Source organism: Rhinolophus sinicus, chromosome 9 (genome assembly GCF_057876585.1).
Source record: "Rhinolophus sinicus isolate RSI-liver-muscle chromosome 9, RSI-T2T, whole genome shotgun sequence".
Taxonomy (NCBI): Eukaryota; Metazoa; Chordata; class Mammalia; order Chiroptera; family Rhinolophidae; genus Rhinolophus; species Rhinolophus sinicus.
Window position 1 is genome coordinate 26,350,552 of NC_142509.1, and position 126,659 is coordinate 26,477,210.

At 45.0% G+C, this 126,659-nt stretch overlaps 2 protein-coding genes and 1 long non-coding RNA gene across 7 annotated transcripts; 1 reads left to right on the forward strand and 2 right to left on the reverse strand.

Moving 5' to 3' along the window:
* Window positions 1-12,386: 12,386 nt before the first annotated feature.
* On the reverse strand, window positions 12,387-20,033 carry SELPLG (selectin P ligand). 3 transcript variants are annotated; one of them, XM_074321377.2, is made up of 4 exons: window positions 19,882-20,018; window positions 18,608-18,823; window positions 18,399-18,492; window positions 12,387-14,436 (listed from the first exon to the last, which is right to left on the reverse strand). In XM_074321377.2, the coding sequence occupies exon 4, from the start codon at window positions 14,429-14,431 to the stop codon at window positions 13,019-13,021; it is 1,413 nt and encodes a 470-aa protein (XP_074177478.2). In that variant the 5' UTR covers window positions 14,432-14,436; window positions 18,399-18,492; window positions 18,608-18,823; window positions 19,882-20,018; the 3' UTR covers window positions 12,387-13,018. The 3 variants fall into 3 exon arrangements, with proteins under 3 accessions (XP_074177478.2, XP_019613088.3, XP_019613089.3); XM_019757529.3 differs by lacking the exon at window positions 18,399-18,492; XM_019757530.3 differs by lacking the exons at window positions 18,399-18,492; window positions 18,608-18,823 and having other exon boundaries at window positions 19,882-20,033.
* Window positions 20,034-20,120: 87 nt separating this feature from the next.
* On the forward strand, window positions 20,121-26,741 carry LOC141569171 (uncharacterized). Of its 2 annotated transcripts, XR_016022392.1 has the most exons (4): window positions 20,121-20,250; window positions 20,555-20,693; window positions 21,154-21,383; window positions 26,177-26,738. It is a non-coding gene; the product is annotated as an uncharacterized LOC141569171 (long non-coding RNA). The 2 variants fall into 2 exon arrangements; XR_012492618.2 differs by lacking the exon at window positions 20,121-20,250 and having other exon boundaries at window positions 20,261-20,693; window positions 26,177-26,741.
* A 2,477-nt stretch (window positions 26,742-29,218) lies between these two features.
* CORO1C (coronin 1C) lies at window positions 29,219-101,740 on the reverse strand. 2 transcript variants are annotated; one of them, XM_074321108.2, is made up of 12 exons: window positions 101,578-101,668; window positions 92,743-92,969; window positions 74,990-75,189; window positions 53,429-53,551; window positions 42,932-43,061; window positions 40,039-40,220; window positions 38,745-38,864; window positions 37,780-37,884; window positions 35,176-35,321; window positions 33,135-33,192; window positions 32,785-33,030; window positions 29,219-31,628 (listed from the first exon to the last, which is right to left on the reverse strand). In XM_074321108.2, exons 3-12 carry the CDS (start codon window positions 75,182-75,184, stop codon window positions 31,509-31,511), a joined length of 1,425 nt encoding a protein of 474 aa, XP_074177209.1. In that variant the 5' UTR covers window positions 75,185-75,189; window positions 92,743-92,969; window positions 101,578-101,668; the 3' UTR covers window positions 29,219-31,508. The 2 variants fall into 2 exon arrangements, with proteins under 2 accessions (XP_074177209.1, XP_074177210.1); XM_074321109.2 differs by lacking the exon at window positions 92,743-92,969 and having other exon boundaries at window positions 101,578-101,740.
* Window positions 101,741-126,659: the final 24,919 nt, after the last annotated feature.

A 126,659-nucleotide genomic window follows, 5' to 3' on the forward strand; every position in this document is an offset into this window, starting at 1 on the left:
CACATTTGTGAATTTACTCACTCCGTAAATTGTGCCACGTCAGGTGACATATTCATATTCACAGGTTCCAGGGACTACGATGTGGACATCTCCAGGGGTGGGGCATTATTCCATCTCCTACATTGCAGTTGAATATTATTACTTTGTTTCCTGGGGAGCTGGAATCATCCACCATCCAAAGCACTGGGGTTCCTCCTCGCATAGAACCTACCACTGTACAGACTCCATAAGTGCTTGGGGAAAGGTAAGTGAATAAGCGAAGCCCATTTGACAGATGCAGAAACTGAGGTTCACAGCAGCATAACCTACCCAGGAGCCAACAACATGTGGGGCATCAGAGCCCTTTCTTCTTCATCAGCCACTGTGTCTTAGCTGAATGTGAAACTGCCAGGCCAGTGACTGCCAGTCCCAGGGGCCCATCTCCCATAGTAGGATCCCTGTACTTCCTCCACCTGCCCTGTTAAAGGGCTAGTAGACCATGTCAACACACACACACTCACACACACACACACACACACACACACACACACACACACACACATGCTTTCCTCCAGCCAAACATCCCAACCCACAATCTGAGGACAGAAGAGCAAAAATGACAGGAGAAAAAAGGATCCCTGAGGTCCAGCCTCAGCTAACACATCAATTGTGGGTGGCTGGGCCAATCACTGCCCCTCTCTGGGCTGCAGCTAAATGCAGGGTTGGACTAAATGTCGGCCACAAGCTGCCAACGCGAAGTTTTCAACACTCTAACATTCTAAATGTCATTCATTCTCCAATTATTTTTTGAGCATGGACTTTATACCCAGCCCAGTGTCAGGCCCTGGGAGACAGTGATGAGCAAACATAGGCATAGATTACAGAGTAGAGGGGAGACTCGCAATTAGTAAGTAAACAAACAAGTGACTGTCTAACTATAAACTGGGCTAAGAGTTGGGATGGGACCGTTTAGGGCCTGTGGGAGGCTAGTCTGGTCACGATGCTCATGAGGGTCTCCGTGCAGAAGGGATAGTAGAGCTGCTTGTGAAGATGAGGAGGAGGTGTGTAGAAAGAAAAGGCTGTGAGAGGATTCCCAGCAGTGAGACCGGCATGTGCAAAAGCCCTGAGGTAGGTGGGAACCCAGCACCTTCAGGGCAGTTCCTGAAGATCATTATCGAGTAACAGGAGATAAGCCAGGTTTGCGGGGACCAGGAACTTTGCCTGTTTCGTGCACTGCCGTAACCCCAACATCTAGGACAGTGCCTGGAACACAGCAGGTGCTCAATAAATACTTGTTGATGTATGCATGACCACTCTGACCCGCACTCCTCCATTCCCACGTTTTGACAACCTCATGCTCTGAGAGTTGGCTCCAGTCACAATTCGTCTGTGCCGAGGGTCTCACGCTCCACATTCTGCAGTTCCAGGACCTGCTGTGGCACCTGGCCCAGATGATCCTCATGGCCTGTACCGCCATGGCTCCAAGGGGGCGGGGGGCAGGCCTGTGACATGGAGCAGGCTGGGCCATTTGTTTGCAGCCTGTAATTTCAGAGGCCGAGAGCTACGGGCCCTCTGCCCAGCCTTGAAGCCATTCAGAGGCCCCACCCTGCACCCACCATGCAATTAGCAGCCGTGACCCCCGCCCTGCTGAACAACCATGGCCGAGGCGGCAGGGAGGGTGAGGGCAAAACCCACCCACCTCGAGTCTCTGCCAGAGCCTTCCCCAGTTGAGCCCGGGGCGGCTGCCTGGCCCACCACAGCCCCAGCTCCAGGCTGCTCATGAGCTCAGAACCCCTTCTAATTACACAGCTCCTGGGACCACTGGGGCCTGCGCTCTGGGAAAAAATAGCCCAAGCCTTTCAAGTGGCTGGAGAGGCCAGGGCTGCGGCCTCACAGACCTTGCCTTCAGAGGGACACCCATGGAGCGGCCTCCCGTTGGGTGCTGCAAGGAGGCAGACTAGGCCTCATCCAAGCAGGCCAGAGCTCTAGGTGTGCTGTGAAATCTCCTTGGGCCTCAGTTTCCCCATCTGTATACTCAAGATGCTCACTATTTCCCAGCTATTCCCCAGCTGAGCACCAATATGTGCCAGGAACTAGGCCTGGCACAGAGAGAGCAGTGAACGAGACAGATGCTGCCACACCTTCGCTCAGGCTGTTCCCTCTACGTGAAGCACCATCCTCCATGCTTCCCGCCTTGCCCGACCATCCCCTGTACATCACCACCTCCAGGAAGCCCTCCCTGAACCCCAGCCTCTGGGGAGGGAGATCAGTAGCCTACTCTATGCTCCTGCACTGCCAGGCTCCCCACTCAGAGCACAGCACACTGGGCTGTAATGGCCTATTTACCTGTGTCTCTAGACTCTGCCTCTGCAGTATAAAATCGGGGCCTCTTCTGTCACTGTATCCCAAGTACTGGTGCCTAGAACACAGGAAGTGCTCAGTAAATGCCCATTCACTGGCTGAATGACTCTGATCCAACCTGCTCATATTACAAATGGGGAAACCGAGGCACAGGGAGGGATAACAATGCCATTATGTTGCCGTGTACCAGCTCCTGCCTGAGAACAAGATAGACCAGGCCCCTGCCTCAGGGACCTTGCAGTAGGGGAAACACATGAGAAACAAGTCAACTGGCAAATCGGGAAGATAACCCAACACTGCAAAATGCTATCAGCATGAGGCGATAGCAAGTAGTTTGGAAGGGGATGAGGGCAGATGCTTGGGCAACTAAGCAATTGTGGTCAGGGATGACCTTTCTAAAGAGGTGCCTGAACTGACACCTGCAGAATAAGAGAAACCAGGTGCTCAAGGAGCAGGAGGAAGAGCTTCTTGGGCCTAGAGAACAGCAAGTGCAAAGGCCCTGAGGTCGGGAAGAGCTCGCCATAAGCCTCCTCCGGGCAAATAAGACTGGGTGCTGATCCGTTCTCACCAGGGAATAGTTAGAGCTTGGAAATTGAGAAATCAGTATTATGTCCTGGCTCAGTCCCTCACGTACTGTGTGACCCAAGCCTCAGTTTCGTTTCCTGAACCAGGAAGGGTCAGCAGAGGTTCCTCCAAGTTCTGTCATTCTGTGACTCTAAGTAAATTTTCCACTTGTTTGCCCACCCCCAGCAAACAACCGGACACTCACCCACTACTGATGAGAGAAAAAAACAGCACAGCTACTTTGGAACCCCGTCTGGCAGTTTTTATAAAGTTAACCAGACACTTCCCAGATGACCAAGCAATCTCACTTCCAGGTATTTATCCGAGACAAATGAAAATACAAATCCACAGAAATGCAAAATTGTCTATAGTTGCTTTATCCATAACAGCAAAAAAAAACTGGAAACAACCCAAATGTCCGCCCATAGAAGACTAGATGAACAGACTGGTACATGCAGTCAGGGGAACGCTTCTCATCAATGAGAGGAAGAGAGAGGCGACATACAACCATTTGGATGAATCCCAAGAGAAAGAACCAGCCTCAAAGAACACACACTGGATGCTTCCATTTACATGGTTCTAGAACGAAGGCAACACTAAGCTATGGGGACCGAAGTCCAAAAAGCAGTCGTCCTTGGGGGGTGCTCACTGGAAAGAGGCAGAAGGGAAACTTCTGGGGTGGGAAATGCACAATCTCTAGATCTGGGTGGTGGGTACACGGGTGCATACGGAAAAATCTAGCTGCACACTTCAGATGTGTGTGCTTTCCGTAGGTTATGACGCCATTAAAAGTTTTCTTTAGAAAAAGAAAGAACCCTGCATCCCTCTCTTTTTTGGGGGGAGGGGAGGACCGGAGCTGAAGGATCTCTGGCTTCTTGTGGCCGTGGTGGCCTGGCCAGCTGTACACTGCCTTGTAAACATTTACATTCCCCAGGGCCCCCAAGCGAGGAGTGGCTTCATTAGCCCGATGTGGAAACCATCACATAGAGCAGGAATGTAAATACACAGCCCCACACTGCTGACCTGCCCCTGCCCCTTTGGTCCCCTTGGGCAGGGTGTTCCCCAGGAGCGCCCCCTGCCTCACCCTCCGTCCCATCCCCCATCACGAGAAGGAATTGAGATGATGCTCCTGAACTTCCTTTGCAGGACTGTCGGAAACAGGGGAGCTCTCTCTGTCTTGGAGAAAGGGGGAGATGGCCAAGAATGAGAACTGGGGAGAGGCTGGAGCTGAACTTCGGGGCCCTAAGTCACCCAAACACTCAGTATGTCATCTCACATTTCTCCTACTCTCCACCCCCTCACTCTACACTAAGGTCTTCTGTTCCATCTTCCCTCCCTTCCTCCCCGTCTCCCTCTCCCTCCACTTTTCCCTCCCCCACCTTCCCTCCCTCAGCAGGTACTTATTGAACATATAATATGTGTCAAATCGTTTCCAAGCCCTGGGGTTACAACAGAGAACAACAGATAAAAATCCCGTATGTATGAAGCTTACCTTCCAGTGGGACAAGGAAGACGATTACAAAGGTCACTTAGTACAGTGGTACCTCGGTTTTGGAACGTCTCCGTTGACAAACATTTCGGTTTACGAACATTGTAAACCCCCAAGTAAATGCTTTGGGTTTTTGAACACTACTTGGAAGTCAAACATGTCACATGGCTTCCGCTGAGTGCAAGATCCCGAGGCCTAGCTGTTGCTGTTTTCCAATGTTTCAGAACTCGAACGGTCTTCTGGAACGGATGACATTAGAAAACGAGGTACCACTATAATGTACATATGGTATGACAGGTGGCAAGGGGTATGGAGAAAAATAAAGCAGAGAAAGGGTGCATTCAAGCAAGATCTGAAGGATGTGAGAGACTGAGTCAGGTAGATGATCAGAGGAAGAGCGTTTCAGGCAGAGAGAAGAGCCGGTGCAAAGGTCCTGAGGTAGGGGGTGCCTGGCATTTTCAAGGAGTGGAAAAGTGTCTGGTGTGGCTGGAATAGAGTGGGTGAGGGGAGAGTGGGAGGAAGTGAAGCCAGAAGGAACGAAGGCCTCATCACGCAGGTCTTCTGTGGGCATTTGCAGGTTTTTGGCTTTTATTATGAGGAAGAAGGCCAGCCGTGGTTCCATGTATGTACGAAACCCTTCACCACTTCTCCTCTCCGTGCAGCAAGCCCGTCCTCTTCATGCCCCCTCCTCTCAACAGTCACACATATACCCTTTCTCTCTGGACCCTGATGAAGAGATGGCTCTGAGCCCCATCCCTGGAGAGAGGAAGGGACTCCACATAAGGCCCCCATGAAGCCCATACAGGTCCCCAGCCCAGACCACCAGCTTCTGACTCAGCAGGGACCAGAAACTTGGCTCCCGGGGGCTCCCGATGAACCCCCTCCTCCTGGCAGCTGCCATGAGTCAGCCTTCTGCATCTGGGCCCAGGGCTGACCTCACAGAGAGGGTCTTCCAGGACATTCGGAGCCATCCACCATGAAGGAAAGGGCCACGGGGTGGGGGTGGGGGTTGACAGCAAGGAGGTAAAACGCACCCAGGATGAGCCAAGATCACATGCCCTCTGGGCCCCTGAGGTCTGCTGCTTCAGAGCTGGGTGACCTTGGGCTAAGTTACTCAACCACTCTGGGCCTCAGTTTCCTCATCTGTAAAATGGGGGTAATAATAACACCACCATCGAAGGGTTACTGTGAGAAGGCAATGAGCCTCGGCACGTGGCACTAAATGATAATAATTAATAATAATAACAGCAACACAAGTGACACCTGGGACTGAGAGTCTATCACTCCAACTGGACAGCAGCAAACTTAGAGGCTTGGCATACAGCAGGCGCTCCACAAGGTCACTGGATGGAAAGGGGTAGAGCAATTAGCCACCCCAGCCCCCACCTGCCAGCAGGTGGGTCAGTGAGGGGTGCCCCCCCATCCCAGGAGGGGTGCGCACCCAGCCCCAGCCTCCAGCCTGCCGGGGCTCCTGCGTGCGTGCAGGCAGCGTGCATACTTGCCTGCGTGCTTGCGTACAGCGGGCTGGCCTTCCCTGGCTGCGTCCCGCCTCCCTGAGCCAGCCGGGCAGGATCCTCGCCGGTGCTGTCCAGGGGGGATGGGCCCCGACAGCTGGTAACATCTGGTTTGAATTGTCGGTTGGAAGCACCAGCCAAGCAGCCATGGAATTTGTGAGCTAATTTTAGGCCAAAAGACAGAGAGTTTTGGCGGTGGGGGCTGGCTCCCCAAACCACAGGGGCGGGGCTTCGAGGCTTGGGGGAACGCGGAGGCCCCTCGTGGTGCCCCTGAGATAGTCCTCGCCTCCCGGGTAGCCAGGGACTGTATCTCCCAGAATGGGCGCTAATTGGGCACCTACAGTGTGCCAGCCATGTCCGTGCTCATTTCACCCTCCCATCGCCCCCAGAAATAGCAAAGACTTCTCCCCGTGTCACAGGTGTGGAAGCTGAGACTCCCAGAGGTTAGAGAGTTGCCCAACACCGTGCGACTAGTAAGCAATGGAGCGGGGATTCCAACCGGGTGGGCCTGACTCCAAGCCTTAAACCTAAGGCTCCCTCCATCTCCGCCCCCGGCATTTACATTTTGTCAGTCCCCTTGCCTTACCTCTATCCTCACGCCCTTGCAAGACCTCCCTAGCACATATGTTCATTCAGTAAACGTTTCCTGAACTCCTATTGCATGCCAGGCACTGCGCAGTGACAAGGAAAGAGGGGACATGGGGACAGAGGCCCCCACCCTTGCACAGCAAAAATCAGTATAGCATCACTCCTGCAGTTACCAGTGCCTTGAAAGGAAAAAGGGGGTTGTTGTAAAAGATAGCTGGGGCAGGGCTGCAGAGAGGGCCTCTCTGGGAGGTGACATTCAAGCGGAGACCTAAAAGAAGAGACGGTGCCAGTCATACAGACATCTGGGAAGAGAGTACCAGGCCGAAGGAACAGCAAGTGCAAAGATCCGGAGGCAGGAGCCTGTGAAGGAAAAAGAGCACGAAGGCGGTGGGGCCAGAGCAGAGCGAGAGTGAGAAGTGACAGGAGCTTTCCTTCACCATCCAACCAACATGTTTGTCAATAGGAGGGATGGGGGTCTGAACAGGGCAAGAACTGGGGTCCAGAAGCTTCTTTGGCTGGTTGGACTAGTGGACCCCACTCTCCTTTCCTACATGTTCATTTGTGTCCAGGGGTTTGCTGAGGGGCTGCTGAAACTCTGGGGGAAATCACTTGAAACGTGTCTCTTCTGGGGGCCCAGACGCCAGATGGGAGTCAGGACAATAGGGTCTCCTGAAAGAACTCCCCCAGGAGAGCAGGAGGAAGCCCAGAACCAGTGCTGAGGTGGAAGGGCGTGTGGTTCACACACGCATGGCTGTCCTGGCAGGGTTCATGTGCCGGGAAAGGGGTTGTGTCTGCTCCACCTTGATGCTCCAGTCTCCTGCCGTGGGGCCTTCTCTCCTTTCTTGGGAAGAGCAGCACGGAGGCCATCCTTCCACAAGGCTCAGCAGCAGCATTTTCATTCTGCCCACTCCCAGGCATGGGAGTGCGGGCTCTGCAGGGCCCTGGGTGGCAAGATCTGGAGCAGAGATGGCTCCAGCCTTCCACCCAGCAAGATCACGCTCACCAATCAAGCTCCTGGCCACAGAGAAGCCCCTCTGGGTTTCCAAAACCCTTTGAGAAGGGGAGCTCTGCGGGCTCTCACTGCCAGATGGGAAGAGCAGGGTTTCTCCACCTCGGCATTCGTGATATTTGAGACCAGACACCTCTTTGCTGGAGGGGCTGTCGTGTGCACAGTAGGGTTTTTAGCAGCACCTCTGACCACCTACTAGATGCCAATAGCACTCTCTCTGATGGTGACAACCAAAAGTATCTCCAGACATTGCCAAATGTCCCCTGCAGGTAAGGACCACCGGCTCAGAGCCTTCCTGTGTGGGCATTAATTGCTGTAGGAAGATGGTTCTACTCACCAGCTGGGGAGGTCTGGGACCCCCAGATTTCCTAACACTTACGGTTTTGTTCTGTCCATTGAGAAATATTAGGAAAACACAGAAAAGTCGAAAGAAGCAATCCTATGCTGAATGGCTGACCACTCTTAACAATTTGCTGTACTTCCTTCCAGCCTTTTGTTCTACATTTGATCCTCCTAATACTGTAGCTATGATTTGTGGAGCGCTTACCCTGTGCCCGGCATTGGACCAAGTGTTTTCCGTGATTGGTCTCGTGAATCCTCCCAACATCCCTCCAAAGTGACACTATTATGATCCCATTTCACAGAGGAGGCAACGGAGGCTCAGCATTCTCTTAACGATTCCATCCTGGGCATTTTTCCGTGTTCGCTTCAAACACATCACTTTCAATTGCTGAATAACATTCTATTGATCCTAGGCTGGAGCTGCCTTGCTTTTCCTGACCTGTTCCCGGCTGTTGGAATAGTCCACACACATGTCCCAGTCACGTGCTCTGTGCCAGAATCACACTAGAAGCTGAATCACAATTCCTACCCCCAGGGGCACACCACCTTGTGCCTGGAGACCGCATGTGGCGTGAGTGCTTGAGTGAGCGGCTGAGTGGACTGTGCCCCTAAAAGCCCAGCCATCAGGACTCTGCCCACCTCTACCTGCCAGGGGTGGGGAGAGGGGTGTCAGAGTGGCATGTAGCACCCATGTCCTTACGGCCAACCATTTTGGGATCCTGAATTCACGTGATGCCTCCCACACAGAGTTTTGGTCCTTCTCAATGATCTCTCCATTCCACACTTTCTTTGCACCCCTGCTCTAGCCCAGGCCGCCCCTCAGCCCCACACAGCCTTTCCTTCCTCCCTGCAGCCACTCTTGCTACTTCCCATCACCCTGCCCTTGTCCATTCCCCCAACACACACCCCTGTTCTCCGTGCCTGGAACATTCTTCTCTCTCTATCTTCCTTCCCACATCAACCACTCCGCGTCTTTCGAGTCTCAAACATTCTCCTGAGTCCCCCCCACCCTACCTTCAGGTCTGGCCACAACGCACACACTCAGAGACCCCAGCACCACTCTTCTGGGCTCTGGGCCCAGCCAAAATCTGATATTTTTCTAGACGATCATTCGATTAATCTCTCTCTCCCTCTAGACCCATGAGCCCCAAAGGGCATCACCCGTTCTGTCCTGCTCACCTGGCACCCCAGGACTTAGCACAGTGCCTGGCACAGAGTGGACGTGCCATAACAATCAAGTTATGGGGCTTGGCTGAGTGGCGGTGGGGGTGGGATATAAAGGATGAGTTTGGGAAACCTCTGCCCAGATCGGCTGCTGGACGAGCCACCCTCAAGGCTGGCAGTGCCAGCTCATAAGAAAGAAGGGACCTGGAGTAAACTTAGCATGCCCCCCCATTTCCTGTCTACCCGGCTTCCTTCCTTATCATCAGAACTGAAGTCAGCAGTCTGGTTTCTTAGCAGTGCATCTTGCCAGACTAAGTGGTCCAGCTTTCTGAAACTCAGTTTTCCCTGCAATATAATGGGGGTAATTATTAGACCCACATCATGAGGTTGTTGTGAGGCCTGAATGAGTTTATGCAGATAAAGCGTTTGGCACGGGGCCAGGCATGCAGTCAGTGCCCAGTAAATGCCAGCTGCTTGCCCCCCAGCCATCTCTCTTTGTCCTAGAGCCCAGCTCTGCTGTGTCCTTCTCTCTGCAAAGAGGAGGCTGGGTTCAACTCTGTCACCCTCCCTAGGAACAATGTCTTCCCTCAGCAACCAGGAACCACAAGGGAGACTGGTGGGGACTTCCAGGCTGCAGGGCTGGTCAACAGAGGTGAGAGTTTGGGGCATGGGATTCCCCTAGAACCCCGCTGTGATCTCAAGGATGGTGTGACATAGAGGTATGAACATGGCTTTCTGATTGAGGCCTGGGTTCCAATCCTGGGTCCTCACGCATTCCCTAGGGTAGATGACTTCACCTCTCTGAGCCTCAGTTTCCTCTTCTGTGAAATGGGAGGGTCCCAGGGAGTTTAAGGGGACTCATGGAGATACTCCAGATATATTTGCTGAATGGATAAGTGGGGCCATTCAGGCACTGATTTTCAAGGACAAGGGGCGATCCAGGCAGGGTGAAGGTCGCAGTGGTGTGCAGCGGCCAGCCAATACCCGTCTCTGAAAGCCAATTGTCACATTTTCAGAATTATGTGAGCCAGTTGTTTTGTAAGTTAAATTACTCTGTTTTCCCCAAAATAAGACCTAGCTGGACAATCAGCTGTAATGTGTCTTTTGGAGCAAAAATTAATATAAGACCCGGTCTATATTATATTATATTATATTATATTATATTATATTATATTATTACATTACATTATGTTATATTATATTATATTAAAGACCTGGTCTTATATTATAATAAAATAAGACCGGGTCTTATATTAATTTTTGCTCCAAAAGACACATTAGAGCTGATTGTCTGGCTAGGTCTTATTTTCGGGGAAACACGGTATATTACATTAAAAACCAAGGTCCTCAATACTCAAAACTCATCACTTCCTAATTATTTTACTATTTTCTGCTATTATCTATACTCTTGAGATGACTTACATGTATTGTATCATCTACTATATGGATGGTTGGTTGCTCAAAACCGGCCGTGGGAATATTTACACCAAGGAAATAGACAAGCACTACAAATCATGGCCTGGGTACCCATTCCACCCCAGGAGCCAGTTGTTAAACATTTACTAGCACTCCACTGTGTTTGGAGATGCATCCTGGCTACACAGTCCTTCCTCTTTCATCCTTTAACTCTGCACAGAGGGAAGCTCCAGGCTGCCAATGACTCTAAGAGCTGACGGCGGGCGCCCCCTGGTGGCTGCTTTAAGCACCCATCATCACTGATGCTCATCTAAATCCCGCACCTCGGAGAAATAGACAGGTGGAAAGTCAGGCACTCCCGGAGCCCTCAGGAGAAAGGGAGAGCTGCTCCCTGCCCAGAAGGATGGGTTGACAAGAACCTGGGAGACTGTTCAGATGTCCCCCAAGTCTTTCAGCTTCTGGGTCCTCACTGCCATGATGTGGAGTCCTCCCGCTGGTTTTTCTCCCAAAGGGCAAGTGACTTATGTTGCTCCTAACGCATCATGCCTCATTCTCCAGCATCAGCGGCCCTGGACCACAGTGGACACCGCTCTTCCACCAGGGCCCCCAGCAAAGCATCTTGGACACACCTTCCTTGTGTGTCATATTTGTTCTACAGGTTCAGGGGAGGGGCAGGCATGCCTCCACTTCTCACTGACTCTTCCTGATGGCCTGTTGCCTGCCGCGTTCCCTGCCGCATTTCCCCAATTGCTCCTCTTTCCTCACCCCAGCCCCTCTCTCCTGAGCTGCACCCAGTACCTCCAGACTCAGTCCTCTCTTTGAGCTCCCTCTTGGCAGGTTATGTCCTGGAGTGGAAGGGTCCTTCACTTCCAAAGAGGCTTCTGGAGGTATTTTTCTAGAAGAGAAAAACAGTCTCCCCTGAGAGGATTTTTAGTTCTCTCTTAGAAGGTAGAACTCTTAAGCAGCAGTTTCCTTCTCCCTGAAGGAAAATGACTAAAAGGCACTGGGACGCAGAAGTTCAAGAGTTTAAATACCTGCTCAGCCACTGCCGGTGGACCAGTCTCTTTCTCCTCTGTAAGCCTTCACTTTCTGATCTTACCACTTAGGGTCAAAGTGGGTTTTGAACGTGGTCATGTATGCATGTGGTAAGTGTTGTTTAAATAGGTCCACGAACTGTCCTGATTTGCTGGGGCAGCAGAGTTTCCCACAATGTGAAACTTTCAATGCTAAAATCAGGAAAGTCTCAGGCACACCGGGACTTCTGGTCACCCAATACTTAAATCAGGCATCAGTAAACTTACAGAGCCTAATCCAGCCTGCCGCCTATTTATAAATAAAGTTTTATTAGAACTCAGCCAAACCCATTTACTTGTGATACATTGTCAATTACTGCATGTGTGCTGCTATATAAGGGTGGAGTTGAGAAGTTGCAGACCAGGTGGCCTGCAAAACCTAAATTTTTACTGTCTGGCCCTTTAGGAGAAAGTCTGCTGGCCCCAAACTTTAAATGACAGCTACTCCTGTGAGTTGCACAAAAGCCTGGTAGACAGACTGCAGCTGTGTTCGACTGTGTGACGAATGGGTGGGTACTGGGTTTTAAGGGGAGACAGGTTCCATGTGGAATGGAGAGGGGAGGGTGGGGGTCTGGGGAGGCTGGCATTGATGTTTAGAGGCGATTTTTGTCTGAGATGTGGGGGGAACCCAATTCTGTAGGCTGGAACTGGGTTGTGGGGGGCGTGAAATAAAGTAGTCCCTGGAAGCCAGCCCCACTTTACCCCCCAAACAGCCGGAAAGCTTTCCCAGCTACTCAAGGATGTACCAAGATGCCCCCAGTGTTCCCGAGACAATACTGAAGTCAGCCTAACAGGCTGTGGGTCCTCAGTTGCTGAGTGTGAACAGCAAAGACCAACGCCACACACCTCCAGGAGGTAACTTGATACCTTGAAGCATCCAGCCAGTGTTTGTTTATCAAATATTTATTGAGTGCTTGCACTGTACCGGACCCCAGGCTAGGCAGTGGGATACTTCAGTGAACAAGACAGAGCCCACCCTGCAATGGGGACACAGGGGAAGGCCAGAGAGGGCAGGATGAGGGTTACTCTGTCACCAGAAGGAAGCTCATTGACAGTACACACAGTCTCAAAGAAGGGTGTCGCTTTGCGCTCTCCAAGCCTGTGCCAGCCCTCACAGGGTGACACCTCACCCTGGGCTCCCTGCAAAGGCATCCAAGAAAACTCCAGCTGCCCCCCAAGGGAGCAGCAGCTGGAAATGGCCTCAGGAATGTACCCATCCCCAAAATGCATGCATGTGACCATGACAACCAGAAGACAATGGCGGTGGGGTGGGGCAAGGAACTCTGACTCTTCCCTGGTGCCTGGGTATGAAACTCCAGCAGCCAGGGCTGGGAGGAGGGACCTTGGCTGCTCAGGTCCTGTTGAAGCACTTGGGGGCCCTGCCCTAAAGATCCCATCCCTAGGGGGCTCTGACAAGGGCCAGACTTGTGGAATAGAGCCTGGAGGCAGTGGTGGCCCAGTGGGCTGCGGACAGAGCAAGGAGGCAGGGGGCCCTGCTCCAGGGGTTAGGCAGGGGGAGCTAAGGGAGGAAGCTGTGCAGCGTGAGGTCATCCCCCTCATGGTCCTCCCCAGGCTCCTCCTTTAGGCCGTGGCTCGTGGTGTGCAGGTTCCCGTTGGCTGTGGCAGTGGGCCCCTCGCCCCTGTCAGACAGCAGGGCTGAGATGCAGACCATCTCAGTGGGCGAGTAATTGCGCACGGGGTACATGTGGTTCTTGCGGGAGAGGCGGACAGCCAGCACCACGGTGCACACAAGAAAGATGGTGGCCACGAGTGCCAGGATGAGGATGGCCAACAGGCACTGCTTCACGGGGATGTTACCCAGGCCCCTTGTGGGGCTGGGGGCCACAGAGCTCTGCGGGGAGAGACCCTGACTCTTTCTCCATTGGTTGATGAAGCTGTCAGTCGAATTGCTGGCTGGCATAGTGGTGCCCCTGTGAGGATGAGAGAGCACACGAAGGGCTGTGGTGAGGCTGCTTGTGGTAGCAGGTCCTGCAGATGGAGCCTTCGTGGTGGCTGGATCTGTGGACAGGGCCTCCATGGCTGCTGGCCCCGTGGACAGGGCCTCCGTGACAGTGGATTTCATAGTCAGCGCCTCTGTGGCTGCAGGTTCCATGGTCAGTGCCTCAGTGGCTGCTGGTCCCATGGACAGGGCCTCCGTGACAGTGGATTTCATAGTCAGTGCCTCCGTGGCTGCAGGTTCTGTGGTCAGTGCCTCTGTGGCTGCTGGTCCTGTAGACAGGGCCTCCGTGACAGTGGATTTCATAGTCAGCGCCTCCCTGGCTGTGGGTTCTGTGGTCAGTGCCTCTGTGGCTGCTGGTCCTGTGGACAGGGCCTCCGTGACAGTGGATTTCATAGTCAGTGTCTCCGTGGCTGCTGGTCCCGTGGACAGGGCCTCCATGAGAGTGGATTTCATGGACAGGGCCTCCGTGGCTGCTGGCACCATGGCTGGGGCCTTTGTGGTAGACAGCTCTGTGGTTGGAGCCTCCTTTGTGGATGGAGCCACCATGGTGGGAGAGATTGTAGTGACCAGTTCTTTGGTCAGAGGGCCCGGTGTGACAGGAATCCCCTGTGTGGCCAGTTCTGTGCTCAGATTCCCAAAGGCCGTCCCTCCTGCATGCAAGCCAGCAGAGTCCTCTGTGGCTGGCCCCGGAGTACCAGGCCCTGCAGAATCTCTTTGCCCCAACTTTCCTATCATAGCCTGAAGCTCGGGGCTCAGGGACACAGCCCCTGTGCTAGTTTCAAGCATTTCTGGAGGGTCCGTCTGATAATCATCGTACATTTCAGTGACGTCCTCATCCATGGCCAACTGTCTCCGGCCCCGGGCAAGCAGGGGGCCTGGGGACTCCGTGGCTCCATTCTCCTGGGTCTCCCACAGCTGGAGGCTGCTGCCAGGGCCCAGCAGAGTCAGCAGCAGGACGACTTGCAGAGGCATGGCACCTGGAGGAAGACACGGACAGAGGGACATCAGGACAGCCTCACCCCTGGGCCTGCCAATCACCCTCGGCTGTGATCTGGGATGGCCACAGCTGGCTGTAGGGCCGGTCGGGGGCAGATACTTGGCTTTAGGCGTCTTCACGACCCAGTACATGCCTGGTGCACAGTAGGCCCTAAACAAATAGCAGCTATTACTATTTACCGACATGAATAAATCCATCCAGGAGGACCTCCAACTCCCTCTATGTGGTACATAGAAACTATTTGTCTCCCCATTCTTTTTGATGAAAGTTTTTTACTTGTGGGCAAGACAATCCACTGGGGGTGTAGACAGAAAATATTAGCGCTTCTGCGGATATTAACTTCATGTCCCCCCTTCTTCATTTCTATTTTTGTATACACTTGTAGTATATCGAGTGTACAGTAGTAGTACTTGTGTACAAGTCATCAACAGACCCATGTACACATATTGTCCACTGAAGAGGTCCATGAGCAAAAGAGTTTGGAGACCACAGGTCTACGGGGCAAAGCTCCTCGTCTGGACCCGTGAGGCCTCCTAGAGTCTGATCCTGACCCCTCGCTCTCACCACGTCCCTCTGTTCCACTTGCCCCACTCTCGGCTCCCATCCTGCACAGCCCTGGCCTATCCCTCCGAGTCTCAGTTTTTCACACCCTTTCTCAGTGTCTCAGCGTGGCCTGGCTGCCTTTGTCCATGTCCTCGTACGCAAAGGGGGTGACAGCACCTACCTCACAGACTGTGGTGAAGATGAAATGAGTGTTGCCCACCAAGCCCTTAGCACTTTGTTCCCGTCACAAGCTCCAGCGAGGGGTGGCTACTTTGGTTCTTTCAGTAAACCTATCCCATACGTCCTCCAGGGCCCAGAGCCATCAACGGTTCTATCCGGGACCAGGAGAAAATTCAAATCTTTTCAGAACATCCCTGCCCTCAGAAAGCTGACAGTCATTTCATTTGCCTGTGGACGGGGTCACTGTCCATTCCGGTATCACCTTCAGCCTCCAGACCAGGCAGCCAGAAAGGACAGTACCTCGCCTTTGGGCCATCTCACTGGTCTTTCTTCTTGGCACTGTGAACACTCATGCTGTCATTTGTTTGTTTTTTTACCTCTCTCTCTCTCCTTACGCTCCTCCCGCCATTGGCTGGTGTTTGTAGGATTCAAAACCTTGCCCTAGAGAATCCTGCGATGAGTGACAGCTGTGTTGTAGGGCAGGATTCAGATATTCCTGGGTTCCTGAACACAATACCTGCCAGCGGTGTGCAAACCCTGACACAGAGCTGGGGCAGAGTGAGCCTGGATAATTTCCAGTGCCTTCCCTTGCACTTCATGGGATTCGGAGTAGAGAGCATTTGCTCATCTCTCCTTGAGTGGCTGTGACTTACTGGCCCCTCAGCTCCCAGCCTCTATCTGACCTCCTTCACGTTAATGAGAATTATGGTGTCTTCTAAAATGCCAGTCTAATCATATCTGAAAATAATTTCTTAAACCAAACTTCATGATATTTGCACCAGACACTTTTGTCCCTCATGATTGTCCTCCTTTTACTGAGGAGGGATGAGGCTCAGAGAGGTGAAGGAACTGGCTCAAAGACACACAGCTGGCAAGTGGCAGAAATCCGATTTGAACCCAGTGGGGATTCAGGAAGGCTTTGTGAAGAGACCTGACCTAGCTGTGGGGGCAGAAGGAGCAAAGGCTTCTTGGAAGATGAGCTTAGCTTGCTGTGTTTGTGGCTAGGGTTGGGGACCCAGTTGGGAGAGGAAGGGCAGAGTATGAATAAGGAAAACCTTGAGGCCACATTACCTAGAAAGGTCAGCCCCATATATACCGGGTGCCATGCAGGGCATATGGGGTCAGGCAAAAGGATATTTGAGTCTCAGCTCTGCCCCTTGCCAGATGCATGACCTTGACACAGATTTTTGTCTTTCTGAGCCTCAGTTTTCTCATCTGTAAAATGGGGATAACAAACAGTACCAATCTCATAGGGCTGTTGAGAGGATGAGATTCAAAAGTTGAGGGCAATGAGATGATGGATTCAAAAGTTCCAAGATTACAGTAGGTGCTTAATAAATGTGTCACATACACATGTACACATTCTTTGCCCTCTAACCTGCCTTCAAGAGGCAGAGTTTCTTTGTACACAGGGTGGAGCTTCTACTTGGGGAAGAGCATATGGCCTAATCTTGGCTTTCCTTGGAGGGGCGGGGGAGCAGAGAAATTTAGGAGGAAGCCACCAGCTCAGAGACATATCTCATAATTACGAAAAGACTCACAACCCCGGTATCCCCCTCCCCGCCCCTTTCCTCCCCAACTTGGGCAGTTCTCAGTTCCTGGAAGGCCAAGCCCTTAGCCACTTCCTGGAAGCGGAGAGGGAGGTGCAAAAACATTAAGGCCCAACCCACCACCAGTTCCTGGGTCTGGGAGGTATCTTGGCAAGTCAGGGCCCGACTTGCTGCAGCCTGGAGGCTGAGAAGACACCATGAATGGGACCAAGGTTTCCTGGCCCCAACATGGGCTCTCGTCCTTGCCTGCCCTCACCCCTCCACCCATCCCCAGTCCCCTGCATGCAGACGTAGCCTCGGGTGGACGAGAGACCACTTAGCAGCTGTCTGACCTTGAGCAGGTTACTTCGCCCTCTCTGAGCCTCGTTTCCTCATCTGTAAAATGAATGATATGCGTCAAAGATTATGGTTGTGAGAATCGAATGGGATACTGCAGGGATGGTCCCCAATGCTGGCATCCAGCAGAGGGCATTTTCTGGGGGGGGCAGGGCTCTCTTTGTGGCTGTGGACAGAGGCACAGAGGAAAGGGAGACCTCAGACTCAGGGAGAATACAGAGACGGTGACCTCCCTACCTCCCCCATGGGCAGTTCGGGAAGCTGCGGGGTCCCATGTGAGAGCAGAGACCTCCCCATTTGTTGAAATAAAAGACAAGCAAACTGGGAAAGCTCCCGTCTCCCTACCTGGGCCTGTCTAGGGCGACCAGCTTGTCCTGGACTTCCACCGTGTCAGTGCTAAAAGTCCCTCATGCCCTTACCCCTCAGGCCCAGGCAAGCTGGCAGCTGGTCACCCACGCCTGGCGCCTGACATCCTGTGGGCTTCGAGGGGAAGGGGCCACAGACACAGCAGCCTCGCACCAACCAGACCACGGCTGAGCAGCCATCAGCCCATTTGACTCGGCTCCCACAGGTTCTGTGGCTCCAAGGAGGCCACACAGGTAGTTAGGAGAGGAGCGGAGTGTTAGCACCGTGTGTGGCAGGTCAGACGATAACTCTATTTCCTAAAATATGTTTATCATAATATAACAAACATGATGGGTTATAAAGCCCTCACTGAGGATGGACTAATGATCTCATCATATGGGGGACCTCATTTATCTTCATGCATACTGGCTGTTATGATTCCCATTATACAGATTAGGAAAGCGAGGCTTAGAGCAGTGACATCACTTCCTCCGGTCCCCACCTTTCACCTCAGATGGCGGGAAAACAGCTGAGCAGGGCTCTGACACTGCCTCATCCTGTTTGTCTACTGCTTTACTGCTTGCTTAATGGACAAGGTCAGGCACTGCCCATTTCCTGTCTTTCCCCCTAAAACCAGGTTGCTTCTGCTCCCAGCCCCACCTGGGCGTGGGGGGTGGGGGACTGTGCTGCAGGAAGGCCCACATTCCAGCTCCAATGTGGTCACCCTGGGCTGCTCAGATAAGATGCCGATGGGGCACTAAGAAATCAAAAGATCTCCAAATCCACAATTAAGTCAAACCGAGGCCCAGGTGCCCCGCCCATCCCAGGTGCCCCCCCATCCCCCCAACGCCCCAGATCCCTGTGCAGATCTAAGTCCTGGTGAACAGGACAGGCCCTGGCCCAACTCCAGAGCAAATCCAGTATCAAACCAGATCCAGTCCCCGCTCTGTGGCTTACGAGCTGTGTGACCTTGGGCAACTGAACTCACCTCTCTGAGCCACAGGTTCCTGGCTGGAACACAAGGACAATGGTAGCACCTACAGCTGATGGGGTTGTTGTGGCTTGAAGCGAGCTGGTTCAGGCTGCATGTTTAAGCACACAGTAAGTGCTCAATAAAGGTCAGCTGTTATCATTATTATTCTGCATGTAGGGCCATGTCCCTGCAAAAGCCCCAACTCTGAGACAGCTTTGACATACCTCTGACACTGTCGGCCAGAAAGGGCTGGAAACGTGTCTCCATGGCAAACCCTGGGCACTGCGCATAACCTCAGCCTGCTCTGGTTCATAAACCATGTGTTTCCAGTGTAGACGTGTGCCAGGCGCTGGTCTAAGAGCTATACATGAATTATTAGCTCATTCGAGCCCCACAACCTGAAGCAGCTGATTCTCCCCTCTGAGCCTTGTGTTTCTCATCTGTAAAAAGGGGGCACAACGTTCTCAGATGATTCCCAGCCCCTTTGAAAGCCCTGATCCTTCTGGCGGAGTCTCCCAGGAGGCATTGAGCCTGGCAGCCCAGCCCCTTCCCCATCTGGGTTTCGCTAGACCCTGGCTGCTATCCAAGCCTGGGGAGGGAGGCATCTGCCACTTAGGGTGTGGCTAGCCCGGGCAACCCTCGGAGGAAGCCACTCTGGGGCCTGGGGCCAGGCAACCACCTCTTAAGGCCCCATCCCAGGGACCTTGAGAGGTCTGACCCAGGGAACTAAAAGTCAGAGATGGGAGAGGGAAGAAAACAAGAGTGTCCAAGAGGGAGGAAGAGAATTCCAGACAACTAGAGCCCTAGTCCTTATCTGTGCGCGCGTGTGTGTGTGCAAGGGGAACTGCTTTAGCCACAAGCCCCCCCATTCTCCTTTTTGCCTCTAAAGTACCCCAAATAAAAATTAATAAGAGTATTCTAATTATTATTATTTTCTCTTTTTAGCATACTAGCAATAGTATCCTAATTCTAACATTTTAATAATTTGCTATCGACTAGTGCCATTTCCTCAATCTTTTAAAAAAGTGTGAAGAACCCAGCTTTGGAAATGTTATTTTCATGGACCCATAACTCATGCGGCTTCAAGACAAATCCTACACCGACTCCTAGGAATTGCCCTGACCTAACCCGAGCTCTGTTCCTGAGCCAATCCCTTCACCCGTCTGGGTCGCAGGGTCCCACCCATGAAAGCAGAGTAGAGTGATTTTTAGAGAAACGCTCCTGATTTCTCTAACTTTTTAAATTCAGAATGCTCCCAAGCCAGCAGATGCTGGCAAACCTGCTGGGAAGGACAGGATGAAAGTGGACGAGAGCAGGATCTGGAAGAGACAGCAGAACAGGGCCACAGATTCCAGGCAGACATTAGTCCCGAGCCCCGGAACTTTAGTCTGCCCTCCCCAGGGACTGCAGCTCAGGGCCTGCCCTTAGCTGTCAGGCAGGACGGCTGGTCCCTTGGGCACCCCCACCACTCCCTGTGGTTTTGCAAGCCAGCACTTACCGTGCTCAGCAGAGCATGGGACAGCTGCCTCATGGGCCCAGGAGAAGTGGCTTCTCTGTTTTAGCGACAAGGTGCCAGCCCACGCTAACCGGACACTGCTATGTCACCCGCAGCCGTGGTCCAGGCCTTGACAACCCCCAACGGTTGTGTATGAAAGAAGGAAGTGTGCATGTGGTTACTCAGACAGGGCCACGTGATGGCCCACATCTCCTTGTTTGTGACAGCGCTTCGGTGACGCTGTTGATTGGGACGGGGGTATCACTCTTGGGTTCCGGTAACCATGAAAACACCAAGAACTACATGGAAACTTTCTGGGGAACAGTGGTTGAGAGGGCCCAAAGTGAAAAAGGCCACAGCATTACTCTACAGGTGATAGAGAGTGGGGGTGAGAGGGGACCCCGCCCTGGAAGGAAGGGAGTAACCAGATGCAGAGAAGGATGTTTTTTTTTTTTGCTTCTTGCCCAGGAACAGAGTGGTGGGCGAAAACACAACACAACAGACCTTCCTGAGCTTTGCAAATACGATGTAGTCATTCTTTGAAATCCAAACGTTCTCTCTGAGTAAACAGGTGGTCCTTTCTGCTGCAACCAAGACCCGCTCTGAGGAGCTAGATTGCAAATTCCAAGAGGGCAACACCTGCCTAGTTTCTCTCCCTGTCTAAATGTTCATTTAGCCAACTTGGGCATTCCAGGCTGCATGTGCCAACATCCAAAGGCAAGCAATTTCAGACTCCGGCCCTCCTGTAGCTCATCTCGTGGAGAAGCTGGCAAGTGAACAGACCATGAAGACATAGTGCGGTAACAGCACCCGTGGTGAGCCAGGGAGGGGTCCCTAACCCACCCTGGGTGGGGGAGGGGGTGTCAGGAGACTCTTTCAGGGAGAAGTGGCACTTGAGACGACAAGCATAGTGGGCTGGGTGGGCAGCCCAGACAGAGAGCCAGGCATGGGCAAAGGCTGGGAGGCCGAGGAACGCAACAGAGCTTTCAAGGAAGTGGAGGAAGGGGCATTTCCCAGGGTCTGGCCTGTGCTGCAAAAAGTGGGGCTCAAGACACGTGCAGAGAGGCTTACACACTGCTTTGCTCAGAGATTGTTTCCAAATGAAAACTGGAGACCTGGTGGTTCTTACACAGACGTACCTCGTTTTATGGCGCTTCGTTTGCTTTTTTTTTTTTTAATTGTTCTTCACAGATATTGCAGGGGTTTTAGTTTAATGAAGGTTCGTGGCAACCGTGTAGAGCAAATTTATCGGTGCCATTTTTTTTCTTCCAACAGCGTTTGCTCACTTCGTGTCTGTGTGTCACATTTTGGTCCTTCCGGCAATATTTCAAACTTTCCCATTATTATTATATTTGACATGATGATCTGTGACCATTCATCTTTGAGAAATCGCTGGTGAAAGTCTTCAGTGTGGCAAACGTCCCCGTCATCTTATCTTAAGGAATTGCTACGGCCACCCTAACCTTCAGCCTCCACCTGATCAGTCAGCAGCCACCGACATCGAGGTAAGCCCCTTTCCACCAGTGAAAAGCTCACGGCTCGCTGAAGGCTCAGGTGATGGGTAGCACCTTTTTTTATAGCAGTATTTTAAAATTAAGGCATGCGCATTGTTTTTGAGACCGAATGCGATGGCACACTCCATAGACTACACTGTAGTGTAAACAGAACTTTCATATGTCCCGGGAAACCAAAACGTTCGTGTGATTTGCTTGCCGCGGGGTCTGGAAAGGAACCTGAAGTAAGGGAACCCCAAGTAATGGAACCTGAAGTATCCCCGAGGCGTGCCTGTACTGGGAAAGCTCCTAAATGATTATCCACGTACGAACTGCGCTCTTGCTGACGTTAGCTGCTGGAGGGCAGTGCTTGCTGCTGCCCGGTGGTCATGTTCACACCAGCCCCGGCTCCCACCTCTCCACCCCCCCCACCCCACCGGTGCACACCGGGTCCAGCTGCATCACCCCTGTCTGTCCAGCGGTGCTTGTGCGGTGGCCTGTTTGGTTGATTTTTCGCTCCTTTGTTGGAGTAGCTGGGGGAGGCGTGGCGAGGGGAGCTGTTCACACCAGTGACAAGAATGGCTCTAAAACACCTTAGTACCACAGAGACAAAGAGAGGAAGCAGCAGGCGGCCAAAGCCAGCAAAGCTTAGCCTCCCGTCTGGTATTCACCAGGCATAAGCTGGTCAACTACGCATTCAGTTAAGGAAAATAAGGGGTGAAAAAACCACTTGTGGAATCCTGGAAATACGTGGCTGGGCAAGGCCTGTGTGACAGGCTAGCTAGGTAGAGCTGAGATCCGATCATCCATTTGTAATTCGCTGTGGCCCTGCCCCAACATGACGTCCACTCCCTGCAGGGCCATTTCCCTGAAAATGGGGGCGACTGCAGGAAAACTGGGGGTGACATCTGTCACAGAATCACACCTGTCTTACCAAGTGGCCGTTATCCCACCACAAAGCTGAGACTCAGGGAAGGACCCACATCGGCCAGACCACAAAGCCCACACTTCCTCCCAAACCAGAGTCCAGCTGGCTGTGCACCCGCGTTTGACAGCCTGTTTCTTCGGGACAGTGGTTTTCAATCTACCCGCCAGCCATGGAACCTTTTGTTTAAATGAAAGCGAAGGTCTCACAAAATAGAGAACAGAGCTGCTCTAACGATAGGCCCAGCCCTGAAGGGCCCAACTACCTGACCCCTCCTTCCCTCCATGCATCCTGAGTCAAGGGAGGGCTCACAGATTGAGATTTGCCTATTTAAATCATTTTAAGGGGAAATGGCCACCCTGGGGCCACCGCAACTGGGACGCAATTCCCCTTCTCAAATGGGAACAGAACTTCCGTGGGTTTCCATGCAGCCCCGATTCTGGCTATCAATCTGGGCAGCCGTAGGAGGAGGCTTCTGGGGTGGGACCCTGAAGGGTGAAGCTGTTTCTCCTGAGGGAAAGAGAACAGGGTTCCCCAGAGCTCACGGGGTCAGTGTGGGCGCTTGAGGGTGGCCAGCGCAGGGGCTGGTCCCAGACCTGGAAGGCCAGAGGGCAATCAAACCTGGAAACCTCCAGACTCAGATTTTCCAAGAATGGTAGCAGCTGAAGGAACCCGCCTCCACCAGCCTCCCTGAGCACCAGGCCTGGGCTTGGCCCTTGCAGTGCAGAATGAAGGCTTGGGATCTCAGATCTCAAGGGGCTCTGATGGAGACAGACCTGAATGGGGGAAGTCAACTCACCTCAACCTGGCTTATGTGGCAGTAGGATCCCTGGGGTACCTCATGGAATTTAAAGTTAGACATGCAGCTGGACCTTAGGCATAGATTTAGGGAGTGAAAGGGACCCCGACGCCCTTTCTCCATCAATGCGCACCTGCTCTGCCTGCTAGCTCCCCGGCTTCCCCAGCTCCCAGGCCCCTGTACACAAACTCAGATTTGACACACTGGAGTGGACTCCAAGGGGCTCATGGGCCCAGCCTGGGGTCAGCTGTGGTCAGGGGAGGGCTGTATTCTGGAAGCAAAGTCCTGTCACACAGACAACCCAATAGGTACCCTCATCCCAGATGTCTCTATTTTTAATTCATTTGTTCAACAAAATCTTTATTGGGCCAGATCCTGAGGCTACCACAATGAATGAAAACAAGTGCCTGTCCTCATGGAGTTTGTGTTCAATTCAGGGGACAAAAACTCAATGAGTGAATAGATCCGGTGGCAATAAGGTGTTACGGGGAAGATGGCAGGGGAGGGATTCCTGCAGATACCGGAGGTGGAGGAAGGAGGCGTGGCTCAGAGAGAACACATGCAAAGGCTCAGAGGCAGGCCCCCTGAACACGGGGCATCGGGAGGTTGGGGAGGCTCCAGGGACAGGTCGCCTCTGCCAGTGTGAGGATTTTAGCTTTTACTCTGAGTGGGATGAAAAGCCATGGAGGGTTTTGAATCTAATTATAGGGGTCAGCAAGATTTTCTTTAAAAGCCAGACAGTAAGTATTTTAGGCTTTGTGGCCATAGGTCTCTGTTGGGACTACCCCCCTTGGCTAACGTAGAAAGGCAGCCATAGGGGAGGCCAGATGGCTCAGTGGTTAGAGCACAGTGCTCATAACATCAAGGTCGCTGGTTCGATTCCCACATGGGCCACTGAGCTGCGCCCCCCCCCCCCCCACTAGATTGAAACGACTTGCCATGGAGCTGATGGGTCCTGGAAAAACATAGTTCCCCAATATTCCCCAGTTAAAAAAAAAAGCAGCCATACATAATCCTTAAACAAATGGGTGTGGTTGTATTTATGGACACTGAAATTTGAATTTCATGTAATTTTTACTTGTCACTGTTCTTTTGGGTTTTCTCCTACCATTTAAATTGTAAAAAACTATTATGAGCTTGTGGGCTACACAGAAACTTCCAGCGGGCTAGGTTTGGCCTATGAACTTAGTTTGCACACCCCTGCCTCAATACCTTAAAAGGTTACTCTAGCTGCTGTGTTAGGACTAAAGCAGGGGACAACAGGAAGCTTGGTTTGGAAGTTGTGATGGTTAACTTCATGTCACTTTCATTGGGCCCCACAGTGCCCAGATATTTGGTCAAACATTACTTTGGGGTGTCTGTGCGGTGTTTCTGGAAGAGATTGACATTTGAATCAGTAGCCTGAGGAAAGCAAATTGCCCTCCCCAGTGTGGGTGGGCCTCATCCAATCAGTTGAAAGCCAGAGCAGAACCAAAAAGCTAAGTGAGAAGAACTCCTTTGTGTTTTTTCTTTCTTGCTGCCTTTGGATTTGAACTGAAACATCAGCTCTCTTGGGTCTCCAGCTTGCTGCCTGGAGATCTCAGGACTTGTTGGCCTCCATCATCGTGAGAGCCAATTCTTTATAAAGCATCTTTGTCTCTCTCTGTCCGTACCCATCCTATTGGTTCTGTTTCTCTGTAGAACGCTAACGCAGGAGCTTAGTCCACCGCAGAGATGAGGTGGGCACAAGCTAGTGGGGTAACAGTGGAGGTGTGAGAAGTAGCTAGAATATGGATGTGTTTTGAAGCTGGAGCCAACAGGAAGAGCTGACAGCCTGTGTGGGATATAAGAGGAGACAGGAGTCAGGCAGCGTGGGAGGCAGGGGGCAAGGGAGCGCTCATACAAGAGGCTGGAGAGTACGGATTTGTGTCTCCCTCAGAGCTTGACAGATTCTGTTTGAGAAGACATCCCTCTGGAAGCAAAGAAGGGACCAGAAGGGTGAGGTAGAGGAACCAGTTCAAACAATGGTCTAGTCTCTACAAGGTTTCTGGCAGGTGCCCAGTGCCCATATAGGAACCCCACCGAGCCATCTTTGGTGACATTCTGCTCCACTGCCTCTGGTAGAAACTGGCCAGAGGGATGAGAACTCCTGTGTCATTTTGGAACTGTAGTTGAGGGAGGCAGTAAGTAGCTCAGGCGTTTAACTAGGAGGGGCTTTGTCACCTACAACCCAAAGAGCATCTCAGCACGGAAACGAACCTGCAACAACTTCCTGTTATTTACGGGGCAACTTCCCAGTTCTCAGGCTGTCCCTACAGCCCCAAAGCTTGGATTTTGTTGCTGAAACCCCGATGGTGGACATCTCGGCCATCAGGGCACTGAGCCCCAACACGTCTCCTTGCTGGACCACTTGGCCGTTAGCTCCACTACAATTTCCTCCAGGAGTTTTACCCTCTCACTGTAAAAATGTTTACCCAGCGAATGTTAAGATAAACAGAACTGTGTCTAGGGGGGAGATGTTAGAAAGGAGTAACGAGACAGCAGGGCTATAAGGAAGTGAACTCTGCCGCTGGGGACCCGAGAGGCACCTGGTGGAGGGGGCAACCTGCCCCCTCAGCTTCCACAGCACCGGGGGCGGGAGGCGGGGGGGGGCCAGGATCCCTTTAACTGCAATCTATTTGCATCCAGGCTGGCAGTGAAGGTGGGGAAGGCGCCTTATTTGGATTTGAAGCCCTAGCACGTGCGCGCACACAGCGCCTGGTACCAGGCGAGACCCTTGCGCTTCCCTTTTGAAAACACCTATGACTGCTTGTCTCTTTCAGCCCAGTGCCTTCCCTACACCCGCCAATTGCCTGCTGGGATCTTGTCTGAATCATTTCTCCCCAGTGCTGTTCCAAACCCACCATTATCTTTCCCCCCCCCAAATTCACTTAGTCTTTGAGACATGAATAAGCCTCCATTAACAAAAAAGAAAATCGAAGCACCTAGTGGTCAGTCCCCAAACTCCATAGTGCGTGGATTCCTTTCAGTAACAGAAAGACCTGTCTACTTGCTTTCCAACTGTCTTCTGACCTGAGTTAACTTCTTTTCTTCTGACCCCAGGCTCCCTGGGCAATGGATTCACAGTGCTTTCCAAGGACCTTTACCATGAAGTCTGTCGCGTGAGCTGCATTTCTCACCCAAATACTCCCTCCACTCACCATATAGTAACCCAAGCTCTTAAAAACCAGTTCTGGGCGGCAGTTTGCCCAGTGGTTAGAGCACAGTGCTCATAACACCAAGGTCACCGGTTCAATTCCCACATGGGCCAGTGAGCTGCACCCTCCGTAACTAGATTGAAAACAATGACTTTGCTAGGAACTGATGGGTCCTGGAAAAAAACACTGTTCCCCAATAAAAATTAAAATTAAAAAAAAAAAAAATCAGCTCTTACTGTTTCATTTCCATGCAATAAAGTGAAACGACAACAAATTTCAAAGGTCTCACCAGCCTCTCTAAAACCACCTTCCTCCACATGTCAAGCAATCTAACAAACACAGCAGCTACCGTATCCTTGAGTAGCTCTGGATCTGGAGCCATCTCGTACTCCCCACTTCTCCACCCCCCCTTTTTCGAAACCTTGGAATTGGGGAACGTTCACAAAGCATACTGTCATTAGTGTCTCCTTGCAAAGTCCTTCCACCTCCAAGTTTGTGACGAAGCCTTTGCTGGTGGACTAAAGTGTGTGGGGTGGGGCTGAGGAACGCTGCGATCTGCGCAGTGGCTTTTGGACTTACAATCGGACCCAGCCAGCCAGCGTGGTGATGTCCTCCCCATTTCAATTAGAGGTAGCAGCTGGCACTGAGATTTTAAGCCTATTAGACTGTCCCCTATCCTATTGGTTGAAAATGTATTTCCCAGTTTGTACAGCCTTCATTTTTTGACATGTTAAAATCTGATGTAATTTGTTTTGACACACTGGAGTCTTACATAATGTGATTTTTATGCAGCCAATCTATCCTTTCCTTTGTGATTTATGCCATTGCTTTGGGATTTAAAATGTTTTTCCCCAGTCTGAAGTCTAGATAAAAAGGAACTTATTTTTTGTCTTCTAAATTGGAAGGGGAAAAAAAAAGTTTCATTTGATTTAACTATTCGCTTCATGAAGCGCGTACGCGGATGTCCCTGGGAGGCTCTGAGGAGCCCCGGACCCCAGAGCTGCTTACTGTCACAACACCATTTCCTTCCCCCCACTATTTATGATGCGTGACTAATGTATTACTAATTTATCATTCATACATTCATTTAAATAATTCCTTTCTGGGAATAAAGACATTTATAGGAAATTTAGAAATTCAGAAAAATCAGATTAAATAAAGATTACAGCTGCTAAATTCGTATAGTAACATTTGCGGTATTTACTCTACACATAAATAAACACTGTATATGCGTATTCCCTTAAAAGGGTTTGTCAAAAACAGTCTGTTCTGGAGTGGTTACTCTATTTTATCTCTTTATGCAAATCATGGCGCGAAGGGGAGCCTCCCAACTAGCAATTCTAGTCTTCTGTGTTTGTATGAAGTCTAATGGACGTCACACCCTTCCGCCATCTTACTCTTGAAAAAGTACTTTTATAAGCCAATTAACGTCATTTACCTCAAAGTGACTTCAGGGCTGAGAGAGTTGGTGAGAATTCTTTTCTAAACACAAACCACTTTTCCCATGGCATTAGTAACGCAGTTCACTATGGGACACTTGGAATATAAACTTGGTTGAAATGACCTTGGGAAGTAACTGCACAGTGCTACAACACATGGACGTGACAAGCTAATTAGCCAACTCCGCTGGACGAATTTTTACTCTTCTAATTCCTCAATGTATCTCCCACTGGTTTCCTTAGGACAAAATTCCCAGAGGTGAAAATCCTGGGTGAAAAGGTAAAAACATTTAAGACTTCTGATACAGCCTGTCAGACTGCCCTCTGGAAAGGTTGTGCCAATTTGCATGCACTCCCTCTAACAGTAGAGGAAAGGAGAAAGGACTTTTTAAATGAAACAAAAAGGAACAAAGGGCACTGTCCAGCCTGGGTAACAAGTACTGCCCGCCTGAATAAGAAAAGGTGCATCCTTAACGATAATCATGTGGTGACCCAATGATGGCTTTAGGATATTCTAACTGCTAGCAGAGGGAGAAAGGGCTACTTAGAGTTAACAGATTCTTAAGAGCCAACGAAGTTTTTCTGGACACCAACACCAAGTACAGTAAGGGAAGTCACCTTTAAAAAAAACGGAAGTTGCCCCTTGACAGGGCCTGGCTGGCCGTCTGGGGCCAACATGGTGACCTTTAGGTCTCCTGGCCAAGATGCAAGGCGCCAAGTTGTAAACACCCCACACCACGCGTCTCCCCCCTGACCCTGGGCACCGTGGGGCTGCAGACACCATCTGCCAGCTTCTCCTTCCTGCAACCACGAGCTGACCATGGACCTGGCCACCATTCTCAGACTCCAGCAACTTTAGGAGAAGATACTGGAGGAAGAGTAGCTTTGTGCCAAGTAGTCATATTTACATTTAGAAACATTCAGAAAAAACAGTGGGAAAGTCTTTGCTACAATGACTAAAATGTCATGAGACAGTATTTTAGTGGAAAAAGAGAAACCCCAAAATGGCTTCTGTTGGACCCTGCAAACCTTCTGTTGGAATAAAAGTCACAGTCAAACCTAGAGAATTTTATTTCTGTGGAAGAAACAACTGCTGTCAAAGGCCCTGTCAGGCAATCTGCTCATCAGTGAGGACTCCTTGAGTGGCTGGACACAGGTATTTCTCTCATCTACACTACCATGAAATTCTCATCTCTTTCACGATAAGAAAAAGGATTCCCTGAGGTTGGGAAATCTGCCCAGGTCCCACCCCTGGCCAAGGATATTGGCAGGATTCAAATATCCAAGCCTGCCAGGATCTGGCCTGTAAGCACTCTACTCTAGAAACCTCACTATATGTCCCATCTCCCCCTTTGCTGGTGCTGGTAGCTCACCCACACTTCCCTCATACTTACCCTCAGAGAAGGAAAAAGCTACCTGGTTCGTTCCACTGAGTCAGAGAAGCTGTAACAGACAGAGGTGTGGGCTGCCTCAAGGGCTGCTGAGGCGTGAAATAAACACGGACACCATTTTGTAATCAATGATTTTTTATCTTTGAAAATGGAAGCAAGTGTTTTGACAGAATACTATGGCCGCTCTATAAGAGCCGATCTAGGAATAATTCACTGGTTCTCCTCTGGGATAGCACGGCTTTAAAAAAAAAAAAGACAAAACAGGAAAAATATTCCACAATGCTTTCGGTGCCGACTCTGAGCCTGGCTGGGCATCTGTTCATTAAATAAGTCATAAGCTACACACAGGTCAGGATGGCTTCTCCTTGCCCTCTCTCTTCTCTTTGAACCACATTCCCTATGGCGTTTCACCACCATCAACAATTTTGTTACTTAATTTGATATCAGAACCTTAAAACATTTCTGAATCTTAAAAATGAAGGTCCTCAGCAGATTACGTTGATAAAGAAACCTGTACAGGTTTGAATACAAGTCACTGTAATTACCGTTTTCTTTACGTCTCATTATCCACTCCAATATTAAAAATACACACATACACACACACACAAAACCACACCGAACATTCAGATGCCCTGAAATCATGAAGACAGTGACCCCAATATCAGTTAAGAACAGGGTACCTTTTTGTATGTGGACATCACCCCAGCTCAGCTGTGCATTCCAACCCACTGTCCACACTCGGCCTCCGTCCTGGTGCCCTGTACTTGGACCCTTCCAGCCAGTCCTGTCCCCACACTAGCACGAGCATGTGCAAACGAGCTCCCGTCGTGATCCCAATGGCACTGTACGTTTCATGCTCCATCACAAACTAAGGCCTTCCCAAACAGAGGCTCCGTCCGTCTTGTTTCTCAAACATGCACTAGGAGAGAATGGAAGTGGAGAGAGTTCTAGCTAACCGTGGAATGGAACAGGTGAGCAGAGCTCAGGCTCTGGCCCCTGAGTCTGGGGCGTCTCTGTGCTTTGACACAGCCTCAGTGAAAGCTGGAGGGCAGAGCAGGTTAGTTGGGGTGGAGGCTGCAAAAGGACGTGTTTGCACACATTAAAGCTACAGCAGAGGTTTGTGCTCCTGGTCTTGCTTCGTTCTAGACCCTTTTCCTCCAGCCTCACCTCAGCTAAGTGCGGTTCGGGCTGAAAGGCTGGAAGGAGAGGAATGGCTGGGGGAGCCCTGAGACAGGTGGCTGCGTATGTGAGGAAGAGGAAGGGGCAGGAGAGCTGGTGGTGCAGGGAGAGCCACTTCTTCCTCCAGCACAGCACGGGGACAGCACGGGACATGCAGGAAAGCAGAGGATCACATGGGGCCAGCAATCCCCTGGAGGTTCCCTAGTTTTTCGTCCCCCACTACACTCAAGAGCTAGGCAAGCTGCTGAAATGGGCAAGAAGGAACATGCCACGGTATGTGTGTCTTCTTGTCCTGGCCCCCTTGTCAAGTATTGACCGAAACCTGAAACATGATGTTTAAAGTGATGAATGCAACAGCGTCTACTTGTGTAACAAAACTGCAGAAACACATGCTAGTTTAGGGTAGATTATAATCATCTGAAGCACAGGATAACCAAGAAGCAAAACTCCATTCTGGTACAACCACCTAATTTCTAGAAAAAAGAAAGGAAATAAAGGAAATGATATGATATGAGCTTTTCTGATCAGAAGACTCAATGAAATGAGAGGGGTGGTAATACGAATCCACGTGATTTTTCAAGTCTTTCTTGCAGACGGACATGACGATGACCAGGTTTGTGCTGCAAACGAGGCAGCACAATGGCTACTGCTCTGACTGTTCTCAGATGAATGTTTATACAAAATAATATCTTATCTTCATTTAGTTTATAAACATACACAGTGCTGTCCCTTTCAAATTAAGGGGGAAAAAAACCACACACGAATACTGCAAAGTAGCAAAATACAAAGAAAAAAAAGCTACTTTTGGTTTGGCAACATTAAAAAAAAAGAAATATAAAAAGCAATGTGGCATTGGTCCCTATTTGTTTTAAAAAAAAAAGTACTTGGGCACGACACTGAATCAGAATTGGTTGGTTTTCTAAAATTCAGAATATCTGGGATTTTAAAAGTAGCACTTACGTCTTTTAAAAGTTCAACAAGTCACGTATAACACTTAAAACATCAAAAAAGCTTTCTGATAAAAAGCTCAGCTTTTGAATCACATTTTGTTTCTGCAAATTTGGGAGACGAATTGAGTTCTTACTGGAATGTGGCCTATCGCTGGTTGACAAATCTGAAATGAAATGTCTCCAAATGGCAGTGCCTCCCTCTTGCCCTCCCTGGGACCACACCAACAACCAGCTACCGGCCGAGTCCTTGCTCCCATTTTGGGGGTGGGGGTGGGCCTTCAGGCGGCGATCTTCGCCATCTGCTGTTCTAACTTGGAAATACGCTCATCTTGATTGCAGATTGTGTCTTTTATAGATTTGATCTCTTTTAAAATCTCATCCAACTTGGCTTCATTTTGCTAAAGAAACAAAAAAGGAGGGAGGGGAAGAGCGTGACTACAAAGCAGCAAACAAAGGTCAACACAGTTAAGAATTTATAGGGCGTAAAGGGGAATTTTCCATTTGGGAAGTGGCAAGCCAGAGGCTCCAGGTTGGGCCTTAGGAGAAAGTAGTTAATGCTGGTCCGTCCATCTGACGCCCCCAGCAAAACAACTGTATCACAGTACTGCTTGGTACTGTGCACTGGCCTGGACAGACCCTCAGGACACAATGAAACTGCACGACAAGACTGACTCCTTCTAGGCCACCCTATAGCCAACCACCCAATCACACAAGTCCACAGGAGTGACTTCTACATACCAGGGCAAGGGGAGGCCTCCCAGGGGCCCTCCTGGGAGCCAAATCCCTTGCCCTGCTTGCCACCTCTTCTAAACAGGCCAGAGCTCTCCCCCGTGGAGCTGACTCCTTTGGAAACCTCAATCAGTCACCCAAGTCCCTGGTGCCACACTCACGTGGCTTCCTCAGTCATGGCCAAAATGCCAGCTCCTCCAGGCACTCTGCCCCTTTGGTCTGCTTACCTTCCCACTGACAATTCGCTGTCCTCCCCTCTGGCTCCCCGGAACTCTGTTCCACAGCGCCAGCTGCCCCTCTCCTCTCCTCCCTGGCTTGAACCTGCTCTCCCAGCAGCAGCACTCTCCGGTGGCCTAACAGCTCCAGCGTCAGCCTTCAGCGTCGCTGGTCCACTTACATGATTCCTGCCACGATGTGCAACATCACCTGCGCTGCTAAGTCCCACTCACGGCGACATCGAAACCCACTGACCACTGCATCCTTCCCAGGACCTTCTCTTCCTGGCACCTGTGACCCCACGCCCTGTTTCATTCTGCCCAAGTCAGAGATGGGTACACACAGTTAAGAAAAACCCACAGGGCTCCTGTTTACTTGGAGACAGCAGTACCATAGTCTAGCCCCGTCATTACAAAAGAGAGCGAAAGGAGCCACACGTGGCCACAAAGGCAAGTGACTGAGGAGCTTCTTACAAACAGTACCTATTATTATTTACGGAAAGCCCCGTCTGTCCACAGTTGGGACAGCACTTGCAGTGCCCAGGATGGGAAAGAGCTTTTAAGAGAACCCGCCAGCCAGGCGCACCCCTCAATCTTCTGCAGTCCTTACCACACTGGTCGTGTCTGCGGTTTTCTTGGGGATGTTGATCAGGTCGCACTTCTTGTTTGCAGTGGGCTTGCTATCCAGAATATTCTTCTTGACTACCTTGAGATCCCTGTTTTTGCCTGGAATGTAGCCGTGCTTCAAGGAGATGAGAATTGGATCTGCATTTTTCCCCTCAAACCACTCTTCTGCCTCCAGTGCCGCTTCGGGCCCCGCTGTGTCGGGATACAGGTCATCTTGGAAAAGGTCCGACTACAAGAGGCATTTTGGGGAAACCCTTAGGTGAGAAAGAAGAAAGTTCTGGGATTTTAAAAATTTTTTTAAAAAGTGGATTGCCTAGAGAACTGGGTGCTTACCTTCCTGGGAACAGTCATGATAATAGGCTCACACTTTCTCTCATGAAGTTTGAAGAATCTTCAAAGGGGAAATAAAGGTAAAGTTGCATTAAGTGAAACAGGAGGCCACGTAACAAACAGGCTTGCTGATAACCATTTTTCTACAACGCTGTATAGGATATGAACTGCTCTGCCGATCACCCCAGCTGCCTGCCCTGGGGAGTAAGGAGGGCTAGCAGTCCCAGTTTACAGATGAGGAAACGGACGCCAAGAGTAGCTACACTAGCAAATGAAGGACTGGAGACAAGAACCAGGAGTGCAGGTCTGTGCATTGTGGTGCCAGTCAAATTCCAATTATCTGGGGGCAGATCAAATGTGGTGGCAATGATACCACCACCGAAAATTATTCATTTGTGAAAAGTTACCAGGTCAACAACAAACAGGAGAAAACAAACACCGACGTATCAAATCTATGATTTGGATGACAGGTGTTCCGACAATCTGAGGTGGTCAAACATATATAAGGCACAATGTTTAAAAAGCTAAAGAAAACAGTCCTAGGAATTAAAACTTTGGCAGCTAAGCAAACCACATCATACGTAACAATCAAAAAGTTGACATTATCCCAAAGAACAGGAACATAAAGCAATGAAACCTCTACAGTCAGCGCAGTGGAGGAAAAGACAACCCGGGTTTGACTTCCAGCTCAACTGCCACCTGAGCGTGTGACCACCTCACCGAGCCTCAAGTTCCTTGTGCACAAAGTGGGGGTACAAACGGCCCCGACTCACAGGGATGGCAGTTGAGGTAAAAGAGGAAATCCACACAGCTTGTTCTTCAGTGTGCCTGCCCTATGATGAAAGCCCACGAAACAAGTGGGAGGGGTCCTGAACAACTGTGCTTATGGTCTTTTAGACTTTTAGGTGACAGTAAAATAAACGTGTTCCCCAGTATTGGCTGTAATCTTACATTCAGATTCAATGTATTTTGAACTCCATTTTGATTGGTTTGGTTTAAACCACAATTTTGAATGATCTGGGATGGCTTCCCTTCATGACTTAAGCTCCAGAGAGTTGAATGTATTTTTTAAAAACCCCACAGTGATTCATATAAAAAAGGTCTTAAAATTTGTCTTATTTTGCTGTTTAAAGCTACGTGACTTAATGGTGTGACCAGAAGAGCACACTCAGACCCGTGTCCATGGAAACGCGGTGAGTATCACACAGTGTGCGCCATCACTCCTGACTACGCGATGCCACTCATTCCGTCGTTTAAAACGGCCAGTGGTCAGTGAGTCTCACTGAGTATTTCTGTTGACTAGGACGAGAAAAGAACCGGCCCCTCAGGAGGCCCACCAGTATTACGGAATAGAAATTTTTTTAAAATCCAGGGCAGTACAAAGAGGCAGGAATTGTACAACGTAGTGAACTTCCCAAATCAAGCGAACCCAACACCCCACTGAACACCTCTGGCTTCTCTACTTTAGAATCTGTGGGGTCTGCAGTTCGGCTTGGAACCCAGTTTGTCCCCCTGCAGGGCAGGAAAACCATCCCTTATTTCCCTCCCAGGGACAGGTTCTCCCCTGCTTTCCCTCCCAGGGACAGGCTCTCCCCTGCTTTCCCTCCCAGGGACAGGCTCTCCCCTGCTTTCCCTCCCAGGGACAGGCTCTCCCCTGCTTTCCCTCCCAGGGACAGGCTCTCCCCTGCTTTCCCTCCCAGGGACAGGCTCTCCCCTGCTTGCCACACAGGCCACAGCCTCAGCCTGAAGACAAGAGATGAAGAGTTTGCTCTTCAAGTAAGTATGCAACACACCTTGGCTAAGCCACATACCTGCTGTACTTCAAGTTATAGCATCTGAAGAATGGAGAGGGGCATGGTGGTATTAAATGATTTTGAAAGGTTCCTCCCTGCACAAAAACTCCGTGTCTCTAAGCACGGGCAGGAAATGAGACTAGGTCTATACCACACAGGGCAGAAAGGCCTGGGCGTCACGGAATTGTGTTGCTCTTGCACAACATGGACGGTATAGACAACCTGAATACTTTACGATGCTGATTCTTTACCTGGCAATCTCACATTTGTTAACATCAAGTCCCCTTTTGGGCATGTAACCCATCCCTCTCTGAGGCTCCTTGCTGCTGAATGTGTTGAGGTAGTGGACATACGGGGATTCATCTGTGATCTCAAAATAGCGGATGCTGCTGTCACCCTACAAGAAATCGGAGACAAGTTGTGTTTAATGTTAACTGAAACATTTGATTTTTTTTTTTTTTTTAAAGATTTTATTGGGGAAGGGGAACAGGACTTTTTTCCGAGTCAAGTTGTTGTCCTTTCAGTCTTAGTTGTGGAAGGCGCAGCTCAGCTCCAGGTCCAGTTGCTGTTTTCTAGTTGCATGGGGCGCAGCCCACCATCCCTAGTGGGAGTCGAACCGGCAACCTTGTGGTTGAGAGGATGCGCTCCAACCAACTGAGCCGTCCGGGAGCTCAGCGGCAGCTCAGCTCAAGGTGCCGTGTTCAATCTTAGTTGCAGGGGGCGGAGCTCACCATCCCTTGTGGGATTCAAGGAACCAAACTGGCAACCTTGTGGTTGAGAGCCCACTGGCCCATGTAGGAATCGAACCAGCAGCCTTCGGAGTTAGGAGCATGGAGCTCTAACCGCCTGAGCCACCGGGCCAGCTCCCTGAGACATCTGATTTAAGTGGGTGTCTCTCTCCCCTATAAACCCAGCATTAATTAGGACTCCGCGATGCTGGCTGACCTTTCTCATCCTCTTGAGAGGCTTGCCTAAAGCATATGACGGTTTCTCCTCCTGGCAGAGCAAGCCTTCACTTACCAAACACTAACATGCCCTTTAAACAGTCATCTCTGCCTCCTACTGAAGGCACAAATGTTATTCCACAGAGCCCGACACCAAGTCAGAGTCAAGGCAAAGATGTCAATACCTCTGCCAAAAAACTGCATTGCAATTCAACTTCAACAAACAAACAAAACAAAACAAAGGACTAGAAGAACCACTGCTGAGTTATTTGTTCACTGGCACAGAGCAGTACGTTCAGAAATCTGAGGGCACTACCATAAGACAATCAGATAATAATAAAAAGCAAGATTTTTCTAATCAAGAAACATTAGTGTTAGTATCCTTTAACGTCACAAGGTTTGCGTCTCATTGCAATGCATAAAATTCTATAATAATTTTGCTTAGAATGGTCAGATTTTCTTGGAGATCTGAAACATATACTAGCTTAAGTATAAATAATTGTCACACAGTTTTATCAACCTGAACAATGAAGGCAATCCTACCAGGTGGAAAGGATGGACGGATGGATGGATGGAGATAGATGGATAGATTGGTGTGTATCTATATCTACATCTACATCTACATCTACATCTACATCTACATCTACATCTACATCTACATCTACCTGCCTGCCTGCCTGCCTACCTACCTAAAGTCATAAATAGCTGGGCAGTATCACACTCTAACAATCCTTTCAGTTCTTGTGATTTCCATTTGTTTCAATGATGTAAATAAATACTTAAAGGAACGGAAAAGAAACTAAACACTTACTATTTGTTCTCTGCCCACAAAAAATAATTTTCCAACTAGTGTTGGTAACGTCTGCGTAACAGCTCTTTTTGTTTGTTTTGATGCAATCTATGGCAGCTGTTAATATCTAAAGTAAACTGACTTTCAAGGAAATAGACAAGATCTCAGTTTCTAAGTAACCGACCTATAAAAATGTAAAGCAGCTTTGCAGCATGATCAATCAACTATGAAAAGAAACAAAACATCCCTGGCTGCACTCAGCAAGGAGCATCCTCACAGGCTGGAGGGACTACAGCACTCCCTGTCTATTCATTCATTTATTTCAACTACAAGAATTTCCACGGAAAAGGGAACCTACAAAAAAATAATACTGAGGTGACCACCTCAGTAATATGAAATAATAATAAAGCCACAACAGTTTACTTAGGCAGAGATCATTAGGCAGAGCAAGGTTTTCTGATTTCAGTGTGGGTATTCCTGTAACAACTGTTACCTCCCGAAACTTTAGTTGGGAGCCACAGGTGTTCAAGCCCAGGGCTCTACCACTGAATTCCAGAAACAAGAACCCTCTAGAGAGTCTCTGGGGTGCTCAAAAGCTCCTATCCACAAAGCACCATTCTCTTTGAGTCCATGGCATGTGGTAACAAGTGCCTAAACGCCAACCCAGAGCTATCCAGTACATTTCAGCATTAGATGTGGCAAACTGGGTTACTCATCCCTGACACCAATTCACAGAAATCTACAATCACCAACCACACAGCACCACGAGGTGGTATGTACTCTTTCTCACTAGAGTGCCCAAGCGAAGATTTCCCTGTCAGCTTTGCCGCAATACCCTAGTCCAATCCCTTTTTCAGTCAAAAGTGCTAAACACAGTATGTTATTACCACACAACTGGCAAGTTACAAACAGTCCAGCCTCACCTAAAATCATACCCAAATCACCTGTCCTTATTTTCACTCAAGACACACACACACACACACACACACACTCGCACACACCAGGCAAATTAATTAGAATGACACAACACACTGCCCATCTCCATCTACTAAATCTCTGAAGGATAAACTTTTCTTCTGACAGGATTAGATTTAATACCAAACATGAAAATGACTATTTACCTTTCCACATAAGTAAATGATACTGGTGTCGGGATCATAGAAAGGCAGCAACACCCCATTGCTGGTGTCCATTTCATGAAGAGCAATTGGTTCCTGCATATTTTTCTGAGGAAAAAAAATACATACATATGTTTTAACACACACACACAGACACAAATTTTTAAAGAAATTTTTGTAACCTTATTATGTATGCATTCTTGTAGCCCTCATGCTAGCCACGTCCCGAGAATTAAAGTTCGAACAATGTACGTATAATAGTCACACATGTGAATACCAACAGGGATGATAAATGGGGTCCCATCCACTAAAATCGTGTCAATCTGACGACATCATTAATGCAGACATCGGTGTGCTCCTATGACAAAGACGAGAATGCCCTTCTCCTTTGTGACTTTTTTCTCTTTTAGAAAAGTACTTTTCTGATTATAAAGTTCATTATACTTGTTCTTTAAAAAGTTAAAAGACACAAGGAAGAACATAAAAATCGCCCCATATGCCATAATCCCAGAGTCCAGTGGGTGGCAGAAACTCTGACCAGTCTGGTCTATTTCCAAACAACACAGGTTCACACAGATTGGGATCATATCATACGGGTAGTTTAGAATTTTTTTCCCACTTAAGCTATCATGAATATTTTCCCAGCATGACTATTTTGATTTAGACATTTGATCATATTCTTTATAAAATATAACTAAATTTAGAACTTATTTCTCAAATCTGAAATGCTGGATTCCTTCTGCATTCTTTTTTAAAAACATAGTCAACTCAGACTCCTTGGGAGCACAAAAAATGCATTTTTGAAACGCATTTGGCGATAAGTCTCCCGCGAGGATGAGAACTTGAAGACGTGGGAGCTCGGAAAACTACAGTAAGAAGCCCATCATCTGCGTACCAACCCACAGACCTGCTCAGAAAAGACAGAAAGCGCAAGTGGAAGCCAGTGGACAGGCTGGGCAGGGGCCTACCGGATTCCAGAGGGCCAGCTGCCGCTCGCTCATGCGGCTGAACCCAGTGGTGAAGACATTGCCATCCGCCAGGAAGATGGCTCGCATGGGTCGTGCGCCCTCGTGCGCTCTCTCCTTCTCCTGGGGAGAGCGAGCAAAGAGGCACGTCACACACATTCAAACGTCAAGAAGGAAGGTGGGGTGGGAGGGTGGGGGCCCATACACTGAACTCAACCACACCCTGCATGCCTTAATGGTGGGTTTGTGTGTGTGTGTGTGTGTGTAGTAATAAACACCTCCCCGCACCAGATGAGGAAACAAAAAGACACAAAGTGATTTGGTCAAGGTCCTTCAGCAAGTTAGCAAGTGTCAGGACTAGACTTCAAAGCCTCACTCTTCCCACCAAGCCCGGCTGCGAACTCAAATCCATGCACTGCAAAAATCAGACCCATGAGAGGACTCTGGAAATGTTTGTTTCACAGGAAGACAATACCGTTGAGCCTGGACATACCCTGCAGTTCCCACCAACTTCACAGGGCCAAGAACCTAGTCTATTAGCCCCTTCCTCAGCCTCATTTGTTCAGTGAGTGCGCCAGCACTGACCCTTAGAAGGTTCTAGTGGAGAAAGGACTTTGCACAAGGCCAAGCGAGTCCCCAGGGTGCAATGAGCACCAGCTACGACTGCCGTCCGACTCACTCTTGAGAAGCAATACTGCCAAAGAACGAGCACGTCTCAGAGAAGGGCGACTTAAGACCTCAGAGTGGAGCTGACGTAAGGTGCTCCTGGATTCAACACCTGCGGTTTCAACCCTGACTCAAGTCGCAAATGTCCATCTTTTGTCGTGATATTTGATTTTGTTGAGGCCGAGTTTGGGTGGCAGACTGACAACACTGAGCTGATGCGAGAACCTGCTGTATCTCTGGGAGGTACTTTAACAGGCATTTTGGCAACAGGGTGGGAATCAATGAATCAACATTCCGTACAAAGCCAGGAATGCCACGAACTGATGGGTTAGCTGCTCTGGACTTGTCGACTTTTAAGGACTTTAGTGAACTGATAAAAACTTTGTTTCTTCGTGATAAATGGTCACCAAGTGAGAGATGAGACTTGGGTAGAAGCTGGAAATGTACAACTCTGAAGAGAAACGTGACTGGGAAACAGAAGCCTGTACAAGCCTTTTCTGAGTCACAGATGTTTGCACACAGCCGAGGTCCCCTGGCCAGTAGCACAGCCTCTGCAGCCTGCCTTGAAAAGCAGAAAGTTCACTCGCTGAAGTGCTACAAATACTGGGGTTTTTGTCTGAAGAATACTTACAGCAACAATCTCTTGTTTCCTAGGATCAATTACTCTCACTTTCTTGTCCTTGGAAGCCGTGCAGATCAGACTGCCATTCCGGTTCCAGCTGACATTGTAAATCATGTCGCAATGCATGTCGTCCAAGTTTATCAGGGCTTCCCCGGTCCCCACATTCCAGATGATGATGGCATTATCACAGCCTGAGAGCAAGCACAACCACGCCCCCCACTCATTAGAAACGCCTTTACCATCCGTTTGGGAAGACTACAAACACAGGATATATATACATGCATTGACAGGAAGGTGCTACCACTTACTGGGAGTTAAAAACTGAAGCAACAAAGAAAAAAAATTGTATATAAGAAATCAGTATTAAAGGAAATATATAGTTTGTTAAGTTTGGGTTCATATGAAACAACAGAAACAACAACGAACCAAAACAAAGAACTACAAGAAAAAGAATCGTTGTGTTTTTTTAAGAGACAACTGGGCTCATGGACCCCAAGCAATTGTCAGTTTCTTTTTCTAGTAACACAAACATCAGAACGAATACAGCTTGCTTCTTTTCCAGAGGCACTAAAGATAAAGAGCTTAAAGGACTGTTGAGGACACTCAACAAAAACAGTGGATGACAGGTTCTTCAAATCAATGATGCTGTACAACATGGTCTTGTATTAAAGCAGGCAAATTATAGGAAGTGGAAGGGAAATGCAAGAACTGGTCTAACCATGCAGATCTTTATCTTTAAAAGGGGAGAAAAAAATAGGTCAAGACTGACCTGATTTGAGAAGCCCAAATTGTAATCAAGTAGGCATGTGGACTCAGAAACTCATCTCCAAAGAGGCCCCATGTCGACTCAGAGACAACCCCTCAATCCATCAACTCTATCCTTCCTTCAGGGGGTCTGCCCCAAGTCCCTGAGGCCCTTGTAAAAAGAGGCATCATTTGTTGCTTCCAGGACATTAGTTCAAGGATGAAGCACAATAAGGGAGGGACCTCCTGAAGGCGAATTCTTGCCAATAAACCAATTTTGCAAGCACTTTAGAAAAATTATACACTAATATCCAGGACACCTAAGTTACCTAAGAGTGAGAAGTAGGAAATGGGTGAAAAAAACTGCACAACAGTATGAAAGGTTGGAGTGGAACTCTGGGAGAGCGACGTGACCCTTCCTCTGCCCTGTTCATCACAGGCACACAGGTAACTTCAGCTACCGTGGATGGATCATGTAGTCTTAAAATATGCAGAACGCTGCGTCAGCCATTCTCCTTTGCGTGTAATGGGGAGCAAGGCATCAGTCCGTTGATGATATCCTATGTTTGACCTCGATGAGAAGGGGACAAGGAAATTTTCCATGATGGAATTCCAGCTTTGGAATTGTTTTCTCTCCTTATCAGACTGAGGTCCTTTGTAGAACATTGGAAGGGTTCCCAAGTATAGTCAATTGTGATTTAAAAAAAAGGAATCCTTAGAATGGCTAATTCAGGAGTGCCTGTTTCCTAACTTAAATTCTGAGACCTTTTCTTTTTGGTTTTGTTCTTTTTTTTTTTTTTTTTTTTTTTACTATTGTTGACTATCAGAGAGAGAGAGAGAGAGAGAGAGAGAGAGCGCCTGCCTACGTAATGCCTTTTTTGAAAAGCAGCCCTTGGTTTCAGTAGGTACCTGGCATTAAACTTTTTATTTAACTCACTGTATCATAAATATCCTTTATTCTCAGTTAAAAACTAAGCTGCTGCCCTTCTTTTTACCAGTGAAGGGAAAGATCTTTAAAATTCTACCACTAACATCAGTATTCCTTTTCTTATAAACCAATTTTATTAGGGTGTAATTTACACACAACACAATGCACCCATTTGAAGTATACATTTATTAAGTTTTGACAAGTGTGTATATTTATATAGCCACCACCATAATCATGACAGAGAACATTTCCATCATCCCCACAAAGCTCCCTCATGCCTTTTGTATTGCTTCTATAAAAGAAAATAAAAATCTCAAATTTTAGACAAGAAACAGATTTTTGCAAGATAAAATTCGGAAACTACTCAAGTGGGAAACCAATAAGAACACTACGACTTAGTCACAAAGGTTCACTGCAGTGCTGTTTAATCAGAAATAACCTCAATGTCCACAAATAAGGGGCTGATTTTTTTAAAAACTGAGGTATCCAAATAATGGACTATTAACGGAGCCATTAGAAATATCATAGGAAGAACATTTAATGGCACATGTAAAAGTGCCACTAAGTGCAGAAAGCAGGTCATATGCGAAGTGTCTGAACCCGTCTTCATGTGTAAAACCATTTATGTATGTGCACAAAAATATTTTCTGAAAAGAAAACACCAAAATGGTAATGATGTTCCCTCCGGGTGGTAGGATTACAAGTGAGTTGTATTTTCTTCCTTTTGTTTATATATATTCTATATAACATACATGTACTACTTGTATCGAAGAGAAAAACACAAGTAGTTTTTAAAAGGAAGAAGGATATTTGCTTAACAGGATTACCCCAAAGTTGGCAGCAACTCCAGAGCTGGAACCCAGGGATCCTGGCTCCCACCCACCTGTTTCCCTTCTACTATATCAGGAATAACTAAAACTGTGGTCCAAGGAGGGTCCTAGTAGGAACCATGAATCTGCTGAAATTGCAGGCAAATAAGTATGTATCTGTTCATTCTTCTAAGCAGGAGTCTATAGCTTCCATCAGCCGGTCAAAGTTGTCTACACACACATGCACACACGCACGTGAGCATATGGGTTGGGATGCATTGCATCTCAGCACCATAGATTCCTAATGATCTGCTTTCAAACTGTATAGCACACAATCAAACGCATTTGCTGCTCCCCTCCGCAAACAAAGGATGCATGAGGTGATGGCACGGGGAAAGGAGAGGAACTTCTTAGCTCCTACCTGCGCTAAGAAGCACGTTGCGGGCTGTTGGGTGCCAGGCCACGATGCCAACTCTCTTTGAGTGACCTTCTAAAATCACCACAGGTTCAGTCAGGGAAAGGGTGAGTCCATTTTCTGGGATCTGCCATACCTGTTAGGAAAGGAAGAAAGATGACCCATATGAAAGCGATCACCTTTCATTACTACATGTACTGTGACCACCCAGTTTGAAGACTTGCTCTGCATAAGCAGAACACATGGTGGTCTTTGGATGAAATGCAGAACACGGCGAAATGACTATATATAGTCGTTCTTAAATATAACAGGATATTCAAGATTGGACTATCCATTAGGCCTACAAAATGTTACCTCTCCACTTTTATTTATTAGTTAAGATTTTTTTCAAATTCCCTTCAGTTCAAAACGCTCCTGTTAAAAGCATGCAAAAAAAAGCTGAAAGAAAAACACAAAATGATGGAAGCAACCATGAAAACCAGTAGTGGGGTGAGATTCCCTAGCTAAGTCCATGGTTCCTGAGGGGAGAGCAAACTCCACCCACCAAGGGCTCTTGGGGGATTTTGCAGTTTTTAAGATACCATATTTTCTATAATTTTACATTTGGAAAATAAAAATATACCTAATAGTTTTGCAATATGTACCATAGAAGACAAATTTTACAACAAAAGAAGTAGATAAAGTGGACCCCGTAAAAATTTAAAACTTTTGTGTTTCAAAGGACACTAACAAGAAAGGGAAAGACAATCCACAGAACGGGACAAAAGAGTCTGCAAGTCATATCTGATAAGGGACATTTATCTAGAATATATAAAGAACGCTTACAACTCAACAACAGGAAAACAACCTGATTTTTAAAACTGGCAAGGAACCTAAAGAGATATTTCTTCAAGGAAGATATCCAAATGTCAAAAGAGCACGTGAAAAGATGCTCAACATTACTAGTCATTAGGGAAATGCGGAACAAAACCACGATAAAACATCACACCCAATAAGAGGATGGAATCAAAAAGATTAACAAGTAAGTACTGGTGAGGATGTGGAAAAATCAGAGCCCTCTTACACCGCTGAGCGGAATGTAAAATTGTACAGCCACTTTGGAAAACAGTCTGGAAGGTCCTCACACGATTAAGCATAGTGATCACGTGACCCAGCAATACCACTCCTAGATACCTACCCGAGAGAAATGAAAATATGTGTCCACACAAAAACTTGGGACACAAATGTTCCTAGCAGCATTATCCATAACAGCCAAAGACGGAAACACCAAATGTCCAGCAACTGATAAATGGATACACAAAATGTGATATATCTGTACAATGGAACACTATCTGTCCATAAAAAGGAATGAGGTCCTGATACATGCTACAACATGGACAAAGCCTGAAAGTATTATGCTACATAAAAGAAGCCAGTCACAAAAGACCGGCTATGGTAGGACTACGTGGATATGAAATGTCTAGAATAGGAAAAAGGAGAGCGACAGAAAGTAGACGAGTGGTTACTTAGTGGTGGGGGTCTAGGGGACTAGTGAGAGCTGGAGAACACAGGAAAATAATGTAAAGGACAAGAAACTTTAACAATGGAAGACCTGGTTTTAAAAGACTAAGAAACACCCTCTAAAAAAAAGGAGACTGAGTCATGGCCAAGCTGAATAGCACCAAGAAGCCTGTAGAAAACCAGATATTAAGTACTATTTAAGTTTGTGAAAAGGTTTAATTATCTTCTTGTATATGAAGATATATAATTTACCACCAAAAAACTTTTAAGGAACTAGTTCATGAAAAATTAGAACTTGCCAGTGAAAAACCATGCTCAACAGTGCAACAAGTGAGAAACAGAATTTTCCTTTGTTGAGGATTTTTAAGGAGACAAACAACTGTCTGTTTTCAATTGCTTAGTGGAAGAGATCTGAATTAGATGAGTGTTTAAGGTTCAGCTCAGTTCTGTTGTCCTGCAAATAATCAGAACAAAAAGTCTGTCATCCTGAAGCTGGAAAAAGTGATGAGTTAAGTGACCATTCATTTTTATAGCTAAATGCTGCCCCACCTAAATATAACCCCTTATGCAAATCATGGCAAAATAAATGTGGCTTTTAAAGGCCCAAGTTTAGGGTGTCACCTAATTTCCCCTGAACCCTCACCACTCAGCAAATTTTAAACAAGGCAGATGTAAACAAGCATAGAAGGCAAACAGAAAACCTGCCTCGCCTCTCTCTAACCCTCAGCCAGACCTCAGCCTCTCCCCTGGGAGAATGAGGGCTTCTGCTCCCTGCCCCCGGCTGCCCAGCACTATATACTCGTATGCTTTTATCCTGATGTGCACTATTTTTTACTCAGGGATTATGATTAGTAAAACAGCTCCAAATTGAACTTAACTATCTGACTATTAAGGAAGGCTGAAATTTTGAACAAAAAGAACAGAAAATGACGACTGATTCGATCAAAGCATGAAGTCGGCAGAGAAACAATCATGAAATGAGACTTTAGTGACTCAACAGGAAATGCATTTTACCAGATGAATTCTGACCCACGCTTAGTGGTAATACTGCCTGCCACCTCCAGATGGCACTATAATCATGGGCTGCTGGGGTTTCGTGCAAGAATCGAAAAACCTCTGTGATTTGACCACGATTGAATAAACGGTGCGTTTTCTAAGTCCCTAATGAGGTATGGAGGGAGAACAGGTTTTGGGCATAATAGCATTTCCAGGCTTCACTATTAGGGCGGATGCAGACCTCACAATGGGACTTCGACTGTCCCTTTCTCGAGTTTCCTCATCCATCTCGGATTGCCAGGAAATTTTAATGATGGAGCAAAACATTCATAATTTTTAAAATAAGGACACCCTGTTCCTTCTTTATGTCACTTTCAGCAGATTCAATGGCTCCTTCAACTAGGTTTGCTCATTTAATACAGGCACCTAACCCGTTTTAGTACCTTGGTGACCCATTCATGCGACACGTTTCTTGAGTAGCTACTATAAGGCAGGTCCGTTACCAGGCAAGAGGGGAAAGGGTGACGGAACACAGGCCATGCGCTCGAGGAGTTTACTGCCTGACAGGAAGCAGAGACTTCTATGAGCCTGAAAACCCAAGCAAGCAAAGACAAGGGGTGTGATATAGAGGTTTGGAGCACGGTCTCTGGAGCCAAAGAGACCCTGGTTCAACTCCTGCCCAGGCCACTTACTGTGACAGTCCTGGGAGAACAACTCAACACCTCTGTGCACAGAGGCCAACACCAGTACTAGACTTCCTAGGGCTGCTGTCGAGATGAGATGAGTCAGTAAGGCCCTTAGAATGGTGCTGGCGTACAATCGGTGCCCCCCAACTGTAGAGACAGTATAGTGCAGTGGTTAAGAACATGGGCTCCCGAACTAGGACAGACTATTCAATTCCTGCCTCCATGTATCAGCTGTATGAGCCTGGGGACGTTCACCTACCCTGTCTGGGCCTTAAGTTTCCTCAACTAGAAAACGGGAAGAATAATGAACCTGCCCTCACTGGGTGGTTTTGAGGACCAATGGGTAATATGAGTCTAAAGCGCTTAGAATAACGCCTGGCATAAGGCAGGCTCTGGATAAACGTTAGCTATTGTTCTTACTTGTATTAAATACAAGGACGCCACACTGTGTATATAACCAAGGCTATGCTGGTACAAGCCGAGTGCTAAATGAAAATACAAATGTCACAAGGTTACCATCTTGCTGTCCAAGTTTTGTATGTCCAGGAAGGATCCCTAGGGTGACAACCTCTAAGGATGAACAGGAGTAAGGTGACAGGGGGAAGAAGGAAAGAAGGAAGGGGGTGAGGAAGGAAGGAAATCAAGTATCAAGTTTCAAAATAAAAAACAGATGCAGATAGCAATTTTCTAAAAAGTGGATGCCCCCTAGAGGTTGGCTGAGAGGTTGACAGGGGAAAGGACAGTAAAAGGGAACACAGACACCAGGCCTTACAGTGGGAGGAGAAAGGGACTGGGCAAGTCTGTGCAATTAAATGAAAAGATAATGGAACTCTTGCCCCTGCTGGCAAATAGAGGTGGTGCTGTTCTCCATTGCGGACTGTGGCAAAGAGCCAGCAGAGCTGTCAGTCCTTCCCCACGAAGCACACACACCCCTCGGGGGTGCTCACTGGCCCCAATGACAGCCCTGTCATTATGTGCCTCTCTGCCCATTTTAGGGCTGTCTGCTGCTTCCGGGCAATGGCCTTCCAGTTTAAACGGAAGAGGTCTTGCCTCCTGCAGCACCAGGACGGCAAAGAGCAGAAGCGCCACTCGATACATGCTTAGTATTCTTGTGTGTAACCTGGGGCGCAGCCTGGTGTGGCAGCAAGGACGCTGGCCTGGTTGTCAGAAGACAGGGACTCCCCATGTGAGCTGGGACGCTAACTGGCCAAGTTAGCATTCAGAAGGGCGTTCATTTCTGGGAGCCTCAATTTCCTCATTTGATACTGGAGAAAGCATCAGCTCTGCTTGCTCAGGGGTTACTGGAAAGGTCAAATGAGCTAAAACATTTTGCCCACCCAAGCACCACCCTAATGTGAAATACTGAAAATAGGGTGACCTTTGACAAAATGTCACTCTCGGGGCCTGTGTTTCCTAAGGTGCAAAATGGGACAGACTCCTTCCTGTGCTGCCACAACGATTCGATGTAATCATGCACGTAAAGGCTTAAAATCAGCACTTGGCCAAAAAACAGTGCCTGCTGTATGCTCATGATTATTTTTCTTGCTGTTACTATGTGACCACTATGAGCCCCTGTATTTTGAAGTCTGAACATCGCAATTTCTTAGGATGAGTCTTGTCTTCAAATGAATTCAGCACAGTACTGAAATATCTCTTTTACGGCCAAGATGTCACGTGAGTGACGGCTCTGGTTCACACCCAGGCTGATTAGCACAAGTGAGAATAACTGATCTCTAGGCAGGTCCGGGAGACTTTCTCTGCTCCGTGGCTACCGGCTAGTATTCTAATACCAGTCAGCTTTGTCAAAACCATATATACAGCGCGTAGAGAGGCAAACAGGCATCAAACATCCTCCGCTGTGCCCAGAGTGGGCGTCTCGGCCTGGCACGGACGACAAGCTATCCCCCTTCCACTTGATTTCGTTTTTGTTTTTTAAATAATACTGTGTGTTCCTGAAACTTTCTCTTTGGACAATATATTACTATGGCAATGTTTTTGTTTTGTTTTGAAAGAAAAGGGGAAAAATATAATCAGTCCCAAGGGCTTCCAGATGAAAAGTGAATCAATCCGTGAAAACCCACTGTGGTGTTGGAAAAAAACAACTTTAAGCCCACGTGCAGGAACTGCTGTATCACTGGCATCCTTTTCACATGTGCAATTCTGAACACGGAAAAAGGACAGCTCAAGAGAACATTTCCAACAAGCAAAAAGGAAAATTAAGAAACGTGGGTTTCTCTCAAGTAGTAATTTTAAAGTGCACTTTGGTTGATGATTTTACTTCTCAAACACAGTGCCAATTTAGAGTGTACACAAAGTGTTTCCAGACACTGCTTCCCTATTTTAATCACCCGTCATGAACTTGCTACTGGGCTAGGCACTAGCATTACAGCCACAAAAAGGACTCTTCCCCCCAAAAGCCACATTTTTTTTCAGATGCTAAGGAAACCAATTCCAAAGGGGAAATGAAGGAAAGAGATGATCTTGAGAGACAGGAAGAGGCTTCCAGCTTCGGTAGCAGCTGCAGAGCAGCACAATCCCCTGCCGAAGCTGTGGCTCCGACTCCCAAGGGCAAGGATACAGAAAGTCAGGATGTTCCTAAATGAACCAGGACGCGGAGAACAGTATTAGTTTGGGGGAAAATCGAGAATTGAGAGCTGGGTTCTGATTTGCCAAGGCTGTAATACCCGCTGGCAAATGGCCCAATCTGCACAAAATGGAAATTACGTGAAGCCCTGCTGAAGGGCTGAGAGATGCAGGAACCCTGAGGTACGCGCTGGTGTCACCAACTACACCACCACTGCCATTCTGACGTACTTCGGTATTAGGCGAAAACTGTATTAGGAAAATGTACAACAGAGGCAAAAATGTGTCAAATAGGCTTCTTTTTGCTGATTTCCACAGGAGTGTAAGACTGATTTGGGAGAAGGGAAAAGTGTCCGTTTCAACTTAATTCCTTGGAACTGTTCAGAACATCTAGATGGAGACATGTAAGACTCCTGCTCTGCCTGAAAGATCCACCCTCGCCCAGACTCTGCAAGAAACAGGTATGCAAACCCACTCTCTTGAATCAGTGCTTGGTCACGACGACCTGCATACGTAGAAGGGACAGTGTTGAATTCACATTGTTCACAAAACTTAACTTGGCTGCTCTCTGTATTAGTTAAGCACTATTATTTCCTTGGAGCTGAAATTTTCCCAAGTGAAATACTAGTAGCCACAACCTCTAAAGTTCTCTATGAGAAGGTATTATTGGAGGAAAAAAATGTAACTCACAGTACAAAAAATCTGGAAAACTTAGGAGCAGAGTAGAGTTCCTAGGAGGAGGCTTTATATAATTGCTATTTGCTGGTATAAAACATCACTTCAAATAGTGGTACATTAAAAGCAGTACCTTAAATGTACATTAAACCGTACCAACATAATTTACTTTCAGGCTGCTTAAAGAAGCCATCTCTGAAACATGGAGGAATGCACCCTAAGGCTGGCGTTCTTTCTCCTAATACTACAAAGTGACATCACTGTCATGAAATCAATGCTTGCAAAATTAACAAATCAATACTTAACTGCTTAGGACTCAATGGAATTATACCACAAATACAAAAGGCAGTTTTTAAAATTAGTTCCTTTACAGTTCATTTGATACACTGGCTCTACTGTATTTTTTCTACTGAATATTTGCTAAAGATATTCTTACTGCTATGAATCCACTGCAGGTACACATCAAAACTCACGGCAAAAAACAACAACTCATTATCCATTTATACTTTCCTTGATTCTCTCAACTGACATTATTATTACTATTTTACATGTAAGGCAACCGAGGCCAAAAGCACGTATGTGACCTGCACGTGCCCAGAACTCCCAGACTCGTGTTTTTCTTGGTATCCTTTATCTACCAGAACGAGGCCTTGACATACTACCTCCTATTTGCAGCTCATGGGTTACTACCAACAGCCCAGGCTTGGGAAACTACAGAGAACTTTTCTGTTTAAAACGGTGGTGTCTGAAACCATTCAATCTATTGTGCCGTGTTCTTTTATCTTCAGAAGAGCAAAGTGGAAAATTAGATATTAAGAAGCAGGTGGGGTCGGAGAAAATCAAGTATTTCTTTAAAATTTCATTTCACCTGCTAAGTTATAAAAGCTTCTTGTAATTACCCTAATAATAATAACAAATGATTTGGGGGACGTTAAATGATTAAAATATCAGTGCCATACTTAAGGGCTAAAAAATAACTAGGGGGAGGATGTAGTTACTTGCAGAACCAAAGATAAGGCTGTTAAATGAGGCTATATGATCTTGAAAATACAGAGTACATCATTTTTAAATGGAGGAAAAATAGAGATAGCATGGACTGAAAGTTAATTTTCTAAAAACTGTTTTCAGTAATCATAATTTGTGGTGATACTAGCAGTATTTTTACTCTGAGATTACTCTATGTATACTGTGAAAAAGCAAATGAGATCAAAGTATTCTAATTCATCCTCTGACTCCTTGAGAACTAGGATTCTTAGTATGGCAGAAAAGAGATAGAGATGTAATATTAAAGAGGTTCGGTAAACTCTATAGTCCTAAATTTGAATGGGAAATATTAAGATGAAGTCATCTTTAAATACATATGTATATTCTAGCCCCATTTATTGAAAAGCATTTTTAAATTCTAAAAAAAAATTTTCAATTACAGTTGACATGCAATATTGTATTAGTTTCAGGAGTACAGCATAGTGGTTAGACATTTATATAACGTAGGAGGTGATCCATCCAATAAGTCTAGTACCCACCTGACACCATACGTAGTTATTACAATATCAAAGTCTTAAAAACAATGATTGCCATGGTAACAACAAGCATCTCTAGCACCCGGATTGTGATCTAGAAATTCCACTTTCCATTCAAAGAAATCAGAGCTTCTAAGGAAAATGGCCGATTTGAGGTGTGGGGCCGGAGATGTCCAGGATGAGCCTGGACCTCACTAAACCAGGTAGCAAATAAGCTACTAAAAAGTAGGGTTACGTCAAAAGGACTCAGAAACCTTGAGAGGTTCCCATGAACAAAGACTGGGTGACTTGTGCTCTGAGATAAGAACTGTAATAGATTGAAACCTGTGAAATATGTCTAAATCCATGAGTTCAAAATTAAATGAAAGGGGGAAAGAAAAAAAAACTAATCGGTCACCTTCTGAGGAAGACAGAGAACCAATGTATTATCCTGAAAACAGGGTAAATAAAAGGAAAGAATCAAGCATTTATCCTGCTTTCCTAATGAATTACATTACTGGGTAACTAAATAGTAGGTAAGAGGGAGTTTCCCCTTAAAAATTTCACCAACTGAAAATTGAAAACAAAGTAACTGAATTGAATATCACCACTTTGTGACAACCTCCTCTCCACCCAAATGAAGTGCTGGATCTAGGTGTGGAGCGTCAATAGCTGCACAAATCAAAAACTGGGCACTTGACATCTTGTGCCTCCTGGTGGAGGAACACAGCACTAGCTGTCAAGTCTTCCCAAAGGGATCGAACCTGAATCTGACCACACCTCAGGATCCAGCTGCCAATTTGCAGGAAATTCAGAGGACAGAAGACATGTTGAGCTGCACCAAGAGGGCACCAGCAGCAAAATCTAGACTGTTGAAAGATAGAGGCCAAAGGACAGTCTTCTTTAACAGATAACACAGTTAAGGACAAGCAAAGGATGGAGAAGGATTAAGAAAGACTTAAAAGACATACTCAAGTTTTTAAAACTTGCTCGACTAAGCTACAGTGTCTAGAGATGCACACTTGAGTGATTAAAACCATAAAGAAAGGCAAGGAAGTGAGTATTAGGAAAATCAGGACAGTGGTTATTTTGAGGGAAGTCGGGGATGGTGATTGGGGAGGGAGCACGGAAGAGTCTGAAAGGCTGAGAAAGTTCTCTCTTGACGACCTGGGTGATGGTTACAGGGTGTTCACTTTGTAATAAATCATCAGCTAATTCACTTAACTTTGTTTAGTGTGTTTTATAATACAGAAGCTTTTTTAAAGGGGCAATATGACCGATAAATACTGGAGAGAAAGATGGATCAAACCTACTTCTTCAAGACAGGTTAAGACTCAGTTTTGGCCTCAGGTCAAAACACTGTTCCTTTCCCTCAGCAAAATGTGTCTGCAGCCATCAAAATAATCAATTTGCAAGGCACATTAAACGGAACAATTCCTTTTAACAGCAGCATATTTCTTTAATATGCTTTGGCTGCCAAAATGACGAGATCACAGGAGGAGTTAGCCTCAGCCAAAAGTCCATGAGAAAAGATGAGTAAATATTTAAATGACACAGTTCAGGAATTAATTTATGTTTATGTAAAATAGTTTTAATTAATAAAGGCTTCCAAACAATGTGTGTAAGTCTGGTTCAGTCCACAGAAAATGAAGAGGGAACTAAAAGGAGTGTGGTTCTCCAAGCTCTCCACCTGACGTGTGTAATACTACTCTCACTTACTTTAGCATTTATTTCAGTACTCCCCATGTGTGCTTACGACTAACCTTTTCAATATATTTTGGGCTAGGACTTAAAAATGATTCAAACCAATAATTACATTGTCAGGCGAAGAAGAACATAAGCAAGAATAGCAAGCTTTACATTAAAAAGTACCCCAAAGCCTGGCTTCACACATAACCTACTTTTGGAATCCAAATGAGAAAAATATAAAGAACTTACTTTAAAATCTTCCAAAATGTTTGTAGAGCTGCATAAAAAGGACTTTCTTAACCGGGGTCAACTAGACAGAACACACCTTCTCACATTATCTTGTAAAGAATCACTTGCAAAAACTCCTTACTATCTTTCAATATCTGTTACACACCCCATTTTATCTGTATAACCTTTGGTATCTTATTTAACTGTAGTATACAATTCATGCTGGTAGTGTTTTCTCTCCTTTTTTGGGGGGTGGGGAGAATCACATGGTCCAATGGTATTCACAGAATTACTGGAAAGTCATTTCAGTTTCTCTAAATCTTCCCTTAGAGCTGATGTGTCAACAGGCAATAAACACATACAAACACACACTCATACCAGAGAAGAAAAAAGACAACATAGTCCAATCTTTTGATAGAAGGGCTTGTAAAAAGCTTATCTGCAGTTAAACTTTAATGTCACTAAATCCTGTATAATCCAATGGACAATCAAAACTGCTACGATTTTCGGGCCTCTATACACACACACACACACACACACGCACACACGCACACACGCACGCACACACACACACACACACACACGCTTTCTGAAGGCAGCAGGCGAGTCTCACGGGCCTGTGTGCGGGCCACAGCCTGGCAGCTTACCATAACCGTGCAGTCCTCTGAACCGCTGGCAATGACCTGATCGTTATGTGGGCACCAGTCTATGTCGAGCACCGGTCCTGTGTGGCCACACACTGTCGGGTAGGATTTGTCAATGCGACCCGTCTGAAAGAAGAGGGAAACAAACTTAGTATGTCACACCAATGCCACAGAGTTTGTGTGTTCTCTCAGACCCATTTCTCCTTGATCGCCTCCACCCAAAACTTGCCGCGGTTTACAAATGATAACACTCATATAAGCCAATGTCAACTAGTAAGAACCGTCAACTTTCATTTCTCGAAACAGTTGCTACTGACGACACTCCACCAAATTAAGAATCCAAATTTCTAAAACAACATTTTATTTAATCAACAGTATTAATAGATATAGCAAAAGAGAACACAAGAGTCTTCTACCAAAATACAATTCTATGATAGCCAAATTTAAATTATAGGTGTATTTATAAAAAATTACAGGTGTATTTATAAAAACCTTGCTATTATTCAAAATGTAAATTTTAATATAAGCTAATATCCTTGAATATACTAATTAACAGCTCTGGAAATGAATAGCATTATTGAGCAAGCAAAGTTAAGGTAATAAAAAGAAACACTTTAGCTATTGTTTAGGGGCTAAAGGACTACATTTTAATGTCTCAGTCTGTCCACTGTCTTCAAGCAATAGAAATGGCAGCCAGACAGTCTAATTAATACCAACTAGATCTCATCCATTATCCAGTTCCACACCTCCTTAAGAATACAATTTTTAATGTTGGTCCTAAGTAGCCATCACAATTTGCTTACGTTACACACTTGAATCTAACAAGCCAATCTGGCTTAGACCAATTTTGTGTTAACCAAGCAAATGCCGTTGTAACAACAGATGCACAAAAGCTACTTCCTTTTTTTTAAGCAGCATAATGTCAGTCCATGTTGAGGGGTCCACATGTTCCAACAGCAGATGAAGAAAAAGGCATCACCACCATGCAAAACGAAACCCACTTTTTTGTTGTGACTCTCCTGTGATGGCAAGTCATCACAACACTGGGGCAGGCTTCTTGGCAATTTTTCAGGATCAATAAATTCTGTTTCTCCAGTGTGCCTTGCAATTTGCTAAAGGGCAAAGACCACAGGCTCCAGAGTCAGACAGACAGGGTTCAAATGCAGGCCATATTCCCTAACCAGCATGTGACCTCAGGCAAGTCCTGTCATCTGAGCTTCAGCTTATCATCTGTAAAATGAGTAACAATAATAATTATCTCCCCGGATTACCGGAGGATTCAGGGAGAGGTTTTTAGGTAAATCATCACTTAGTATTACCACTGTCTGTACAAGGGATGTCGGTATTCTAATTTACCTAGGATATAGTAAGTACTCAATAAAAACTGTCATTTCTTATTAGTTCTCCTAGCGTAATATATTTACTCCACCAGTAGGAATGACAAATATGTGTTAGTGTGAAGTACTATGGGCTGAATTGTGTGAATTATTAGTGCTGAGTGGGGCCACACAGAAGTGCACATGGCAGCCCTGTCCTGGCTGAGCATGGAGGCCGGTGAGAGGAGAGAAGACATTTAAACCACCAATTCCAGTGCAGCACCAGACCTGCTCCCCCAGGACCGACGCAGGGCGCAGGAACACAGACGGGCATCCAACCAGGCTTGTCCGGGCCACGGCCTCTGGGAAGGTTCTCTTTGAGAAAGGTGAGTTCCGCGTTGAGGTGTGACGATACACCTGTCTACAGACCGAAGGCCTGAGTTTTTTGCACACGCTCCCCCTTTTCTCTTGCGGAACTAATGAAATCCAGTTTGGATCTCCTGAGTCGCATCACCAAAAAAGGAATTCATAGAAGAAAACGCCGAGGAACACAATACTGTGCAGAACTCAGGTGTTGGAAGAGATGACACGGGGGTCATTTACAGGCAGCGAAGCACCAGTGCTTGAGAACCAGACTGTCTGGGCTGGAGGTGCGGCTCTGCCATTTTCTACCCAAGATCCCGGCCAACTTACTTCCTCTCTCAGCCTCTGCTCCTCAACTATAAAATGAGAGCATGATGTGAGGATTACCTGAGACAATTGAGGCAAAGTACTTGGTACCTTCCCAGCACTTGAAGTGCTCGATAAATGGTACCCAAAATTGCCAACTGCCAGACCCCACTCTACCTCATCCCTAACTGGGTTTTTCCTTAAAGACGGAACTGTCACCGAGCACCTAAGCCAGTCTTACCTAATTCCCTGACTGCATCCTCACAAAACCACCTGAGTACGTCACCCCAGGAGTGACCACTCCAGGGACTGTTCTGCCCAAGCTGCTGGTGGTGAAATCACAGGTGCCCGTTTTATAATAATAGCACTATATTACATACTGATGTAGAATATTATACAACTTCTGTATTGTTATTATTTAAACTATAGATATAGTCACTCTTTTGAATGTGTGGTGTTTCATAATTGAAAACATTCTGAGACACCAAAGCCAGGATGAGGTCTGACACACACTTGTGAAGTTGGGGCAAAAGTAACTGGTTTCAAAGGTTAAGGATAATTGCAAAAACCACAATTACTTTTGCACCAACCTAATAACAGACATTCCAAAAGGAGAGAATAAAGAGAATGGAAGAGAGGCAAAAACTGAAGAGATAATGGCTGAGAATTTTCCAGGTTCAATAAAAGGTGTAAGTCTTCAGATTCAAGAGGCACAAGTCCCAAGTAGAATAAATTAAAATAAATCCACATCTGTTCACATCCTAACGCAATTTAGAATACCTAAAACAAAGATAGTCTCAAAAGTAGCCATAGAGAAAAGAAATATTACCTCAAGAGAGTAATTAGACTAACCGTGGGCAGGCTTCTCAAAAGCAATTACAGACAAAGACATACCTCAGAAGTGCAAAGCTGTGAAACACAGCCACTCATGCATCCTACACCCAGATCAAATATTATTGAAAAGTGACCCAAAATAAAAACAAACAAAAGACATTTTAAACAAAAAGAGACAAGAGAATTTACCATTTACAGACTCTTGTTTAAAGAACTAAGTTCTTAAACTTTTCTCAAAGAATTTCAAAATTAATTTCAAAGAATTGAGTTCAAGGACTTATTTCAGGAAAAGAAAGTAAACTAGAAGAAATAGGATACCAAAACAACAGTGAGCAAAATGAAAAACGGTAAATGTGTAAATGTAAATAGGCATTGACTGTATAATAGTAGTAATAATGACTAATTGAAGTACAGACAAAACAAGACAGACTAAAATACTAGACAACATTAACATGTAAGATATAAAGAGGTATGATCAGAGTTCAAAGGTTTCAGGGCCTTTCACTAAAGAAAGGCAGAAAAATTGACTAGTTTTAGATGTTAAGTCATGTGACCATGTTAAAATTAAGGGTCATCACTAAAGAGAAGAGATTTTTAAATCCGCCTATAAGTAGACCCATGCAGTTCAAACCCGTGTTCTTCAAGGGTCAACTTTATTTTTAATCTGTTGTTGGGAATTTGAGTATGCAGAGTTACAGGCAGATTTTTGACTGCAAGGAAGGTCTGGGCCTCTAACCCAAGTTGGTCAAGGGTCAACTGTATATAATTTCCCCAAAGTGTGCAGAGTGGGAGGGAGGTTGGTGGAATTAAAAAAAAAAAAAAAAAAAGAAACAAGAACTCATTCAATCCAATTAAAAGCGGAAATAAAAAAAGGCCAAAAAAGGGCGTCAAAACTGTAAAGCGCAAAATAAGATGGCAGAAATAAAACCAACTCTAAATCACAAATTGTGGTAAATACAAATGGTTTCAATTTACCAGCCAAAAGACAGGGTGTCCAGATTAGATTAAACCCAGCTCCAAGACACCATTTTCAAAATAACGATACCAAAAAGCAAGTAAAGGAGGGGATATAAAAATATATACCGGGTAGCTATACTAGAACAAACAGACTTGAAGGTGAAATGCACTATTAAAGATTAATGTCATTACATTTTAACATTTAAAGAAACACTTCATGGGGAAGCTACAATAAACTTGAACTCATCTGGATTAGGGACAGTTAACAAGATTGTGTGCTCTCTTGAGGGTGGTTTATGATTCTGAGGGGTCTGAAAAAGAGGCATTTCAAAGGTATGTTAACACAGAACACAAAAACAATGGACAGGGCTTCCCTTAGGCAGATATTCTTTTACTAGGGAAGTTACAGGCCTCACATGACTCCCCACCATGACCTGCCCAGTTAGGAATTTATGATCAGATCACCCTGTGAGGTTCCTTTCGGTTAGATTACAGGGCCCCCTTTTCATCCGCAAGAACTGTAAGGAGAAAATGACAAAGCCATAATTCGTAAAAGATTTTAATAAATATTTAAGAGATCAAACAGACAAAAATTAGTATTGCTATAGAAGACTTTAAGAAAAGTAACAAGTGTGATCTAATGGATATACACAACCTTGTAGCCGAAATTTAAAATACACATTTTTTTTCAAGCAAACATTAAACAGTTCTTTAATAACCAATTAGGACATCTCAAAGCAAATCTCAAAAAATACTAAGGAATGAATGTCACGTAGAGCATGTTCTGAGTATAACACAATACAATTAAAAATAGAAAAATAGAAACCCCAAATCTTTAAGACATCTAAAAAATTTTAAACTTACTAAATAAGTCACACAGAAAATCAAAATGGCCAATAGAAAAATGTTTACACTGATCAATAAATATATTACTATGATACTATGCTTTGTAATACATTTGATCCTAGTTCCTGGTTCCCCAAACCCTTGAAAGTCCCAAGTGTTGGGAGAGATACAGGTGTCTTTTGTTATGTTAACCCAGTGATTTCTGGACCACACCCCAGGGTTGGGGCTGGCTGTCAGGAGAACCAACCATGTGATTAGAGGTTGGAACTTTCAGTTCCACCCCCTGACGTGACCTCCAGGGAGGACAGAGGGGCTGGAGATGGAATTCAATAGCCAGTGGCCAATGACTTAGTCTCTTATGACTGTGTAATGAAGCCTCCATAAAAAGCCAAGACAGCTTGTTGGTCTCTTGTTGGGGACACTTCCACGTGCCACCATGTCAGGCCCCCGGCTCCACAAGGACAGAAACTCCTTTATTTGGGACCTCACCCTCTACATCTCTTCATGTGGCTGTTGATTCATATCCTTTCTAATACTGTGTTTCCCAGAAAATAAGACGGTAAATTAGTAATCTAGTGGTAAAGGGGTTTTCCCGAGTTCTGTGAGCCATTCTAGCAAATCAATCCAATCCCAGGAGGGGGTCCTAAGAACATGCAGTTTGTGAGTCAGAAGCACAGGTAACAACAGGTAGCATCTGAAGTATGTGTTGGGGGAGGGAAGGGCAGTTTAGTAGGACTGAACCCTTAACCTGTGGAATCTGATGCTCTCTCTGGGTAGATAGTGTCAGAATTGAGTTGAATTCTCAGACACCCTGCTGGTGTCTGAGAATTGCTTGTTGGTGTGGAGAAGCCTACGCACACATACACACACACACTCACATCAGAACTGGGTCTGGGAACACTTTTCAATGACATCAAAACTTGTGAGATATAGCTAAAACAGATCTTAGGGGAAAATTTACAGCCTTAAATGCAAAATATGAACGATGACTGAAAATGAGTTAAGCATCTAACCTGAGAAGTTAGAAACTAAACAGAGTACAACGAACATAAAATTTTAAGAGAAGAAACTAACGAGAAAGATATAAATAATAAACCAAATCAACACAACTGGACAAATTAAGAAGAGAGAATGCATAAATACCAGGAATAAAAAAGGGGACATAATACAAATATAGTAGAAATTTACATAATATGAAAGTAATAGGAATAGCATTTGATAATAAATTCGAAAACTCTAGATGAAATAAGCAATCTCCTAGAAAAAAAAATCAAAACTTTTAAAATAGAAAAACTGAATATACCTAAAACCGTAAAAGAACCAGTAGTATAACTCTACACATCCCTCCCCCGTAAATCACTAAATACCAAAAATCACTAGGCCCAGATGGTTTTACAGGTGAACTTTACCAAACATTGAAGGAACACAGTATCTCAAATGTTCCCAGAGAACAGAAAACAGAGGCGCACTGTTGACTCATTACACAAGGAGTGTACCACCTTGATACAAAGGATGATAATGTAAGGAAGAGACACTTAAGCCTACATGACTTATAAATATTGAGGCAACCTCCCCTTAAAAAGAAAAATAAACCAAATTCAGCAGTGTGGATTGTGCTCAAAAACCATAAACAAAGTGAAAAGACAAGGGGCAGGCTGGGAGAAGCTATATATGCAACATATAGACCCGACCAACTCAACAAACAGCGTAACAGATGGCTGGGCACATGATGTGAGCCGGGAATTCACAGGGAAGGAAACCGGAAAAGCCAAGAGATGTATGAAAACATACTCAATCTCACTGCAATCAGATTAAAACAATGAGGCAGTATTTTACACCACCTATTAAAATTGGCAACAATTTAGAAGTTTACATACAAGTGCAGACAAGGACCTCAGGAAAGAGGAGCTCATAGAAACTGATCACAGGAGAAGCTACCCTGCTACAAATTGAGAGCAATCTAGAAACAGCTGGAGGTAAGATGCCCACCCCCAGGCAGCCCCACTTCTAGTGGTGTGGGAGACAAACGCCCCATGTTTTACACAAGAAGGATATTAACTGCAGCACTATTGGGAATAGTGAAAAAAGCTGAAGCAATTTAATTGTCCTTTGATATGGGAACAAATAGCACATACTAATAATAATCTATGCGATAGACATATACACATGTAATAAACGTACAAAACTATGATACATACCTGTTTTGAGGAAATGATTACCTCTGGGGAAGGAGAAAAGAACTAAAGGGGAATGGTATTTTAGCTACATCTATTATGTTTTACTGATTTTCAAAAAAGGGAGATATGAAACAAACATGGCATAATATTAACATCTGTTTAATCTTGTGGGTAAGTACACGAGTGTCCTATTATTTTATTTTTTGTTTGATTTGTTTCCTATTTTAAAATAATAAGTTGAGAAACACACCAATATATGTTACTAACCTTACATTTTTAAAAATCTTTCCTCTGAAGGGAAAATGTTTTTCTATTTGAATAGTTTTATTTTATCTCAGGGTCCCTGCCTTCTGAGGCACTCCGCAGCAAGCCACATCTTGCATCCTTGATGGCAAAGTACCATCACTGAACTCTGCACTTCCAAGGACACCAAATAATTTTGTTTCAATCTGGGTTAAGAAGAGCTTTTGCTCAGACATGAAGCAATTTTGAGGAAACTAGTACTAATACTAGTTCTTAACTACATACTGAGACGCTTACTCAATGACTTTTTTTGGGGAGGGGGGGTTAAAATTAAGCAACCCTGGCTAAAAGTTATAGCTATTCACCAATATTCTTCAGTCAAGTAAGATATTTAAAAATAGTAATAAACATTTCTGCCACTTCCAACTCAGCCCTGACAAGACTATAGCATAAAAGCACTAAAGAGTCCAATGTTTTCATAGGAATTTGAATGTCATTTAAAGGGCAACTTCCACGTACTTCCCTCCTTTCTATCAAAAACATTAACAACAGCAACTGACGCTTTTAGAGTGCTTATGTTAGGAATTGTTTGAAAGCCTTTATATCTTCACTCTCACAAGTGCCTTTACAATATAGGAACTTTATTATCCCCATTTTCTAAATAAAGAAACTGAGGTACAAGAGAAATCAAGAAGTCGATGTATCATTGACCCTCCTTACTAGATTTCTACAGGGAAAGAAAATTTCCACTATGCCATGGGTTTGTGAAAAAGGCACAAAAGTAATGCTGAAATTATTGGCAGCTGGTTATCAGAAACATGGAGTTACCATAATAAAACATTACATCCTGCAAACATCTGCTTCCTCTGGTTGTGACGTCATCATAAAGTCTTACAACACATAAAACAGGGAAAGGAGCATATCGCAGCACAACAGAAAGGGAATTGACTAAATGTCTGATAGTGATAAAGGAACAAAAGGGACAAGAAAGTCTGATCACTTTACATACAGGATGCTTACAACACACAGTCAAGTATCAGCTATCTTGCTTTCAAGGGCTTACACTTCCCCATCTCTTTTATCCATAACATGATCAAGTCAAAAGAAAAGCACCTGATGAGTATATATTAAAAGGGCAGAGCTGGGCAATTATAAACTGCTGAGGCTTCAGGTACCTGGAAACTGAAGGAAACCATACAGTAACGGCCTTAGACAGTAAAGATGAGGACGCATCATTTTTGAAAGACATTTTGCACTAGGATCTAATGAGAATGCATTTCTCATTCATACCCATGACACATCCAGTGAATAACCAAGGAATCCATGTCTAATTCGCTAAATGGTGAAGGACCGTTCAGAAGGCCACCCACTGAAGTCATGGTGACAGCACAGCTTACCTGCACTTCTCAACAGCAAATGTAAATGAAAGCGGAGGCTGGAAGGAATACTTATGAGAATTTAATGCCAGCTTTTAAGTATCTTTTTTGATTTAAGAACTACCCATCAATTTTCCAAGGCTTACATACAGAATAATTTCATTTACTACCACTCAGCCCACTGTTTCATGAGGGATGCATTACCTCACTTGCATTATCTAGAATAGGACTACTTTTCTAGCATGGAATTGAAAGCTTCCCTGACAGCAGCAGTCAGTCAGCCATTTAGACTCCCCACTGCTTAATTTTTTTAATTTCCTCATTACTTACGGGTCCCAATCACATGTCACAGGAGAGTTCTGTACCTCTCTAGCTAAACCTCCAAGTGGTGGCAATGGCCAGCAAGTCAACTCAACTGGTGAAAATGACCAACGCCAAGGTCCCCAAAGGCTCTGGCCCAGAGCCCAGTTCAAAACTTTGGAACATTAGTGAAATAGGTCAGGGCACTAGCTTACAGACATTATCTAAAAGATCCAGTGGCCCGCCGGGGCCAAGCAACATGAGCCCCAGGGAAAATTCAACCTCCAAAGTGTGTGTACAGCTGGCACAAGCGAGAAATGTGACAGCACACTTTCCATGTGGCTGGCCCGGGCTGAGGCTGATGGCTTTGACATGTCCCAGCCAGCAAGCCTCACGGGGGCACAAAACCTCCTGACAACAGCACCGTCATTTGCTCTAGGTTTGGGGGAAAGTCCTCAAACACTTCAAAGCAGTGAAGCGACTCAGCAGAGCTCCGGAAGACTGTCGTTTCAACTACACGCAGAGTTAGGCAACACTTTTCCAATGGGCATTTTTTCTTGGGGGGTAGGGGTGGCGATGGGGGGTTAAAATCAAAATTTAAGCATCAGTAAATACATACTTCACTTAATTGCTCTAAGAAGGAATGTTCATAATTTTAAATAACTTTGCAAAAACATTCTCTTAGGCATACAAAATTCAACATTAACTCTCGTGAAATGACATTTTTAGTTGTAAGGAATTTGCCATCAATTTCAATGGAAAACCACCACTGCTTCCACTCACGTGTAACAAACAGTGTGTCTTACTTCTCACACCTCGTTTCAAACAAGAATCCATACTTAAGACGTGCACTCCTACACGCAGAGGCCAGAACTGCGCAACTCAAACCTTTTAAATACACACTAACAAACGTGCACGGAAATCTCACACACGTTTCAATAAAGGAGTTCCACTCTGGGCTGTGGTTTTAAAGGAGCGAATGGTCTATTACAGATGTACCAATAGGCATTGTCACCCACCCAAACTCTCAGAATTCAACAGTGGGATGCTTCCGATATGACCTACGCATTACATAAAAGTTCATTCAGAATAATTATCCCTTAATGTAAGAGTGACTCTCACATAACTCTTTGATCTGCACATTAGCTTGCTCAGCATTAGGTCGCAGATGTTAAGCAAAGGGGTGCTAGCGAGGACCGATCTAATCATTATTGGCTCCTTCGAAATGGAACATATTGTTAAAGCCACATAACACCACCCGGCAGGCTTGCTCTTTCTCATAACTAACATATGGTTTCACAAAGCTAATAAAGTCACATGGTGATAAAAAGTGACACACATTACCTCTATCAGTCAAATCAAATATTCCCCTTTAAGTGCTCAAGGAACTCCACATCGCGTTTCTTTCTGGTTCACAGTCTGGATGGAGTTCAATCATACAAACCCAAGCCCTTCTCGGGGGCTGGGTTCTCACCGCCTTCTATGCTGTTTTCCCTTATCTAATCCAGCACAGGCAGCCTCCGAGTCCTTTTCCAATTTCTAATCTACAGTCATCTTACTATCCAGCCATTTCGTAACCATTATTATAACCCGGGCTTATTACCCAGACTGGTTACACCTCCCCCCATGTTAACGGCCTAAACAGCCCTCACCCCATCCTGACACGAAGAGCAAGGTGTAAAGATTTCCAACCTGTTCATCCCTACTTTCTATTTCTAACAGTTTTCATTTTAGGAAAGAAATGCTATCAAAATCACTTTATGTGCCCAAATTTCAAAAACGTTATCATACTGTCTCTAAATTTAAAAAGCTTTCCAAAGGCACTGATAATAACTCATTACTAGCCTTGGAGTAATACAGTAAGAATCCTGGAACTCTCCGTGAGGAGAATGGTGAGTCAAACACGTGCTTGGAAGCAAAGGAAAAGTTTCCTGCTCAGGCATAAGGGCTCCATTCACACTGTGCAGAGTTCAAAGGAGTCAAAAAAGGGTATCTATTGAAGTGGGTTTTCCTTTTTTTCCAACTTCCCTTTTCTTGTCACAGTATTACTTGTATGTATACGTGTTCTGTTGGAGTCTCTTAAGGCCTTGTTGCCGCACAAGGAGGAACTATAGTGACCGTGGCAGTGGGACGGGGGACGGGGGAGGGTGAAGAGTGGTCGGATAACGAGACAGGGCCCTCTGCAGCAGACCAGAAAGAGTGATGCACGCCATATACGACTTGTTGACAGGCTAGTCACGGAAAGTGACAGCTCATGACCCAGGAATCAAACATTTGGAGGAAGTTTTACTTTAAGGGAACCAGAAACACCAGCCTTGAGGGTAAGAGGATGTGCTCTAGAGTAAAACATACAGATTGGGTTACCCCGTCCTGTAAGGTAAGCTAAGCACTGACGCTGCCAGGGAGCGGCAGTGTGGTTCTTCAGACACCTCACCTCCCTGTGAGTCAAAAAGAAGTCTTCGTGAGCATAGTGAAAATGCCAAGCAAATCATTTTGCCTTCATGGGTCCTCTTCACAACTGGCTTCAGTATCAAACAGACCACTTTTAAAGTCCGTTAAAAACCTGAAGCAAGTTACTCTGAAACTATGGATACTGTCTTACCAGCCAGCAAAAACAGTGGAAGAGTTAACATCTCCTTGCTCAGCCACACCTAAATATGCAACAGCAGCCAGAGAAGCTGTATTTCCTGACTTCCCGACTTAACAAAAAAATTTGTGAAGTGAAAAACCTCATCACTGCAGACAAGTAATTCTGTATGATACTTCTGGTCTGAGAACAAACAAAAACTAGGAACTTATGATGAGGGAGAACCAACCCAAAATAAAATTCCGCTTGAAAGCAGAAGCTGAAAAGCAAAAGAACTACAGATGTACGTGCAAATATGGAAAATTAAAATAAAGCATTCAATGTCAAATTGGAAAGGACGGTAGCTGCTTGCCTCGCCCCTTGCACTGAGCACGACACTGGAGACTTCTCCCCTGGGACCCTCGTGTAGGATGATGAGCTCCAGGGCTACCTCTTCCAATCCCAGCTCTGCCTCGCTTTACCCACATGCCTCGGAATAAAAACCCACGCTCCTTGAAATGGGGATGAAAAACCGAGAAAAATGCACAACTACGTTAGGGAAATGGTTTGGGCTCCCTGGCCGAGGCAGTTCACATCTTGCAGCGGTAGTAAACAAGCAGGAGGGCCAGAGTAGGGACCCAATTCAGTAGTCCGTATCACTTACTCACGACTTAAAGCTCAGCCAGAAAAGAAACCCAAGTCACCAGTCCTCTGAGAGCGCCAACACGTGCTCCATCACTCGCCCTCCCAGCTCAGCCTTCCCTGGACTCAACTCAGGTCCCACCCCTAACAAGCACAGATATTCGACTTGGTAGGAGCAGAAAATTTGCTGCCTGTGGTTATAAGGTGGCTTCTGGACGAAGCGAGACCGCGGAAATGTGTCCATTAAACCTTGAGTCTATTTCAGAGTAACGCGCATTCGGGAACCTTTTCTGCGCCGCTTTCCCAGACTTGGGCTATCACGTTTACACGTTTACACGCTGAAGGCTTCTGCCGGCAGCACTTGCCTGTGTGCTCAGCAGGACTCGTGCGCCAGAAACCAGGAAAGAGTTAAACGTTCTTTGCACTTGACTCAGTGGCTTCCCTTCACCACATACTCCCAGATCCCACCATTCTCTGAGCCACCCGTGCAGCCAATCAAAGCAAAGGAAGGAAATTATCCTGGCCAGCTGACAGCCCCAGAGCTCTGATGGCCATATATGGTAAAAACCACTGTCAGAGCCCTGTCAAGCCTGCAGGCCGGCTGCTGTGGACATATCAGTGAACTGCAGCAGTTGGAGAAGCCGGCCAAGGAAACGCACAAAGGACAGGCTGCCTGCTCATCTCCAGGGGAGGAGGGCGGGCGGGAAGGGAAGGGTGGAAGCCCGTCATCTGCCAGGGCACACTCTGAGTCACAGCCACTCACTGTAATCAAAAATAGCCCCAGGGCACATTGTGAGGTTCCTTCTGCCAGGACTTTGTGCTCCATTGTTAACTGGGGTTGAGTAGGGTATCTCCCCTCCCCCCTCCACAGAAGACTATGGAAAAGAGTCAGTGGGAGAAAATGAAAAGGCCCTTCTGTGGCACTTCATGTGGTAATGAGGCCGTGTAGGGCTCGTGTGGCTGGCAGCTCGTGACATAATTTGGAAGTCATTGTTCTGCACCTGGTGCCCTCCCCCTGTATCCTCCATGCCCCCCTTCCCCCCACCACCACCGCCTCCCAGCATTTCACAGCCCATCTAAGTGACAGTTTAAGGTGCTCAGGACATCAGACGGCATCTATTTCAGGAGGCAGTGAATGGGCATTCCAGGACACATCAGGACACTGGCACTGAATAAAATCACTTGCCCGTAACACCAAAGCCACCATGCGCCAAACACCCACATCTGTACAAAGGGCTACTGGCACTGTCCAAACAGTGCCGCTATCTGTGGAAATGGAAATGGCCTGTCAGCAGTGTACAGTAAGGGGGCGGGGGGGGGGGCAGCCAATGCAAATCCAGCAGGTGCTGGTTAAAAGCACCGTCGGGAGACTGACTGCCATTCTCTTTGAACTAGTCCATGAAAGAAGGCACTTATCAGCCCGATGCCTGGCACTTAAAGAAGCCCTCAAAAATGTGAACTGCTGTGATTTCATCATTGTTGCTGTCTCCACACAAGGCATGGTATAGACCAAGTACTTTCCAAACCTTAAGACAATTCTCTGAGCTGACAGAATCAAAGCCCTGACAAGCTAGTGTTTTTGTGATTAAGCCTTCTAATCCCAGAGAAAGAATGCAAAGGATTACATGTCAATTGGACCACAGTTTCTATACAAAAAAAAAACACAAAAAACAAACAACAAAAACAAAAAAAAACCTTTCACATTCAATGGGAAAAAAAATGTTCATCAAAAATATACATGTACAAATCAATAGACTCACACACCTAGATTCTAATCCATGAAAGGTCCACAGCTCTGGGCAATCACTCAATCCGAGTTTCAGTTTCCGCAACCATAGAACAAAAATATGACAGAACTCTACCATGTGCAAAAACTGAGACACTGTTTATGTAGTGGACCCTCCAAGCACATTCTGATGTCATTCTAGAGTCTTATTTTTAAGAATATGACATGAAGTCCTGCCTATTTCTGAAGATGATACCGAGGAAACGTGCTATGTTGTTTCAGTCATAACAATAACCCAAAAATGGAGAACAGTGCTTATTCTGGTTTTTCTAATGATCATGGAAAACACCAATTTTGCACTATTTACAATGAAAGAGAAGGGAGGAAAAAAGAGCCAAGAAAAGTAATTTTCTATCAAAAGCAATCATTCAGTTCCTGTCAACCCCCCTCCAATCAAACATCCCATTTCTCTAATACTAGAAAAGTCCACCTAATTTCCCAGAGATCCAGGAATCTGAAGGAGGAATGTGGCCCCCACCTCACTCTTTGCCCTCCTGGAACAGAGCACCTCTTCCCACGCATCAGTTCAGTAAACTGGCTGGGCACCTCTATTTCATCCCCAGCTCCTCCACCCAGGAAAACCCCAAATTCCAACAGACCCTCCCTGTGACGTCTTCCTTGACTTTTGAGCCTCTGTTGGAACTCATCTCTCATCGCCATGTCAAACACGTGACGTACACACAAAGCTCCCCATAGGGGAGACCAAGGTCAACTGTTACCAAAGCTTGTAAAAAGCAAGAACCCAACACAGGTCATGGCACAGAGCAGGCGCTCAAATGTCTAAGGAGTGAGTATGTGAATGAATGCATGTAATTTTTTAAAGTGCAGTTTTAGATTTCACGAACGCTTAAACAACATTTAGCTCTTTATATATGCTCTGGTGATACTATTGATAATATGTTTTAAAAATAATCTTTACATGTAATAAGTTCATTGCAAAAATTCTGAAAAAAGTACAGGTAATTATAAAGAAGAAAACAAAAAATCACCTTTAGTCCCACTATCAACGTTCACATTCCAGACTTTCTCTCAAAAACCAGTAATGTAATTTGAAGTTACATATAAGATAGTGGCTATAGGGGCCGGCCCAGGCTCAGGTAGTTAGAGCTCCATGCACCTAATGCCGAAGGCTGCCGGTTCGATCCCTACATGGGCCAGTGGGCTCTCAACCACAAGGTTGCCAGTTCAATTCCTCGATTCCTCGAGTCCCGCAAGGGATGGTGGGCAGTGCCCCCTGCAACTAAGATTGAACACGGCACCTTGAGCTGAGCTGCAGCTGAGCTCCGGGATGGCTCAGTTGGTTGGAGCTCGTCTTCTCAACCGCAAGGTTGCCGGTTCCACTCCCGCAAGGGATGGTGGGCTGTGCCCCCTGCAACTAGCAACGGCAACTGGAGCTGAGCTGTGCCCTCCACAACTAGGACTGAATGACAACAACTTGACTTGGAAAAAATGGAAGTACACACTGTTCCCCTTCCCCAATAAAATCTTTGGGGGAAAAAAAAAAAGAGATAGTGGCTATAACCTTGCAACACATATTTCAGGTTACGTGACAGTATCATGGAACATAAGGGTCACTAAATCTTGCCATATAACTTTCTCTTGCTACTGTACAGAATCCCTCAATTATTCATTTAAGATTTAAGAATGTTATATATCTGTGTGTGTGTGTGTGTGTGTGTGTGTGCGCATAGTTTTTTTTTTTAAGGAGAGGTAGAAAGAGTGCTTAAAACTACCAGATGGCCTTTTAGGTCATTGTGAAGTACTCATTTATTTATGCATTGTGTGACCTAACATTACATTCTACATCATATTCTGACAATACATGCATTAGTTCTCAACTGCTGCTTAACCCTAAAACTTAGCTATTTAAAACAATACACATTTATAATCTCACATAGTTTCTGAAGGTCAGGAGTTCAAAAGCAACTTATCTGGGTGGTTCTGGCTCCAGGTTCTCACGAGTTAAGATGTTAGCTGGGGCTGCAGGATCCACTTTGAAGATGGTCGATCACTCACATGTTTGGTTCGTTGGTGCTGGCTTTCGGCAAGAGGTCCTGTGGACCTCGCCACTGAGCTACTTGTGTGTCCTCACAACATGGCAGCTCCATGAGACAAAGTGGAGGCCAATATGCTTCTGTGCCCGGGCCTCAGTCACACTCCATCAGTTGTACCATAGCCTAGTGGTTACAGTCAGCCCTATTTCACGCAGGAGGGAACCACACAGCAGCAGAAACCCAGGAGTCAGAATCACTGGAGGCCACCTGGAGGCTGCCACCACAATAGAGGAAGGCCAGATTTGGGAGAACCTGTTATCAAGAGCTACCATTCAAAGAGCCATCTAGTTTGCGTTCTCCATCCAAGTAACGTCAAGAGACCAAGCGCATGTAACTCTAATCACCCTCCCCTTATGTTAAGTGATGAAAAAAGTAATTATAATACAATGTGAAATGCAGCCTGTGGTACCATTAGCGGCAAGGACGAGCAGCTGGGAGAACCCAAAAATGACTTCCACTGTCTCAGCGAATTAGAGGTAACATGTGAGCTGGATACTGAACAGTTAGAAGAGACACTCAGAAAGAATACTGACTGAAATGAATCAAGATTTCTTTCTTAATAAATACGACAGAAAAACATTCTAAAGCAGCCCTTGTCCACCCAACTTCCTTGAGAGAATTAGGTCCTAATGCCCTAAGGCAGCTATTGTACGTAATACATTTCTCTCCTATGCATCTAGAAGGCATAGCTATGTCTCATCCTTGAGAACTAAGAAAACAGTCACTGAAATTATTTTCTGTAGGGCTAACTTCTTTCACTAGCCCTAGCTGAGAAAGACTACAAAATGAATTGAAAAGATAGTTCACAGACATAAATACAGCAAGATCCCAAATATTCCCACACACAGCTCCTAAAATAAGTGGCAAAAACCTAACTGTACCAGAAGGTACTAGACAGAGGAGCTAGGAGGAGAAAGAGGAGATGGTGACCCAGAAGGTTAACAGAATGGCCACACCCATCCCATTAGAGCAGAGCTGCTCCACAGGCAATTAGTGGGAGGATAAAATCAGCCATCACTCCAGTACCTCACCTGCAAGTAGGAACAGTCAAGGAAAGAAGGGAGAAAGCAAGTAGGGAAGATAGGAGCCCTCCGATTTGCATCCTCCATCCAAGAGAATGTGAAGAGATCAAGAGCATATGCTTCTGACCAACTCCCCCCACCCTTATTTGTTTAAGTTAGGGTTCACACGTTCACTGGGAAGTGGCGGAATATGCGCGTGGTGCACAAAACTACAAACAATGGTGCGTTTGAATACGCCACATGGCTCATTACAGGGACGGGAATGCCTCCGTCCCACATCACGAGTGTGGCTACTCCACACAGGAGGCTTGTTCCTGCCCACGTGGTAGAGGGCACAGGGGACCGAGCCAAGGCAGCTTATGCAGTTGTGGGGAAAAAAACCCCTGTAGCCAAAACCACAAAGCCAACTTCTGTTCAGCAAGACTGCTATTATTCATCCTCTGAAAGACCAAAGAATAAGAAAATGTACTAAACCACACCTTGAAAAGTCATGACAGAATGGCATGCCACAGCTTGACCGAAGCGTTACCAAAGCCATCGTGAATCATGTGTGCTAATCTAAATCACCCCACCTCGGGGCTGAAGACTTTCAATATTCCTCTAGCAGGGACCTCTTAAAATCCCATGTTCTCAATAAAACCTTCCTAACAAAAACCTCATAAACCATACAATTAAAATAAACATACATTCATTCCTAAGCTTACCTCTTGCTGTGTATGTGTTCTAATGTAGTTGTCTCTACTACTCCCTCCATTTTTCATTTTAAGTCCCGGAAGACAGAGACCATGATTCTCCCAGAATCTATTCACAAGCCTCATGAGGTAGCCATCATAAGCTGTAGTTACTGCTTACACTAACTGGCTGTGACGAGAAATTCCTGAAAGGCCATGATTTTAAATGGGAGCCTTTCTGAAAGTGCCACAATACATCTTAAGATCAATACATGCAGATTCGCTATTAATACGTACAGAAAGCCCCCAAAGCATCACCAAAACGAACCTACCTATAATCTGGAAAATGAAACACGGTGGGGGAAACATTCCCCGCAGTCCTGAGGTCATCAGTAAAAACCACGCCCACTCCTGAAGCCACGTTCAGCGTAATGCCAGGCTGCTCGCAATGCACTGGCGCCCAAAGCCCACCCAGCGCATCAGCCCCTGCGATCTTGATTTCCAGCATCACTTCATAGTGTATGTGGGAATTTGGGTTTTCTTCACCTTTAAACAAAAGCGGCACCTCATTATAAAACGATTTTAAAGTTGATAAAATACTGAAGCTGTCCGAATCTTTTTTCCAGGGCAGAGTCCTGTATTAGGATTAATGGGTTCACCATGCCCTTTGGGTTCCCCCCATCATATTTCTCCTTCAAGGAGAGTGCAGCTCACAGTGGCCCATGCGGGGATCAAACTGGCAACGTTGGTTTTATTAGCACCACACTCTAACCAACTGAGCTACCCGGCCACCCCCTTTAAAAAAAAAAAAATTAAACTTTTATTTATTTATTTGTGTTTTTCCAGGACCCATCAGCTCCAAGTCAAGTAGTCGCTTCAATCTAGTTGTGGAGGGCGCAGCTCACAGTGGCCCACGTGGGGATCGAACCAGCAACCTAGCCGTCAAGAGCACCACGCTCTAATCAACTGAGCCAACTGGCTGCCCCCAACCGGCCACCCCCCAAGGCTGCACTTCTAAAGAGAAGAGAAACACCTCACGACCAGTTATCTGGGGGAGAGCAGGAAACTGACCACAGCGAAAACTAGATGCAAGTGCTCCTGGAGGGCAGAGATGCTGGCATCCCAGAGATACTCAGTTTACAGGTGATTCAACCAAATGATTACACTTAAATAGTCAAAGACCGATGAAAGGCTTTGTATTGTATAAACATCTGTAAAGACGTAAAATTTTTGATCCCTATTCAAATATTCATTATTATATCAAAATTATAAGGTGATAGATATCAAGAGGGCAATCAGCCTCATAAAGCAGATAAAAATGTGGGTTTTCAGACAATGTGAACACAGTTCTGTTTTCTAGCAGCTACTGATGCCCAGCTTAGGTAATAACTAGTCAAGGGACAGGGTCTCAGGAAGAAAAGCAACGGGAGTGTCACATGACACTTCAGGACTCATGGGCGAGGCGCTGGCACCACAGCAAACCGTCCCGAGAGTTCCGCAGGCACAGAACTGTCTACAGGGCCAGAAGACCACTCTTCTTTGCTGGGCTCAGCCTTGGCCTTGGAGGGAAAGCAGCCAGAAATAAAAAGGCATCTACTTTTCAAAGTTATAAATTAGCACTAAGGAGGGAAAAGAAGGGAACAACAGGGTTTCCTTCGCTGAATTTTGGGTACCAAAACCATCTGCAGCAGAAATCACTTTGTAATTGAGAATCATAGGCGATGAGAGGCACTTCTGAAATCACCTAGAATTTCCAAGACAGAAAAATCACTTTTCTATACAGCCCCTCACGTTACATAGAGAGAAGTGGGAGAGCAGGACAGAGCGACATATCTGAGTTCCACTATTAGTCCCTGATCGAGCCAGGACTGAACCCCCCGCTCCCCAATTCCCAGACCCGTGTTCTTTCCTCTACGCCACACTGACCCTAAGGGCTAAATACAAATACTTTAATCCATGAACATCCCACATACTATATGTAAACCCATCAATTATAAAAGTTGATAACCCCAAATGCTGACCTTATGTCCAATGGCTGTCACAGGGCTTAATTTACGCCAATGTCACCTCCTCCTAAACAAATAAATATTTACGGAGCCACACAAACCGTATTAGAGCCTGGGAAATAAAGATCCCTGAGGCTCCTCCAAAAACCAACACTTCATCCAAACGTGATTATTTTTAAAACAAGTTATTCTGTACTAATTCCTAAACAGCTGGTTAAAGAACAAAATACTAAAATCTATTAAGTATAGGCCACTTAATATAAATGAAAACCAAATCGTAAGATCCAGTTAGCTTAGGAACTGCATACAGCTCTCCTTAAATGGCATAAATGATACTCAAAATTTCCACTGGTTTGTAAAAGCAAAGATGGACTCACAGCAGCTTTGGGGGATGTGGAACTTGAATAAAACTGTCTGAACTCAGAGGAAGCTTAGCCATTTAAAAGTTTATTTGGGGCTTCTTAATTGGCTTGTTCCATTTCTTTGAAGTAAAAAGAAAAGGCCTTAAATTCATCCCTCAGTCTATAAAAGACAGAATAAAAACTCTTAACTCTACAACAGATCCAGGCAGTCCAGTGCCTTATTTTGGTTGACTAGCTGAAACCTCTTCTCAGCTGGCCGCCGTAAAACCTACCACTGAAAAGTCAAGTTTCCAAATGCTCCTTGCTCTAAACGAACAAATAAAAATTTGTGGAGACCAAATGCAACTGGCATTAAATTCAAACTCCCACTGAAAAATCTAGTTAAGTACAGTTATAGGAGTGTAATGCATTATTTGCTACTCAACAGCAATTTTTTCCACAGAAACACAAGTATCCAAGTAGAAAATTAAATTTCAATTTCATGAAAAGATTCTCCCCTAAAATATGAGCAACAACTTTGCCAATAGAAAGGTACATTTGAAAACAGATCAAATTTGTTCCCGAAAGGCATCCATCTCCGATTTCTGTAGCGAGATGGTCCTATTGAGCAATATCACAGCAATCCAGTCACTAAAGCAAAAATCAGATGCTAAAATAAAACAAGTTAGTCATGAGCATCTGAGAGAGAGAAAAGTACAAGAGAACTGGAAGTTTTCCCAGTGAGAGTTTTCCTAAGGAAATAAACACCAAAATATAATGGGAAACAAAACTTTGACAAAAACTACTTTATTGAAGCCACTTTCAGAATCACATGGTCCATTATGATGAGATGCACCCGTCATATGCATGGCGCAGACTCAGGGAGACAGATCCACTATCCTCAGGAGGGTGGAAACAGCTGTAACGTGACCCAACACTTGCATCCTCACGGGCACTAAGCCCTTATCATTAGAGCTCAGGATTCACCAAACTAATTTTCCTTCTAAAAGCTAACTAGAATATGACTCTTTCCAGGCAACACCCTCCCCCCAATTATTCTGGGATTTCCTGTTAAAAGTACAGATTTTCATCTACAATATTCAAGAGCAGTCAGAAAATCACAAATCTCCTATCTTTGCCCCCATTTGGAGAGGACTCTGAATGGATAGACAGGAGAAGGGAGGACTGAAAAGCCCCCTGAAGTTGAAGGTCCTACGAAACCACTTTCGGTAAAGATCCTTTATTTCTACCACTTACTAACACTGTTTAGAGACTTTGCAGAACCTTACTATTGTCCAGACTTGAAATCTGCATTGTTTGGGGACGTTTTCTTCATCTCTCATCCCATTTACGATTCAAAAAAACCAAAACATCTCAGTCTCATGACTTCACACAAAAAGCGATTATCTTATAAATTTCTGCCCACTTAACACCGTGTTTGTAAGATTGCGCTTCTTGGAAAATCTTTTGTGAAAAGTAGATGATTATTATGCAAATCCTACAACTCCTGTGCCTGCCCGGGCTCACGGCATCATTATAATAACCTTTTTCATCTATAGAGGGCACGCCCAGAACAGAGTTCACCATTCTGTTTAATGATTCTCTATTAGAGAAAAACTGACGTGGTTAGGAAAGTGTACTCAATTACATCAGAGTCTAATGGTATCGGTAATCACACAATTCTTAGTGACCTGTCAATCTATTATGGAGGAAATAGAGATAACCACAGGGTGTTCAACAGAAAGTGAGATTACTTACCTTGTGCAAAGGGAGCACAAGAAACGCGCCTCCCCCACTCGCTTCTATGATTATGGCAACAAATCTGGGATTGACGGCGCAAAAGGAACTATCCCAGGTCACTCGAGAAACCCGGATGTCATCATAACACTGGTCATTTTTCACCGCTTGTCCAAATACGTGCCGAAACTTGCTCTGCCGTACCACTCGCCTCATCGTGTCTGTAGAAGAGCAAAAATTATGTTAAAATAATGCACCTAACTGAAAGCTTTGCTTTTACAAATGAAAAGCTCCAAGTAGAAAAAAAACAGAATGGTATGGCATTTTGTCTGTTCTCCTAAAAAGTAGCCAAATGGCAAATCCAAATGCGTCAGGGAAAGAATTCCAAAGAAATGAAAAATTCCTAATTCAAGATCCAGAAACTGCTCATCAGTTTTAATTTCAGGAGAAAGATCAAGGCAAAGAAAGATGGAAAATTAGCTTTCAGGACTGGGTGGGAACTGAAAGATAATTAACTCCAATCCTTCCCTTTCACAGAAAAGAAAACTCCAAAGTTAAGTTACGTGGTAGATTTGAAGCTCAAGAAACGCCCCCAGTTAAGTTATGGTATTGTGGCTTTTTCCTCAGTCTGCCAAGGTAATTTTTCAGTTTTAAGCATTTTCCCCAGACATCAGCACTCTGCAGTCTGAGAAATGTGCCTGCTCACGAGTGTTTCCAGAAGACCAGCTACAACTAGTGGAGAATTCAAGAAATATAAGCAACCACCCTTGTCTTCAAGAGCCTTCCAACATGGGGACAATAATCAGAGCAACTCAGAGCCAAACTCCCGGGGCTGAGTGCTCCAGGGGGGACTAAGGCAACCGACAGGTCAAAAGCCAGGTCTTGGGAAAGGGTAGAAAGGACTTAAATGGGAAGTAATGTGATAAAGGTGACGTGTAGGATGACAAGAGGTCTGGCAGTGCTAAAAGCAAGGGCTAAGGGCTGTGATAGTAAACCAGGCCTGGAAAGGCCTGGAACGATCATGGCAGTAGCAGTTGAGCAGAGGGAAGGAAAACCTCAGGAGGGGAAACGAAAACAGGATGGATTTGCAAGTCAGAGCTGATGGTTCACCTGGGGGAGAGGAAATGACACTAAGCTGGCATTCCTGGGCTTCCCCAGGGGTCGTTTCAGACTCCAGATTCCACAGGTGATAGACACGGGCACTGAAAGCTTGGTGCTTTAGGATCACCAGGCCCCACCTGGCTGAGGGTTTCTAGACGGCACCCAGTGTAACTTTCCTACCTGCTAATTAACGTAGGACACTCTGTTCAGACCGGCTCGGATAGAAGGGGCCAGAGAAAACCGAAACGGAAATGGAACATGGACAAATCTTGACAACTCAGTTGAAAACCAGCCCTGATCCCTAAGCACAGAGGAGGGCTACCACCTGCCCACTCGCGCCCAATGGGCACGTGGTGGGCTACTGCGAATCCTTCCAGTTCCCTTCTTTGTGGCTCTGGGCCCACTGCTAAATGCAGAGGGAGAGAATTTATTTCTGCCAGAGCCTCTTTCTACCCTTCCAAGACATATGCAAAAGTGGCCTCTCTCCAAGCCTGGGGCATGTTGCTGGGCTGAGGCTACAGACCCTTGGCAGGCAGTTGAGCAGCCATGTTCCTCAGCCCACCTGTTGCCAGAACTTTCCAGCTACCAGGACTACACATTGAGAGGACTTGGTAGAGGAGATGGCAAGTGATTCACTTCCATTTGGCCAGGGTCCTTCATTTGTGAAACAGTCTGACTACTTCTCAAGTTAGTAGATAAGACAGCTTCCATGAGGTGGCAAAAACCACAAGAAAAGCACATCCATACAAAAGCCAACGCACAGCCAGCTGGTCGCAGGATCCGTTTCCCTACACAACCATCTGTACAAGTTAGCAAAAGCACCAGTACCTTCCAACAAGTGTTTCAAAAGTAAGTTAACGCAGAAGAAAGGACTGTAGCATATGTCAGAGTGAATATCTTTCATACATAAAATTTTTACAAATTCAAAACATGAAAATCCCAATAGAAAATTACAAAAGGGCACGAAGAGGTAATTTACAGAAGAAATACAAATGGCATTTATCTCGACTCCTTCCTGAAATCCTAATAAAATGACAGTCAAGGACGGAAAGCAGGCAGAAACACCAAAGGACAAGAGAAAGGAGACTGGAAAGGAGCCTAAGAAGAGAGCAAATGTGACAGCAAAATCTTGGAAGATGGAAAGCTATCACGTACGTGTAACTGACTGAAGCGTGAACGTTCTCCACTCACCTGAGTGTCTCAGGAGGAAAGGTTCTCCAAAGGATACCAAGGTCCACTGGAAACCCCAGAGCACTCAAGAGAAATCCTGCATCTCTAAAGACAGGGATGTGGGAGAGGCACCGCAGAGGAAATGGACTGAAAGCCTAAATCAGAAGCAGCTAAACACCCAGCTCACCTCCTCCACTGCTGCACGCATCTCAGCAGGAGCCAGACTGTGAGCCCTGGACAGGATGACCCCCAGCACAGGTGAGCACAGGTGAGCACACCTCTTCGTTGAACCACACACAAGCTGGTTCTGTACAGTGGCGCCTCCAGCCTCTGGTTCCCGGAGCCTCCAGAACACTGGCTGCCAGGTCCACGTACCACCCGCCCCACCTGGCAGATCAGCCCTCACCACCCTCTGTGAGGCCCACCACTCAACCAGCCCTTCCACCCACACAGGCCTCGAATCAGCTTTTTGTGCCTCTCTTTTAAATGTGAATGGACATTTGAAGAAGGCCTCTAACTTGAAAAATAAAGACAATTTTTTCTCTTTACTCAAATAGACCAGATCCCATCTAATCTCACCAGCAATATCAATATTAACATAAATACGTAAAGTGCTTCAAATGTGTTCATTGAAAGCTATTACACAAATCTGTTGGCTCATTTACATACTAAAATACCTTTAAAACTCATTGCTGTTATTACAGTGACAACTTATTTTCATCCTAACTACATGGAGTCAGAATGTTATAGAGGTTCTTTGCTATAACCATGGAGAAGAGGGTGAGCTACAGAGCAGAGAGTGAGAAACGCTGGTGCTTCCACAGCTCTGTGCTCAGTGAGCCAGCTATGCCCACCTGGACAAAGGGAAAGTGTGAGCCCCTTCACATCCAAGGTCAAACCTGATCTGGGCTCAGCTGGCCACATGTGGCACAGCTGCTGTTGCTGTACGCAACAGAGAAAAGCAATTAAGAGGACAGGTTCCAGTGTCAGACAGCCTTGCGAGTGAGAAGCACAGCTGTACCATTTACTTCCTGGCCATGGTTCAGTAGGGCAAGTCAATAAATCTCCTTAAGTGTCAGAGTTTCTATCTGAAAATGGGTACAATACATATAAAGTTGAACTGATCATTAAATGAGCACATTATATGGTTAGAGACATATATCTAATTACATAACAAATGTCAGCTATTGTTATCCTAGAACTTAACATAAGGTAATCCAGATTCAAATCCCAGTGCTTCCACTTATTAGCAAATTACTTAACTTTTCTGAGACTCAGTTTCCTGATCTATAAAATGAAGGGAATGAGACCTATAAGAATTTTTTTAAAAAAGAATTAAAAACCACACCTGACAAAGCCCAGGTCCAATGGCTTCACCACTGAAGTCTATCAAACATTTAAAGAATACCAATTCTTCACAAATTTTTCCAAAGACTATAAGAGGAGGAAACAGTTCCAAATTAATTTTATAAGACCAGTATTACTCTGTTACCAAAATCAGATGAAGACATGACAATAAAACTAGACAAATATCTCTTTTGGATATTGATGCAGAAATCCTCAACAAAATACTAGCAGACCAAATCTAGCAACACATAAAACAGATTATACACCATGACCAAGTGGGACTTATCCCAGGAATGCAAGGTTGGTTTGACACCTGAAAATCAATGTAACCTATATCAGTTGAATAAAAACAAAAATCACATGATAATCTCACAGAAAAAGCATTTGATGAAATCCAACACTCTTTCATGATAAAAACACTCAACCAACTAGGAACAGAAGGAAACTTCCTCCTACTTGTACCACTTTTATTCAAATAGTACTGAAAGTCCTAGCCACAGCAATCAGACAAGAAAAAGAAATAAAAGGCATCTAACTGGGAAAGAAGTAAAACTGCCATTATTTGCAAATGACATGATACTATACATAGAGAGAATCCCAAAGATTCTACCAAAAAACCTATTAGAAATTATAAATGAATTTAGTAAAGTAGCAGGATACAAAATTAATATTCAGAAATCAGTTGCATTTTTATACACCAATAACAAACTATCAGAGAGATATTTTTTAAATCCCATTTACAATTGCATTAAAAAAAAATACTTATGAATAAATTTAACCAAGAAGTAAAAGACCTGTACTCAGAAAATTATACAATATTAAAGAGAGAAATAAATGGAAACATATACCATACCATGCTCATGGATAGAAAGAATATAGTTAAAATGTCCATACTACCCAAGGCAATATATACAGTCAATGCAATTCCTATCAAAATACCAATGGCATGTTTCACAGAACTAGAACAAACAATCCTAAAATTTATATGGAACCATAAAAGACCCCAAACAGCCACGGCAATCCTGAGAATGAAGAACAAAGCTGGAGGTATCACACTACGTGATATCAAAATATACTACAAGGACATAGTAATCAAAAGAGCATGGTACTGGCATAAAAACAGACACATAGATCAATGGAACAGAATAGAGATCCCAGAAATAAATCCATGCCTATATGGTCATTTAATCTATAACAAAGGAAGCAAGAATTTACAAGAAGACAGTATATTCAATAAATGGTGCTGGGAAAACTTGAAAGATACATGAAAAAAAAAAAATGAAACATCTTCTTATGCCACATACAAGAATAAACTCAAAATGGAATAATGAGGGGCAGCCGGATAGCTCAGTTGGTTAGAGCGTGAGCTCTCAACAACAGGGTTGCTGGTTCGATTCCCACATGGGCCAGTGAGCTGCACCCTCCACAACTAGATTGAAGGACAACAACTTGGAATTGATGGGCCATGGAGAAACACACTGTTCCCCAATAAAAAATTTAAAAAAAAAGAGTTCATCTTAAAAAAAAAAAAAGGATTAATAACTTAAACGTAAGACCCGAAGCCATAAAACTCCTATTAGAAAATATAGGAAGCAAACTCTCCGACATTACCCTTAGTAATATTTTTACTGATCTATTTCCTTGAGCAAAGGAAACAAAGGAAAAAATAAACGGGACTGTATCAAACTAAAAAGTTTTTTCACAGCAAAGGAAACTTCCATCAATAAAACCAAAAGACGTCCTACTGAATGGGAGAAGGTATTTCCCAATGATACATCTGATAAGGGGTTAATATCCAAAATTTATAAAAAACTCTTACAACTCAACACCAAAAAAACAAACAATCCAATTACAAAATGGGCAGAGGACCTCTATAGACATTTCTCCAAAGAGGACATACAGATGGCCAATAGACACATGATAAGATGCTCAAATCACTCATCATCAGAGAACTGCAAATTAAAACCACAATGAGATACCACCTCACTCCCGTCAGAATGGCTATCATCAATAAATCAACATATAACAAGTGTTGGCAAGGACATAGAGAAAAGAGTATCCTCATGTACGGTTAGTGGGACAGCAAACTGGTACAGCCACTGTGGAAAACAGTATTGGGGTTCCTCAAAAAATTAAAAATAGAACTACCTTATGACCCAGCAATTCCACTAGGTATTTATCCAAAGAAATCCAAAACACTAATTCGAAAAAATATATGCCTCCCCTATGTTTACTGCAGTGCTATTCACAATAGCCAAGATAGGGAAACAACCGAAGTGCCCATCAATAGTTGGTTGGATAAAGAAATTGTGGTACATTTATACAATGGAGTATTACTGTGCCCTAAAAAGGAATGGAATCTTACCACTTGCAACAACATGGATGGACCCAGCGGTTATTACACTAAGTGAAATAAGTCAGACTGTGAAAGACAAATACCATATGTATCTCATTTATATGTAGAATCTAAACAACAGAATAAACAAATAAACAAAACAGAAATAGACTCATAGAGAAAAAACTGATGGTTGCTAGATGGGAGGCGGTTTGGGGAATGGGTAAGAAAAGTGAAGGGATTAGGAAGTACAAATCGGTAGTCACAAAATAGTCACAGGGATGTGAAATACAGTATGGGGAATATAATCAATGATATTGTAAAAATTATGTATGTTGTCAGATGGGTACTACTAGGCCTACCGGGGGAAATCATTTCATAAAGTATATAAATGTCTAACCACTGTGCTGTACACCTGAAACTAATATAAAATAATATTGAATGTCAATTATAATTTAAAAAAAAAATATATATATATATATATATATATATATATGGTCACAGGATGTAAAGTACAGCATAGGGAATAAGTCAATGGTACTGTAATAGCTATGTACGATGTCAGAGGGGTAGCAGATTTGTTGGGGTTATTACTTTGGGAGAGGTGTAAATGTCTAACCGTTATGTTGTTTTGTACACCTGAAACTAATAATAAAAAAAGAATCAGCATATTAAAAAAAAGAAGGAAACTTCCTCAAACTGATTTGAAAAAAAAAAAGAAATGCTAATACAAGATCCAGTGGTGAAAGACGCTTTCTCCCTAAGATTAGGAACGAGACAAAATGTCCACTTTTGTCACTTCTATTCAGCAATGTACTACGGGTCCCAGCCAGGGAAATTAGACAATCAATCAATCAATCAATCAATCAATCAAAATGGCATTCAGATTGGAAAGAAAGAAGTAAAACTATAGTATCTTCTAATGCAAATGACATCTTACATAGAGAAAATCCTAAGGAATCCACTAAAAACCTACCAGAATATACATGTTCAGTACGGTTGCAGGATAATAGATCAAGATACAAGAATTAACTGTTTTTCTGTACACTCATCACAAATAACCTAAAAATGAAATCAAGAAAACAATTCCACTCACAATAGTATCAAAAATAATAATAAAGTACTTAGGAATAAGCCTAACCAAGAAGGTGAAAGACCTGCTGTATACAGGCATAACCTCATTTTATCGTGCTTTGCTTTATAACGCTTCACAGTTGTGTTTTTTACAAATTGAAGGCAAGGCCCTTCCACCAGCAAAAAGATTATGACTCGCTTTATTGCAATACTAGCTTTAATGTGGGGGTTTGGAATGGAACCCACAACATCTCTGAGGTATGCCTGTATGAAAAACTACAAAACACTGCTGAAAGAAATTAAAGAAGACTCAATTAAATGTAAATTCATCTATGTTCATGGATCAGAAGACTTAACGTTAAGATGGCAATACTCCCCAAACTGAGCTACAGATTCAATGCAATCCCTATCAGAATCCCAGCTGACTTCTTCGTGAAAATTGACAAATGGATTCAAAATTCATATGGAATTGCAAGGGACCCAAAAGTAGCCTAAACAACCTTGAAAAAGAAGAACAAATTATGAAGATTCATACTTCCTGATTCCAAAACTTACTAAAAAGCAATGGAAATCAAGACAGTGAGGTATTAGAACAATGATAGGCATATAGATCAATGAAATAGAACTGAAAATCCAGAAATAAATTCATACATCTTTAGTCAAGTGATTTTTGACAAGGGTACCCAAACCATTCATGGAGAAAGCACAGTCTTTTCAACAAATGGTGCTGGGACCACTGGACAGCCACATGCAAAAGTTTTTCCCTGACCCTACACTATATAAAATAATTAACTCAAAATGCATCAAAGACATAACTATTAAGAGCTAAAACTATAAAACCCCTAGAAGAAAACATAGGAGTAAATCTTCATGACCTTGGATCTGACAAAGGAGTCTTAGATAAGACACCAAATGCACAAGCAACGAAATAAATAATAAACTGGACTTCATCAAAATTTAAAATGTTTATGCTTCAAAGGAAATGATCAAGGTGAAAAGACAACCCACAGAACGGGAGAAAACTTTTGCAAATCACGTATCTGATAAGGTACCTGTATCTACAAAGAATCCCTCCAGCTCAATGATGAAGACAATCCAATTTTTAAATGGGCAAAAAAAAATCGAACTTTTCAATGTTCAATAAACACACGAAAAGATACTGCACATCATTAGTCACTAGAAAAATGTAAATCAAAAAACCACAATGCGGTAACTACTTCACACGCAGTAGGATGAATAAAGCGGCGGAGAATATCAAGTGTTGATGAGGACACAGAGAAATGAGAACCCTCATACGCTGCTAGTAGGAATGTAAAACAGTACAGCTGCGTTGGAAAGCAGTCTGGAAGTTCCTGAAATGATTAAACAACGTTACCGTATGACCCAGAAATTCCACTCCTAGGAATATACCCAAAAGAACTGGAAACAGGTATTCAAACAAATACTCGTACATGAATATTCATAGCAGCGCACTCCCAATAGCCAAAGGAAACCTGAATGTTGAATATCCACTGGATGAACAGAAAAACAAAATGTGACATATCCATACAACGGAATATTATTTGGCTGTAAAAAGGACTGAAGTACACGCTACAACTTGGATGAACCTTAAAAATATTACACTAAGGGAAAGAAGCCAATCACAAAGTCTACATATTACGATTCCATTCATATGAAAGTCCAGAATAGGCAAACCTATAGACACAGAAAGTAAATTAGTGATTGCTGGGGTTGGAGGGGTGGGGGTGAAGGGGGACAGGAGTTTATAGCTAAAGAATAAAGAGGTTTTTTTTGACATGATGAAAACATTCTGAAATTGACTATGGTGATAGTTGTACATATTTGTAAGCATACTAAAAAAATGCTGAACTGTATACTTTAAATGGGTGAATTGTATAGTATGTAAATTATATTTCAATAAAGCTGTTTTTTCTCAATCTGCCAAGTGCCTAGCATAGAGTCTGAAACACAGTAAGCACTGTCCAATAAATGTTAGCAATTATTATTTAGGAGCCCATTAAGAGGTTTCTCTACCCAAGGGGAAAAAACCCAAGTCAATTCCCCAATTATTATGGGCCAAGAATATAAGTTTCACATAGGAGAACTAGCATCTGTTATCAAGGACCCTTCTTAACATTTTTTGTTCTCTCACTTCAGCATGGTATTTACTACATTTTAATTTCCCCTCAAACAAAGAAAAAAATGGGAACTATCTCAAACAGAAAAACCCCCCTCTTCTCAAGAGAACTGCCTGCATTATCAAATGGTATTAGTGTGTCACCAATTTTTAAAATGTTTAGATATAAATTTCCAAATTACGATCTCATATAATCAAACTTAGGAGTTCTCTTATTAAATATCTTGTCTGAAATTAACACAACTGAAGTGTCCCCAAAACTAAAGCATTTTATAAAAAAAATTAATTTTCTATGTTAAAAAGAGCAAAAGAAAAAATCCTGAACTAATACAATAGACACAAAGCCCCAGGAAATGCTAGGTACAATTTTAAACGTCTTGTCAGGGTTCGACCTTGGAGCAATGGCCTGCTCATCAGGTCTTTCAAGTACAAAATCCAAAAACAGCACAGGGCCTTTTCTTTGCAATTGGAGAATCATCACAGGAATAAAGGAGATGATGTAGCCAGAAGTCATTCATTAAGCAAATCAAAGAAATGTTTACAAATGTCAAAATAAATGGACTTTGGATGGGAGTAAATGCAACGTTTTTAATTTCCACAAAATGTGGGAATTATAAACCTTTCCTAAGGCCTTATATGATACGCAATTTATCTTTCTACCCATATTTCCAATAAGACAGGGACTATTGTAGAATGGTTTTCATTATCATAAAAACCACTATGTCTTTGAAAGACAATGTGAGGACAGGTTGAGAACATAGGCTCAACTATGAAATGCACTCTGGGACTTGGCTGAAACCTCTATTTTAGAAACATGGACAGTCATGTCCCCAGCCCCATTTTCCAGGTGATACAGAAGGCCAAAGAAAGAAGATTAAGGGCTAGATCTTGACTGTCCAGCAACTATCATAATAAATTTCTTTCTTTGTAAAAACGTTACCTTTTTTATAGTCACTATGCTGTACCTTCCCTCCCCAGGACTTACAGATCTTATCTATGCCTTTTGACCACCATCACCCACTTCACCCACCCCCCACTCCCTGCCACTGGCAACCACAAATCTATTCTATGAGTTTGGGTGTTTTTTTCCCCTTAGATTCAACATATAAGTGAGATCATACAGTTTTTGTCTTTCTCCGACATATTTCACTTAGTACAATGTCCTCAAGATCCATCCACGTTGTCACAAATGGTAAGATTTCCTTTTTTTATGGCTGAATAATGTTCCATCATATATGTCTATACGTAGATGTACGTGTACATATACATGTATAAAAACATATTTTCTTTACCCATTTATCTATCGATGGGCACTTAGGTTGTTTCCACATCTTGGCCATTGTAAATGCTGCAATGGACATGAGGGTGTTGATATCTTTTCAAGACAGTGATTTTGTTTCCTTTGAATAAATACGCAGAAGTGGAATTGCTGGATCATATGTTAGTTCTATTTTTAATTTTTTGAGGAACTTCCGTACTATTTTCCATAGTGGCTGCTCCAATTTATAGTCCCACATAAATTTCTAATCAGTAGATAATATACTCCTGTTTTTCGCTTCAAATGAAGAAAATCTAAAGCTGACTACCCATAGTCACAATACTTAACAGCTCATCCAAGGAAACAAAATACTATTAAAATTTTCTTTATATGTTGGGTAAACATCTTAACCAAGAACAAGCTGTGAAACTAAGGTCTACTTCTATGGTTTAAGGATTTACTTCATACGTGTCAGAGGAAAGTTTGCTAAAAATCATTCTCAGAATAAAATACATTCAATTTATAATCTTCAACCTCCAGGAGAGTACAAAGGCATGCTTTTATAGTACTGCCTACTGCCAAGTCAAGTGATACAGAGAAAATTTATTTCATAGGCCCAACACGAGAAATAAGTTGGGTGTTAGGAGAAAAAAATGTAGAGATAGGGTGTTTATATTGTAATGGCAGGCACCAAATAAAATACACTCAAAACACCTAAGTAAATGTTACTACATTTTCTCTATTCTACTTCCATCAATCTCATAAAAAACTGATCACAATTGACATTTTCCTGTTTATTGAGAAGTTATCTGTTTAAAGATTCCAGCAGATGTACTTCTATGGTTCGTATGAAAGGAAACACATCCTGCTAGGAACACATACAGGAAAACCCCTACTAGTAGCAAAATCCCGCTCAGCCCATTTGCTGAGTGAGACCTTTCCACAGCATCTGTTACTCCAGTACTCACCAGGCTGAGAAGGTTCCCCAGCCAGGACTACAGAAGACTCCCGAACGTCCCAGTGGGGAAAGAACACGGTCCCTCTAAGTTGCTGCTTTTATGGCAGGCACTTTTTAATGTTGAAGAGATCAGATGCATCATTTAATAGGAAATGGCAAGTAGAATCACAAATGAGGAAATAAATGTCCTAAAATCAGCTATGAAAATGGCAATGCCAACATTTAAAAATTCCTTTTGACAAGCTGGAAATGTAATCTGTAAGCCGACATAGAACACACATTTACAAAAACGCAGACACCCAAAGCAAACATGGGAGGTGCTCTGATTAAGTATAAAAATTCAACTTTCATCATTTCTGGATATGAGGTGGCTGAGCTTTTTTGAATTTTCTTGAACAAAACCTACCCGTGACACTCAAAGAGTTCACCTAACGAACCATTTTCACCGCATCCAAGTCCTTAACAGATTGATATATGAGATATTCCAAGAAAATGCCTAATTTACCTGCTTTAATAGAAGTGGTTCTTAAAAGGAAGAAAAAAAACACCCAACATTTGCTGTAAAGCACAGCAGAAAGTCAGATGTACAACAGACCTTGTACCCCACTGGTGTGGCTGAAATAGATTTACATTCCATTGATGACATTGAGGTGTTGGAAAATGCTTTTTCTAGTAAAATTGCTGACCATTTAAGACAACTGACGGCAAGTATGGAACAGCCTTGATGTTGGTTCAATTTACCATCATAAGAATGGTAAGAATAAAGGGAGTGGGGGGAAGACAAGTTTAGAAAACGAACAAAAAGAATAAAGGGGGGAAATTCACATTCCTCATAGCCCTCCAAACAGTACCATCCCATTACTCATCCAGGTAACAGGTGAGATGCCAAGCATGAGACACGCCAATCACAAAGGCCCTTTGTTGCAATTCAATAACCCAGTATCATTTTGTTTTAAAAAGTTTCTAGGAACGAAAAGACAAGGAAATGCAAGTAAGAGCTACCAAAAAGCTCAGTCCTACAGAAGCCTGGATTGGAAAGGGTTCCGATGCACATCAATTCCAGCCCCTTCATTTTCAGCCCAGAGACATTATGTGACTCGTCCAAAGACAAGGGACTCCAGAGAGAGACACAATGACCCTAAACCACAAAGTACAGTGAAGTTCAACTTTCTACCCCCTGAACTTTCCGTTTTTCAATGCTAAATGCCCCATCAAACATACAATTTGGCTTTCCCACGTCAGCCAAGAGTGCCACTCAGCGCTCTTTCATGTGGGTTCCACTTGGCCTGTTCGCGCAACTTTTAAATATGAAATTGCATTTTGCTCACACTTTATAAACATGACTAAACACAGAAAAATCAAAATTCAGAAACTGACCGTAAGCATTCAAATATACTGAGACAAACAACCGAGTATTAGGCCAAAGGAAGCAAATCTTGACTTCTGATTGAAAACCCTTGGGCTTTTTTTGCCAGAGGACTATGTGCTCAATCGTCAAAGACAATTTCTAAAAGGTGAGGTATAACGAAGAGGTTTATACTTTTTAAAGGTTTCTGAGAACTCCTTTTTTACAATTTGGTACTCATTGTAAGAGCCTGTTAGAAAGACAAGTTGGGGACCACCTGATAGCAACATAGCACTGATGATTACGAGTAAAATGTGAAGCCATGAAAATGACTGCTAAAAATTAAGTCTGACAAGAAATAAAATGGGCTATATACATACAGAAATCAAATCACCATGATGTAAACTTTAAATATCTTACAGTTTTATGTATCAATTATACTTCAATAAAGCTGAAATTTTTAACAAAATGCAACAAGCATATGAGCAGCAAAATAGCTGTTCAAACAAAGATTAGTATTTAAAGATCCTAAATCCAAAAAGTAAAAATCCTCAAATTAACTCTTCCACGCCTGTATTAAGGAGAGACCCTTTTATCAACTAAAGATGCACGAATGGGTCCTGTAATGCACTTAAAATAAAATAAATAAGGATGCCATTACAGAAATTTTGCAGTTACTAAAATGAGATGATAAGGTCTTAGGGGTCAGCTCTTGCTCTTCAATGACAGAAATACATATTATTACGCAGTCAAAATAAGAACAGATTTTCCCCAAGATCATGTGCAAGGATGATGAGTTCGCAATCCCTCCTGTCTCCCAATATTCTGCTTATCACCAGCCTCTTTATCAGCACAACCACCTCCACCCATCCTTGGAGCTTTGAAAAGGACTGAGAAATCTCCGTCATGGAGAGAGGCAGGCACTACCTGCCCAGAGAACACTGTGCAACTGGATAAAACTGTCTGCGGCTGCAGTCATCTCCCGAGGGCACCACAGGAGACTAGATTCAGAAGCTGAACTCGGCTCTGCCTCTCCCTTCAAAGAGTCAAATTAATCCCACGAGTTTTCATACCAACTGCAGAACTTTTACAGACAACACTGACCCAGCAGTCTTGCTTTAAAATTAATAACGAACGTGTTTCAAAATACTCTTTCTATACTGATGACCTACTTTTCTTATCAACAACTGGTAAAACGCACACTGTGTATGACTGTCTAAACTTGCTAAGTCTGTTTCCATTACTGAGTCAGATGGAGTTTCTCTCGGAATAAAATTTTAGTAATTCTTTGGCAATATTTTTATACCAGGAAATGAAATTAACTTGACTCCCAGATCTTTCTGTTGTTGTTTTTTTAAGGCATTTTTATAAAGACACTCATGAGCTAGTCACAGGCAAAACTAGCAACGTCAAAAAACAAACTAAACACCTTCAACTGAAGAATTTCAGTCTTCTCTTTTTAATACCCCATACCATGGGCAAGCAGTGATTAACTAAACATATACTCTTGACACTGTTTCAAGGGAACGCTAAGGTACAGTAGGAAAAAGTCTGGCTTGGACGTCAGACACGAGTTTATCCTAACACAGTCACCTACCCACTGAATCACTTTTGTCCCATGGTTTTTGGTTTCTTTTATAAAATGGGTGAACTAAAATACAAATTATTTCTACAGTCCTATTATAATCTAAAGGCTACAAGTCTGTAGGAAATGCTTCTTTCACTGGGATCTAATCCACAATTAACTAAGAACCAAATTAGTTCCTAGCACCCCCAGGGTTATATACACAGCACATACACTCGTCTGTGAATGCTGAATAGGTCTTCAATCCCGGTTATTCATCATTTATTTATTCAACATTCCATTATTTATTGAGCTCTGACCATACGTCGGGCCACCATGTTAGACGCTGAAGATGCAGTGGTGAGCAAACCGAGCTGGCCCTTGCTCAGGGAGCTTAGTCTCCTGCAGGAGACATACCGCAATCAGACGTTCATCCAAACATTAATGTGGGGCTGGGACAAATGTTGGGATGATGAACTCCATGGGGAGGAAATCAATAACCAAGGCAAAGAACCACCTCTTCGTATATTAGCGCCAAAGGGCATTCTCTATTCAAGTAGGGTGTCCGAAAAGAGTAAAAACATAGGAAAATATTTAAATTACTCATTGTACCTTTTCAGATTAATAACTGGATCTGTGGCTTTAAAATTAAGGTTGTTTGCCAAGAAAGGTGCCTGGATCTTGAAAGTAAACATACTGATCATGCCATTTCAAAATGAAACTGTTTAAAATAAAAATCTCCCTATGTTTCCAGAATTTTCAGACAAACTATAGAAACAGGAAAGTATACCTCTTAAAATCTTACTGCAACTTAGGACAAATCATTTTGTCTGATCCGTTTTGGTAAAATTACAACTATTTCCTTATCAGTACCCCTCTCTCTTCTAAGGGGGGGGGGGAACACAGACTATCAGTATCTGTAAAGAGTGCAAGAAACTGTAAGAATGTAACTCACTGGGGAAAATGTAGTTACAACCAAATACTTTTTATAATCTTTAAAAACTACCAGAAATAAAAGTGCCACACACACACACACACACACACCCCACATGTGATTACAAAAACAATTCATTTTTTGTGATCACTCATCACAACACCAATCACCGATATGATATAAACCAAAGCCTATCGCTCCTGAAATTTTCATACTGCACACATGAACTCCTAAAGGACGAGATCATTCAGCAATTGAAATGGTGCACAATTTGCACTTATTCAGTCGTCAAATTCTCAACTCAAAACGAATCCAAACACATTGCATCCTCGGAGCTGCCGGAGCCACTCAAATGCCCGAAGACCTGCCCCGTGATTCTTCGGGGCTGGGCCTGAAGCCACATCAGGACAAACCACGAAGTGGCAGACACTTTCCAGTCAGTCGATACATTAAAGGAGGAGAAATTCGAGAAGAGGAGAAAGACAGTATAGGGAAACTCAGCTGTTCAATGGCTACCTTAACTTTAAATCTGCATCTTAATAAAAATTATGGTTCTTCCCATATCTACTTTGACAAAAACTATCAAGATGGAAGCATGCTCCCCCTAGGATGTGGCTTCACTGAGTCTTTCTAAAGTCAAAGTTGCCCTAAGAACTCCACGCTACCAATATTTTCAATTGATTCAAAGAGTCAGTTAAGTAAATTTGCAATAAAGTACCAAAATGTAATGTCACCCTGTTTTTCAATCAGAATCCATGCTTTAAATAACCAGAACTCCAAAATTTGCTTTGCAAATGAAACACTTCAATACACATATATACACACACTTTGCTAACATTTATTTATAATGAAAACTATGAAGTTAGCTTACACAAGATAATTTAACAAGAATGCTTAAAATCAGGAGCCCTACACCACAGAAAACTTCCTCTTTATTCATACTCTTATCTTCTAGGAAAATGGGAAGACTGACAATCTCTATCACAAGCGCATCATGTAAAACTGAAATTCAATTATTCAACTATTATTTACTGAGCACCTACTATGTGTCAGGCAGTCTGCTGGGACATGGAGGCACAAAAAATGTAAGGCAGTCTCTTGCTTTCAAGAAACATGCAATATAGTAGCACTAGTGTTCATTTTCACAAACTGGAAAATACTAATTCTATACTTATATTTACCTTTGAATTTCTACTGATATAACCCAAAATTTCATTAGTATTAGCAATGAAATCATTACACTAGTGACACCCACAAATTACATTTGCATCTACTTTGATAACCTGTATCGGAACTATATTGACATGTTAGCCTAATGTATTGTGTTACAATGACTTTCCACAATCTGGGCCACCCTACCTGGCTGACACGACTCTCCCCCTTCACACCTGTTCCCAGTCAGCCCAGGGCTACTCCGCACACCCACAGGCAGGGCCTCACCCTCTGTTTCCCATAAATACTGACTCTCCAGCCCCCGTGTCCTCTTACCTCCTGCAGAGCTCAGTCCCACACAGAATTCAGCACCAACAATTCAGCACTTACGGGCTAGGGGAAGCTTGTCATGTACTTTTAAAACGACTGCACATTTTATAAGGAGATCTCACCATGAAGCCTGCCATGAACACTAAGCGAAGACTTTTTTAAATTGCACCTGAAAAACCAGGTCCCAACCTAATCCTTATTCCACTTAGCTTCATAAGTTGTTGGCATGAGAAGAGTTCTTGGAAACCGGGGAGTCCAAACCCTTCAAAGAGGCAATGACAGAAAGGAGTGCTCGATTATTTCCCCTTGTTTGTGGAAAGAAGGGGCTTTTTGGCACGAGTTCATAAGGGAAGAGAAATACGGATGGAGATCAGCACCTCGCTCTGGCCAGCACCAGCGGCCCCAAATTACAACATTACCCTGCCCCGACCCACTTCTCAAAGGTCACAGAAACCCAGCCACTTGGCTCAAACCTAAGACCCTTTTAAGCCTTGGTTCCCACACAGAAAGAGAAAAAAAGCGATGATGAGTATTGGGGGGGGGGGAAGTGGAGCAGATTGATGGTTTTTGAGGTAATAGGAAGACTCTTTCAAAACAGGCAGGCTTCCTCCTGATTCCAGGTGTCAGAGCCGGCCGCTTTACATGGGCTCTGCAGACCCCACAGGCCTCCGCTCAGCTTTCCCCTGCAAACACTGTCACCGTGACTGAACGCCAACATTTCAGAGAGACAATCTATCGATGAGCCTCCTTTTTTAAAACAATCAATACTGTACCTCTACAGGGTTAAGGGACATGAGTAAAATAATATAAATAAGGCCCACAGCTGTCCTAAGAGTGAGTAACAGTGATAGTTTAGTAATAACTGTGGTCATCCAGGAACACATTAGTGGAAATACATTTGAACCACTTGCTTTGCTACTATTAATACTATTTAAAGATCAAATTAATCTGGGAAGTAGAAGCTTCAAATTAAGAGAGAAGCAAGATGAAGCACTTGGAGGGCTGCTGTGGCCTGAGGTCACTGGGTACCACACAGCTTGTGGGCAGGCACTCGGGGGGTGACACATACCGTGTTTCCCCGAAAATAAGACCGGGTCTTATATTAAGTTTTACTCCAAAAGACGCATTCGGGCTCCTGTTCAGGGGATGTCCTCCTGAAAGATCATGCGAGGGCTTCTTTTCCAGTTAGGTCTTCTTTTCAGGGAAACACGGTAGTTCCTTCCTTCTGTTTCACATGACTCCCAGGTCCCAAGATCCAGATTCCCATTATCACCATTCACAGTTTCCAAAGCTGTGCTGTGAATTAAGCAGATTTCTTCAGTCTAGGCTGGGAACTTACCCACCACTTGTAATATTGAATCTACACCAAAAAAGGCCATCTGAGTTCCAAATAACTGCGTTAGACTTTGGAACACAACCCAGTCCTGGGCGGGGGTGAATGCACACACTGCCCCCAAACGGGAAGTGCATCTGGGCTCTCAACCATTCCTTCTTAGAGAACCAGAGGGTCCACAAGGATCCTTTGCAGGTAAGATGCATCATTTGCTCCACTTGACAGTGTAACTCAGCCCAATGCATGCAAGATACCCTGCATAAGATCAAACTGGAAGTCTTAGGCTTAAAAAAACAAAACAAAAAACCCCACACAACTTTCAACTTATCTTTTCCTATAGTAGCACTGTAAAGCTACAGTGGACCACATAAGAGAGAGACCCTAAGGGATGGTTACTCCAGTTCTAAAAGACAACATGCATCTTATTAAATATCACCCCTAAAGAGCTGGGGCCAGCGCTCACTGGCTCCAGCCTCTCTCTTGCCTGCCAAAAAAAACGAGAGTGACAATATTAAGCTAAAGACACTACTAACCGCAAAATTAATTCACCATTTAGCTTGTAAAGTGACTAGTCTCCTAATAAATTCTTCTGCTTAAGGGAGATGATAGCTCAAGTTTATATGTGTTTCTCAGTCACCACTCAGGCAGCATTTGAGTTTTTATATTAATAAATCAGCCTCAATTCTTTAAGTTCCTAAGAATGAAAGGAATTAGAATCTTTAACTAGAAAAGAATGCTTGACCATTATGAAAAGGAATTTAAGTATCTTTCATGTCAAGTAAGTAAATAATGGTGATTAAACATTTGTCCTAAGGAGGAGGTGCTTATGAATTTTGTCAAGAACCCCTACAATGTCAAGAGTGGAAAATACACCCCCCACCCCAAGAGATTTCATTCTCCCAACACACTTCCTTTCCCAAGTGTGTTTATGGCCTTTCACGAAACTGAAAACCTACAGCTTTGTTCATCCAGGATGAAAACCCCACAGCAGTTGTCAGAACATGTGGACACACATCGGATTCCGCAATGGGGCCAAAAGGCTCTTACACCAAACTGCCATGTGCCCAGATTCCCAGGCACAGAATGACTGCACTGTGAACAATGACCAACTTCTGCTCATCCTAAACGGTTTTCATTATGCCAGTTACAACCTATGTAGTTCAGTACTGGACTTGTGTTGTTTCTGTCAAACTTAGCATTTGCATATGCAGATGACCTAATGCTGCCAATGATTTTGGCAAGACAGAATGCAAGGGCACCTTTGAGATATTAATTATTGGTCTTTGAAACATTTAGAGGTAAGTCCTTAACAACCACTGCGTACTAATGGCCAGATTATAAGATGGAGGAAATAAAAGGGGATCAATAAAATACTATCAAGGAACTTTCCATTAAAACTAGGAAATCAAGTTTACCGAAGGTTTTCTATATTTCCAAGTTTCCCAAAAATGCATCTAAAAATCCTTGCTGAAAATCTGGACCAAGCTTAATAATACATGTGCAATCTGAAAAAGTGAGAAAAACACAAATAAACGTTGGTACTACCTACCAATTGTGATGATGAACTGAAGAGATGAGCTGCAAGGCTCAGTTTGTAGATCTGGCAAAAGACCATGGCAGAGGGTTAACACGTTGCGTACGGCGGGGTTTAAATTCCTCGTGAAGATTCTCGTGATCCGTACGCAACGTGTTAAGAGAGAACGGCTGCACTGGGGCAAGAATTAAAAAGGGAAAGCCAACATCAGGGTCACACTGTCAATCAAATTCTAAAATTCCACACTATACTACAAATGCTCACTACCAACTGTTAACACAAGTTCACACCGCTCAGCTGGGGGAGGAGGGAAGGAACAAGTGACGTTCCTGATCTTGGGCAAGTCTCCGAAGCTCCTGTGAGCACTGGCCCCACATCTGTAAGATGAGGAACAGACAGACCAGCGAGGTACTTCCCACTGGGTCTGTGATTCACAGTCACCGGGAGCCTGAGCCCAGGAAGCTGCATTTATAAAGGTCCACAGCTGCTCCTCACATGCAGTCAAGAACGAGGACCCTGCACCTGAGGAATCATCTCCCAAGTCCCCCGAAAATGATACCTATTTTTTAAAGGTGGTTTAGATACTGGTGCTAAACAGGATCCATCAGTCATAATTTTTTATAAAGAAGTGTAGATAAGTGCATGACCAAAGGAGAAAAAAAATAAATGTGTAGTATTGTGAAATGACTGCCTTCAGTCATACGTAATATAAGCCTCCTTCTCCTAGTTATATTCCAGTTTCTCTCTCTCACTCTAACCTGTACATTAATTTGATTTAATTTCTCTTTCTTGTGGCAAACAGGAGGAACTGCTTTTGTTATTAACGTAAGATTCAAATGACAGGCCTAATGTAACAGCCCATGAAACTCCTGCGGCTCTGCTCCCACACAGAGGGCCACACTTCATTACAACGCTGCCCGCCACTCACGTTACGCCAGAGGAGCGTCTCACGCACTGCGGTGCAATCTCCTTTCAAACCGTAAAGAGATGAATCATTTGCCAGGAACTAAACCTTTTTCCTTAAAATAGACAGACAGACAGACTAAACATAAACATAAAGGCTGAATAAGAGAAACTTGTCTGAACAGACATTTCTAATTCATTTTCACCACCTTCCTGTGCTAAAATTAGACATTTTCTTTCCTCTTTAGTGATTCAACCTGATTCAAAGTCTAAAATGCTGAGGTGGGAGTGGGAATCCATACATTAATAGCTCATCACCAAAAATAAACTGCATTAAACTTACTCTATTTGATTCTCCGCAATTCCATTCACTAACAGACATTTAAGAGTGAAGAGCACAGGAAGACAAATATATTCAGTGCTACTCATTATTAGGCACTTTACACACTTTTTCTCATTTAACCTTGACAATAACCCAACAAGGTAGTCATTAACATGTCATACCACAGAAGAGGAAACTGAGGTTCAGGGGGGTGAGGTCATTGGCGAAATCAGTTACTAAGAAACGGAGCCAACAGTGAAACCCAGCTCAGTCTGGCTCTAGAGCAGGGGTGTCCAAACTGCGGCCCACGGGCCAACTGCGGCCCGCAATCCATTGTTAATTGGCCCGCAGCAAATTCCAAAAATAAATTTAGTTTACTTAAATAAACCAGGTGAGGCAATACGTACTTCACCTCGAGTGAGTGGCCCGGCTGTTGGTGTATTTTACCGCATATGGCCCTTGGTGAAAAATGTTGAAAAAGTTTGGACACCCCTGCTCTAAAGGCTTGCACCCTTCATTGTCTCAGTTTCTCTAAATACAAAACTCCCTTAAAGCAAGAAACTATATAAGGTATTTTTCTTCTCTTCTTGACTACCTTGCCACAATTCAACCACTTCAGTGAACTCAGTGCAGAAAATGTAACCCAAACGGCCAATTAGTTTTTCCTAATTCTCTGGAAGACACTAACCATTTTAAATGAAAGTAGTAAAAGTGAACATGAGAATACAAAATAGAGCTAAAGACTACTACTTGGGTCAGATGGTCTAAGAGAGAAGCAAGAGAGCATGAACAGAAGAAAGAAAAGGAAGAAAGTGTGCAATGCACCCTTTCCCCCAGTTTACACCCTGCATGAGACCTGCCTGCTGAGGGGTAGTTTCAGTACTGACCACTCCATGCCATCAGGACCGGCCTATTGCATTTGGTGTGGCTAAATCGTACCCAAGTAAATGCGCTCCCTCGCCATCTGCCCTGCTGAGAAAGCCGCGAGTCAGTCATTACTGTTCATTAGGGGGAAAGAACCTGGACACGAATATTCTACCCTCAGGAAAATGTTTCAAACACTCAGTTTTACAATCTGAGCAATTTTTTGGTAAGAGCTGGACTTAGATGCGAGAAAGACAGACGGGAATCACTCCTGTACTTCATGTTATTGTATCACAGACAACAAAGCTGTGAATAATAATCAGAGAAAGCCAATGACCTCGGGATCTTTCCATTTAACTTCAATAATCATTCATTCAGCAAATATCCAGTAGGCACTGGAGACCAAGCTGTGAGCAAGAGAATAGAGAATCTGTTCTGCCCCTTCCATGTGAATTTCTCTCTCACAGTCCCCCTTCTAAGGGAAGGTGCCTTTCAGACTGTGAGCTCAAGTTCAGGTCCAGTTCCTTGCAGCAGACAGTAGTGATGAACGTACAATGCATGAGGGCAGAGCCAATGTCTGCCTACAATAACGAGGAAGGTTTCACAGAGGATCCCAAAGGACAAGTGGGATTTGGTAAAGGGAAAAGGGTGGAGTCCTAAGTGCATCACAAGAAGGTCTGAAGGAGAGGATGTTTCACGGAGTGGCAGTGGGGGGGGGGGAAGCGTGAGACAGGGCTGAAATCAGACACACCTCGATCTGTGACCACATTCAGAAGTCTGAACTTTAACCCTAGGCAACGAGGTGGGAGACCACCAGGAATTTAAACAGCAGAATGACATTGTTCCCTGATGAACTCTTTCTGATCTAGAACTAATTCAAATCTTTCCCTGACCCTTTCACCTTTGGCTTTCAATTTATACAACCAAAATATTGATGAGAATATGATTTAAGGTCTGAATAATTTCTAACTCCATTATTCTCAATCCCGACTCCATTAGGCATAAATTGGACGTCACCCAAATTAAAAACTTGTGCTTCAAAGGACACAATCAAGAAAGTGAAAAGAAATGTATGTCAATTATACCTCAATTTAAAAAAAAAAAGGAAGTGAAAAGACAACTCAAAGAATGGGAGAAAATTTTTGCAAATTATATACCTGATAAGGCACTTGTATCTAGAATACCTAAGAAACTCATAACTTAACAATAAAAAGATGACACAATTTTAAAATGGGCAAAGCATCTGAATAGGCATATCTCCAAAGAAAATATAACTGTCCACTAATCACGTAAGATACTGGACACCATTTGCCATTAGGGAAACGCAAATCTACACCACAATGAAACACCACTTCACACCAGCTAGGATGACCAAAATCAAAAAGTCAGAGAATAGTAAGTGTTGGTGAGGATGTGAAAAAATTGAAACATTTACACACTGCTGGTGAGATTATAAAATGGTGTAGCTGCTTTAGCAAACAGTCTGGCAGTTCCTCTAACAGTTAAACACAGTGTTATCAACATGTCCCAGCAATTCCCAAGAGAAATGAAAACATATGCCCACACAGAAACGTACACGAATGTTCACAGCAGCATTACTTATAATGGCCAAAAAGGGAAAACACCCAATGTCCCTCAACTGATGAACGGATAAAAAAACAAACAAACAAACAAACACAAAACATGGTATATCCATACAAGGGAATATTATTCGATCATAAAAAAAAAAAAGTTGTACATGCTATAACACAGATAAACCTTGAAGACATTATACTTATTAAAAGACAGACACAAAAGACTCCATATTGTATGATTCCATTTATACGAAATGTCCAAAATAAGCAAATCCAGAGACAAAAAGTAGATGAGCGGTTGCCTAGGGCAGGGGAGGGAGGAGAATTGGGGGGTGGGGGGGTGCTAATGGGTCTGAGGTTTTTTCCTGGGCTGATGGAAATATTCTAAAATTGTGGTGATGACTGCACAACTCTGCGAATATACTAAAACCACTGAATTGTGTACTTTAAATGGATGAACTGTATGGTATGTGAATTATATCTCAATAAAGCGATTATAAGACAAATACATTATGCACTACTGAAATACAAAATAAGGTCTCAAAAAGGAGTCTAGAATCTTGTTCACTCACTTTAAAGGATCTGAACTAGGGCAATGAAAACCCAGAGAGATTCTATTACTTAACATTCTAGGTACTAGGTCATACTGAAATATTCATGAGGATTTCCATGTTTTAATACAGAAAAGGCATCTTAAGTTTAAAAAGACATGCAAGTGTCAGAAAAGAGTTCATAACTCAGAGTAACACAGGAAACTCATCAACTGGAAGCCAGACATGGATTTGACCCTGAATATGAAAGTGGCACCCACATTTATTACTGTTCCACCTCTGAAAAAGAAGTCAAAGGTAAAACAGCTCAAGTCAAAGATAAAACAGCCCAGTAAATAATGTTTGTAGAATATCAGTTTGTGACAAATCAAAGTATTAAGAAATAATTTGTCTTCATAAAGAATTGAATTGCCACATTCCCAGTTACATAACTAAGAATGGATAATTTATCCTTTTAAACAGTCCATTTCACAGACTTTACAGTGACTCTCCCCCTCATGGTTGGCGGGGATCCCAAAAGTGACAGATGCATTAAGCATAAAACTTAGAAAAAAATCCAACAGTGTTTAAAAAGGTCTATTTCTCAACCCTAAATCTAATCCTAAACTATATATAAAGTAATAGACATAAATGCTGATTAGCACAATGTGCCGGCAAAGTAACAAATGATCATGAAAAATTTAACACTGTGTGCAATGGTATCTGATTGGTATGTGTCTTATTAAAATTCATCAGGCTTTAATGTACCTCCCACAAATAATCAAAAACAAATACAAGGCACGTTCCGGATTTGTCAAGAAGTATGTACCTGACCTTTACACCAATCTTTGTTCAATCCTCAGTACACATGACTATCGCCTACCATAAAAAACAAAAACAAACAAAAAAAACCCACATTGTACTTCAAGACCTAACATGCAACACAATTTCCAGTTCAGACTTTTTTCCTCCGATTTATTTATGTGACCTCTCAGACCCAAATTACTATCAGGCTTCATTCATATCCAACCATTGCGACTCTGAGATGTACCTCCAAGCCAAAAAATTTAGTTTCCTTAAATTAGTTTTCTGAAATATACAGAATCAAGTCCAAAGTAGGTTTTTCCCATTTCTTCAGTTTTACAGGGAATGCAGAAAGTAATATAAACAGATATCTATTTGCCTTCACAACTGAACAGACGGTACAAAGCAACTACTTATAGTTAATCATGTTTCTGTCTATTCTAGCAGGCCCTGGTGTCAGGAGAGTTCTGCCAGATAAGGACAATGAAATGCATTATTATATAGTGTGACTAAGAGCCCGACAAGTATAGTTTAAACTGCAATCCCCAGGCAGGAAGGCCACGGCAAGAGGGCCTAATATTTTGTGATAACTATTTCCAAAAGTAAACATAGTCCCCACACAGGACTAGTTTAAAAACATGCACTCTATTCAATTCTTTTAAAATGTCTTATAGGTAAGAAAACCCTTTGTATCTTACTATCCTGAGGGAGACGAGCAACTTGCAATTTGCTTCTCACACTGAATCCCACGTTTGCAACATGTAGAGCAAGGGCTTCAGACACCACAAAACAAGGGCAGCCTACATTAAGGCCAAATATAGGATGTGATTCTAAACCACTATGCAGTAAAGCCTGCGTTTCCTTTTCCAGCGATCAAAACCCTTTGAACACTCCCAAAAAAGGACGGCAGGGCCAGCGCCTCTCTCCAAGAGGAAGCCCCTTTCTTCTCCGCTCTCCCGCAGCCTGCCACTTCCCCCAACACATTCAAATCGCTGGAGAGACGGAGAGCTGGTGTGTGTGCGCCTGTGGGGACGGGCGGGAGAGCTGAGCTGGGTTCCTGCATTTCCACCCTCAACATCTGACCTCATCCTCAGTCATTTAGGCGCAGCGGCGCCCCACCTGCACCTCGCTCCTTTTCACTGCGTCCCTCGCCAGCTGCTCCGCGAGGAGGGGAGCACGTCTCTGAATCACCCAGTTCACTCCGACGCTCCAGGCCCCCGACCCTGTAGCATTCCTGCTTCATTCTTCCTCTCCCAACCCCCCGCCAGTCCCAGCCCTCGGCTCCCACCGCTGGGCTCATCCACTTCCCAAACCTCCCCCATCCACAGCACTCAAGCTCTGGCCGTGCCCCGCCCTTCCCCACCGACCCCCAACCCAGATTTGCAGGGCCCAGAGCTGGCCTCGCACGCAAAGCCAGGCAACCCCTGGACGAGAGACCCACCCTCACCACCACCCCCAATCCCCCCAACAGGACCCAGCGCGCCCCGGCCCCACGTGAACCCGGCTTCTACCTACCCCCACCCACTCGCTCCCTAGGAGCGCTCAAACCCCGCCCCCAGCCCCAGCGCCCCGAAGCTCTGCGCCCTAGCCTCGAGCAGCCCTGCCCACCCAAGACCCCACCCAACCAAACGGGTCCCTGACCCCTAAAAACCCTCTCGGGTAGCCCTGTCCCCACTCGGCCCGCGGCTCCTCACCCGGCCAGGAGGATTCGGACACCTAAAAGCCTCCCCTAGACAGCCTCCTCCCCACAGGGACCTGGGTTCACTATCTCCGTGCCAAGCCGTTCTGTCCCCAACTCCAACTCTCCACCAGGCCCCGAGCCTCCGCAGCAGCCCCGGCCACAACCCCTTGCACACTGGCCAGGGTGGGTCCCCGGCCCAAAGACCCGCGCCCCGCGCGCCCACCGCAGCCCACTCCCCTCCACCCGGCCCTGCCCCACGCCCCGCCGGCTCCTGTCAGCCAGCGCCCGCACATGCTGAGAGGACAGGTCCGCCCGTCCGGCGCGCTCCTGAGAGACCCCACCGGGCGCGCGCTGCTCACCAGGGCCGAGGTGCCTGAGGCGCCGCCGCCGCCGCCGAAGTCCCCGCTGCAAAGCCCGGCGAAGCCTCCAACCGCTGTCGCCTCCCGCCTGGCACTGAGGGCTGCGCGGGGGAGGGGCGCGGGCAGCCGCCCCCGCCCCCGCTGTCGCACGCAGGCCCCGCCCCCGCGCCGCGCTGCGCCCAACCAGTATCTCCAGGCTGCAGCGCGCCACGCCCACTTCCGGCAGGGGAAGCCCGCTTCCCACCCTAGGTTCCACGCTTCCCCCGTCTGGTCGCGCAGAGGAATGCAGGTGGGCCGCGGAGGAAGGCAGTGCTCAGACGCACGTACCGCCCACTAGTCATCGGAGTGGCCCGAGTGCCACGCCCACGCACACTGCCCCTCAGACGCTGAGCGGTATTCTTTGAGCTCCGCCCACTGACCTGCTTGACTCTGCAGAGCCTCATCCCCGGCTCCTCAAAGGTTACCCCAGAGCCCCTTAAAACCGGAACATCAGCTCCTCTGAGCCCCGCCCATTACCTATCCAAGCCCTCAGTCAGACTCCCGGCTCCCTCAGCCCGGTTCCCCTCCCATTGCTTCAGAACTGGCCTATCAACACCACAAAACCCCGCCACAACTTCTAGAAGCCACGCCCACAGACCAGCAACCCCATTCGCCGCATCGCAAGCCCCGCCCACTTCCATATAAATGCCTGCAATTCCAAGCCCCGCCCCGAGTTCTCGAATCCCCGCCTCTGGCTCCCGAAGCTCCGCCTCTGCTCCCATCAAACCCACCCACTACCACTTCTGGGGACTCCTGATGCTCTGGCCCTTCCCCCACTTTCCATTGTCAGATTCCCAGTACTGGGCTGGGCTACACCCACGTAATCCCAACCACAAGCAGAAGGGCCCGTCTTGACCCCATTTCGCAGGTGAGGAAATGAAGGATACATTGTCCCTCCCTTTCTTTTCCTGGCCAAAGTCCCTCACCCGTTTGCTTAATAACTGGATGGCCCAGGCCTGAAAGTCAGAGCACCGGAATCGAGTCTCATCTCTGCTGTTGTCAGACTGTGTCGCGGGGACAGTTCCCTTAACCTCTGTATGCCTGAATTTCCTGGTCTTTAGCGTGAAGTTTTCCTGTTAATAATAGCCAGAGTCCCTTTCTGAAATACCAAGCTCTGAAATACCAAGATTTGGAAAAACTGGGCCTGAGAAACTGAATTAACAAAGCAGACCTACTGAGGAGTAAAAGCAAGGCATCTTTGCAATTCACAGGGGGAAATTTTTCATTTTAAGCATCAGCCTCAGAAATGTGTGTTATGTAAATCAATGTCCACCTGAACCAAAACAGCTGTCACCGCAATACATCTTCTCTAAGTCTCAGTGTCTTTATTAGTAGAATAGGGATACTGTAGTAGCATCCACTCCCTGAAGGATTCCATGAGCTCACAGTTAGTAATGCACTTAGCAGGGTGCCTTCAGCAAATGTACCTGTTGCTGGTACTGCTGGGCCGCAATATGGAGAGATGCATTTCATTTTGCCTTCAAGCAGCCACTGCTTCCAGGAGGGACTGCACAGCCTTTCCAGAGCCAGACTTTGCCACTCACTACAGTTAAAATGAGATGAAGATAGTAAAGCATCTAGTCCGATGCCAGGCATTTGATGATGAACAAATATGATGGGCTGTTATTGATTCCTATCTTTAGTGACACAAGGGCATTGATAGCAGGTAAGTGGTGTGGGGAAAAGGAAGGTTGAGAAAGTGCTCTGAGATGGAATTATGGCTAACATTTTCCATTGCTTATATATGCCAGGTGCTATCTGAGTTCTTTAAATGCAAACTCTCCTGAAATCCCCTCCGCAATATTATGGCTCCCTAAATAATTTTTAATCCCTACCTATAAAGGTGAACAAAATGAGAAGTTAAATTACTTGCCATAGGTCACACAGTTTGAACCAGGGGGAGCTAATGATAGAACCCAAATTCCTCTACTTGCAGAGTCTGCACTCTTAGCCAGTTAGTCATTACATTAAATTGCCTTTACGGCAGGATGACAGAATAGAAAAAAATGTAGACTTTGGATTCTAAGAGACGTGGCTCTAAATTCAGGCTCTACTACTTACTAGTTGTGCGACCTTAGGCAAGTCACTTCCTCTCTCTGAGCCCTACTCCCCTCAAGTATATAGTGGGGTTCATGCAAATGCTTACTTCAGGGAGTGGTTTTGAAGATTCGAGTTTAGATTCAGTGAATTAACACATGGCAAAGCATCCAGCACAGTGCCCAGCACAAAGTAAGTGTTTACAGTTTAAAACATGTTGATTCCCTTCCCCCGGTTCTTTAAATGATGAGATTAGAAGTAAAATTTTCCATGGCACCAATTCCCCGCAATGATACTACCATAGAGCGGCCACGGAATACGTTGAGAAAGAAAGATTTCCAAGGCCTTTCTTTGCCTTCCAGCTGCCCGTTTCAGTTCCTAGTTATATCCCTGGGTTGAGGGAGGTGATTCTTACAAAGGAAGTATCTAAAGCCAGAAGCAATGCTACTGCACTACACTTGCACCAAATGTGGTCAGCGGAGAGCTGCTACTCCCAGAAGCAGCAGGAAAATTGCATAACCCTTTGCTGGGAGAAAACCTCCAACAACTTGTTGTTCTTGAACCCACGGCAACCGCTTTGGGGTCCCTAGAGAAACCTTGGCTCTGTCCAAGCTGGCCCTATTTGAGAGTCTTTTCCTGCTCTCAAATGTGGTGATTTCTGAAGTCGCCTAAGATAGATGCTAGGTGAAGAGGAATTTAGCGATCAGGAAAAATAAGCGTGATTCCAAATCACTCATGTATGAAGAAGAAAGAATTGTGGGACCTGCATTCGTAGGCTCCTGAGCAAATCATTTTTCTAGTTTCTCTTAGTAGCAAATGGGGACATTAATCTTAGGTTGCCAGGGCAACCTGGAAGCTGAGTGAATTACCTATGGAAGCATTAACAAATACTAATAAATACATGAGAAACTAAAAGCCCTTAGAGTAATCTCAGTAGGCAAGACCCCTAACTGAGTAACAGGACAAGATACAGAGAATATTAAAATTCACCCTACATTGATAAATCTTGATTCTCATTGCTTTGAGTGCTGCTTTCTGCAAAATAAAAGCTAGAAATGATTGGCTGGCTACAGAGGGAGGTCTCGTTTTATTTTCAATTAAATTTTTTATTTTGAGATAGTTGTAGATTCACGTGCAGGTGTAGAAATAGTACAAAGTGATCACATGTGCCTTTTACCCAGTGGTAACATCTTGCAAAACTATAGTACAATATAACAACCCGGATATTCACATTGATACAGTCAAGATACAGAACATTTCCATCACCACGAGGACTTCCCACATTGCCCTTTTAGAGCCACACCCTTGAGAGCCACTTCCCATCTGTCCCAACCCCTTTCTTAATCCTTGGCAACCACTCATCTGTTGTCAATTTCTATAATTTTGTCATTTCAAGAATGACAAATGAAATCATATAGTATGCAACCTGTTGGGACTGGCTTTTCTCATTTAGTATAAATCTAGAGATGTTTCCAGGTTGTTGCATATCTGAATAGTCTAGTCTGTTCCTTATTATTGCTGAGTAGTATTCTAAGCCATGCCTGTACCACAATTTGTTTAACCAATCACCCGTTGAAGGACACCTGGGTTGATTCCAGTTTGGAGCAGTTTATTATGAATAAAGCTGCTAGAAACATTATAAACGTTCACGTACAGGTTTTTGTGTGAAGATATGTGTAAGTCTTCACTTCTCTGTAAAAAATGCCCAGGAGTACGATCGCCGGGTCATCTGGTAGCTGTATGTTTAGTATTTTAAGGAACTGCCGAACTATTGTCCAGTGACTGTATCATTTTTACATTGCCACCCATCAGCAAGCTAGTCGTGATCCAGTTTCTGTGCATCATTATTTTTTATTTTAGCCATTCTGATAGGTATATAGTGACATCTCACTGTGGTTTTAATTTATATTTCCCTGATGATTAATGATGTTGAAAATCTTTTTGTATGCTTATTTGCCATTCATATGTCTCTTTATGTCTTTTGCCCATTTTTTAATTGGACTATTTGTTTTGTCATGTTCAGTTTTGAGAGTTTTTTTAAAATATATTCTTTATATTAGTTCTTTGTAAGTAAGATATGTGGTTTGCAAATATTTTCTCCCAGTCTGTAGTTTGTTTTTTCATCCTTATAACAGAGTCTTTCACAGAGAAAATGTTTTTGAATATTGAGCCACCTTTGATTCATTGGCATAAACCCCACTTGGTCATGGTATACAATTCTTTTTATATATTGCTGAATTCTATTTTAATGTATTGTTAAGCATTTTTGTTTCTAAACTAATGAGGGGTGCTGGTCTGTAGTTTCTCTTTTTTACTGTCTTTGTCTGGTTTTGATATCAAAGTAACCCTGGCTTAATAAAATGAGTTGGGACATGTTTCCTCCTCTTATATTGGAAGAGATTGTGTAGATTACATTTAATTCTTTAAATGTTTGGTAGGCTTCTCCAGTGAAACCATTTGGATCTAGAGATTTCTTATTTGTGAGCTGTTAAATTGAAAATTCAATTTCCTTAATAGTTACATTGCTATTCGAGTGATCTAGTCTATATTGGGTGAATTATGGTAGTTTGTGTTCTCTCAGGAATTGGTCCATTTCATTTTTTGCCAAATTTATGTATGTATATTTGTTTGTAGAATTTTCTTACCTTTTGATGTCTGCAGGGTCTGTTGTAATAACTCCTGTTTCATTCCTGATATTTGTGATTTGTGTCTTTTTTTCTTTTTTTTGGTCTATCTTAGAGATTTGTCAGTCTTACTGATCTTTTCAAAGAACTGCTCTTTGTTTCATTGATTTTTCTTTATTGTTTCCCTATTTTCAGTTTCACTGATTTGTGCTTTTATCTTTATTATTTCCTTCCTTCTGTTTGCTTTGGGTTTATTCTGCTCTTCTTGTTCTAGGTCCTTGAAGTGGGAGCTTAGATTATTGATATGAGACTTTTCTTCCTTTCTAACGACATATGCATTTAGTGCTATAAATTTCCCTCTCAGCACTGCTTTAGCTGTGCGCCACCAATTTTGTTACGTTGCATTATCACTTTCATTCAGTTTTATATACTTTTAAATTTCCCTTGAGTCTTCCTCTTTGACTCATGAATTATTTATGTGTTATTTACTTTCCAAGTATTTGGAGATTATCTTGTTATCTTTCTGTTATTGATTTCTAATTTGACTCTATTGGGTGAGAAAACACTCTGCATGATTTTAATTGTTTCAAATTTGTTGAAACTTGTTTTATGGTCCAGGATATAATCTATCTTGGTTCTGTGGGCATTTGAAAAGAATGTGTCTTCTGTTGTTCAACAGAATGTTCTATAAATGTCGATCAGATCCTTTGTTTGATGGTTTTGTTGCTGATTTTCTGTCAAGTTGTTCTTACAGTTGTTGAGAGAGGAGTATTAAAATTTTAAACGATAATAATGGATTTGTCTATATCTCCTTTTCAGTTCTTTCAGTTTTTGTCTCATATATTCTGCAGCTCTGCTGTTTGGTGTATACACATTTAGGATTGTTAGGTCTTCTTGGTGGATTGCCCTTTTATCATTATAGAATGTCTCCCTCTGGTAAGTTTCTTTGCTCTGAAGTATATGTTATCTAACATTAACATAGGCACTCCTGCATTCTTTTAATGTTTGCATGATATATCTTTTTCCATCCTTTTACTTTCATCCTGACTATGTCAGCATATTTTAAGCGAGTTTCCTATAGATTACATATAGTTGGTTCATGATTTTTAATCTGCTCTGCCAATCTCTTTTAATTGATATATTTATACCTCTTACATTTACGATAATTGTTGATATGTTAGAGCTTAACTCTGTCATTTTGTTTTGTCTTTGTGCTTGTTCTGTTTTTCATTTCTCTGTCTTCTTTTTCCTGCCTTCCTGTGGATTACTTGAACATTTTTTTAAATTCCATTTTGATTTATCTATAGTGTTTTTGAGTGTATCTCTTTATATGGCTTTTTAGTGGTTGCTCTAAGTATTACATTATAGATATAGATAAGTCTATCTATATCTATATCTATATCTACATATCTATAGATATATTCACAGCCTACTGGTATCATTATTTTACCAGTTCAAGTGCAGTGTAGAGCGCTTATCTCCTTTTATGTGCATTTGCCCTCGTTTGTAATATAATCATCTTAAAATTTCCTCTATATACATTTAGAACCATATCAGACACTGTTATAATTTTTGCTTCAGCCGTCAATCATTAGTGTCCCCGTGCGTCCTCCTCTGACACAGAGGAAGGTATTTTCAGACAGTAGGGAAAGTCCTGACTGTCCATTATGCCTCCTCTGACACCACACTAGAGGAGGCAGACAGGATCACATCATTTCTGTCCAGTGGGGGTGGAAATCCAGACTCCTCCTATGGGCTCCACTGACAGCAATGGGGAGAGAGCCTCAAGACCACCTGGTAGGAATGAAAGTCCCTGCTCCCTACTTAGCCTTGCCTGACACCCCCCCATGGTGGTGTGGGAGCCTCCATGAGAAAGTGCAGGCTGCACACTTGGCTCAAGGCCTGGAACATACTGGGGTCTGAGTCAATGCATGATTGCCACAATGGATTGAGCTGATGCTAGGAGTCATGGGGTAACAACTGGCCCTGCTACTTCCTGGCTCTGGGAGATGTTGAACTCCCAGAGAGGTTGAACTCTCTGGGCCTCAGTTTCCTCATCTCTTCAGTAGGAAGAAATGATACTAACCTGAGATTATGTTTGTGAGAGCACCTGCCACAGAGGCTTAATATGAATAAATACGATAATGGAGCAGGTACTTAGTAAGCACTTACTGATCACCAGGCCTGGCATTACCAACTTGCCAGGCACTGACTCTAGGAAACTTCGTGCTTCAGCTGATGAAAAGTAATATGGCTTCTTTAATCCCCATGTTACAGGGGAGGAAACTGAGATTTCTTACACTGCAAAAGCTAATTGATACAAACTCAAACCACCTTAGAAGAGGTATTCTACTTGGGCTCAATAATTCCATTCTCAGAAATTTATTCCAAGGCAATAATCATGGTCACATGCAAAGATATAGTCAATTCTCATTATTCGCTGTAGTTATTATATTCTATAAAGTCACCACAACCACTGAATTAGCGAATGTTGAATCATTGCTCCTAGGGGAAACACAGGGTTAGGTTCCTGCAAGCCACAGTTCATCAACTAATCAGTATATAACCTTGTTTTATGTATGTTTCTGTTTAAAGACACCTTATTTAATATATAGTGGGGGTGCCCAAAAAATGTATACTCATTTTAAGAGACGTGATCTTAAAATGCATATACATTTTTTGGGCACCTTCTGTCCATTGTTGATTTATATATGTGTGCATACATTTACATATAAGTGTGTGTATATATATAATATATATATATATATATTTATGTATATATATATAAATTTCTGTATATATGTTTATGTAAATATAAGTTTATGTATATATACATATATATATATACATACACACACTTATATGTAAATATATATATTTGATTCATTAACATTGAACTCATGGCCACTAGCACTGTAACTCATGCCTGAATGAAACCTACCCAAAGTATTTTCTCCATAGGATATATCGTAGCCTTTTTGTGCTTAGAAACATTAGACAGCACTTCAGCACTATACTTGGGGACCATTTTAAACAGTAAAATCATGCCAGAAAAGCACCCAAATACTAAAAACGGTGAAAGGACACCTGCGTACAGGATGCGAGCTGAGACAAGAAGGCAGAGCCTCCCCTGTTTCTGCTCAGCCAGCAATGTGCACATTGGGCTACTCAGGTTGTTCACCACTTTGCACCTACACGTGCCCAGGAATGACTACAAAAGCACGGCGAGGATTGCCTTCGGGGTTACAAATAAATTTTGACGAGCAGGTGAATTCGCAAATACAGAGTCCACAAATTCGCAAATACAGTATATTGATCACACCACTGTTTGCTATGGAAACGGCCCTAATGGAAACAACAAGAGGAGATGGGTAAATATATTCCAGTGCAGTAACTGGAAAGAATGCTATCAGTGAGGGATGCAACCAGAAGATACTCTGAAGCCAGGCACTGGAGAGAATGGACAGCAGACAAAAATGCCTGCACCTCATCCTGGAGGTAAAATTAACTTCCCAGAACGCTTCTCCCTCTCCCTTTATGAGGTCTGTGGTCTCGGGCCTCCACGTGTCCAGGTAACACACGTAAAGGACAGTGAGCCATGAAGCATGGCCTCAACCTTTTCCCCTAGACTATTCCCAGGCCACTGGGAGCCACAGAAGGTGCTTTAGCAAGACAAAATAAAATAATTTTGTGGGAAAATATTTGTTGCTTAATGATATGTAAAGATGTTCCAGATGAGCTGTTAGCTGAAAAAAGCAGGTCAGAAAACAGTATGTCCCATTTTTATAAAACACACACACACACACACACACACACACACACGCACGCACACACAGTAATAGAAATTATCTCTGAGTGACAGAATTCGAGTTATGGGTGAGTTTCCTTTTTACATTTCCTGTTCTGTATTTTGTAATTTTTCTGCAAAATGCATTCAATTGTTTGAAATTAAAAAAAATATATCTTTTTTGAAGGGGAAGAAGGAATTCTATAAATTCAGGGTGTTATATCAAGACCCGAAGCCCAAGGTCACATTTGAGGTGCTCAGCAGAACCTCAGCTGGAAGCATTTCCAGACAATGCTCCTATGAAGATTTTTCAACATTTAAACATGAATCTCGGCGCACAATGTGCTCGCTCATCCACATACATCGCGTTATTGAGGTAATAAACCTTGTAACTGCTTTTGCCGCCTACACTCCAAGCTGGCCAGTGCTTCCCTCACAAATAAGATGCCTCGGCCTCACACGAAAAGGGAATTATTGTTAATAACAACAATACAGCCTTAGATCAGTGGTTCTCAACTGGGGGCCATTTGCTCTCTTCACCCAGAGACATTTTTGGTTGTCACAACTAGGAAGGGGCTACTGGCATCTAGTGGGTAGAAGGCAGGGAATACTGTTAAATATCCTACGATGCACAGGACAGCTTCCATCCTACCCCACCATAAGGAAGTGTTAGACCCCAAATGTCAATAGTAGCGAGATTGAGGCACCCTGGCTCAGACATATGGAGCCTTACTCAGCGAGGTGCTTTACAGGAAAGATCTCATTTCATCTTCACAGCAATCCTAGGAGATAGGGCCTATTATCAGGCCCTTTTCACAGAACAGGAAACAGTTTTCTTCGGGAGGAGAAGGAACTGGAGATGACATAGCTGTGTCTTGCAGAATCAAGACTCAACATGGTGTTTCTGACCTCAGAGCCTGCACTCTCTACTCCCCACCTCCCTGTGCCCAAATTGCTCAGTTCTTGGTGTTTTATTTTTATTTATGGAAACATTCAGATATAAACAAGAGTAAAGACACCAATCGGACAAGCCCCCATGGTCCAGCGTGGGACCTCAAGGACATCTTCATGTCCTGCAGAACCAAGAATCCATGAATACACCAAGGCCTGGGCCCTCGGGGACACGCGGCTTAGAATTTGTTCCCTTTGCCTTTACAGGTTTTGATCGTAGCCCCCCTGGACGCTTGCAGAAGCGTTAACGGTAGGTGTTTAATCATCTGTTCTCTCCCCAAGGAAGCATCACCTCCTTTTCTGAGAGGTGAGAAAATGGCTTTTCCCAAAAGGAAAGCTGAGCTGGGAGAACATATGCTCTGAAACACAGACATTCTTGCCACCAGAATTGTTAGTAGCAGGAAGGAACTATTTGCAATGTGGGAGCTAAGCAGCTCTCCCTCGTATCTGCATGCATGCGTAAATTCTTGTGGGACGAGGTGGCAATATCTTTTATTCAAACAAATGCTTTCCAGTTTCTACTTTGTGCCAGGCTTGACTGCACTCAACCCAGGATTACAGAAAACAAGAATAGTCAGTGGCTTCTTTCAAATGAACCAGAGCTTCACGATGGGATGGGCTTGTAACCAGGTCGAGGCTCCTAATAGCCCCTATTAATGTTTGAACGGAGTCACATGTGCAGGGAAGGCAGCAGAAGGAACAGCTATGAACGTGAGCTTTGGAATCAGACAGCCCTGGGTTTGGAGTCCAGCTGTTTCAGTAATTAGCTGTGTGACTCTAGATAAATTATCGACCTCTCTGAATCACAGTTCCCTCACCTGGAACATGGGGAGTGTTTGTTTATTCACCATGTTTTGAGCCAATAACTCAATATTGTGCCAATATGATGGTGCTACGATGTGCCAATACATGATTTTTATTACCTTGATTACTACTTAGAACACTGTCATTTTTCCTTTGTGCTTCCCAAAATCTCTACCAGGAACACTGAGGTAGATTGTAAAAATGGCCACAAATTATTCTCCTTCATCTAGCCGTGCCCTGTGGAGTTGCCCTCCACTCTGAGCTTGGCAAATGGGACATGAGCAAATGTGACACTTGCAAAGATTTTTAAAATGTGTGTGGCTCTTGCTCTCTCTTGCTGTACTTGGATCCCAGCCATGATGTGAAGAAGCGTAGAAAGAAGCTAGCCCGCTGGATGATAAAAGTCCCATGGCCCATCAGCACCTCATCCACCCAACCAGCCGCCACCAACCACCAGAAATGAGTGAGGACATCCTCGCCCATCCAGCCATGACCAGCTGACCACAGATGCAGAGCAAACCCATAGCCAAGCTAGCCCCCAAAGAAGTGAGCTAAATAATGTAGTATGTTGTTTTAAGCCACTACCACTTTGGGGTGGCTTGTTACACAGCAGTAGGTAACTGATACACAGCCCCTTATCCTCCCACTTTACAGATGAGGAAACTGAGACTCAGGTCATGGAGCCAAGGCTCAGTCTCTTTCCCCTACACCATGTAGTGAGGGCTCCTCTGACATCCTAAAGACGTCATACGGTTATTGATAAGACTGATGAGGTGAGGGCTGTGCTCACTGCCTCAGCTCAGTGTCCCTCTGGGAGACCTAGGCCATGCCCTTGGTCTCATCAGCCTGGTAGACCTATACTCAGCCGCTCAGAAGCTCTGTAGAAATACGTCCAGCCTGGAGCATGGGGTGGAGGCCCACACTCTGAGCGAAAAGACACAGGCTCTTTGGGAACTCACCATTCACTGGGGAACCCTTAAATGTTCGTCAGTCCCCTATGTGTCTTGGACATCGTCTCTGTGTATTTGATGGCCAGCATGGAGGACCATGGAGGTAGGAAGTTTCTAAAATTTGTATCACTAAATAAACACTTTCCTTGGACAAGGTCGAATAAGAATAGGAAAAAATACCCAGCAGCTCCCTTTACCAGGCACACCCTATATTGCAGACTCTGAGTTCGGCACTTTACTTACGTTGCCTAATTTTTATCTTTCCCTGATCCTCATCCCATGGATATAAAGCTGCAGAGTTAAAAATGCAGAGTGCTGGTTACGGACTCAGAATGCCTGGGTATAAAGCCTGGCTCAGCCATTTACTAGTGAGCTCTACTTCCATGTGTCACACCTTTCCCACCCATAAAATGGGGATATGATAATAGCACCTACTTCCTGGCACTGTTACAAAGACTGAGTTCATGAAGGTAAACTATTTAAACAAGGACCAGCACCCAGCTGGCACTCAGTGCATACTAGCTGTCATCATGGACACTACTTCCCAGATAACGACACTGAGGCTCAAAGAGGTGACTGCATTGATTTCACATGGCTAAGTCGATGGTGGAGCTCAATTTTGGACTCTGATCTGACAGATGATTAATAACAACCCTATCCCTCCTGGAAGTTCCACAACTCTTTGCCCACCACACAGGGTCCTGCCTTGGCAACCAGGGTTCCTGCCCCAAAGTCAAACAAGGACTTGCTTTTTTAAGGTCCTAGCGACACAAATGGATTGCAGGAGTGGTTCCTCAGAAATCCACACCCAGCCCTCAAATTCCGTGTAAGGCCAAGACTTTTGCTATAGCATTTATCACGCTGTCTTGCAATTCTTTGTTACTTTGATCATCTTCCTTACTAATAGAAATAGGTACCATATACTGTGGGTCTCCCGTGTGCTAAGTATCCATATGCACCTATTACCCTATTTAATCTGCACAACAGCTCCACAAGGTACATTGACTAGACCTATTCTACAGCTCAAGAAACTGAGGCTCCAAGTGCTAAAGGCATACGATCCACGGCATACATTTGGTATTCAAACATGGGTCTGTCTTATTTTGTGATGCGGGCTCATCTGAGGCACAGTAGGACCTGTTACTACCCACGATAATAAATTTAGCAGTTACTAAAAACACGCCATGCTCTAGTCCCAGGAGTGTTTCATATGCGCATCTCGTTTAATCCTCAAAACACTGCAAATAGATCCTATTATCCTCTCATTTTAGAAGATGAAACTGAGGCTCAGAGAAGCCCAGAAACCTGTCCAGGGCCACACAGCTTGTAGATGGCATAGCTGGGATTTGAACCTCATACAAACTATAACACCTGCGGACTTTTTACTCCATTTGCTGCCTCTGTGAACAACCTCAAGCGCAAAGACCATGATTTACACTCCTTTGAACGTTCTCAAGTGTCTGGGATGCTCAAATATATAAATATTTACTGAACATAATTAATGATTAAGTGGATGGGGCCCTAGACATCTCTCCAAGTGCCCATATAGGTTCCTTGGGTCTGTGAGTCACGTGGGGGAATCTTTGGAGCACGTGAGCCAGAGAAACAGAAGCCAACTTGCTCACCATAACCCTTATGCTGGTTGTGTGGTCTCTGATAATACATTCCATCGCAAGCCAGATGTTTTTGCTTATACTCCGTAAAAAGCTTGAGAATCCATAAAAAGAAAGGAGCAACTAACATACAGCAGGCTGGGCTTACTCTGCTACCCAGCTTGGGCTTGTAGATGATTTAGCTGGGCATCAGAAACAAGCTATGAACTCCCCTCTCTGGAAGTGCCCATGACCACAAATCAAAAGCCAATCTTTGTGCCGGAACAGCGTGGAGAGGGTTGTTGGTCCCCCATGGGGTTTTCCGAATATATTCCATATCCCAGAGCGGATAGGCACCCGTATCAGGAGGTCACCTTAGATCACGCAGGCCAGTGACATGTCAAAGGAGGAGCAGACAATCTGGTGACATGAAAAGGAAAGAGAAAGTGGCATTCTCCATCAGGAGTCTTCAGAGTGCTCTGGTCTTCTGGTATACCAGTCACTGACAACTGCAAAACAAATCACCCAAAACGTACTGGTTTCAAAGAGTGAAATCATTTTTCATCTCCGGTGAGTCAAGAATTCAGGAGTATAGGCTCGCCGTACGGTTCTGGCTCAGGGCTTCTCACGAGGCTGCAGTCAGCAGAAGGCTTGATGGAGGCCCCACTGCCCCTTCCAAGTTGGTTTATCCGCATGGCTGTCAAGCTGGTGTGGCTGCTGGTGGGAGCTCTCAATTTCTCATCAGGTGGGCATCTCTGCAGGCTGTTTGAGTGTCCTCACGTCATGGCAGCTAACTTCTGAAGATTGAGAGAGTCAAGACACCAAGGCAGAGGCTCCAATGCCTTTTATGACTTCGTCTTGAAAGACACACACTGTCACTTCTGTCATATTTTCTTGTCCACTTAGGCTAGTCCTGATTCAGCCTGGAAGGCGACTACATAAAGGTATGAATAATAGGAGGTGTGTGTCACTGGGGGGGCCCTTGGAGGTAGGCTGCCATTTCTGAGAATCTGGCCTAAGGAAAGACGGTAGGAACTACCAATACTTTAGGCACAAAGAAGTTCATCCCAGCATGATTTACAACAGTAAGAAACTGGCAACAACCTATACGTCCTTCTACATGAGATTGGCTGCGTCATCTCCAACACAGCCACGCAAGGAACGATGATTCCATAAAGAACTAAGAAGACATAATTACACTTCGAGCAATGGCTATTTCTGTGGGCGGGCATGTCATTGAGTAATATGGGTAGGAAACTGAGGCTCAGGGCGCCCCAATGTGGGACCAAGGAAGGAAGGAAGTTGGCTCTCCCATTCTGTGGGAAATGACCAGCCATGTTCTTGCCCCCAACACATGAATTATCCAGGGATTGCAAAGAAAATGAGACCATTTCTGGAAGAAATCTATGGCCCCATCTGTCCCTATTTTCCGATGGCTCCCAGGTGTCACAAAGCTTTTAGTGGATACAAATACAGGTTTCTTCCAGACAGACCGCTGCAGTCTCCCTGCTGATCAAACCAAGTCCTTTCCCAGGGCCCGGGACAATGACATCCCTAAGGGAGGAGAGGCTGACCTGGTGAGAGAATTGGACGCTAACTCCTCCCCCTGCTTCAGTCAGCAAGCCAGACGTGACAGAGGAAAAGAACAAGTCTTTCTGCTATCACTTTAACATCGATGACGCAGGTTGGCAGACAAGCACAGGCTTTTGGCAATGAAGAGACTCCGTTTTGATTTCCATCTCTCCTAGAGACGGGCTGTGTGGCCTCAGGCAAGTCACTTCACCTCTCTGTGCCTCCATTTTGTCCTCTTAAAAAGAGGAGAGTCATAGGTCCTACCACTCATGCTTGCTGTGAGGTTTAAGGCGATCACATTTAAACACTTAGCCAAGTGGATGGCACACGATCAAAGCATAGCAAATTGTTGTCAGAATTACACTACTGCAGATTCACAAGACACCACATTCAGGAAGGAGATGACAGGATACGTGGTTGCAAATTTGGAAATACCGGCAGTAATGCAAGTGATATCCCTTACTCTTTCTTGCTGGCTAAGTTATGACCATTTGGGAAATGTGGCACTTTTTAAAAATTTTTTTTAAATCATCTCTCTGTGGTTTGTTTATCCCCAAGGAGGAAAAGTGTGGGGGATGCACCCTGGAGTCAGAGCCAGAATTGGATTCCAGCCCACGCCCTGCTGGCCTAGACAGAGCCTTCGTGAAATTAGGAGAAGGTGCCCAGGGTGACCATGGGCAAATCGTAGAACCACTCTGACCTGTCTTCTCGTCCCTGAAGTGGGGATAAATAAGACAGACCCACCATGGTGGGTAATAAGACATACCCACCATGTTCAGATCAGCCGTTGGATCGGGTGTAAACGGTCAAACAGGTTTCAAAACCCACTTCTTGGCCCTCACTGAATTAACTGCACCTGTTCTTTCCCTTGCTCTTCAGCTGCCCAATCCCCCTCCCATTTCCCATTAACCTGGGAGCAGGCTCAGGTCTTGCCCATCTCAGGGAAGACATGACCTTCCCCTACCCAGCATCTCCCTACGGGTAGCAGCCTTAACCCTTTCACCACCAAACTACAAGAGTTGTAGCCACTCACTGCCTCTTCATCACTTCCGGTCTGCCTGGCCAGCTATGGTCTGTCTGACTTCTTCTCCCTCCCCACCCTGAATTTGCTCTTTCCAAGGTCACTGACAACCTCCTAGGGCTGCATCCAGGGCCTTCTGCCTGTTGATCCTGGCACTTCTGGCACAGCTTACTCCTGGCTTTGCTCCTCTCCTCTGGTCACCTGTCCTCTCGCCCCCCAGGACCCTCCCCCATAACCCTTCTTCTTGTATCTGCATCCTCTCTTGGGTGCACCCATCCGTTCCCAAATCTCTGCCCGGCCCACACCTCACTGCTGGCCTCCAGGCGGAGGATCCAATGACCTCCTGGACTTTTCCATGTGGCCACTCCACCAGCACCCCAGACACAAGCTCATCCTCACCCCTCACACCTACTGCCCCCCCCCCAGGTTCCCATCTTAGGCAATGGCCCCACCATCCACTCAGCTGCCCATGCCAGAACCTATGCCAGAACTTAACTCTTTAACCAGTCACCTTGGCGTAGGGTTTCTGGACGGGAATTCCCACCCATTCTCAAGAATTTATTTCGTTTTCCCATTCCCGAATCCCGAGATATAAATTGTTTTCTGTTCTCCACGATGAATCATTTCCACAAAGTGACGGCCAATACTACCAACCACGTGGGTTCAAGGAGCCAATTTGCCCGATTTCCCGACCAACTTTTCTTGGGATTCGGGAACGGGAAAGCGAAAAGAATTCCTGAGAACAGGCGGGAATTCCCACCCAAAAACCCGACCAAGGCCCATCAGTTCAGCCTCCTGACGCGCTCCTGAGATCAGCCTCCCAATCTGCATCCCCACCACCTCCGTCATCCAGGCTCTTCATTTACTCAGCACCTGCTGTGTTTCAGGCACTGCGCTAGGTGCTGGCCACTAGCATCTCATTGGATTCTGGGCACCCCTAGCGCCACTGGTCTCCTCTGCACACATTTTGCACCCAGAACCCTGAGTGACCTTCCTAGCACAGTGCTATCCATGGAACTTTCCACAATGATGAAAACGTTCTATATCTGCAGTGTCCAATACAGTAGCCACATGTAGGTACAGAACAGTTGACATGCGGGTTGTACAACTGGGAAACTGAATTTTTAATTTAACTTTAATTAACCATGTGGATACGAGTCAGCTCGAGCAGCCATAAAAAATTATTGTATCACAGTGGGTGGCTTAAATAAAATAAATTTATTTTCTTACGGTTCTGGAGGCTGGGAAGTCCAAGATCAAGGTGCTGGCCAATTCACTTCTTGGTGAGAGTCCTCTTTCTGGTTTGGAAAGAGAGAGGAGAGAGAGAGAGAAAGAAAGAGGGAGAGAGAGAGAGAGAGAGAGAGAGAGAGAGAGAGAGAGAGAACGCGCGAGAGAGAGAGAGCACGAGAGCACGCACTCTGGCGTTTCTCCCTGTTCCTGTAAGGGCACTGGCCCTATAGAATTAGACCCTCACCCTATGACCTCATTTAACCTTCATTACCTCCTCACAGGCCCTATCTCCAAATACAGTCCGTGGGTTGGGGTTTCCACACATGACTTTGGGGAGACGAGGACAAACATTCAGTGCCTCGTGATGTGGCTAATGGCTAGCATATCAGGCAGTGTGGCTCTAGAGGGAAGGCTGACCACGTCCCTCCACGGTCTGCAGCCTCGCCACAGCTCCCCTTCTCCCAGACTCCTGACAACCACCTACAAGGCCCTGCAAGGTCTGCACCCCGCCCACCAACAGGCCTTGTTCTCCATTATACTGACTGCTCGGCGTGTGGAAGCCAGAGCAGTGGCCTTACCCTCTGTGCCTTTGCGCCAATGATTCCCTCTGCCGAGAACACTCTCTCCACCTCCAGTTCCCTATTCAACCCCCACTTTTCACCTCATTCTGACGCCCACATCAGGGTCCCTGTTAGATTTCTGTGAGGGCAACCTCCTCCATTTTGTGTGGAAGCTTTGGTTCACGATGCTTAACTGGGCCAGCAATGTAATGTCCACATTGGCTGCCCCACCCCGCAGAATGGTCCTGAAGGATTCCCAAGGAACGTTCTGGAATGTTCTGGTCTCAGGGAGCTAAGGGATGGTGACCAGCAATAAGAGTGAGGACCCCTGACCATTCGCTGAGAATCCAGCACTTGTAGTGTTCAAATTGCTGATCTGAGGAGGCAGCATTTTTAGTGGAAAGATCACGGGCTTTGAAGTCAGACAGGCCCGGGGTGGGGGGCGCCCTTCTAAGAACTTTGTGCGTGTAGTTTTAACGAGAGGTATGACGTACAACAGTTGGCTCATAACCACGAGTGCCGCTATGTCACTCCTCTGTATCATGTGATTTTATTACAATGACTGTGTTTCACTTTCTTATCAGGAAAAACAACAATAACAACCAGGAAAACAAATTCCATCTTGGGAGCGGGATGAGGCCTCGGGCAGCTCTGGGAGCCTGGCTGTGAGCTGGACCAGGACGAGAATTCAGGAGGACTCAGTCCTGCCAGGGATCTTCTCCCAGGACCTCCGGGAAGAAAGTCAAGAATTAAGAACTCTTCCCTATGGGAAGGCTGCCGGTCCTGGAAGGCCAACTCACATGCATGCATGTGTGTGTACATGTACGAGTGTTTGTGTGCGTGTGTGTGCGTGTTCAGGTGTGGGGGGGTCCTTTCCAGGCTCAGGTCTTGCTCGGTCTTGCGCCCCCACCACCCCTGCCACCTGTGCCTGTCCAGGCCCTCACCCATCCACGGCCCCACTGCCAGCCGCCAGCCCCAGCTGTCTGTTGTGGCAGATGTTTGGCCGTGCCATGGCAACGCCAGAACAGGATGTACCTCTGGATCGCAGTAGGGACAAGCCCACACTCCCAGGCCTCCCTTGCTGTTTCCCTCCCCAAAGACTTGCTGGGAAGAACTGCTGGGGTCCAGGTCAGAGACAAATGGTGTTTGTATGGGAGAGAGGCAGAGCCAGCGTCCTTGGGGTCAGTGGCAGGGGTAGGGGAGGACGCACATTCACACCCCTAGCTGAGTCCCTCCTAGTCCAGGGAGCTTGTGTTTGCCTTCCGCTGCCCTTCAGAGCCATGCTAAGGAAGCAGGGTGGAAAGAGGGGCTGCCCGGCAGCGGCAAACCTGTTCCCCACTATTATAGCGACTTCTCTGTGTCAGGACCTGTGCTAAGTACTTTATATAGCAAATAATATATAAGTTCGGGGGTATTTCCTTTGTGCTAAGCACACGGTGCTAATCTTGACAGTGCCACTGTGAGATTATTCTTGTTTCTCAAATGAGGAAACCGAGGCACAGAGAGGTTAAGTTACCTGCTCCAGGTCACAGAGTGGTAAGTTAGGGAGCAACACCCAGGGCAGCCTTGCCCCAAAGCTCTCGATCAGCATGGCGACATTGCCAGGGCCAGCTATGTAATTTTCAGGGCCCGGAACAAAATGAAAAGTCCTTGCCCTTGTTAAAGAATTATTAGGAATTTCAAGATAGCGGCAGCAGAGCATGAGACCAGTCGCAGGGCCTTGCGAGTGTGGAGTCCTGACTTCCACGGAGCCAGCCCTGGACTCTGTACTTTCATCATCACGACACATGGTTTCAGTGCCATCCCCCAGATGCTCAGAGGTGGGCACAAGCCGCCTGGAGAAGCTTACAGCCCAGAATAGAGAGCCTGCCTGGTACCCCTTAGCCACAGAGATCTGAGAGTAGTTTTTGTTGGAGGGGACCCACACTACCCCAACAGAGGAGAAAAAAGACCATCTCCCCACAATGCTGTGCTGAGTTTCCTGGAACCAAGAGCCCAGGAACCATTTGCCTGGGAACCACAGTGCAAATTTTAGCGCAATACAAAAGCCTCTTTCGACTATATCTTTACATTTTCCTTTTTTATTATAAAAGGAACAATCCTATTGCAGAGATTTAGGAAAATAAACAGAAGGAGGAAAACACAGAAACCTTGCCTCCTACCCTCTTCATCCCATTGCTGTTCGCAGGTGGTATTTTCTTCCTCTTCCAGGCGGCCTTTCCATCAGGACCCCAGGAATGAAATAGACGGCCTCTTCTTTAATCCCAGCGCCTGGCCATGAATGGGGGAAGAATGCGGCAAGGGATGGATGTTATAAAGGGACTTGGCTTGGATGACCTTTCAGATTCTTCTGGACTCTGAGAAACTCAGGATTCTTTGATTCATAGTTAATGCCTGGTGTTGACCTGGGGTTCAGTCCAACATGTCAACCCCTTGCTGGGGTCCCGGAGGTGACCTGCCTCAGAGGAACTTGGTTTACGCGGTCATCATGGGTGTCCCCAAACTTTCCAAACCTTAGTGAATGAAACTGGGACTCATTTCCACAGCATATTTCATTCATTCACTCACTCTGATCAACTATTTATTGAGCACCTACTACATGTTAATCATTACTCTAAGTATTAATACATTAAGGACTACTTTCTTTGGGGAGATGATGGGGTAGAAACTGCATGAATTTGGAGTCAGGCAGCCTGGGTCTCTGTCCCTTTCTGGCTGTGTGACCCTGACCCATGTTACCTAACCTCTCTGAGCTTCCATCTTTTTGTTTGTAAAACAGGGTCATATCTGCTGTGAGGATCAACTTGGTAAAATATCCAAAACCCTTGCAACTGGCAGATGCTCAGATAGGTTACTTCTTTGCCACCACTCTTCCCTCCATCCTTCCGGCCAGTACCAATTAACAGCCACCACCGAATCAGCACGGATGGTGTGCCAGGCAGAAGGGGGTTTGCACACATTATCGGCTAAATCTCACATTATTGGCCCATGAGGCAAGGAGCCTCACCACTCACCAGTTTGATACCCAATTTCAAAACCAGTGGGGGCTCGCCACCTCCAACAAACCATTTGTGGGAGAATCTTAATGTCAGACACCCCCCACCCCACCCCCGCACATCCTCTTCTATGTTGGGGGGCTGCTCATGCAAATGCCATTTTATTTGCTGAAACAGTTTACCAAAAAAAGTTTCGGGCTGAAATAGGACCCTTTGCAAGTATATTCAGGATGCATGAGCAGTTTCCTTTTAAAGGCGAAACATGGTACTGTGGTTTGGGGGGAGGGAAACACACCTTGTGTGTGCTTCTGGAGATGGCCTCTCGAGTGGGGACATCGGTCAGATTTCCCACAGGCTGGAGACTTCATTTAGGACTCCTGTGTTTCCTCGTTGACACCTCAATGGAGATCTAGATTCAGGTTTAGCTTGCTTCTTTCTGCTTCCGGGGTGGGGGACAGGGTTGCAGGTGGAGCAGTACCTATCTAGCTTTACCATTTTTAGCTGTAACCTTGGGCAAACGACTGACATGCTGCAGGTCTGTTTCTTCATCTGTAAACTGAGGATAATGTCAGTAGGGCCACTTAGGGGGCTCAGTGTAAAGGTATTTTTTACATAAAGGGCTGGGCGCACAGAAGACGCAGAGGTACACTCTGCTCCCTCGTGTTAGGGTGTGGGACAGGGCGGGGGGGGGTGTCTTCTTCTGGGACGGCCTCACTTTGTGTGTTGTTGGTGGACACCTCCTTCGGAACGGGTTTTCCTACCATGAAGTGAATCCTCTTGAAATGCCCGCCATCCTCCAAAGTCTTTCTGCTGGAGCCTCTTCCAAGCATTTTGCCAAGAGGGGCTTCCCCAGGCGCAAGACAAGCATGCACCTCGGTCCTTCCTGCAAAACTATCCCCCCGGGAGGTGTAATCTGGGATCACACTCAACCTTGGGATTCCTACTCTGAGGAAGGAAGCAGGGTAAAAGTAGCCATTCTTGGAACGTTCTCCTAGGGCCCTGGGTAAAGGAGTATCTGACCAGTTTTGGGAACACCCATATTCTGTTAGAATGATGTGGGTGTTGCCCCCAGAAAGCATCTGTGGAATGTGATTAACTCACGAAGTGGAAGCCTGTTTGATTGCATGCATCACATTCTTATTTTGATGGCTTCTCAACTTGGCTGTCAGAATTCCCAGGGAATCCATCAGAAACACAGTGTTGGGCCCCAACCCCAGGCTCTGACTCATGTTTGGGGCCTGAAGAGAATTTGTGAGGTGTCTCCAGCCTTGCTGGGGATGAGTGTCCTGAACCATGACCCTCGGAGATTCCATCTCAGGAACATCTTAGAGAAAAGGCTGTGTCACAGCTTGTCAACGCTAACCATTAGAACCATTCCACTGATTGTTTGCTTTGATTTCATACTCAGTAAGCCGTCCCTAACCATAATTTGACTTCACATGTAGATTTATCTAGGACTCAATGTGCTAATTGGCAAGTGAGAGTCGTTTGGCCTGCTCCACAGCTATAAATCTTGTTATAAAGTATTACACTTGCACTCTGGTTTATCCATCAGTCTCCTGTGAGTCCAGGTGAGACAGGGCAAGTCTAGGTGAACGAAACAGTATTTTCTGGATCCACAGGCACTAGAATTTATTGGTCACGCTGAGGTACTTGTGGCGGACAGTCGCTGCTCACCAGGTATATGTACACCTTACATCTCTCACCCCCCGGAAGGAGTGGTGGGGCCTTGTCACAGGTCTTGCCCATTGGAACATGAGTAGATGTGATGTATTGCAGCCCAAGGCAGCTGAGAGTGAACATGGATCCCCATGCTCTTTCTCCCGAGTGCACGGCTAGAAGCAAAGAATTCCAAGATGGCAGGGTTTAACATGGAGGCAGCCCGGCTTTGCTAATCACCCAGAGAGGAGAGCCACCCCAAGGTCCTGACCTGCAGTAGACTGTGACACAAGCATGAGCTAAACCTTTGCTGTGTTCAGCGACCGGGGCTCCCTGGGAGTCCTGCCCTGGCCGTTAGCAGTAATCACCTCAATAGTCCCCTCTCACGAGGTGCAGTGTCAGTAGCTTAGGGGGTTCTCTCGAGCAGACCTCTAGCTTTAGGTTTTCTGCGTGTGCAGAAAGAGACACCACCCAAACTCCAAGTGCCACCCTGGTGGGGTCAGTTGTGTTGGTATATAAATGTCCACCCACAAGCGGGTCTGCTCTTCCTCGCTGGTAAAATGAGGGAAAAAAGACAATTCCTGGAGGAGCTCACATGTCTGCCCTTGGGTCTTTGGTCTAACTTGTCCCGGTTTTCAGCATGGGGCCCAGCACACAGTAGGTGTCAGTATAAAGACTGCCCATCGTGCTGTTAAAGATGCGTACGACTATGTTGGCAGGGGTTGAAGAGGCAGTTTTCTCTTGCACAAGTTCATACGTCATCAGGCATTTATAAAGAAAAAGTTTATTTTCAATCACAAGAAGCACACAGACTATATACAGTACACACCAACAGAAGTAAAAAAAAGTGCATTATGCATCTTCTACTGCAAATTCACAGTACAAAAGATACTGCCTTTTAAATATATATATATATAAAAAAAACAAGGAAAAAAACCCAATAAAAAAATAATTGGTATCATTATGCAACACAATGGAAATCACTGGCAGCTTCTGAAAACCCAAGGACAACGCATCTTGTAGAGCTCCTGATTTGGGGGGTGGGGTGGTCTGTACCTGCATTTTGCTGCAAAGAGCTCAGGATACCAACAGAGAGAATAGGGTGGCCTAGGTAGCAATAAAAACCTCTATGAAAGAAGAGTGCAACTGTGTGATGAGGGAATGGGTGAGGGGCTGGCTGTGGTCTAGAGGGCGCCTGGACCACACCCCCCACCCGCCAGCTGGCTAGCACACCAAGTTTTATTCTTTCCTCACTACCGTGGGACGCAGCATGAGCCAGGGCCTGCCTCACCTGCAGGAACTACCAGCGCCATTTCTAGCAACGCTCCTTGGCCAGTTGCAGGCACACGCGTCAGACTGCACAGCAGAGGAGCACAGGGACGGGGGCGGGGCAAGCTCCAGGCCAAACGCCGACCACCACCGACAAGGCAAAGTATCCAATCACAGAAGGTGAGAGCTTACCAGTTTCCCATAAATACACAGTATTTGTAAACTATTATTAAGGCACTCAATTGTAAAATAATTACAGTGTCGGAAAAGAGGGAGGAAGCAGCCATCTTCTCGTACAGCACGGCCGACACAAAGGACAGCAGGGGACCAGTGGTCCGGTTATAAAGACTCCTGTTTAAGAGACTGACTGAAGCCAGGGCCACAGCACCTAATCCAAGACCAAAACAAGGCAGTCATGTCCGGATCTACGAGGGCAGCACCACGCGTCCCTCCAGATAATTCCAGGTGATCCGCTTCACAGCTCAGGTGACAGCGCGTGTGTGGATGAGACAGAAGGGAAGGGATGCGCATAATGATTTGATTCAAGTTACATATATATATTTAAATACATACATATATGCAGCGTGAACTTGTACATACAGGTATTTGGTTGCAGACGATACAAAACCCAAGCAGACGATACAAAAACCAAGCAGCTGAGCATGAAGATCAATCACCTACCTTTGATTGGCATGAAGCACTGGCAAGAACCTGCGGGGTGGGACCGGGGCAGGGGACCCTGCACCATGCTGTCCAGATGTCACAAACGTCCCGGCCCGCCTAGCTCTCCTGCCCATGGTGAAGCGCTCGCCCTCACTGAGCTGTGCGTGTCTGGGGAAGCCCTGCCAGGTGGCAAGCCAGAGTAGGGTTGGGTGCAATGTACTCTGGCACCAAGCATTTCCGGCCAACAGAGAGCAAGTGCCTCTTTGGACACCTTGGGCGAGGTTATAGGATCTTGACTAAACGATGCCACATTTGTTACCCATGGAGAGAAACAGGCCCTGGGGAGCAGGGGGACTCCTAAACCTTCTGGGCTCAGGCCTGTGTGGAAAGACAAGAATGCTGAAGTACAGGGTGTCCTGAAGGTGTCAATCCTATTGCAAACTTGGTTCCATCCTGTGGTACCCTCTGGGCCTGTCTATGAGGGAAGAGGTTTTAGAAGGGGCTGGACTGCTTTCTAGCTGGAAAGGGCGGTGTGGAACAGAAGGGGGTTGGACAGCAGCCATCTGTGAGCACCTGGTGAGTGAGCTGCAGGCCGGACGGACAGGGTGCCACTGCCCCACAGAGAGCCCAGAGGTCAGCATGGCCCCTGCATTGAGACCACGGAGGCAGACAGTGAGCATCTTGTTCTTAAGAGGCTCATGCAACGACAGACATTGCTCTAAGACAAAGAAATGGAAATTGGCATTGTCAAGGCATGATGAGAGGGCAGGATGCTTTCTCCTCTCTCTGGGACTGGTTTCCCCCTCAGACTTAACGAAACATGACAAGGCAACCTCCCGGTATCTCCTTCAGTCTAACTTTTGGCAGCTACATGAAAGTGAAAGTGAGGGAAAGGTGAGGTGAACGATGAAATACAACTGAATACACAACAGTTAGCTGATTTACAAAATGTTCGTTCTCTCCTAATTCGACAAAAGCGTTCCATGAAAATGGCAGTCACCGAAATCAATGACTTTCATGGCACTCACCGCTGCCTCTCACCTGTGCCACTCATTTGGAATCGTCCTCGGAGCTTAGATTACAGACAAAGCATCAGTCAGGATATGGCATATCCTTATGGAGCAAAATTGCTTTTCAGACACGGGTATGACTGTCTTTGCCAAGGTGCCCCCACGTCTGGCAGCATGTACTTGCCCTGTTAGTATATTTCAAGTAGCAATTTGCCATATGTTAACATGCAACTGATCTGGGTCTGGGAGAAACGGCTTGATCCTTTTCTCCAGGCCAGAGGGTTACCCACCAAATCAAGAATGATTCACTTTGCTCTG

What these genes read in the sequence shown, in the direction of transcription:
- CORO1C (XM_074321109.2), bottom strand. Translation starts at nt 75,184, where the DNA reads ATGAGGCGAGTGGTACGGCAGAGCAAGTTTCGGCACGTATTTGGACAA. An exon ending in CAGAGGACTGCACGGTTATG is followed by an intron (nt 43,062 to 53,428) that starts GTAAGCTGCCAG and finishes CTTTCCTAACAG; the next exon opens with GTATGGCAGATCCCAGAAAA. An exon ending in TCATGACTGTTCCCAGGAAG is followed by an intron (nt 33,031 to 33,134) that starts GTAAGCACCCAG and finishes TGCCTCTTGTAG; the next exon opens with TCGGACCTTTTCCAAGATGA.
- SELPLG (XM_019757529.3), bottom strand. Translation starts at nt 18,650, where the DNA reads ATGGAGACACGTTTCCAGCCCTTTCTGGCCGACAGTGTCAGAG. An exon ending in TCTGGCCGACAGTGTCAGAG is followed by an intron (nt 14,437 to 18,607) that starts GTATGTCAAAGC and finishes GTCTTCCTCCAG; the next exon opens with GTGCCATGCCTCTGCAAGTC.